The sequence below is a fragment of the Saimiri boliviensis genome, chromosome 17, assembly GCF_048565385.1.
Source record: "Saimiri boliviensis isolate mSaiBol1 chromosome 17, mSaiBol1.pri, whole genome shotgun sequence".
Lineage (NCBI taxonomy): Eukaryota > Metazoa > Chordata > Mammalia > Primates > Cebidae > Saimiri > Saimiri boliviensis.
The window spans coordinates 43,467,651-43,570,885 of NC_133465.1; the positions used below are offsets into that span (position 1 = coordinate 43,467,651).

The following is a 103,235-nucleotide window of genomic DNA, read 5'->3' on the forward strand; positions in this document are numbered from 1 at the left end:
GGAAGTGCAACCAGACACCCAACAGTGGGGAAACTGAGAGACAGCCTGCTGTGCTCTGCTACTCCAGATCTCCCTTGGGATTCCCTCCTCCAGCGTGGCAGTCCCCGGAGGTCCCCAGCTTCTGGGTGGATGCATGGGTGCTGGGATTGGATTTCCGGCATGATGAATATTCATTAGCCTGAGCCGGCCTCTGCTTCTGTTTACTTAGCTGGGAGGGGCTGGGTTTCAGGTTCACCGTGACTCCAGGAGCTGCAGCGGAGCAGGTACTAGCTCTTGCACCTGTTTCTCTTGCACCTGATGTGCAGCTGCTCCTACCCACCTCTCCTGGCCGAGCCTTGCCTGGTACAGCACCCCGGAGGCACCCCTTCCTGCCTGAGTCTCACCCTCCCAGGCAGCTCCTACACTCAACTGCTTCTCTAGGAAAGGTGTCACCTCCAGCCTGGAGCAGTCGGGATTACAGGTACAGGCAGAGGGCCGGTGGGTGGGGAAACCAAGGCACAGACCCCAGTCAGGGCACCCAGTTCTGCCAGTTCTTCTGGGAAAGAAGAACCCAGGCCTCTAACCTGGACTCCACTCAGGACTCATCGCACTGGCCTCTTGGAGTCAGTCCAGGCCTCCAACAGAGCTCCTGCTGAGTAGTTTTCTGTTAACTCTTGCTGAACGGGAGCCCACCCCTCTGACTCCGAGCCTGGAGCATTTTTCCAGCTGTCTGGTAGGAACATCTCCCCATTTTTATCCAGGGTACCCCAGTCTCATTCAGCATGGACAAGCACCATTAGGAGCCCTGGAGAGGGATGGTGGAGGGAGTTCTGGGTTTTGTCCAACAACACATTAGCTGACTTGCTTCCCCTACCTGCCCCTCTGCCCCTCCACCTCTGCCCCAGTCAATGGTTAACTTGTCCCAGCTCAGAAGGGGCTTGGCTCCGTCTGGGCAAAGCCCTTTGGAGCAGCTCACAGAACCCAGCTGGGATGGAGGGGCCTGTCCCGGGACACCTGTGTGCATGCCATAGTGCTGGTCACCAAAGACCAGGTGGCAGGCTGTCCCATGAGACCCTTCATGGCCCCAAAACTGTGCAAACAGCAGAGGTGAAGCTGGCATCCTCAGGGGCTGATTTCTATCATCCTTGGATTGCACGGCCCCAGGGCAAGGGCCCAGCCCTTAGCTCGGCCAGCTCAGGAACCTGCATGAACGAACTGCTGGGCCCACCATGTGTCACCAAATGCTGGGTCAGTTTGAAGTCCGGAGCACCTGCCCCCCCCCAACCCCCTTCAGCCCTCTGTGATTATGCAGGGGCACAAGGTTGTAGATATCTTGTTCTTTGCAATTTTGAGAATCTGGGAAGTTTGGACATCACATCACCTTTTTTTGTTTGCTTGTTTTTAAAGCAAATCAGACTTTACACTATCTTTTATGATTGCTGTTTACAGAACCCTACATCTGGGTTATTTTGTAAAACAAAGAACATTCCGCTAATTTTTCTGTTTTGCAAATTCAGATTTCCATAAGTCAGGCTTACCTAAAGGGCAAACACCTGCTTACTGGTGCCTACATGTCCTCCTGGGCAGAAGAGACAAGAAGGCCTGGCAAAAGCATTCTTTTTTTTGAGACAGAATCTCACTCTGTCACCTAGGCTGGAGTGCAGTGGCACAATCTCGGCTCACTGCAACTTCTGCCTCCTGGGTTCAAGGGATTTTTGTGCTTCAGCTTCCCTAGTAGCTGGGACTACAGGCACATGACACCATACCTGCCTAATTTTTTTTGTGGGTTATTTTTTGAGACGGAGTTTAGCTCTTGTGGCCCAGACTAGAGTGCAATGGCGTGATCTTGGCTCACTGCAACCTCTGTTTCCTGGGTTCAAGCAATTCTTCTGCCTCAGCCTCTGGAGTAGCTGGGATTACAGGCATATGCCACCGCACCCAGCTAACTTTGTATTTTTAGTAGAGATAGTGTTTCTCCATGTTGGTCAGGCTGGTCTGGAACTCCCAACCTCAGGTGATCTACCCATCTAGACCTCTCAAAGTGTTGGGATGACAGGCGTGAGCCATTGCGCTCTGTGTATTTCTGTATTTTTAGTGGTGACAGAGTTTCTCCATGTTGGCCAGGCTAGTCTTGAACTCTGGGCCTGAAGCAATTCTCCTGCCTCAGCCTCCCAAAGTGCTGGGATTATAGTCTTGAGCCACTGCACCTGGCCTCTGGCAAAGAACATTCTAGAGAGACCAGAGTACAAGGCAAGGACACAAGGGCACCAGACCCGATGCCTTGGTGGAGGCCCCTGGGAAGGGCACAAGGGCTGTTCCTGTCTCTACATTTTCTGATAAGTTCCTCGTGATCTGTGGCTCCCTTTATGCCAAGGGGAGTTAAGCCTCAAGTTTGTCAACTTGAAATGCCTGTTAAAACAGGTGAATTTTAACAGGCACAGGCAGAAGCTTCTTTCTCGCTGGAGCTAGAAAATCTGGTGGTTATGAGTCTCAGGAGCTGGATCTTCTGTTCTTCCATTCTCCAAGTTCCTTGCTCCAGATGAGTAGTGGTGGGGCTGTGGGCCTCGTTCCAGACAAGGCAGTGACTGGGGTACCCACAGACCAAGCAAGTACCCTGTTCCTCCTTCTCTGCTCTCCCCACACCTCCTTCCAGAAACCCATTCTGGAACACTAAGTTCTGTGCAAGGCTGTGCTAAGCCCAGGTGGGGCAAGCTGCCAAAGCAAACCTCTCAGGCTGTCCCTAGGTGTGCTCACCTCTCCAGGGTTCCCTGGAAGTATTTATCGAGTCCCTCTCACTGCCCCTTCGCTTTCTGAGCAGGAGCTGCACAAGATCTCCCCTCAGCTTCTCTTGCTACTTGACCCCAGCTAAAGGGACAGAACTGGCAATGTGGCAGCTGCTTCCCAGACAGAGAGGTGGAAAGGAATCCACCAGCTGTGTGCTCTAGGGGGTGGGGGTGGGGACATGGAGGGGCAGGAGACCAGAGCAGTGAGGAGCATGGATGCAGGCCTTCAGCTCATCGTAAGCCTAGGCCCGCATTATGCTCTCCTCTTTCCTGAATTTGATATGCTCCCGAACTTCTAAAATAATCTATCCTTATTATGGAAATTCTGGAAATCAGAAAACTAAGTAGAAAAAGCACCCTCTACTCCTACATAAAGAAAGGCACTATTAATCATTTGGAGTATGTCTTTCTAGTCTTTTAAAAAAAATGCAAGGCCGGTGCGGTGGCTCACGCCTATAATCCCAGCACTTTGGGAGGCTGAGGCGGGTGGATCATGAGATCAAGAGATCGAGACCATCCTGGTCAACAAGGTGAAACCCCGTCTCTACTAAAAAAAAATACAAAAATTAGCTGGGCACGGTGGTGAGTGCCTGTAGTCCTAGCTACTTGGGAGGCTGAGGCAGAAGAATTGCCTGAACCCAGGAGGCAGAGGTTGTGGTGAGCCGAGATCGCGCCATTGCACTCCAGCCTGGGTAACAAGAGCGAAACTCCGTCTCAAAAAAAAAAAAAAAAAAAAAAAATGCAGTGAGTATCTCCAGTTTTTAAAAGGAGGTGAACACCAGGCGTGGTGGCTCATGCCTGTAATCCCAGCACTTTGGGAGGCCGAGTTGGGCAGATCACCTGAGGTCGGGAGTTCGAGACCAGCCTGACCAACATGGAGTAATCCCCATCTTTACTAAAATTACAAAATTAGGTGAGTTTGGTGGCACATGCCTGTGATCCCAGCTACTTGGGCGGCTGAGGCAGGAAAATCACTTGAACCTGGGAGGCGGAGGTTGCAATGAGCCAAGATCACAGCATTGCACTCCAGAGGGGTGACAAGAGCAATGCCTTCTAGCTTTCTGGTGCACACTGGCTGCGCCTTCCTCCCCTGGAGCTTTCACAGCTGGCACCTAGGCATCCTGAGAACTAGACCACCGACCTCGCCAGTCATCACCGTTCCTCTGTCTGTTCTGTCATTGATCTTCCTTCATTTAGCAGACGATTCCTTCATTTAGCAGACTGTCGTCTGCTTCTATCTTACATACCTCATCTATCGATGATGTCCAGGCAACCTCCTCTCCCAGAACTTCCGCTAGCTCAGACAATACCTTTGTGGAAATTAGTCAAAGGGGATGCCCCAGGGGAAGGCAGCTCCATGGCAGGGTACATGGCCTGTGAGTAGAGAAGCCTGGATTTCAGACCCAAGCCCCACCCAACCTGTGATGATCGCGTCTTCCCTGTATTTCTGGGATCCTTCTAACTGCTTTCTGCCTTTTTAGCTCCCCTTTCTTATGAAAGCTTGGTGGGAAAGGGAACCATCCCTTGGTAATTACTGCCATTATCATAGGTTTTACTTTGCAATGCATGGTTACCTCTGTGGGCAGGGATTAATAGTAGAGCTAAATGCTATGGCTGGATGGGATAGGTGAGGAAATTCCCCAGGATTTCCCACTACTAGCCTGAGGCTCTGGCTCCTGCCTTAGGAACAGCCCAGCAGCTACTTTAGCCTTGCAGGTCACTGCTGGGAAGTTCAAATTGCTCAGAAGGTCACTAATTATATTTAATTTTGTAATGAATTCCAAGCAAAATGCACAGGGTCTTTCTCTCCCTATACTACCAGTCAATGGTCTGCCCACACCTGGCAGCAGGGTCTGGTGGTATAGTGGGAAGTTTGGGAAGAGCGTCAAAAGCCTGGATGCCGCCTGACTTGGGCAAGCTGTCCACCTGCCTACCGCCCTGAAGGGCCTGGCAGGAATGATCTCAAAGCTCCAGACAACCCTGTAGGGCAATGGTGTGTGCCTGTCCCACCGCCCCTCTGCCTGGCGTGGGTGGCTTCCCTGTCTTGACCTTGACTTTGACCCTTCTCTTGTCTCTCACTCTCCAAAAGCATATGCCACTCCACTGACCTGAATCTTGGGTTTATTCAGCCCTACCTTCAATTCTTTAATTCTTTCTTTCTTTCTTTTTTTTGAGACAGAGTCTCGCTCTGTTGCCCAGGCTGGAGTGCAGTGGTACGATCTCAGCTCACTGCAATCTCTGCCTCCCGGGTTCAAGCGATACTCCTGCCTCAACCTCCTGAGTAGCTGGGATTATAGGTGTTCGCCACCAAGCCTGGGCCCTTTCTTTAATTCTTAAAGCAGCCCATGATTAGGAGTTGTATACAGCAAGCTGGTCCAAAGGCACCCACCCCCTTTTCCCATTGACCCCTTTTTCTCCCCCACCCTGCTCCAGCAGAAAGCCCCACCCACGGCTTAGGGAGCACCATGACAACTGAAATTGGTTGGTGGAAGCTGACTTTCCTCCGGAAAAAGAAATCCACTCCCAAGGTGCTGTATGAGATCCCTGACACCTATGCCCAAACAGAGGGAGGCACAGAACCCCCGAGGCCCGATGCTGGAGGCCCCAACAGCGACTTTAACACCCGCCTGGAGAAGATTGTAGACAAGAGCACCAAGGGCAAGCACGTCAAGGTCTCCAACTCAGGCCGCTTCAAGGAGAAGAAGAAAGTGAGAGCCACGCTGGCGGAGAACCCTGGCCTCTTTGATGACTGCGAGGAAGGGCGGTCATCGAAGTGAAGGACTGAGGAGGGTGCTAGCACCTCCTGGTTCCCTGTCACCAGCCGGATCTGAGACAGGAGCTTGCCACGCTGTCCTCTTTGGCCATAGCTGAAGCCATGGTGGCATTTGATGTCTGCTGGCAGGAAATGGCTGGTTTTTAGATTTGTATTTATGTGCCTCCACTTTTATAAGGCCTGGGAGATCCCAGGGTCCTCCCACCCTCACCCTGACCACATAAAAAGGCACTCTAGTTCATCCTGGGTGAAAACTCTCACCCAGGATGGACAGCCCTCCTTGAAGCAACGGCAGGGCGGGCAGGGAGGTGGGCATAGTAGGGAATGGAGAGAGCGAGCCAGACAGACTTCACCTCCTTACTGGACACAGGGTCAAAGGCGAGTTTGAATTGCTGCTTGCTTTACTTTCTCTACCCGTGACTGTTCCCTGGACCAATCCTGAGGAGGTCATATTTTCCAGAAGCCACGTGATGGGCTCTGGTTTCTGTGGAGCCAGAGGCGGAGACGCTGAACTTGAGCTCACCTCCTAACATAGGCAGTAAACTTCCTGGAACTTTGTCCTCAGGTGTGGAGGGGGCAGAGGACACTGGCACTCTGTGGGGGGTGCTGTAGAAGACCAGATTGATGGTAGTTTGACTTACTGGTTCCTCTTTTGGCCATGACTTGTGCAGGTGAAGTCACACACCCTCAAAGGGAAGGTACACTGGCCAAACTGGGGGAGTGGGTGGGGAGTTTTCTCCTCTCCCTCCCCTACAGTAATAGTATTTAACACGTATCAGCTCTAGAGATGGGTCCTGGAGTCTTAAATTTTGTTTAACAAAATAATTTTAGGTTTCTCTCTTTGTAATAACAATGCTGGAAAAGCAGAGAATCTCTTTTATGCTCACGTCTTGCACTTATTGAGATGACTGTTTTTCATGCCTTTATCTTCCTTCATGTAAGTAAAGTGGACCTTTGTGCTCAAACTGTTCCTTTCAAGCTTCAGGAAGGGTACCCAGGTGTGACAGTGTAGGAACTGGGTCACTAATTTTTACCATCAAACCAGCCTTAGCGTGGGGATAGGGGAGCAGAAGGAGGTAGTTACACCTCAGTGGTTAGTTCTCTCTGGTCAACAGAGAGGCCATCAGATGCTCAAGAGAGCAGGACAGAGCTTTGATGACTGACCCCAGAGTTTCAGTGGTTTGGCTTGGGATGAAGATTCAAACTTTGGCTCTCCCCCTTAGTAGCTGGGTGACCTTAATAGCTGGGTTTACTTGTCCTCTGAGCCTCAGTTCCCTCTTCCGTAAAAGGGGGCTGAAATAATACCCATCTTATCAAAAGCAGCCAGTATTAAGTGGCCTATGAGAGGCCCCATAGTAGGTGCTCAGTTTAATACTGGCTTCCTTGCCCCTTGCTTTATAAAGAACTCTACCATACCCCATAGCTTTGGTTTAAGAAAAAGGAGAGGGCAGGTATGGTGGCTCAGGCCTGTAATTCCCACATTTTGGGAGGCTGAGATGGGTGGATTGCTTGAGCCTAGGAGTTTGAGACCAGCCAAGGTAACATAGCGAGATTCCTATCTCTAAAAAAACCCAACAAACAAAAATTAGCTGACTGTGGTGGCATATGCCTGTAGTCCTATCTGCTTGGGAGGCTGAGGTGGGAGGATTGCTTGAGTCCAGGAGTTCAAGACTACAGTGAGCTATGATTGTGCTACTGCACTACAACCTGGGTGACAGAACTAGACCTTAACTCCAGAAAAAAAATTTTTTTTAATAAATAAGAAAGGGGAGAAAGATGTTATCTTACGATGTTAGGTCCAGCTCTTTATCAAGCCATAAGAGCCGGGAACTAAAAAAAGTTGGCCAAATCCCTGGGGCTCCTGGTAGAAACACAGGGAGAGACCAAGGTGGCCACTCAACAATGTGGTCCTGTAGCTTCCAGGTCAGCTCCTGGCAGGCTGCTGGCCACCCCACCCCAGGAGCTGTTGCTCGGGGAATTTATTACTGAAACAAACAGACCTATACAAGGAAGCCTTTGTTAGGTACCTCACCTAACAGGCCAGGGGGACCTCAAGTGATGGGGGAGGGAGACCAGGAGCTGGAGGGACGGAAGGCAGGCTCGGGGTGTTGCCTTTCCCAAGGCCTCTTCCTCTACCCCTTCTCACTACACAGAACTTTCTAGGGTCTCACTAATTACTCAATCCATGAGGCCTCCACGGAGCAACTCAGACTTGCCCCACACCACAGCCCTGCCCCATGTTAATAGGTAACATTTATAGGGTACTTATGGCAGGCGGCCCTAGAACAAGCCCTCCCTAAGGTTGCTCACTTAATCCTATCACCACCTGAGACAGGTGCAGTCATTATCCCCATTTTTCAGACAAGTTGGCTGAGGCTTAGAGGTGAGATCACTCACCCTGGGGGCCAGGCGCTGGCAGTGGTGGAGCTGGGACTGAAGCCAGAGCCAGCTTGTGCATGTGACCACCGTCCCACACAGTCCCTTCCACTCTTGATTCTTACCTGCGGAGGGAACAGGAAACTGAAGCTCAGAACAAAGAAAAGCACAGACACCTTCTGCAGAAGGGGAAGTAGGGAGGGGAGGGAGCAACGTCTGGGTCTTGGATCCTGGGAGGTGAGCATCATTTGAGGAGGCTGGACAAACTGTGGAAGCAGTGGGATAAAGCCAACCAGCTTTGAAGCAGAGTGTCCCCTAAGAGCCCAGACTCCAGGCATCTCCCACATCTACCCATTCTCGGTTTCCCTGAGTGGGGAGCAATAAGGTTGGGCCCTGGGCCACCAACCTAAGGTTCTAGATAATACTGGCACTGTACTGCCACCTCCTCCAATCTCACCGTCACCACTCTGGGTGAGAGTGTCCACAGCCCCTCTGACCCTTGCATGCCGACCCCAGCTCCATCTTCTAGGTAAAGTCTACCTGTGTTTCTAAGCTGGGGGGCCAGATGGATATGGGGTAGATACTAGAAGCCAAAGGGAGATCTGACTGCCCAGGGAAGCAGTGAGGCAGCTGGAAGTTTTCAAGAGAACAGGGAAAGAGGAGGAACTGGGAGAGGCTACGGGTTATCGACCACAGTTTCACTGGGACGCGGCCCAAGCAGAGGAAGGGGGAGGCAAGGGAGGCCGGCTAGAACTGGCCTTCACTGCCCAGAAGGGGCCGACCCTGTGCGTCGGGCTCCCCCTGCTGGACATAGGTCTACTTGATGCAGAGAAGTGGGGGCAGAAAAGTCTAGTAAATTTCCTCAAGTCCCCTCCTTGGGGGTCGAGGGAGGCCAGACCGGGTTGAACATCAATAAAATGCACAGCTGACAGGCTTTTATTACAGACTGCGGGCAGTAACAACTGGACAGAGAACGGAAAAGGAACAGGCTCAAAGCTGGGGGGACACACAACCCCCAATAACACAAGGTGGGTGCAGCGCTTCTACACACACGTACACGAACTCAGAAACGACACTGCTTACAGTACAAGAAAAAGGGCAAGGTAGCTCACGGCACCGGACACCCTCCTGCCTGCAGGGGGCCGCAAGGTTCATGTGCCTTCCTGCATTCAGGCTTAAGGGGGATTAACGAGGAAAGGGCTGCCCTTGGAGGAGGCCTGTGGATAATAGGGACTGAGGCACAGGGCCCTGCAGGGGAAGGAAGCACAGCTCACAGAGTGGCAAGCTCAATGCTAGCCAGTGCAAGCAACAGTCAGTTCTCTGATCCTGGCTTAGTCACAGCAAACATTTACCCAGCCTGGCTCCTCTCCATAGCCAGCAGGCTGCTTGCTCATCCAGGCTGTCTCTGATTAGTGGGCTTTGCTCAAAGAGAACAAACACAGTTCAGCACAGACTCAGCTGAGGGTCACGAAAGGATCACAGATTGTGAGGGTGGGAGGTCATGGTTTAGAGGTTGAGTCCAGCGCAGTTGGTCACCTGGGGTCTAGTGAAAATACAGGGACAGATTCAGTGGGCCAGGGGTCTGAATCTCTAAGAGGCTGCCAAGTGATGCTGATGCTCTTGGCTTGTGGACCACACTGTGTATAGCAAAGCTGTGGACCAGGAGGCCTCAACTTTGGCTGCACAGAATTCTCTGGGGAGCTTTTAAATTTCCCAGTGCCCAGGCTGCCCTCATATCATAGTAGAGACAGGGTTTCGCCATGCTGGCCAGGCTGGTTCAATCATCTCTGAGGGTGGGACCCAGCCATCAGGGTTCTTAAAACTTTCCAAATAATTCCAGTGTGAGTGAAAAGCTAATGATCTAGGAATCATCAGCAGAAGTGGGGAGTAAGGACAGCAGATACGTGGGTGGTCTGAAAAACATAATCTCTATAATCATTTAATTTTCATTTTTGGAAAATGTATGTACACATACACACACCGTTTCCACAAACAAACATAGAAAGTAAAGCTGATTAAAATGTTCCTGTCCTATTGGTACCAGTACATGAATCCCTTCTACAAAATTCCTGACTGACCGGGAATACAAATTCCTAGTGACAGCCCACTCCTTCTTAGGCAGGTCTGATTGCTTGAAATCTCTCCTAATACTGAGATGAAACCTGCTTTCCTGTAACTATGTGGGTCCCTTGGAGCCACAGAGAAGGCAGTAATCAGTAGGGGAAGTACTATAAAAATATACTATCCTGCGCTGGGCGTGATGGCTCATGCCTGTAATCCTGGCACTATGGGAGGCCAAGGTGGGCAGATCACAAGGTCAGGAGTTCAAGACCAGCCTAACCAACAGGGTGAAACCCTGTCTCTACTTATAATACAAAAATCAGCTGGGCATGGTGGCACACACCTGTAATCCCAGCTACTTAGGAGGCTGAGGCAGGAGAACCACTTCAACCCGGGAGGTGGAGGCTGCAGTGAGCTGAGATCATACCACTGCACTCTAGATTGGGCGACTGAGTGAGACTCCATCTCAAAAACCAAACCCCCCCAGCCAAAAAAAAAAAAAAAAATATATATATATATATATATATATATATATATATATATGTGTGTGTGTATATATATATATATATACACACACACACATACTATCCTGAATGGACACAGTGGCTCATGTCTGTAATCCCAGCACTTTGGGAGGCTGAGGTGGATGGATCACTTCAGGTCAGGAATTGGAGACCAGCCTGGCCAACATGATGAACCCTGTCTCTACTAAAAATACAGAAATTAGCCAGGTGTGTTGGCGGGCACCTGTAATCCCAGCTACTAAGGAGGGATCCCTTAAACCTGGGAGGCAGAGGTTGCAACGAGCCGAGATTGTGCCACTGCACTCCAGCCTGGGTGACAGAGCGAGACTCCATCTAAAAAAAAAAAAATTCTATTGGTAAAGGTCAAGTTGTAAGCAACGGAAATAGATTCTAGCTAGAATAGGCCAAAAGAGAGAGAGAGAGAGAGAGAGAGAGGGAAAATTTACAGAGATAGTGGGGTGTTTGAAGGCAGGGGGAGGAACTGCACAGCCGACCTGGGAAGGAGGTATTCAGGGAAGGAGAGATCCTGGGAATTGCAACAACAGCAGGCAGAGGCTGTTGATTACTTTGTTTCCTGGCTGCCATGAATGACTTGGCTTCAGTGACTCCCAGGGTTCTGATCTCTCCATTTCAAATTTCAAATTATTGACCAAACAATCTGATTGGCCAGATTGGCTCAGGTGCATATGCTGGGACTAAGCTTTGGCCAGGATGACTCACAAGATGTCACCAGAAAGGGAGTCACACTGGCTGCTACCCCTAGAGGGAGCTATCCTAATCAATCACAGGCATGCTAAAAAAAAATAATTATGGAATTATTTTCCATTTGTGATTCTCTACGCCACCATTACACTCAGCTTGACCAGCTAACTGAGAACCAATTGAGTACAGAGAACTTGGAGGATGAGCTCTGAAGGGTCCTGAATATAAGGGGTTGGGAGGGAAATGGGCTGAGGTTAGAAAGAAGGGCCTGGGTCCCAATCCCACACCCTCTCTTGACACCTAGCCCTAGCTCCACTCTGGGCCAGAGTCAAGGTGCAAGTCTCTCATAGAGCCAGTCTTCCTCCCCGCGGTGGGTCATGGGCCCCAAAGGGGAATCTCCTGTGGGTAGGCCCCGCCGAAAGACTATCCGGTCATGCAGGCGGTTGGTTTGACCTTGCCAGAACTCCATCACCTGGGGGTACAGGACATAGCCACCCCTATAAGGAGAAGCAGAGGTTTCAGTGCTCTGTGGGTTTTTCTAGCCAGGTCACTCTCCTACCCTCACCCCTCATCCCAGGGCCTCTTGAAGGAAGTTGCCGGGATGCATCTGACAAGGGTTGGCAGGGAGGAGGAGATCTGTGATTCCCCAGGCAGGCGGCTTCAAGTAAATGTGAGGGCATGTGGTGTCCCTTTCTAGATGACTACCAGATGTCACTCACCAGGATTTTGGCTTGGGTACCTCTTGATCCTGGTAGAGCTGTTCCAGTTCCTCATTTTTTTTTCTCAGATACTGTCCAGGGGAAGGAGTTAGAAAAAGGGCCAGGCCCAGTCAATGATTCATTAAGGAGGACTTCCTGAGGATATGTGCCGGGGACATGCGCGAGCAGAGCAGACTGGCCTCTGTCCTCCAGGAGCACACAGTCAACTGGAGGGCCAGATGGACAGAGGAGGCCTATTGCCCCTCTCCCCACCCCCACTTCCCCTAGGGAGATTGTCCCTTTCACTGTTTTCACTGGGCTAGAGAGAGAAGAACCTGGCATCTTCTGGGGACAGCTTCTAGGGATAAGCCAAAGCCTCCAGCACCTGGAGGACTATGGCAGAGCCCCACTCACCTCCCGATCAGGGATCACAGAACTCTGGTGGCTGACCACAGCCCCAATCTGGCTGCTTTTGGGGCGGGAGTGGAAGTAGCACTCAGCCTCCTCCTCGGACAGCTTCTTCACAGGGCCTTCCACACGCACCTGCTCAGGGATGGCTCTGGGTGAATGGCGTTCAATGCCACCTGCCGTCCCTACCAGCACAGGCCCCGTTCCTCTCTGTTCTCTCTATCCACTGCCCCACCACTCCTGGCTCCAACTAGACCAGCTAGCTGAGGGCTGCTTTGGAGGCAGAGTACCCAGGTGGGACGTTTGCCCAGTCTGGAGACCTTCACTAGACTCAGTCATAAACTCAGGCCCTGCCAACCCAGCCTATTTTTCCAGGCTCTCCTGGGAAAATTCACTCACCTGACGGTTAAGTGGCTCCCAGTAGAAGACAAGGGAAGCAAAGGGATTCGAGTCCTAGAAGTAAAAGAGAATCCACAACCAGCCATCAGGACAGGGAGAGGAGGCCTCCAGCACGCACGGGAAAGGCAGGAGAGCTGTAGCGTGCAGGCCTGCAGCAGATGCATCCACTGTAATAGGTCATTTAAACCCTCAAAGGTGGGCCTATCGTCACAGATACAGAGACAGGCTAAGTCACATGCCCAAGTTCCCTCAGTAATGGTGGAGCTAAATTTAAGCCAGTTAGACTCCAAAGTGAGGCTGGGCCACTTCTCTCACCCACAGATTTGTAAGTCTTGAGAAATACTGGCATAGACTGAGGGAGGTTTACTCATTTTGGATTCATTCATTGAATGCACACGAAGTGCCCACTCTGGGTCTGACAACAGGAGACATGCAGGGAGTACAGCAAAGATAAAACAGAGCAGCCTCCACTCCTAGAGAGCTTACTGTTTGGCAGAGGAGACAAATATCTGTTACATAATCACCTAAATAAATGCTCACTTACAAACTGAAGAAAATAACAAAAAGGAAAGTTGCAAGTTATAATGACAGCAAACAGCATGAGGAGCTGAGTCAGAGTCAAGGAAGGCCTTCCTGAGGAGGTAACGTGTTGGCTGAGATCTGAAGGAACAGGTGAAGGCTGACGGGGGTGAGGCAGGGACCTTTGCATTCATTCATTCATCCATTTATGGCAAAGAGCAGAGCAAGTGCCGAGGCCTCATGGCAGGACGGTACTTGCACACAGAGAGCAAGTAGATGGGCAGGGGTAGGGGCAGGTGGCATGAGAAGGTAACAGAAAGCAAGGGCCAGACCCTGCAGGCCCTGGGAAAGATTACCAGCTCTTTTCACTGACCAGCTCTTTTCCTTTTCGGCTCTCGAAGTTGGTGAAGAAACGGAAGCCATCTTTGCCAAAGCCCTTCAATAGCAACATGCGGGCAGAGGGTTTTCCATCTCTAGGGGCAAACAGCAGAGCACTGTGGTCAGAGCCTGCTTCAATGTTCTGGCTACAGTCCCTCTCCCCAAAAGATGTCTAAACAACCCCTCCAGCTGCACCCCCTTTATTGAGCTGTCAGGCTGCACCCTCCCATGTGCTCCTGGGGATTTGTCCTAGAGGTATGACACTACAGCCTGAGGCCCTGTTATGGCCCTGAATTGTGATACCCAAAACCCCTATGTCAAAGACTTAAACCCCAATATGACTATATTTGGAGATAGGGACCTTATGGAGGTAACTAAGGTTAAATAAGGTCATAGGGTGGGGCCCTAATCCAATAGGACTGGTGTCACTGTAAGAGAAGAGACACTTCAGAACCACCTCTCCTACCCCTCCCCCTCACCCAACACACACACACACACACACACACACACACACACACACACACACAGAGGAAAGGCAGTGTGAGGACATGGGGAAAAGCAGCTGTCTGCAAACCACAAGCAGAGGCCTCACCAGAAACCACCCCTGATGGCACCTTGATCTTGGACTTCTAGCTACTGGAACTATAAGAAAATAAATTTCTGTTGTTTAAGCTACCAGTCTACAGTATTTTGTTAAGACAGCCCTAGCAAACTCATAAGACCTTAAGGGCAGGGACTAACAATAATGCAATCATCCAATGCTTAGGGATCATGGTGGTGCTATTAGATCAGCTCCTCTGCTCAGAGCTCTGGGAGATACCCACTCGCACAGTAAAAGAGCACTGCTTTCAAGGCCTTACAGTTTAGCAAGGAGTATTGTTCTATTACAGCCTGAATAACAGGCGATAATACAAGTTATGTCTCAAAGGGCATATGATTGTCAAAGGAATGATATAGTCAGGTACTGTACTAGATTTCGAGAGAGGGACAGAGCTTCACCAGAAGTAGCTCCTGAACGGCAGACAGGGTTTGGGTAAATGGAGAGAGGAGGGAGGCAAAGGACTGTGTATGGATGTATCAAGGGCAGAGATGAACAGAAGGCACTGCATTTTTATCACTGACATGTAATTTTGTGGTCTGGTCTCTGGTTTATAGGTAGGGACACAGAGGCCAAGAGAGGGCAAGTACCTTGCCTAAAGCCACACAGTACATTAACAACAGAGCTGGAACCATAAAGTTGGCATCTAGAGCTGAAAACTTCATAAGCTCTTACTTCACATGTACCCAGCCAAAGAGGGTCCCATGGCCATGCCCACCTGGTACAGGTAGCCAGACACATGGCGTTGGCCTCCCCTATGTCAGGACACTGAACAGCATCCTCAAACCAGGCAGCAAACTGTTTCACTGGGTCCAGGGAGGTCAGATGAGTCTCCTCAAATGCCTAGAAAGGGAGTTTTATTTCATTTAATAAACATATATAGCGCTTACTATGTACCTGGCACTGTTCTAATCACTTTTCAAATATCAACTTATTTAGTCCTTATGACAATGACCTTAAAATAAAAAATAGTATGCAGTAAGAAGATTCTGTGCCCAATTTTATAGGTGAGGAAACAGGCATAAAAAGGTCAGACAACTTGCTGCCCCAGAGCTAGCAATGGATAAATCAGGGTTTTATGTCATGGGTGTCAAAATTGTCTGGGGAGCATTAAAAAAAACTTTCTGGGCTCCACCCCTGTAATTTCTCATTCAGCAGGCTGAGATTTAATCAAAAACTGCTTTTTTTTTTTTTTTTTTTTTTTTTTTTTTTTTTTTTTGAGGCAGGGTCTCACTCTTTAGTCTAGGCTGGAGTGCAGTGGTGTGATCTTGGTTCACTGAGGCCTCAACCTCCCAAGCTCATGTGATTCTCCCACCTCATCCTCCCAAGATTACAGACATGCTCCAACATGCCCGACTAATAAAGGTTCTCTTGGTTCCCATCCTGAGGAGGGAAAAGGAAAAGAACTTCCCAGTGGTCAGCAAAAAGTACTAACGGCAGTAAGCCGAGAGCTTTCTCCTCCCTGAGCTAGTCCCCTTCCCCACATTTCACTTATTTTTTTCTCAAACAGTTTGTAAGCTCTTTATCACTGTATCCACCCAAAGAGGGGCCCATAACCATGCCCTCCTTGGGGAGTTTGGGTGACCCCCCAAAAGATGACCTTGGGTGACCCCCAAACCTCCTTGCCCCAGGGGGTGGCCCCAGGAGCCCTGAGGGGCTGGCTCCTCCTACTCCCCTCCCCCCAGTAGATGACTCCGAAGACCCCTCTTCCGCCACCACTTGAGGGAGGCCCGGTCCTGTCATGACATCTATGACATGAAACCCTGATTAATCCATCACTACCAGCTCAGCGGGGCTGAGCAAGTTATCTGATCTTGCTACCTGTACCAGGTGGGTAGCAGGGTTCTAAGCACTTTACAGACATCTAAGTCCTTAACATCCCCATGAGCTAGGTACTCTCACTTCCCAGATGAGGAAACTGAGGCCCACAGAGGTGAAGAATTCCAACCCAGGTAGGCTCCAAATTTCGAGCTCTTATCCCTTACGAAAGGCTAACTTTTGAACCCATCTTCATTCGCATTTCCCCGGAACTGCTCCCTCGGTCGGATGTCTTTGAAGCCCCTTTCTCCCACGGGGGTGATCCCCAAACCTCCTTGCCCCATTGGCTGGCCCCAGAAGCCCCGAGAGCTTCCTCCTACTCCCCTCCCCGCTGTAGATGAATCTGGGGACCCTTCTTCCCCCGCCCCTGCGGGAGGCCTGGCCCTGGCGGCGGCACCTCTCGGTCCCCGCGGTAACTCTTGCGCATGGGTCCCAGGTCCATGGCAGCACCGCGACCACACAGGTGACGGAAGTAGCCTGGCCACTCGGCAGGTCGCCCAAATGTCGCAGTGACGCTCCGCAGCCAGCACGTCATAGGGACCGCCGGCCACGTGACCCAGCTGTCGCCCCACGCTGGGTTCCTTTGAGTTCGGAACCAATTTCTCACCGCAGACGTCTACCCACGGGAAGGAAGGATTTGCCAGTCGCCCAACCAAGCTAACAGGTCCTATGTCCTCGGAGCCAATGGGAGTCCAGGATCGGAGGAGGGAGACAGGCACGGAAAAGTCATTGGTTGGAGCTTTTGGGGAGCGAGGCCAATTAGAGCGTGAACAGAGGAACCCAGCGGCCAATGGGCAGCGCCTTTGGGGGCGGGAGCAGAGAGACAAGGAAATGCTGTCACCGCCGTTAACACGCACGTGGAGGTTAGTTAAAGGTATAGGAAGATCTCCTGCAGCTCAGGCGGGGCGGAGGATGTGTCCCGGGGGCTTGAGGGGAGTGGTCAGTATTAAGTGACTGGCCCATAGTAGGTGCCTGAAGGTGAGCTTAGGACAGGAAGTACCCCCTGGGAGGGGAGACTAGTGGAATGGAAAAAGAAAAATGGAAAATGGAATTAGGGGCCAGACTGAGGCAGGGTGATAGAGAAAAGGGTAATCTGGTTGTGGGAGAAATTAGGGCATGAGAGTGGGAGAGGTTGAAATGACTTGAGGACCATGCACCGACTGGGGAGGTGCAATGGGGTTAGGAAGAGACGGTGAGGTGAGAAGGAAGATGGCTGAATGGGAAGGGGGAAGAAGGAAATTTGGGACCAAGGCATCCCAAACGAGAGTTGTTTTCCTCTTCTAGTTTTGTTTTGTTTGAGACAGAGACTAGCTCCGTGGCTCAAGCTGGAGTGCAGAGGCGCGATCTCGACTCACTGCAGCCTCTACCTCCCAGGTTCAAGCAATTCTCTGCCTCAGACTCTGGAGTAGCTGGGCTTACAGGCACCCGCCACCAGGCCTGGCTAATTTTTCTATTTTTAGTAGAGACAGGGTTTCCCCATGTTGGCCAGGCTGGTCTCGAACCCCTGATCTCAAGTGATCCACCTGCCTCGGCCTCCCAAAGTGCTGGGTTTATAGGCATGAGCCACGGAGCCCACCACCTCTTCTAGTTTTGAGCCCTCCCTCCAGCCTCATTTACTTAAGCGAGGGTCAGAGCATACTGCTCCCTTTGCTCATGGTTTCCCCTGTCATGGTGCATTGGAGTTCATAGGAGCCAGTGTCCTGGTATATGGCAAGGCTGCCAATGCCCTCTCTCTCCAGGGCCTCCCCCATCTTTGTCAAGCTTTTCCTTTTCCACATTTTGCCCATCCTAGGTAGTAGGAGTGTAGCCCCTAGGTCAATGCCAGCAATTGCCAACTGAGAGTACACAGAGCAGGTGGCTGTGCATAGCCATTCCAGGCAGTGGATGCAAGGCTGAAAATGGGAAACCCACTTGTGCTTAATCCAATTCTGACCTGGAGGAGGCAGCCTTGGGTTGAGACCTCTCTGTAGCCCTGCTTTCCACCAGCATCAGGAAGGGGAGCTGCAAGAGCCATCTAGGCAGGTACCCAGGACTGTGCCAGGTAAGGGGAACTTCATGGCCTGCCCAGGTGTCTGCATTACAGCTGAGCTTCATAAAGCCCTACATTAGATACCTGTCATCCTTTATGTGTACATAGCTTGAGCCAGATAGAATCTGGAAGACAATTTTGCTGCAAAGAAATAATACAGGTCTCAAGGCTTAATGATATTTTCTATGGATTCTCCATTGGTTGGAATGTTTTGTGCTGCCATCATTTTCCTCCATCAGCGTAATTGAGAGAAAGTTAACTGGATTTACTTTCCTGAAGTTGTCTTTCTATGTAAGAACATTGCTGTCTTCCTGCCCTCCTAAGTCCCTGCAGCTGAACCAGTGTAAGCAGTAATGAATGCACTTCGACTCGGATGGCTTTTGTTCATTTTCTTTTTTTTTTTTTTGAGATGGAGTCTCCGTCTGTCACCCAGGCTGTAGTGCAGTGGTTTGATCTTGGCTCACAGCAACCTCCGCCTCCTAGGTTCAAGCCATTGTGCTCCAGCCTCCCAAGTAGCTGGGATTACAGGTGTGTGCCGCCACACCTGGCTAATTTTTTGTAATTTTAGTAGAGATGGGATTTTGCCATGTTGGCTAGACTGGTGTTGAACTTCTGACTTCAGCCTCCCAAAGTGCTGGGATTACAGGCCTGAGCCACGGCGCCCAGCCATGGTTTTTTTTTTCACACTCTTTTAGCACTCCTGGGCTGCTGCTTCTCCGGACCTGGATTCTAGGACACCAAGACTAAGATCATCTGTGTACTTAAAAGCCAACAGCTCAGTGTAGTGGGGGTAAATACATATTTATGTATTCATTCAGTAGACATTTGTTAAAGACTTCCTTTGGACCAGACACTGAACCAGGTCTGAGAACATTAAGATGAAGGTGACAACCTGGGCTTGTAGTCTATAGGGGGAGGCAGATTTGTGAGGTTAAGAATTGTTGTGGCTTTTTTTTTTTTTTTTTTTTTTGAGATAGAGTCTCACCCTGTCACCCAGGCTGGAGTGGGATGATCTTGGCTCACTACAACCTCTGCCTCCTGGGTTCAAGCGATTCTCCTGCCTCAGCCTCCCGAGATATTTTAACAGGTGTTTCTGGGCAGTAAAAAGGAGCAAAAAGAAGAGGATCAAACAGTCAGGAAAGGCTTCGTAAAGGGAGTGGATATTTGATGTCTTAATGAGTAAGTTTTTGCTGGATGGACAATGGAACAGCCGTTCCAGCAAGAGGGAACATTGTGAGTAAAGGCATGGTGCACTTGGGGGACCCTGGAGATGTGTGATACTGCTGGAGCAAAGGTGATGAGAAAACAAGCTGATCAAGCAGGCAGGGGCTAAATGATCCTTGCTGAAGAGTCATCACGAAGGTGGTGCTGAGGGCCAGGCTTTTAGACACAATGATTCTGATATTTTATCCTGTGATATTTTTTAGCCTGTGAACCAGCGTCTAGTTCCTGCTTTTTAAAGACCAGATGGGAAGAAAAGTGCTATATTCTGACAGCCTCTCCTTCCCTTGGCAATTAGCAAAGAAGTGTGTAGCTGACTGCCTTTTTGTGTTTTTTCCTTTGTCTTGAAGATAGTAAGTAGACTTGTGTGACTTTTTTGCTTAGTCAGATTTGGTATCTGGATCACAAAGCAGCCCCGCAGTGCACAACCAGAAGGGAAACAAGCCTCCTGGCTGCTTTTGCTACTGATGCAACCAGCAGCAGGGGCTTTCTGAGTGGGAGAAAGGAAATATTTTACTGTTCCAGTCTTTTCTTGAGAAAGTCCTAAATGAACAGAAAATACATAGCAAAAATTTTATTGTACAGAGAGGCACACTGGTTTCTCAAGATGAAACAAAAAAGTCTGCATGGCCGGGTGTGGTGGCTCATGCCTATAATCCCAGCACTTTGGAAGGCCAAAGCAGGTGGATCACTTGACGTCAGGAGTTTGAGACCATTTCTACTAAAAATACAAAAATTAGCCAGGTGTGGCGGCAGGTGCCTGCAATCTCAGCTACTCAGGAGGCCAAGGCATGAGAATGGTTTGAACCTGGAAGGTGGAGGTTGCAGTGAGTGGAGATCACACCACTGTACTCCAGCCTGGGCAACAGAGAAAGACTCTGTCTCAAAAAAAAAAAAAAAAAAAAAAGTCTGCATGTGGGTTTGGGGACTCTGCCTTGCCTATTTTCTTCTAATGCTTTTGCATTTACTTTCTATTTTTCTTTCTTTTTTTTTTTTTTTTTTTTTTTGAGACAGAGTTTCGCTCTTGTTACCCAGGCTGGAGTGCAATGGCGCGATCTCGGCTCACCGCAACCTCCGCCTCCTGGGTTCAGGCAATTCTCCTGCCTCAGCCTCCTGAGTAGCTGGGATTACAGGCACATGCCACCATGCCCAGCTAATTTTTTGTATTTTTAGTAGAGACAGGGTTTCACTATGTTGACCAGGATGGTCTCGATCTCTTGACATCGTGATCCACCCGCCTCGGCCTCCCAAAGTGCTGAGATTACAGGCTTGAGCCACCGCAGCCGGGTCTATTTTTCTTTTTTTTTCTTTTTTTTTTTTTTTTTTGAGACGGAGTTTCGCTCTTGTTACCCAGGCTGGAGTGCAATGGCGCGATCTCGGCTCACCGCAACCTCCGCCTCCTGGGCTCAGGCAATTCTCCTGCCTCAGCCTCCTGAGTAGCTCGGATTACAGGCACGTGCCACCATGCCCAGCTAATTTTTTGTATCTTTAGTAGAGACGGGGTTTCACCATGTTGACCAGGATGGTCTCAATCTCTCGACCTCGTGATCCACCCGCCTCAGCCTCCCAAAGTGCTGGGATTACAGGCTTGAGCCACCGCGCCTGGCTATTTTTCTTTTTTAAGACAGAGTCTCACTTTGTTGCCCAGGCTGGAGTGCAGTGGTGCAATCTGGGCTCACTGCAACCTCCGCCTCCCAGGTTCAAGCAATTCTGCTTTCTCAGCCTCCCTAGTAGCTGGAATTGCGGGCACCTGCCACCACGCCCAGATAATTTTCTGTATTTTTAGTGGAGGCAGAGTTTCACCATGTTGTCAGGCTGGTTTCGAACTCCTGGCCTCAAGTGATCCACCCTCCTTGGCCTCTCAAAGTGCTGGGATTATAAGGGTGAGCCACAGCGCCCGGCCACATTTGCTTTCTTAAACCACCTTTTTTCTTTCTTTCTTTTTTTTTTTGAGATGGAGTTTCGCTCTTGTTACCCAGGCTGGAGTGCAATGGCGCGATCTCGGCTCACCGCAACCTCCACCTCCTGGGTTCAAGCAATTCTCCTGCCTCAGCCTCCTGAGTAGCTGGGATTACAGGCACGTGCCACCATGCCCAGCTAATTTTTTGTATTTTTAGTAGAGATGGGCTTTCACCATGTTGACCAGGATGGTCTAAATCTCTCGACCTTGTGATCCATCCGCCTCGGCCTCCCAAAGTGCTGGGATTACAGGCTTGAGCCACTGAGCCCGGCCAAACCACCTTTTTTCTAATTATGTGACTAAGTTATGTATTTCAGTTTTACTTTAGTGATTGAATTTGTGTTTTGGAACCTGGCTCTGGTGACCAAGTGGATGATGAGCAAGGGAGGCGGGGATATGTTGGGAGATGCTGCAGATTTGTCTAAGTGGAGGATGTGGGCAGGATCCCGACGCATGAGTATGGGGTAGGGTGGGCGGAGAGGAGGGATCCACTCACCAGGACTGGCTTTAGCTCACATGGGTGGTGCTGTTCACTGAAGTGGGGCACGTTGGAGGAGGAGGTTTGGGGGAAAGATGAATTCCTTAGCAACCTTTTGAGTGTAAGGGTTGATGGGACACCCATGTTTGGCCAGGTTGGATAATGGAGTCTGGAGCTTAGCAGGGAGGTCAGGGCTGATGATACTGGTTTAGGTAGCATGAGCCTCGAGGTGGCACTTAGAGCTGTGAGGGAGGATGAGAATGTTTGAGAAGGTAAGAGGGCCTGGGAGAGTTAGGGAGGGTGGTGGGGAAAAGGAGAGTCAAGGAGCAGTAGGAATGATGCTGGTGAAATATACTGTCCATATTACTTTTCTTTCCTTTTTTTTTTGAGATGGAGTTTTGCTCTTGTTGCCCAGGCTGGAGTGCAATGGGACAATATTGGCTCACTGCAACCTCTACCTTCTAGATTTAAGCAATTCTTCTGTCTCAGCCTCCCGAGTAGCTGTAATTACAGGCACATGCCACCACACTCAGATGATTTTTGTGTTTTTAGTAGAAACAGCGTTTCACCATGTTGGCCAGGCTGGTCTCGAACTCTAGACCTCAGGTGATCTACCCACCTCAGCCTCCCAAAATGCTGGGATTACAGGTGTGAGCCACTGCGCCCAGCCAGTGTTCAGCTTTCTACGAGGGGAGAGCAAGAGGGCTGATAGCAGAGCAAGAGGTGTGCTGGAGGGTCTGAAGCTCAGGAATTCTTGGGCCCAGCCTTGGGGTGAACTCAGCTTGGAGCCCCAAGGGTAGCAACACCAGGACTCACACTCACAGAAGTGTGTGTGCTTGGTGCTCTGCCAGCAGATGCCTGAGCTCTGAGTAGGTTTATCGGAGGCCCAAAGGAGGTGGGTCCTCAGAGGCTTGGGGCGAGATCAGAGGAGGCTGAACCTTATCTGTGTCCTGCCTATGGTGCTTGTGGCTAAAGCCCTACACGATCCTTGCATGTGCTTATAGATGGCTTCCCAAATACATTGTGTGTGGCTGGCATTTCCTGTTAGAATGGGAGCTCCTTCATGAGAGGGACCACATCTCTTAACTTTCTCTGGCTCCTTCTCACAATCCTAGCCCACAAGCTGTGCTCAAAAAATGCTAGTCTGTAATATTTATGCATAAACTACTTTTGTTAAGCTTTTTGGTGTGATGGGTGTTAGGTATGGTGGTGGGGCATGGGATTTTTTTGCACCTGGTGGGAGCAGGGCTGAGTGTGTGTTTTTGGTTTTTGGTGTTTTTCTTTTTTCTTTTTTTTTTTTTTTGAGACAGGGTATTACTCTGTTGCCCAAGCTAGAATGCTGTGATATAATCATAGCTCACTGCAGCCTTGACCTCCTGAGCTCAAGAGATCCTCCCACCGCAGCTTCCTAAGTAGCCGAGACTGTAGGCACACACCACAATGCCTGGCTAATTTTTTTATTTTTATTTTTATTTTTATTTTTTTTGAGACGGAGTTTCGCTCTTGTTACCCAGGCTGGAGTGCAATGGCACGATCTCGGCTCACCGCAACCTCCGCCTCCTGGGTTCAGGCAATTCTCCTGCCTCAGCCTCCTGAGTAGCTGGGATTATAGGCACGCGCCACCATGCCCAGCTAATTTTTTGTATTTTTGGTAGAGACGGGGTTTCACCATGTTGACCGGGATGGTCTCGATCTCTTGACCTCGTGATCCACCCGCCTCGGCCTCCCAAAGTGCTGGGATTACAGGCTTGAGCCACCGCACCTGGCCTCTTTTTTATTTTTGTAGAGACGGGGGTCTCACTATGTTGCCCCTGGTCTCAAACCCCTGAGCTCAAGCAGTCCTCCTGCCTTGGCCTCCCAAAATGCTGGGATTATAGGCATGAGCCACTATGCCAGCCACAAGCGTGTTGTTGACTGGAGGGATGTCGAGCTTCAAAGGCCAAGTGAATTAAATCAGTTTCAGTTCCCAGACAACCTGCCTTGGTATTATGGTGTGGGCCACAGGCAGTGAGTGGGAGGAGGCCTGGTGGTGGGTTTTCAGGCAGGCCCAAAGGACATGGTCTACGAGCTTCCTAGTTTCCTTTGAGAAATCCTGGTCAGTGCTTGCATTTATCCTGCCCTGCAGTCAATTCTCATTTCCTTTTTCCCAGGGTCCCTATGAGCAGGTATTTGACCCTCTTTTCCAGGCCCGGAGTCACTACCATAGTCCACCATGGTTTGCTTCCTTTTTTACCCATAGCCCTATTCATTATTCCATCCTCTCAGCCTCACTTACTGCCTCTTCTACTCCCTGAGGACTCCTTCACCTAGGAAACCCAATTGCCACCTGTCCTGAGATTACTGCATTTCCTTTAGAGGCTCACCCCAGCCCCAAAGACCTTGGTTGAATCACAAGTGTTCCCTGTCCCAAGGCAGCATCTCATTCCCAAGTTAGGTTCCTTGGAATCTGTGTTCTGTCAGCCATGAGCCCCTGATGGGTCTGGGGACCTGAGATGCTGCAAGTGTCAAGGGGCAGAATGGAGGTGAGGCTGTGGCTGGCAAGCTCTGCCTGGCAAGTGCCCATGCCTCTTGTAACCCCAGAATCCCAGGGTCCTAGTCACCATAGTGTGTGCTGTCCACTCTGATTTTGAAGCTGCTTGGGTGATCTTGTTCCATTTGCTTCATTTTTTACTTCTCCATTCTAGGTCTTCTGTTCCATTTTACTTTTCAATAATTTTAGACTTACAAAAAAGTTACAAATACAGTACAAAGATTTCCCATACATTCTTCATCTACCTTCCCCAAATGTTAAGATCTAACTACCATAGCACAATTGTCAACACCAAGAAATTAACATTGGCACAACACTATTAATTAAACTGCAGAGGCTGGGAACGGTGGCTCATGCCTGTCATCCCAACACTTTGGAAGGCCTAGGTGGGTGGATCCTTGAGCCCAAGAGTTCAAGACAATCCTGGGCAACATAGAGAGACTCCAACTCTACAAAAAAAGTGGAAAAAACTCTGGGCTTTTTTGAATTTCACCCTTTTTTCTCCTACTCATGTCCTTTTTCTGTTCCAGGACCCCACGTTGCATTGAGCAGTCATGTCCCCTTAGTCTCCCATCCGTAACAGTTCTCAGTCTTTCTGGTGTTTTGTCCAACTCCCCCCGCCCCACTTAAGAATGGGTATGATGTTGGGAAATGGATCCGCCCACTTTGGAAATGATGCAGCAGCTTGGTTTTGGAGACAGGACAAGAGACAGGGTTGGCCTTGGGCAGGGTGAGTTTTCCCTAGGGCAGCATGCACTATGGAACTTCTGCTCTATTCCCTTTTGCCTGGGGTAAAGGATGATACTGCTGTTGTGTCTGTGTGTGTGACCACAGCCCACTTTCCCACCATGAGCCCGGGAGCGCAGGGTGTCCTCCCCCAGGACTCCCAGTCATCACAGTTCTATTCAACTTTGGGCCTGCCTCCCTAAAAGCTCCCTGGCATGGGGTGGGTGGCCCTGCTATGCTGAGTAAGACTGCCTGCCTGTGGGAGGACAGTGCAGAAGACACACGTCTCATGGGACCCGGGTGTGGGCCTTGCTGGTTTGGTGGATATAGCTCCCTCTGACTCTATAGAGGGGTCTGTGCCCAGTTGACATCACGGCCGAGTTCTTCTAGGACTGGAAATTAGGAAGAGACTCAGAAAGTGTCAAGATTAATGACTGCGGACTGGGCTCTCTTTCCGTCCTGCAGGACAGCAGTAGACCCAAGGTAGAGCTGACCCAAAACTCAGGGGTGTGCATCTCGCAACTGTAGTCTGCTGAACAGCCGTTTGCCTGCCCCCACTGCAGGGGTTAGTGCTGGTCTAAGGTCCTCTAGGAGAGGTCAGTGTGTCAGGAGCCTGGTGGGGGAGAGGAACTGAGAACCCTGTCCACCCCTCACAGCCAGAGAAAGAAGCAGAAGCAACAGGCACATAAGCCTTTGGACACTGAGGCCAGTGGTCTAACCCAGGAGCTGTCCCACTTGCTTTGGGCAGTTGCCTCCTTCCACTTTGATCATCTTTTGGGCAGCAGGTTAAACCATTTTGGTGGCCAGGGACAGTGGCTCATGCCTGTAATCCCAGCACTTTGGGAAGCTAAGGCGGGTAGATCACCTGATGTCAGGAGTTTGAGACCAGGCTGGCCAACATAGTGAAAGCTCGTCTTTATTAAAAATACAAAAAATGAGCTGGGTCTCTTGGTGGGCACCTGTAATCCCAGCTACTCAGGAGGCTGAGGCATGAGAATCACTTGAACCTGGGAGGTGGAGGTTGCTGTGAGCCAAGATGGCACCACTGAACTCCAATCTGGGTGACAGAGCAAGAGCCTGTATCAAAACAAACAAAAAAAGTTTTGGCTATTGTGATCCTATAACTTAGGGAAGGGAAGACTGAGAGGTAGGGGGCTGTCAGTGGGTAGAGAGGATGTTACTGGCCAGGGAAGAGTGGATGGATGATGCAGAAGTCACAAACTGGTAGTTAAAGGGCTGAAACTGATCCTGCTTTTTTTTTTTTTTTTTTTTTTTGAGACGGGGTCTGGCTTTGTCACTGAAGCTGGAGTGCAGTGGCACATTCTTCGTTCACTGCAACCTCTGCCTCCCGGGTTCAAGCGATTCTTGTGCCTCAGTCTCCCAAGTAGCTGGGATTACAGGCATGTATCACCACATCTGGCTAATTTGCGTGTGTGTATATGTGTGTGTGTGTGTGTGTGTGTGTGTGTGTGTGTGTATAATTGATATGGAGTCTCATTCTGTTGCCCAGGCTGGAGTGCAGTGGAACAGTCTCAGCTCACTGTAACCTTTGCCTTCCCACTCAAGCAATTCTCCTGCCTCAGCCTCCTGAGTAGTTGGGATCACAGGCGCCCACCACCATACCCAGCTAATTTTTCTGTTTTTATTAGAGACCTAGTTTCACCATGTTGTCCACGCTGGTCTCAAACTGCTGACCTCAGGTGATCCGCTTGCCTCAGCCTCCCAAAGTGCTATAATTATAGGCATGAGACACCATGCCCAGCCAATTTTTTTTTTGTTTGGTTTATTTATTTATTTATTTTGAGACGGAGTTTCACTCTTGTTACCCAGGCTGGAGTGCAATGGCACGATCTCGGCTCACCGCAACCTCCACCTCCTGGGTTCAGGCAATTCTCCTGTCTCAGCCTCCTGAGTAGCTGGGATTACAGGCACGCACCACCATGCCCAGCTAATTTTTTGTATTTTTAGTAGAGACGGGGTTTCACCTTGTTGACCAAGATGGTCTCGATCTCTTGACCTTGTGATTCACCCGCCTCGGCCTCCCAAAGTGCTGGGATTACAGGCTTGAGCCACCGCGCCCGGCTCTGTTTGGTTTATTTTTATTTTTATTTTTATTTTTTTGAGACAGGGTTTCGCTCGTTACCCAGGCTGGAGTGCAACGGCGCAATCTCACCGCAACCTCCGCCTCCTGGGTTCAGGCAATTCTCCTGCCTCAGCCTCCTGAGTAGCTGGGATTACACGCACGCGCCACCATGCCCAGCTAATTTTTTGTATTTTTAGTAGAGACGGGGTTTCACCATGTTGACCAGGATGGTCTCGATCTCTTGACCTTGTGATCCATCCGCCTCGGCCTCCCAAAGTGCTGGGATTACAGGCTTGAGCCACCGCGCCCAGTCTGTTTGGTTTATTTTTAAAAAAAAACAGGAGGAACTCGGGGCCACAAGTGTCTTCAAAGTGTCGATGATCAGTATGTCCCTCAATTCACATTAATTCTCACAGCTAGCTGTGTTCTTCATCAATGTATGAGCTGAGTGATCCACCACTAAGACAATTTTTGTGTTTTTAGTAGAGACGAGGTTTCATCATGTTGCCCAGGCTGGTCTCAAACTCCTGACCTCAGGTGATCCGCCTGCTTCAGCCTCCCAAAGTGTTGGGTTTACAGGCGCCCCCATGCCCGGCTAATTATTATATATATATATATATATTTTTGAGACGGAGTTTCGCTTTTGTTACCCAGGCTGGAGTGCAATGGCACGATCTCGGCTCACCGCAACCTCCGCCTCCTGGGTTCAAGCAATTCTCCTGCCTCAGCCTCCTGAGTAGCTGGGATTACAGGCATGCGCCACCATGCCCAGCTAGTTTTTTGTATTTTCAGTAGAGACGGGGTTTCACCACGTTGACCAGGATGGTCTCGATCTCTCGACCTTGTGATCCACCCGCCTCGGCCTCCCAAAGTGCTGGGATTACAGGCTTGAGCCACCGCGCCCGGCCTAATTATAATATTTTTAGTAGAGATGGGGTTTTGCTATTTTGGCAAGGCTGGTTTCAAACTCCTGCCCTCAAGTAATCCCCCTGCCTTGGCCTCCCAAAGTGCTGAGATTACAGGCATGAGCCACCACACCGGGCCAAAAAGATGATTTTAAAAATGAACTGGGTGGTTTGAAGGAAGGGCAAGGAAGCCCCATTTGCAGGTCTGGTTGAGCAAACAGAAGTACATATAACACCTCAATTTGCCTTCAGGAGGGAAATCTTGCCCCATCCCCTTTTCTTCCAGGCATGGAATCCTAGTTTCTGGGATAATGAGCCCAGTGTCGAGTGTCAGCTGGACAGAGAGGAGGGGCATGAGGGATGGCCTTTGGTACAAATGACGGTGGAGATGGAAGAGGGCAGAGGAGGAACCATGAATGTGGGGCCCCCACCCTTGATCTACACCCAGATTTTCATCAAGGGCCCATCAGGATCAGGTGTCTGTGGGAGCCTCTTGTCTAGGGTGAACTTAGACTGCATTACTCCTTCAACAGTTCCCCTGCAACTCTCAAAGGATAGGTTAAAGCCAGAGGAGGGCCAATTGGCCCGTCTTTCTGTGCTTTCTTGGTGCCATCACTCGGCTAGGCAGAATACATTCTCTCGCTCCCTAACAGCCATCCCATGGGAGGCAGAGATGATCAGACATAACTTTTGAACCTCCGTCTCACTGGAGAAGGGAAAAATCCTACAAGGGAAATGCTCGTCCTGCCCAGCTGGGGGCTGGCACCTTCATTTCCAAATGATGCTGCGGACTCAGGTCAGTTTCTGTACTGGAAGCATAAAGCACATGGCTTGGAAATCAGCTCCGAGGAAAGGATCCTTCTTTGTGCCTGAGAGCAAAGCCAAGGGAAACATGTGGCAGAAAGTGGTCAGTTAATACTCCCCTTCTCTCCACCAATCCCCTTATTCAGAACACAGCAAGGCAGTTCTCTAGTCATGGAGTCCAAGCATGATGCAGTCCAAGAGACGCAGAGCTGAGGGGCTGAGGAAGAGGCTTCTGTGCCAAGCTGGATTCAGCTGGTGGTCTAGTATTGTCCACAGGGCTTCAGCAGTGGTAAGAAAGGCCCCCTGCTTGTTAACAAAGAAGTAAATGGCAGAGAACCTGGATCCATCTGAGACCTGTGGGCTTTTTACTTTTTCAGCCGTTTGAGGGTTGACTGGCTCTAAGGAAAAGCTGTTTGCTGGCAGACACAGGTGGCTGGTGACAAAGGGGAACGGATAGCTCAAAATGAGCCTCACCACTCCTGAACAGAACAACGATCCTGGCTGTGTCCTCTTGAGGGTGAGTAAAAGCACATGCTGTCCTCTACATGCTTGAAGCAGACTTGCCTGTCTCTTCAGGGTGGATGCTCTTCAGGGCCCTGTGGGGCTTAAACACATGTGCTCAGCTAGCTCCAGTCTTAATCTGCACCACATCACAATCCCTGACTTCCTAACAGCTCTGCAAAACAGCAAAACAGAGCCCCACTAAAATTTCAGGTTTATAGCATTTGCTATAACCAAAAGGCACAATCAACTTCTCTCTGGTGTACTAGGCAGGGGACAGAAGGAACCAGAATCTGTGGCCAGGGTCTTCTCTCGGGTGGAGCTGGGCTTCAGGACCCTCTAGCTGCCAGGCCCTCCCAGGAAACTGCCTGGCCCTTAACTTTGGGAAGGGAATTTGGCCCTTGGGGAAATGCATTTTTGCCAGACTGTAGCCTTCTGGAGGGGACTGTGCCAAGACTCCCTTGGCTCTCCTCTCTAAGCTTCTTACTAATGGGCTTTGAGACCAATGCCTTCCTCCAGAGGTTAAGGAGGCGGGTGGGGTAGTTAGCCTGCTGGCCGAGGAAGTCACTGCTGTGACTTGGCTCTGTGGTATCTGCTTTGTGTACAAGCAAAACTGGCTTATGGAAGAAAAAAGCAGGAACACCTGCATTGGGCCTGGCCCTTGGAGGTGCTCTGGGGGCTTGTGTCATGAGGCACATGTGGCCGTGGCCCCATTTGGGCATGTGGCCTGGATTTGCCGACAGTCAGGAGGGCAAGGTCCTACCTTGGTCCCAGTGTGCATCGCTCTAAGAGACCACAGCTCCCTCCTCTGGAGTCCCCTCTCCAAGCTCTCCAAGGGAAAAGACAAAGGAAGCCGAACTGCCAAGTTGCAGATTTTGCCTCAGGCAACTAAATTTATTAGCAAGAAAAAATTTTTGTCAGCCCAGCGCTGACCAACAAAGTACGTTAATAGAGGATAACAAATCTGTCACTTAATTCATAAAACATACCTCAAGCAGTTACAACTAAAAATAAAGTTGGATTTTTGTTTAATTTAAAAGCCTCAAAAATAACAAGCAATATGTTTTTTAAACATGTAGTAGACACAATTGTCTATTATACAATATACACTGTACACAAGTAGAGCTTGGGCTGATCAGGGGTGAGATGAAGGGAGAGGGAGAAGGTTCAGGATGTGCAGGTGTTATCTGAATTCAGATTTGAGTTGAAATGCTGTGTCATTTAGAAAAGGGAATTGCTAGAGTGAGAAAAAAATTCATATGCTCATCATCGCCCCCCCAAAACCCTCAACTGAAAGCAGGCATGTGGGGGGTGAATAACAAGGAAAGGAGAAGGGAGCAATTAAATAAATTTCTTTAAAGCACACACAGTACACAGTGTTCATCATTTGAAGTAGAGAGTATAAGGCAACGTTCTCCATAGAAAAAGAGGGATCAGGAGGAGTCGGTGGTTATCTTTACTTTTTAAATAGAGCTGGAATGTGCTGGAGGAGAGGTTGTGGCAGGGCTGGGCACATGGAGTGGAGGTGGCCCGGAGTCTCTCCAGAGGTGGGTGCCGAGCCCCAGGGCGTCCACAGTGGCCAGCAGGGCCGGGGAGGTGCAGGAGAGGGGACATGGCACGATGCGACTCCGGCAGTGTTGGGAGCGGGGATTGGGGTAGGGAGTGGGGGCTCACTTTGCTCCTCGACGGAGTGAAATGCATGTTTTTCCTTTGGAAATAAGGGTTCCCACGCGTCCTGGTTTAGAACGTCTCATTGGGCATGGCCAGTGTCCACAGTCTGGGCAGGCCGGGAGCTCGTGGTGAGGGGAAGGGCCAAGGCGGAGCCAAGGGGCTTCGGAAGGAGGACAGTACAGGGAGCAGAGTCCCTTCCTGTGGGGATAGTCGAAGAACAGAAGTGGGGCTGAGGGTGGGCCCAAGGCAGCCACAGGGCTCCTTTTCCACCAGGGGCCCAGGGAGGACACAGGTGGGGATTGCATCTTCAGGGCCTCCCACCGCAGTTGGCCTTACAAGTTCTTCGTGACCAGGTGGGTCTTGTAATGCTTGGTGAGGTGGTCACTCCTCATGAAGCGCTTCTGACACTGGGCGCACTCAAAACGTTTGTCCCCTGGGAAGAGGAAATGCCCATCACTCACAGACCCTGTGCATAGACCCTGTCCCTGCCCAAAAAGGTGGGGTGCATGTGAGGGACACCCAATCAAGCTGACATGGCCTTGTCACCACATTCTGCCCATCTCCTGCTCTCACATTTGCTCCCTGGTGCCTACTTATCTAAATCTTTTTTTTTTTTTTTTTGAGATGCGAGTCTTGCTCTGTTGCCCAGGCTGGGGTGCACTGGGGCACAAGCTATGCTCATTGCAACCTCTATCTCTATCTATGTTTAAGCAATTCTCCTGTCTCAGCCTCCAAAGTAGCTGGGACTACAGGTGTCCACCATTGTGCCCAGATAATTTTTATATTTTTGTAGAGATGGGATTTTGCCATGTTGGCCAGGCTGGTCTCAAACTCCTGACCTCAGGTGATCTGCTTACTCTGGGCATTCACTATAGCAATGTTTGCCGAAAGTGTGTGTGTGGACCACTGTGGATACCCAGGGCAATTTCAGGTAGTAGATGGATGAACTTTGTATTTTTAAGAGATGGGGGTCTTGCTATGTTGCCCTGGCTGGTCTCAAACTCCTGGGCTCAAGTGATCACCTGCCTCAGCCTCCCAAAGTGCTGGGATTACAGGTGCGAACCACTGTGCCTAGCCTGGATCAACCTTTTTTTTTTTTTAAAGTAGAGGTGGGGTTTCACCATGTTGGCCAGGATGGTCTTGATTTCCTGACCTCGTGATCCATCCGCCTCAGCCTCCCAAAGTGCTGGGATTACAGGCATGAGCCACCACGGGATCAATATTTTTAATAGTTTTGCATTGACTTGCCAGTACATAAAACTGTAACAGTGATATCTCACTTCGGCAGGCAGAGGAAGGAGGATCAACTGAGCCCAGGAGTTTGAGACCAGCCTGGCAACACAGTGAGAACCTGTCTCTACCAAAAATTTTAAAATTAGCCAGGTGTGGTGGTACATGCCTATAGTCTCAGCTACTCAGGAGGTTGAGGTCAGAGAATCACTTGAGCCCAGGAGTTCAAGACTGCAGTGAGCCAAGATTGTGCCACTGCACTTCAGCCTGGGTGACAGAGTGAGATCCTGTCTCAAAAAAAAAAAAAAGTCTGTGGCTCCACTAGTCACTAGCTGTGTGACTCGGCCACCACCTCTCCATTCCTCAGTAAAATGGGCATCAACAGGCCAGGCGTGGTGGCTCACACCTGTATTCCTAGCACTTTGGGAGGCTGAGGTGGGAAATTACCTGAGGTCAGGGGTTGGAGACCAGTCTGGCCAACATGTTGAAAGCCCGTCTCTACTAAAAATACAAAAATTAGCTGGGTGTGGTGGCGGGTGCCTGTAATCCCAGCAACTCAGGAAGCTGAGGCAGGAGAATTGCTTGATCCTGGTGGGGCAGAGGTTGCAGTGAGCCAAAATTGTGCCACTTCACTCACCAGGACCAACTGAGGTATAAAGTGCTTAGTACTGTGCCTGGCACACTATGTCAGTGTTTGTTAAATAACTATATGGACATGGCAAAGTTACCAGGCTGTGTCATACAATAACAACTGTTCTTTTCCCATTACTTTGGGAAACAACAGTGATAATGGAATGGCTTGAAAATAATTTCTTTTTTTTTTTTTTTGAGTCGGAGTTTTGCTCTTGTTACCCAGGCTGGAGTGCAATGGCGCAATCTCAGCTCACTGCAACCTCCGCCTCCTGGGTTCAGGCAATTCTCCTGCCTCAGCCTCCTGAGTAGCTGGGATTACAGGCACGCGCCACTGTGCCCAGCTAATTTTTTGTATTTTTAGTAGAAACGGGGTTTCACCATGTTGACCAGGATGGTCTCGATCTCTTGACCTCATGATCCACCCGCCTCGGCCTCCCAAAGTGCTGGGATTACAGGCTTGAGCCACCGCGCCCAGCTGAAAATAATTTCTTATGCTGTCCCTGGACAGTCTGTAGCTCTTACTCAGTGTGGCAGTTCCAGGAGTGTCAATGTTGCTAAGGGTCATAGAGTGGGGATGGGGGGAGAGGCAGGAAGCTGACCTGTGTGGGTGCGAGCATGCCGCTGGAGCTCGTCACTCCGTGTGAACCTCTTCCCACAGAAGAACCAGTTGCAGACAAAGGGCCGCTCACCAGTGTGCAGGCGCACGTGGGCACGCAGCAAGGATGTCTTACGGAACGTCTTGCCACAGTCGGGGATATGGCACACATGCTTCTTCTTGCCCTGCTCTCCAGACCTGAGAGTTGGGGTGAGGGTGGAGTGGAAAGAATGGGAAGAGGAGAGAAAAGAGGTAGAGGACGGGGGCAGGAATGGGATGCAGTGAGGATGTGGAGTCAGGTCATAAAGCACAAGGAGGCAGGCGGCAAGGTGGCATAGAGCCACCAGCTCTTCTCCACCTGGTCTGTGCCAGCTTGCAGCCCTGGACAACTGTCCAGGAGGGGCTTGGAGAACACAGACCAGCCTTGTGGCTTGGCCCCTCTCCTTGAATTACCTCTTCTCCCCATCCTTGCAGTTGGGACACGTGCAGGCCATGCGGCGCCGCTTTTCCCCAGGCTGGGTCTCTCCGGCCAGGGCTTGTTCCATTTGCAGCTGGATCTGGGTGGGGCTCAGCCCACTGATGGTCAGGTTGTTCCCAGAAACATTCTGCACTGTCAGCTGCTGCTGCCCTGTGGGGACAAAGAGGGCAGAGTTCAGGGTGAGGAAGCCTGAAATCTCCAGTCAACCTTTCTGCCCTTCGCACATGACAAAGATGATAATCATAGCAGCTATTTTTGAGAGCCTGCTGTATGTCAGATACCATTTTAGGGACCTTGTATGTATTCACTCATTTAATGTTCATGACCCTATAAAATAGGTATTATCATCAGCACTTTACAGATGAAGAAACTGAGGCTCAATGACATCAAGGTCATACAGCTAGTAAGTGGTAGAACCCAGATCTGAACCCAGGAAGCCCATGCCCTAAACCACTGTACCATGCAGGGAGAATCTGCTTTAAAATACTGCCCACATGATTTCAGTTGGGAAGGGTCTTATCTTGGACATTTCTTCCTGAATCTTCTCCAACCTTAGGCCCTTGTAAGGTATCAACTCTGCTTTTAGGAAGGTCTCCAGGGATTTTTATTAATAAGACAGAGGTCAAGGCCAGGTACAGTGGCTCATACCTGTAATCCCAGCACTCTGGGAGGCAGGAGAATTGCTTGAGTCCAGGAGTTCAAGACCAGCCTGGGCAACCTATAGGGAGACCCCATCTCTACAAAAAACTAAAAAGTTGGTCGGGCATGGTGCTACATGCCTGTAGTCCCAGCTACTCAGTAAGCGGAAGTAGGAGGGCTGCTTGAGCCCAGGAGGTTTGAGGCTGCACTGAGCCATGATCATGCCACTGCACTCCAGCCTGGGTGATAGAGCGAGGCCCTGAGGCCATGTCTCAAAACAACAACAACAACAACAACAACAACAACAAATAAGAGGACACAGTTCTATGGGCTTTGGAAAAAAAAATCAGATCCTCTAGGATACGTTATCTTCTTGGGGGTCACCTCAAGAGGGAAAATCAAATGTGTTAAACTGCTAAAAATTCATTAAGGATGAAGAGAAATTCAGAGGGGCTCCCACTAGATAAGGAGCCATTTTCGCTGAAGGGTAAAATGGCTAGGCTGCTTCAATTTTCCCCCTGGTTATTTGCCAGGCTGATTTCACAGCATAAATCTCACCACTGAACTGAAGTGCAGCACAAATTATTCCCACTGCCTGGGGCTCCCTCCTTTTCTTCCAACCTTAACTCAAGGCTTTCTCCTCCAAGAAGCCGTTTTTGTGTTTAGATGTTAGTTGGAAAGTTTCCCAAGTATATCTGTCTTCTCTGTCTTTAGCTGTCAGATGGAGAAATGTGTCTTAAACTATCTGAGTGCTACTGTAAGGACTAGGTGAGAAACTGCAGGTGTACATGCCCTTAAGCCGGACACATCCTCACTATCGTTACTGGGAATCCTGAAGCCAACCCATAGTTTTCACCTGCTAAGAGCATAGGTACCACTATGGCCACAGGGGCCATCCTCACCGCCTGTGTTGGTGATGGTGACAGGCACGCCCTGGACCTGGACTCCGTTAATGTTGATGGTCTGCATTGCCTGGGCAGCTGCTGCCAACTGGGCTGCATTCAGGCTGATGATGCTCCCAGCAGGGGCAATCTTTGGCAGGGGACGTTCTTTTCGGAGAATTGCAGCTGAGTGCTTTTTACTGGTCCCGCTGAGATGGGAAGCACGGGATGCAGGGCTGCTACAGGTGGTGTTAGAGGTTGCTGCAGCTGATGCTGGGGGGCTGTCCTGGACAAGGACTGTCTGCACCTCACCAGAAGGAGTACGGATGTAGACCTGGGAGGGGCCAGAGAGAAAAAAAGTCAGTGCCTGGAAGAGACTAGGCTTCTGGGGCCTTCAAATGTATCCTGCCCAAGTGAGAACTGGGGGCACCCGTCAGCCAAAAGTCTCTTCCTCTCAACTCACCTAAACCTAAATTTATACACCACTGATGCTCAACAAAGGGCTGCTGGCATCCTATACTAAGATGGCGAATGTTGACTATTGATTTGAAACCAAACGTTTAATTTACTTAGCATGGAAAAATATAATTACCAACTATCAGAACTGGAGATTTAGAAGGCAGTGCACTGTGAATTACCATCAAACAACCAACACTGGTTCACTTTGGTTTTTAAGAGCCACATATTAGAGCCCAGGAGTTCCAGGTTATAGTAAGCTACGATCCCTCTACTGCACTTAGCCTGGGTGACAGAGCAAGATGCTGTCTCAAAAAAAAAAAAAAAAAAAAAAAAAAAAAAAAGTTTCTGGTCTTTGTAATCAGAAAAAAAAAAAAAAAAAAGCCACATATTAATGAAAAACAACTTTTCTCCAATTCAGATTGGCAAAGAGGGAAAAACAAAATGTGCTCATTGTTGGTGAGACAGCAGGAAACAGGCACTTACTCGTATATTAGGAGTGGAAGTATGATGTGGGCTAACCGTGCCGGAAGGAAATTTGGGAATATGTATCAAAAACCTTAAAAATATGCATGTTAGAGTCTGAGCGGGACAAGGAGGGCATCTGTAGCGGGGAGGAGGGTGTCTGTGGTGGTGGCAGGCTGGCTGCCTACTGGAGGACTTACCCAGAAAGGAAGTATGTTAAGGATAGTGGGGGTGAGGGCTCTGTCACAAAGGGAGTTATTGAAAGGAAGAAGGCTAGATGGAATGCTGCGGTGCTAGATGGGAATTAGAGGCATTGGTGGAAACTCATGGGATTCAATATATAGAGAAATATAGATTCAAATGTGTGTATATATGTGTGTGTGCCCTTATATAAGTTTATCTATCTACATCTATCTATGTAGGCATTGCATAGGTATGTCTATTTATATATACTTCCTAGCTGTGTCCATTGAGAAGGGCTGGGACCAGCCATGCCCAGTAGGAATGAGCTTACCTAGCATCTAGGCCTTAGATTGTAACTTACATCCTCCACTAAAAGGAACCCAGCTCCTTGGTGAAACAGTTGATTCTAGGGGGGGGGGGGCAGGGAAGGTACCAGAAAAGCTTGGAACACTTGTACCAGAAAGTAAAGAAATGCTTATAGAATGGTGGGGACTTGAAAAGATATAAGCCAGCTTAAAGGGGCTGCCACTGGCCAATTCTAGGTCAATGAAAACATCAAAATAATAGTACTAACAGATTATAACCCAGTAAAGAAAACAGGAATCTGGACCAGGTGCAGTGACTCATGCCTGTAATCCCAGCACTTTGGGAAGCCAAGGCAGGCAGATCAGGAGGTCAGGAGTTTGAGACTAGACTGGCCAACATGGTGAAACACCATCTCTACTAAAAATACAACAATTAGCCCAGTGTGGTGGTGCATATCTATAATCCCAGCTACTCGGGAGGCTGAAGAAGGAAAACTGCCTGAACCTGGGAGGCAGATGTTGCAGTGAGCCAAAATCACGCCTCTGCCCTCCAGCCTGGGTGACAAGAGCAAGACCGGTCTCAAAAACAAACAAACAAACCAACAGGAATCTGGCTGGGTTTGGTGGCTCACGCCTATAATCCCAGCACTTTGGGAGGCCAATGCAGGTGAATCTCTTGAGGTCAGTGGTTTGATACCAGCTTGGTCAAAATGGTGAAACCTTGTCTCTACTAAAAATACAAAAAAAAAAAAAAAATTAGGAAGGGATGATGGCGCACTCCTATAATCCCAGCTACTGGGGAGGCTGAGGCAGGAGAACTGCTTGAACCCAGGAGGTGGACATTGCAGTGAGCCAAGATTGCGATACTGCATTCCAGCCTAGGTGACAGAACAGGACTCTATCTTAAAAAACAAAAAACAGGCCGGGCGGGGTGGCTCACACCTGTAATCCCAGCACTTAGGGAGGCTGAGGCAGGCAGATCATGAGGTCAGGAGATCAAGACCATCCTGGCCAACATAGTGAAACCCCATTTCTACTAAAAATACAAAAATTAGCTGGGCATGGTGGTGTGCACCTGTAGTCTCAGCTACTCAGGAGGCTGATGCAGGAGAATCACTTGAACCTGGGAGGCAGAGGTTGCAGTGAGCCAAGATTGTGCCACTGCACTCCAGCCTGGCGACAGAGCAAGACTCCATCTCAAAAAGAAAAAAAAAAAAAAAGGAATCTGTGAGTCCATAATGACATAAATAAATAAATGGGGAGGAAGAAAATGATAAAATGTAAAAAAAGGCCATCACATTGTTCAATGAGAGGAACCAGGAATCCTAGAAGAAATGGTTGATTCTAAGGCTGAGGCTGGGAAAATATAAGGAACGAAGTTCAGACACATGCTGCAACACGGATGAACCCTGAAACATTATGCTAAGTGAAGGAGGCCAGTCACCGGACACATGCTACAACATGGATGAACCCTGAAAACATTAAAAATAGACTAGTGATTTCCAGAGGCTGCGGGGAGGAGGAAATAAAAGAGGAATAAGGTTAAAGGGTAGAGTTTCTTTTTGGGGTGATGAAAATGTTCTAAAAATATATAGAGGTAATGGCTGCACAACTCTGTGAATATACTAAAAATCACTGAATTGTATACTTTAAAAGGGTGAGTTTCATAGTATGTGAATGTCTCAATAAAGCTGATTTTATTTAAAAAAGAATGACAGCCTGTCAGAGGGATATTAAGAGCCAACCTGAAAAAGCTGCCAATGGCCAAAGCTGACCTTGAGCCTTCAAAAGTGTCAAGTTCATGACAGTCAAGTAAAGAATGAGGAAGTGTTTCAGATCAAAACAGACTGAGGAGACAACTTAATGTAATGTGTAATACTGGATCAGATCCTTTCACCACAAAGGAATTAGTGGGGCAAGTGGTGAAAACTTAGTGGGGTCTTGGAATTAGTTGTGTATTTCATTGCTAATTTCCTGGGTTTGACAATTGTATTGTGGTAATGTAGAATGTCCTTGTGTATAGAAATTAAAATATTCAGAAGTGACAAGGGGGATCATAGTGGCAATTTACACTCAATTGAGTCAAGAGGAAAAAAGTTCTTTGTAAAAAAAAACAATCCTGCTGTGATTTTGATTGGAGTTATTTTTAATTCCTGGATTATTTATGAGTGTTTCTTCTCACTTAAAAGCTAACAAACATCCCATCTCTTTTCATTTATTTATTTATGTACTTATTTTTTAAGAGACAGGGTCTGTGTCACCCAGGCTAAAATGCAGTAGCATGATCATAGCTCACTGCAGCCTCGAACTCATGGGCTCAAGTGATCCTCCCACCTCAGCCTCCTTGAGCAGCTAGGACTACAGGCATACACTAACATACCTCGCTAATTTTTAAATTTTAAATTTTTTTGTAGAGATGGGAGTCCTGCTATGGCGTAGGCTGGTCTTGAATTCCTGGGCTCAAGCCATCTCTAGACTCAGCCTCCCAAAGTGCTGGGATTACAGGTATAAACTCTCTCGCCTGGCCCATCTCTTAGTAAATATGCAAATCTCATTCCCAATTTTCTGATATGTGCCCTTTTTTCAAATCACTGATATTTTATGTCTGATTTTGTGTGTGTATGTGTATGCATGCACGAGAGTGTGTGTATTTTCATCTGAAGGTTTAGCAAGCTTTTTTTTCCCTTTATCCTGTAAAATCAAAAGCAAAACAGCTTTTTTTTTTTTTTTTTTTTTTTTTTTTGAGACGGAGTTTCGCTCTTGTTACCCAGGCTGGAGTGCAATGGCGCGATCTCGGCTCACCGCAACCTCCGCCTCCTGGGTTCAGGCAATTCTCCTGCCTTAGCCTCCTGAGTAGCTGGGATTACAGGCACGCACCACCATGCCCAGCTGATTTTTTTGTATTTTTAGTAGAGACGGGGTTTCACCATGTTGACCAGGATGGTCTCGATCTCTCGACCTTGTGATCCACCCACCTCGGCCTCCCAAAGTGCTGGGATTACAGGCTTGAGCCACCGCGCCCGGCAACAGCTTTTTTTATAAAGGGCAAGAGAGTAAATATTTTAGGCTTTGTGGGCCATATTGTCTCTGCTACTTAACTCTGCTACTGTAGTGCAAGGGCAACGCAAATGGATGTGTCTGTGTTCCAATTAAACTTCATTTACAAAAACAGGTGGGTGGGCTAGATTTGGCTTGAAAGTTGGTTGCAGACTGCAAACCTCTAATATAGAATACAAATTGTTTTAAAATGTGCATGTCCTTGACCCACTTTTAGGGATTTATTTAGCTACAAGATTGGAAATAACCTAGATATATACAGGTAACAAGGTATCAGTTGTATAACAGTCAGCATGTTGGGAGTCATGAAAGCTGTGTAGTCATGAAAAAATAATGCTGTAGCTAAATCTTTCTGCATATGTATCATTATTTCCTTAGGGAAGACCTGGGTTTAAGTCTCCATCAACGTCAAGATATGGGACCTCATGGAAGGGAAGAGAGGCAATGCCGAGGATGTGCACCTGAGCAGGTGCCCCAATTCTTCACCTGTAAGGTAGGTCTGATCATGAGAATTCACAGACATTGTGAAAACGACTTATTAAAAAAAACACCTGGCAACATAAAATATGCTAGAAGGGTGAATTCCTGTGTGACTTCTATGTCCACAACTCAAATTCAAGGGCTGTCTTCTTCACCCAGAAAATTATACAGCTTCCCACTGTCAGTCATTCGATTCTCCCTCTAGAGAAAACTAAGTCATAAATTCCTCAATGGCAGGAATTTTTTTTTTTTGAGACAGAGTCACACTCTGTCGCCCAGGTTGGAGTGCAGTGGCTCTATCTCTGCTCACTGCAAGCTCTGCCTCCCGGGTTCAAGTGATTCTGCTGCCTCAGCTTCCCAAGTAGGTGGGATTACAGGTGCTTGCCACATGTTCAGCTAACCTTTTTTTTTTTTGAGATAGTTTCACTTTTGTTGCCCAGGCTGGAGTGCAATGGCACAATCTCTGCTCACGGCAACCTCTGCCTACCAAGTTCAAGCAATTCTCCTGCCTCAGCCCCACGAGTAGCTGGGATTACAGACATGCACCACCAGGTCAAGCTAATTTTGTATTTTTAGTAGAGACGGGGTTTCTCCATGTTGGTCAGGCTGGTCTTGAACTCCCGACCTCAGGTGATTCGCCTGCCTCCGCCTCCCAAAGTGCTGGGATTACAGGTGTGAGCCACCACACTCGGCCTAATTTTTAAATTTTTTTATTAGAGATGGGGTTTGACCATGTGTTGGTCAGGCTAGTCTTGAACTCCTAACCTCAAGCCATCCGCCCACCTCAGCCTCCCAAGGGGATTACAGGCATGAGCCACCACACCTGGCCAGAGCTGTTTTTTAAATTTAAAAAAAAAAGTGCTCCCCAATTTTAATGGTAGCACCTGCTACACATAAGACACAAGAGTTGGCCAGGCGTGGTGGCTCATGTCTGTAATCCCAGCACTATGGGAGGCCACAGGAGGTGGATCACCTGAAGTCAGAAATTTGAGACCAGCCTGGCCAGCAGGGTGAAACCCCCATCTCTACTAAAAATACAGAAATTAGCAGGGTGTGGTGGCAGGCACCTGTAATCCCAAACTCCTCTGGGAGATGGAGGTTGCAGTGAGCCCAAGTGGCAACACTGCACTCCAGCCTGGGCAGCAGAGTGAGACTCTGAAGTTACAAATCTGAGTTGACTCCTGACTCCTGTCATTTATATCCTATTTGATCTTGGATACTTCACAAATTCTCTGAGTTCTGGGTTCTCCATCTGCACAATTTCTGGCACTTGGTAGGCATGCACAAAGAATAAAACTTGCCTCAAAGAATCAAAGAGATTCCAGAGTATTAGAGCACATTAATAAATGCCAAAAATAAGAACATTCTTGTTGAATTCAGCATTCCGGTTTGGCAGAGAGCAGTGGCTCAGCCTGGCATGTGGCATACACTCGTAATCCTGACTACTCAGAGGCTGAGGTGGGAGGATCGCTTGAGCCCAAGGAGATTGAGACTGTAATGACTGCATCACTACACCCCATCCTGGACAACAGAGTAAGACCCTAAAACACTCTAAAACAAACAAACAAACATTCCAGATGGATCTAGCCTAAATATTCCTGCTATAAAGCTAGGCTGCTCTTCCTGTTGTTTTCTTGTCATTAATAATGATCATCATTTTTCTCATTAATTTTCTTCACATAAAATTCTATGGTTTTCATTCTTGGAATGAAATGGATTGGAATGTTTTCATTCTTGCTACTGAGTATGTAATTCTATAATCAAAAATAAGTGTTATTAAAAATTATGTATCTGTCCCCTTTCCCCTTCCCCCCAAAAAAAACCCGTAAAGAAAAAGGGCCAAAATACCCCTGTGTTTCATTCATCTAATTTCTAAAGATAAGCAGTACTTGGCCCTATGAACTAGAGAGTACATTTGTCAGGTAGAAACGGTCACTTACTACCCACCCCAAAACATTCTGACTCTCAAAGGTCATATCAAGCTAGGAGATGATCAGCATCATCTTCAAAGCAAGCCAAGAAGAGGTAATCAGAGGAGGAGGAGGAGGGAGAGGAGGACAGTACAGGGGGTATGGTACCTGAGTAGGTGTCGGCTCAGCTGCCTGGATCTGAAAGTTCTGGGAGGGCTTCTGGGGGACAGTGGGGAGGGTGGCAGATGCTGCCTGTACCACCCGAAGAGCCTGCTGGGGGATCTGCACCACCTGCTGCTGCTCAGCCTTGGGGGGTACCACCTGGACTTGCTGGACCACAGCTGGCTGGCCCCCACCAGGGCTCTGAACGATGAGCAGGTTGTTTCCTGCCTGGATGATGTTGTCGGCGGTAGTCTCAATCAGCACCGTCTCCACCTGCTCAGCCACAGCCATAGGGGGCTGGGAGGCAGGAAGGCTCTTCTTCCTTGCTTTCTTGTTAGTCTTAGACAGTGAGGTTGGGGGGCTTTCAGTGAGGAGCTGAGTGGGCGCCCCAGTGTCACTGGTGTTCACGAGGTTGTTGACGGGCAGAGTGAGCGTCACGTTGCCGCTCCCACCTGTCAACTTCACCACATTGGCCCCACTCTGCACCGGGGTGGTGTTCGTACTCGACTTCTGGATGGGGGCTGGCTTGATGGGTACAGGCTTGTGACTGGACGGTGAGGGGGTGATGATGGCTTGGTTGGTGCCAGGGATGATCTGGATCTGGTTGGTGAGATTGGGCTGCACTTGGATGGTTTGGGAACTGCTTGCCTGAATCTGAGGGACCGCCTGGTACTGGATATTGGAATTTGATCGGGTCCCTTTGTTGATCATGGTGGGATTCTGGATAGCGAACACCAGCTGCCCTCCAGGATAGGAGGCGCTCAGTTGTGACCCCTGAATCTGAAGTATATTTCCTTTGGAGGACAAGATTCCAAAGCTATTCTTGCTGGGGCTGAGAGGGAGAGGGGCAGGTTTGATAGGGACAAGTTTCCGCGGTGTGGGTTGTGGGGGAGCAGGAGGTGTCACAGCAGCTTCAACTGCTGGGGGGCCAATTTTGCTACATGTTGCAGCAAGCAGGGCTAAGGGAGATGGCTGGGAGTCCTGCAAAAAAAAAACAGCAGAGAGAAGGAGTGAGACAGGATGCACGCTGCCCAGCTGCCTCTGTCCATGACCCTCTCCTCCTGGTGGCATTCCACGCCACTCCTCCCCACCTCTGTGGCAGGCATGTTGCCAGCACCCTCCCCTGCTTGGCACCTGTCTCCCTTTCTCTACTGGTTTCTCCATTAAGGGAGGAAGAAAAGGTGGGCAGTGTCTTTCTCAGGAAGGAACCCTGGGCAGCACCCCAAAGACAGGGTGACTAACAATGCGAGCTGATTTCCTACTCCCCACTGGCCTTGTTTCTAAGGACACTTAGATGGAATTTAATTAGCCCACCCCAGGGATTGAGGTGTCCCTGATTGCTCAACTGAGGAGAGGAGGGAGGAAAAAAGAAATAGAGGGGCAAAAGGAGAAATAAATATTTCAGTAAAGGGCTTTTTAGTACTCAGAACATATAACTTTATAGATTGGGGACGGCTGAACTTTTGAGACAATGAGAGAGCCTCTGTTTTCCTTTCATATGTAGTGAGGTCTGGTGGAAGGAACATTGAGTTTAATCCTTGTTTTTCCCCACTGACCCAACTGTGGCACCTTAGGTAAATGACCATGGTTTCTCAGTAAAGAAAACGTGGCTAACTGGGCCTTCCCCAGTTGTATAACCTAGGGTATCTATAGTGAGACAGTGAAGAGAGTGTTTCGGTGAGTCTGTCCAGGATGCTGCAGCCCCAAGCCCTCAGAGCCCACTGCCTACTCGCCTGGGTGGTGGAGGCGGCAGGCTGCAGGTAGCCACTGGGACTGACAGCGGCAGTGGCAGCCATGCTGGTCTGTGAATCTGTTGGAAGAAAAGAAATGGAGTAATGTATAAGATACCCAAAAAGAACCCAAGCCCACTTGCTTCAGATTTTCTTTTCTTTTTTTTTGAGATGGAATTTTGCTCTTGTTGCCTAGAATGAAGTGCAGTGGCTTGATCTTGGCTCACTGAAACCTCTGCCTCCCAAGTTCAAGCGATTCTCTTGCCTCAGCCTCTCAAGTAATTGGGATTACAGGCGTATGCTACCACATCTGGCTAATTGTTTGTGTTTTTAGTAGAGATGGAGTTTCACCGTGTTAGGCAGGATGGTCTCATTCTCTTGACCTTGTGGTCTACCCGCCCCGGCCTCCCGAAGTGCTGGGATTACAGGCATGAGTCATCACACCCAGCCAGATTTCTTTTTGCCTCTATTTGTTGCTGCTTTTCCAAGGGAAGTTCATGCTTTCCCCCAGACTTCCCCACCCTAGGTTGGCAGCCTTATATCAAATTTCAGAAGATGACCTTCTCCTCTCCTCAGACTCAGCCATCTGAGGCTGTGAGGACAGCTAGTCCTGCTGTCATTGGACTGTCCCCTCCAGCCACCACAGTCTGGGATAACATGAAAATAAGCAAGACTATACCAGGACTCTCTTCTGTAACTCAGCTATGCCCTTTCTGCTGGGCACTGCTGGCTCTTCATAGCTAACCTGGAACCCCTCTATGATGAGCAGGGGGAACTCCCCAGCTAACCCTCTAGCTCTAACTCAAGCCTCCTGCAAACTCCTGCTGTAGGCAGATGCCAAAACTGACAGGGAAGCATGGCTCAGCCAGGATTTCTGACAAGGAGGACATACCTCCTACACTCCCAAGTCTTGGATGTTTTATGCTCAGCCTTCACCACAAAGGGTGGTGGCCCCAGGCAGCATATACAACACATAGGTCAATTCTTTACGTGAATTTACACTTTTACATAGTATAACAGGCATGGGCCCACAGGCATCAACCAAGACTCGGTAGAGCTAATGACTAACTGGATATAACAGGAGAAGGAAAACAGAGTAAATTCTATTTTTGTTTAAATGCGTATATATTTTCTTTTTTTGTTTTTGAGACAGAGTCTCGTTCTGTTTGCCAAGCTGGAGTACAGTGGCGTGATCTCAATTCACTGCAAGCTCTGCCTCCCAGGTTTTAAGTGATTCTCCTGCCTCAGCCTTCCAAGTGGCTGGAACTATAGGCATGCACCACCATGCCCAGCTAATTTTTATATTTTCAGTAAAGACAGGCTTTCACCATGTTGGCCAGAATGGTCTCGATTTTTTGATTTCGTGATCTGCTCACCTGGCCTCCCAAAGTGCCAGGATTACAGGCATGAGCCACCGCCCCCGGCCCGTGTGTATATATTTCTATATATGAATATAACCAAATAGGAAAAAGTCCTAAGCCATTATCTCCTAGTGGTAGAGTTTTGTTTGACTTTAATTTGCACCTTGTTTTTCTGTATTTTCTCATTTTCCCATGATAAATATACTCTATTGTACTTAAAAAAAAAAAAAAGGGAAGAAAAATAAGGTTGAGGAAGTAATGAAGGGACTCTCTACTGTGCTCTGAAGTCATCTAAAAGAGGCCAGGTACAGTAGCTCATGCGTGTAATCCTAGCACTTTGGGAAGCCGAGGCGGGAAGATTGCTTGAGCCCAGGAGTTCAAGCCTAAGCAACATAGGTAGACCCTGTCCCTAATAAAAAATTTTCAAAAAGAAAAAAACACAAGATCAGGAAAATGAAAGTCATGAGAATTTTAGAAGAAAGAATCTATGCCATCTTAAAGTTCATAAATCACTAAGGAAAAAAAAAAAAAAAAAAAAAACAAAAAACCACCAGGTAGACTCAGACTTGAATCCTGGACCTTTGGAAAGCAGATTTGAATAAGTACAGAAATAAGAGGGATATTACTTTGAAGACTCAAAAAGGAAAAAAGGCTCAGGGTGCATTCGGCTTGGAAGGCTAAGATGGAAGGATCATTTGAGGCCAGGAATTTGAGGCTGCAGTGCCCTATATCACACTTGTGAACAGCCACAACATTCCTGCCTGGATAACATAGCAAGACCCCATCTCAACCAAAAAGGCTCAGGGGTTAAGTCCTTCTAAGGAATTTGGCAAAAAGAGGATAGGTATTGGGCCAGGTGTGGTGGTTTACGCCTGTAATCCTAGCACTTTGGGAGGCTGAGGTGGGCAGATTGCCTGAGCTCAGAAGTTCGAGACCAGCCTGGGCAACATGGCAAAACCCCGTCTCTACTAAAAATACAAAAAATTAGCCAGGCATGGTGGCAGGTGCCTGTAATCCCAGCTACTTGGGAGACTGAGGCAGGAGAATCGCTTGAACCCAGGAGGTGAAGGTTGCAGTGAGCTGAGAAAACAGGACTGCACTCCAGCCTGGACAACATAGTGAGACTCTTTCAAAAAAAAAAAAAAAAAAGGAAAACAGGACAGATATTGGGAAAGCAGAACCATTCACATTTTGGCTGGCCTCAGGCTTCTCTTGTTTGGAAGAACAATTCTTAAATGGGGAAAGGTAAAGAAAAGGTGAAGGCACTGGGCGCAGTGACTCATGCCTGTAATTCCAACACTTTGAGAAGGTGAAGTGTGATGACTGCTTGAGGCCAGGAATTCGAGACCAGCCTAGGCAACACAGGGAGACCCCATCTCTACAAAAAATTTATTGGCCGGGCGCGGTGGCTCACACCTGTAATCCCAGCACTTTGGGAGGCCGAGGCAGGCGGATCATGAGGTCAAGAGATCGAGACCATCCTGGCCAACGTAGTGAAACCTCATCTCTACTAAAAATACAAAAAAATTAGCTGGACATGGTAGTGTGTGCCTGGAGTCCCAGCTCCTTGGGAGGCTGAGGCAGGAGAATTGCTTGAACCCAGGAGGCGGAGGCTGCAGTGAGCCGAGGTTGTGCCATTGCACTTCAGCCTGGCGCCTGGTGACGGAGTGAGACTCTGTCTCAAAAAAAAGAAAAAAAATTTTTTTTTAAATTAGCCTGATATGGTGGCACATGCCTGCGGTCCCAGTTACTTTAGTGATGCAGCAAGACCTTCATCTCCATTTAAAAAAAAAAGCCGGGCGCGGTGGCTCAAGCCTGTAATCCCAGCACTTTGGGAGGCCGAGGCGGGTGGATCACGAGGTCGAGAGATCGAGACCATCCTGGTCAACGTGGTGAAACCCCGTCTCTACTAAAAATACAAAAAATTAGCTGGGCATGGTGGCGCGTGCCTGTAATCCCAGCTACTCAGGAGGCTGAGGCAGGAGAATTGCCTGAGCCCAGGAGGCGGAGGTTGCGGTGAGCCGAGATCGTGCCATTGCACTCCAGCCTGGGTAACAAGAGCGACACTCTGTCTCCAAAAAATAAAAAAATAAAAAAAAAAAAAGTGAAGTGGAAACTGAAGCCCTGGATAGTTGATGAGCTGGTAAGAAAGCACATCAGTGCCTTAAATGGTTACCAGGCCTGAAGTCCACACAAACTGTACTCCAGAAGAGGGGAGACTTGAACAAATCTGTTTCTTAAAACATAGGGTTTTGGATGGACACATCAAGAGCATGGTATACACCAGGGTATTTTATTTCAACAGGCATCTCGCTGACATTTTCCTAATATTCTTGTGAATAAAAAGGGAAGAAACTTGGGCAATATGATAGTCTAGTTTGTGTGGGGCTAAGCTGAGCAAGCCTCCACCTAAGAAGTCTGCTGCGGCAAGGTCAACCAGTATATTGAACTGGGGTGGGTCTCAAGACCAGGGTTCACAGGCATCTCCACAGAGGCCTTTTTATTACTGTGTTTTCTCACTGTGATGATTTTTTTTTCTTTCTTGAGATGAAGTCTCATTCTGTCGCCAGGTTGGAGTGTAGTGGCAATGATCTCAGTACACTGCAACCTCTGCCTCTTGGGCTCATGTGATCCTCCCACCTTGACCCCCCCAAGTAGCTGGGACCACTGGTGCACACCACCACACCCAGCTAATTTTTGTGTATTTTCTAGAGACAGGGTTTCACCATGTTGCCCAGGCTTTTCTCAAACTCCTGGGCTGAAGCAATCCCACTGCTTCAGCCTCCCAAAGTGCTGGGATTACAGGCATGAACCAAACTCAGCCCAATCACCTTTTTAAAAATGAACATACCCAGGCATGGTGGCTCATGCCACTTTGGGAGACTGAGGCAGGCAGATCATGAGGTCAGGAGTTTGAGACCATCCTGATCAACTTGGTGAAACCCCATCTCTACTAAAAATACAAAAATCAGCCGGGTATGGTGGTGCACGCCTGTAATCCCAGCTACTCAGGATGCTAAGACAGGAGAATCGCTTGAACCAGGGAGGTGACAGAAGAATAACTTGAACCAGGGAGGCAGAGGTTGCAGTGAGCCAAGATCATGCCACTGCACTCCAGCCTGGGTGACAGAGTAAGACTCGGTCTCAAAAAAGAGAAATTAAATACACACACACACACACACACACACACACACACACACACACACACACACCATAGATCATCAGGTGACTGATGCATAACATTTCAGGGCCTGTGTATGTATTTATAAGTGCACCACCATAACTGTGTGGGCTAATTAGGACAACTTCATTCTGGACATTTAGTTCACAATGCATCTGTGCAAAGTGAAAGATAACGGCTTCAGAAGCAGTGGGAAGACTCTGTCACACTGACTGGCACACTACAGGATGGGTGTGCAGAACTCAAGGAGCCTAAGTGTCAAGTCTGTGCCATGCTTACATAGAAAAGCAATGATTTGATTTGGGTTTAGTCAAACATCACCCTCTCAGAATGATGCTGATAATTTTGTAGTTACATATGTGAACTGTTTTTTTGTTGCTGTTGTTTTTTTTGGAGACAGAGTTTTTGCTCGTCACCCAGGCTGGAGTGCAGTGGGTTGCAACTCACTGCAACTTCCGCCTCCTGGGTTCAAGCGATTCTCCTGCCTCAGCCTCCCAAGTAGCTAGGATTACAGACATGCGCCACCATGCATGGCTAATTTTTTATATTTGTAGTAGAGGCAGGGTTTCACCATGTTGGCCAGGCTGGTCTTGAATTCCTAACCTCAGGTGATCCTCCTGCCTCAGCCTCCCAAAGTGCTGGGATTAGTCATGAGCCACCTCGAGTGGATACACTGGTGAACTTTATAGGAACTGGATCAATGAGCTGACACACAGATTCATGTTCATACAAAATTAAGTTGTAATATTATAATGAAAATAATCGAAGCCAGCCCCAAACCATTTTTCCTTTAGACCAGTGGTGTTCAAACTATCAGATCACAAACCAGTTACAAAAACAATTTGCGTCAAGACCCAGCATATGCATACACACACCACACGTTCCTGTCCCATGCCCATTCAACAGAAGTTTCCTGAAACAAAACTCCCTTATTAAATGTGATGGACTGTAATATTTTTCTATTCTATTTCATTTTTTTAAATGCTGGCTGTGATCCACTAAATTGATTCTGTATCCTACAGGCTGGAAAACAGGCTTTAGAATGATATCCACCACCCGAGTTTAGCAAAGATCTAGATGACAAGTAAAATTTGCAGATGTTGGCTTGGCACTGTGGCTGACTCCTGTAATCCCAGCACTTTGGGAGGCTGAGGAGGGAGGATCATTTGGAGTCAGGAGTTCAAGGCCAGCCTGGCCAATATGGTGAAATCGTGTCTCTACTAAAAAATACAAAAAAATTAGCCAGGTGTGGTGGTGCATGCCTGTAGTCCCAACTGCTTGGGAGATTGAAGCAGAATTGCTTGAACCTGTGAGATGGAGGCTACACTGAGCCAAGATCGTGCCACTGCACTCGCACCTGCGTATCAGAGCTAGACTATCAAAACAAAAACGAAAACAAAAAAATTTGCAGACATCACAAAAGTTGGAAGGAGGTTCAAGAACACCTTTTTTTTTTTTTTTTTGAGATGGAATCTCGCCCTGTCACCCAGGCTGGAGAGCTATAGTATGATCTTGCCTCACTGCAACCTCCACCTCCTGGGTTCAAGTGATTCTTCTGCCTCAGCCTCCCAAGTACCTGGGATTACAGGCATGCACCATCATGCCTAGTTAATTTTTGTATTTTTAGTAGAGATGAGATTTCATCACATTGCCCAGAATGGTCTCGAACTCCTGACCTTGGCTGCCTCAGCCTCCCAAAGTGCTGGGATTACAGGCATGTAATTTGCAGACCTCATAAAAGTTGGAAGGAGGTTCAAGAACAAGAACATCTTTTTTTCTTTTTCTTTTTTTTTTTTTTTGTGAGATGGAATCTCGCTCTGTTGCCCAGGCTGGAGAGCTATGGTGTGATCTCGCCTCACTGTAACCTCCACTTCCTGGGTTCAAGTGATTCTTCTGCCTCAGCCTCCTAAGTACCTGGGATTACAGGCATGTACCAACACGGTGCATGGCTAGGGTTCAAGGACATCTTTCAAAATTGGTAGGTATAATGTTCAAGAACATGAGGCTCCATACCTAAATGAGATTCTAACTGTGTGGTTCATTAGTGGGACGGTCCTTCTTAGCCTCCTCATAGTGCCCTCTGTAAAACAAAGGTAATGTCATCCTTTTGGGATTTCTGTAAGGCTTTGATAATTTATATTACAGCATCGAGGGTTTAAAGGCATATAGAGGGTTTAAAGTTTAATAAGTCTTGGCCAAGTGCGGTGGCTTGCATCTGTAATCCCAGCACTTTGGGAGGCCAATGTAAGCAGATCACTTGAGCTCAGGTGTTTGAGACCAGCCTGGGCAACATGGTGAAACTCTGTCTCTATATTTAAAAAAAAAAAAAAAAAAAAAAAAAAGGTTTAGTAAGTCCTGCACTTAGATAAAAAGACTAATCATGGCCGGCACAATGGCTCACACCTGTAATCCCAGCACTTTGGGAGACTGAGGTGGGAGGATCACCTGAGGTCAGGAGTTTGAAACTACCTGACCAACATGGAGAAACCTGTCTCTACTAAAAATACAAAATTAGCCGGGCATGGTGGTGCATGCTTGTAATCCCAGCTACTCGGGAGGCTGAGGAAGGAGAATTGCTTGAACCCAGGAAGCGGAGGCTGTGGTGAGCTGAGATCGTGCCACGCACTCCAGGCTGGGCAACAAGAGCAAAACTCTGTCTGGGTGTGATGGCCGGCACCTGTAGTCCTGGCCACTTGGGAGGCTGAGGCATGAGAATCACTTGAACCAGGGAGGTAGAGGTTGCAGTGAGCCAAGATTGCACCACTATACTCCAGCCTGGGTGGCAAAATGAGATTCCCTTTCAAAAACAAAAAAAGAACCAATCACATGCATATAGGGCAGAAAGAGCCTAATAGTGCCATGTGGAAAAGTCCCAGTGGTTTTGACCTCAAGTTAAATGGGAGACAGCACAATCTAGATATGGCTGCCAAAAAGGCTACTGCAATCTTTGATTGAATTTCTAAAAGTTCAGTCATAGAACAAAAAATATCCTTGAAGTCTGCACACTTGGGCCACATCTGGAGTGTCAGGTTCTGTTCTGAGGGAGATTTTTAAAGGGGGATTTTATTTATTTCTTTCTTTTTTAAATAAAGACAGGGTTTCACCATGTTGGTCAGGCTGATCTTGAACTCCCGACCTCAGGTGATCCACCCGCCTTGGCCTCCAAAGTGCTTGGATTACAGGCATGAGCCACCACACCCAGCCTAAAGGGGGATTTTCAGAGGACAGCAGTGATCGTTGTAACCAGCATGCCACTTCCGCCTTTTAATAGGGCCATTTACTTTTAATGGGTTCAAAGGGTAGAACCAAGACTCCTGTGTGGACATTCTGAGGCAGATTTCAGTTAACTTAAGAGAGAAGTTCCAAAAGATGAAAATGAGTTGCCTTCTGAGGTACTACTATCTTCGCCCTTCTGTGGAATCACTTAACCAGAGGCAAGACATGTGTCCTTGCTGGAGTCAGGATGTTGAGATGGGGTGGGAAGTTGGACCAAATGATCTTTAAGATTTTTATTCATGGCGGGGCATGGTGACTCATGCCTGTAATCCCAGCACTTTGGGAGGCCTAGGCGGGCAGATCACTTGAGGTCAGAGGTTCCAGACCAGCCTGGCCAACACAGGAAAACCCTGTCTCTACTATAACTACAAAAATTAGCTGGGTGTGGTGATGCATAACTGTAATCCCAACTACTGGGGAGGCTGAGGCAAGAGAATTGCTTGAACCTGGGAGGCAGAGGTTGCAGTAAGCTAAGATCGCACCACTGCACTCCAGCCTGGGTGACAAGAGTGAGACTCTGTCTCAAAAAAAAAAAAAAAAAAAAAAAGAGGCCGGGCGCGGTGGCTCAAGCCTGTAATCCCAGCACTTTGGGAGGCCGAGGCGGGTGGATCATGAGGTTGAGAGATCGAGACCATCCTGGTCAACATGGTGAAACCCTGTCTCTACTAAAAATACAAAAAATTAGCTGGGCATGGTGGCTCATGCCTGTAATCCCAGCTACTCAGGAGGCTGAGGCAGGAGAATTGCCTGAACCCAGGAGGCGGAGGTTGCGGTGAGCCGAGATCGCGCCATTGCACTCCAGCCTGGGTAACAAGAGCGAAACTCCGTCTCAAAAAAATAAAAAAAAAAAAGAAAGAAAAAGAAAAGATGTTTATTCACTGGAAGAAAGTAAAGTAATTTAAAATAAATTTTAAAAAACAGATTTTTATACTTCTCAGACCATGTTGCTGATAAAAATACAAGATAAGTTTGTTGCTGGCACAACTGCAAAGAAAGGCAATGGCTCTCCCAGGAGGCTCCCCCAGGGCTCAGGTTTGCTTAGCTAAAATTAGAGAATGACTCTCTTAGACATCCTCTATTATAAAACAGAAGGGACATGGGATCAGCACAGAGTGTAAATGAAATGAGACAAATTAAAACTGGCCTAGTGTTTCTTCATCAGTCCTTATTACCCTGGATGCAAACTGTTTGGATACTGGGCAGGGTTCTGAGTGCTTCTTCAGTTAGGATGTTAAAGCAGAATCTACTGAAGGTAGCTGCAGACTGCTGGCGCTTGACGTTGCACCATCTCAGCTTGGTTTCATTTTCCTTCCCAGCTGGTTCCTGAAATACTCCTCTAGAGCTCAAGCCAATGTTTTTAAGTATCTTCCGTAGTGTCACTCAGAGCTTTATGGCCACAAGCTGCAGACCTGGGCAACCAAAAGAGAGACCAATCTCCCTGCCACCACAGAATTATCTCCTGGGATTAACCATGAAGGAGAAAAGAGAGGTATTTCCCACTGATGTTTGGAAATGAAAAGTGGTTAAGAAGAGGTAGTGTAGATACCTAACTGCAAGACTATGATCAAAGGCACTTTAGAATCTCATTAATTTGAAACCTTATATTTAAAATATATATTTTGGACAAAAATTGTGCTTAACTTTTCTTTCATACTATTTAAAGTGAGGCTAAATGGTGTTCAAAGATTGCAAAGGGACTCTTAGAGTAATTGTTTTATACCACTTCCACTATTTTAATAGTGCCATTTGCTTTTAACAGTAATTTACATCTGGTCACTGAAATCGACACTTAACAACATTGGTAAGTGGGATTAGTGCATATTCTTGAAAGAAAAAGCTGCACTGCTTTCGAAGTTTTATCATTCAGACTTTTCATTAAGTTAGGTTGGCTAAAACTTTCCCAATAGTCCCTAGGGTGGTGAAGTTTTACAATGATTTACTATATAAGCAACAGGACTTCTCTTAGGCGCCAAGGAAAACTCCAATGACATCACACAAGGTTTGAAGGCAGCATGGGGTGGGGATGGGGTTGCCAGTGCCTGATGGGACCACACACAACATTTCTTTCCCATATTGGAAACCAACTGAATCCCAAAACCAGCAGAAAATCATCCCCTGAGTTTCTGGACTCTTGATGTATTATTGATCATCTGCCTCTATCCTGTCCCCTCCAGCATGGCCTTCTCTTCCTCCCCACTTGACCAAACTTGGTAGAAAAACTGCTGGCACCCTGCTGTCCCCTCCTTCCTTTCCTACTCACTCATTTCCCAGCAGCATTGGGACGACCACCCTGGCACTGTGCTCACAATGCATTTGGCCCAGGTCGCCAGCAACCTCCTTGCTGCTCAATCCAACAGACCCTCTGACCAGTCCCTCCTCCTTGAAATTCCCATGGATTTTCTTCCACCTCTCCTGCCACCTTTTCCCCTTGTGGGCTTCTCTTCCTTTACCACCCCTTAAATACTGATGTTCCCCAACATCTGTTCTTTCTCCTCATCTAGCACCCTTTCCCTGGGTGACCATGCCTACTTGCACACTTTTATGTACCTTCCACAGGCTGGGGACTCATAGGCCTGTGTCTGGCCTGGGTCTCTGCTCCACGTGTTGGACCCGTACATCCAGCCCTCTATGGGTCTTCTACTAGGGCTGGCCACAGACACTTCCAGCACTGAGCTGTCAACTTTGCCCATTCTTTCCCCAGCTTTCTCACCCTCGGCCACCACAGGCCTTCTTCCAGATCCTTGAAAAATCTTCGTCTCTACACCTGCCTTTCCTTGCTTACAATTCTTTCTGTTCTCTTCACTAGCTAAGTCCTCACCCTTCAGGTCTCTAGCTGTTTTACTTTCCCAGCATAATTTAAGACCCATTATGTAACAGGTATGCCATTTCCTCAAGAGAGGCCTTTCTGGACCCCTGAGATGAGGTTAACTCCTTTGGGAACACTCACCACCCATTAAATAATCATGAGCTTAATGTATGCAAGGGCTCCCCAGGATGGGCCATGTCTGTCTGCACCACTGAACTGCTGACACCAACCCTGGCACATGGTTCACAGACACCTTCAGTGCCCACAGGCTGCATGAATATCCTGGGTTAAAACAGCCTCTCTTCTGGTATCTCCAATCAGGACAAAACCTGAGTATCCCCCTCATTGCCAATCAATCATCAGATCCTTATGATTCCACCTCATAAACAGTAATCTTCCTGTAGTGTACCCAGGCTCCCCGCCCTCATCACCATGATCCACCTGAGATACTGCCCACGGCCTCCAAAACTGCTTCCTGGCCACTGGCCTCCCCCTTAGCCAGCCTCCACAGTTTGGTCAGAATGCTCTTTTTAAAGTGCAGATCCCATCCAGCCACTCTCCTGATTAACCCCCTCAATTGTTCCCCGATGCTTTTTTTTTTTTTTTGGAGACAGAGTCTTACTTTGTCGCCAGGCGCCAGGCTGGAATGCAGTGGCACAATCTAGGCTCGCTGCAACCTCCGCCTCCTGGGTTCAAGCAATTCTTCCGCCTCAGCTTCCCAAGTAGCTGGGACTACAGGCACGTGCCACCAAGCCCAGCTAATTTTTTTTATTTTTAGTAGAGACGGGGTTTCACTATGCTGGCCAGGATGGTCTCGATCTCTTGACCTCGTGATCCGCCCGCCTTGGCCTCCCAAAGTGCTGGGATTGCAGGCTTGAGCCACCGCGCCCGGCCCCCTGATGCTCTTATAAAGGCCGAAACAAGCTGTCCCTCCCTGGTCCTCCCCCCGACCTCTTGCCCTTTTAACTCTCCCAACACACACTTCAGTTTTTTCATTTCTGGAATTAAAACACGCCACCCTGTCTCACTTGGATCCTGAAGCACACTCTTCCATTTGCCTGGCCAGCTTCTGTCCTTCAGAGCTCATTTATACTTTCACTTGGGGAAAGCCTTTCCTGACCTCCACCTCAAGTCCAGGGCAGGTGACCCTGCCACCTGCCAGTGCATACTTCCCAAGGCACCCTTCCGCTCTGTCCCACCAACACAGAGCAGGGAGTGTGTCTCTGTCCCACAGGTCTTTCTAGGGCTGACTTGGGGAGAGCACGTAACAGGAAGAGACCTCTGAGCCCTGACCGCCAGGCTACAGGCTGTCCGACTGGTCCTTTCATTGAGGACGCGACTGTTGAGACCCAGCAAATAAGAAAAGACACCTACAGAAAGACAACAGTGGGCTTTAGGAAGGTTTTCCTTCTGGAGAGAACTTGATTTCCAACTCAGGCCTTGGGAGTATTCAGCTTTTTCGGCCTGTGGGTTCCTGCCATAGTGGCTCTGGCTTTCTCAGCCTTCTGCTATGGTATTTCCCCTGGAGGAATTTCACACTGTGCAAACAGTCTTTTGGTTGGCTATTTTGGTCAGCTCAGCTGGGCCTTAGGCCAACAAAGCAGTTTCTAGGCCCAGGCTTTTCCAGTTGCCTGGCCTGGAAGAATTCAGAGCTGGTGAGGGAAAAGCATGCCTTGACTGGTTTTAGAGAACAAAGATGGACCTCAAAGGAAGCTGACAAATGGGGTAAGAGAATCCACTTGGATGAAGAGAGCAGCAACCTCGGTAGTGAAAGACTCCAAATTGTACTGAACATTTCAATGAGAAGCAGACCTCAGCAATCACAAAAACCATTATAAGGTTGGCACAGTGGCTCACACCTATAATCCCAGCACTTTGGAAGGCCAAGGCAGAGGGATCAGTTGAGGCCAGGGTTCAAGACTAGCCTGGGCAACACAACAAGATGCCATCTCTACAAAAAACGTTTACAAACTTGCTGAAAGTGGTGGTGTGTGCCTGTAGTCCCTGCTACTTAGGAGACCAAGGCCAGAGGATTGCTTGAGCCTGGGAAGTCAAGGCTGCATGAGCTGTGTTTGCACCACTGCGCTCTGGCCTGGGTGACAGTAAGACCATGTTTTAAAAAAAATAAATAAAAATTTTAAACGAACAAATAAACAAAAACCATTGTAAAACAGCCCAATAACAGTGAAACAAATTTCACTGACTTTCATCAAATGAGGACAACTCTGGGCAGTGGCTTGCTAATGCTACAGGCCGAAGGAAGAAGGTGAGTAAGAAATAGAGATCTTATCTCCACATTAACCCTTTACTGAGCCTCCCATCTTCCCTCCCTGTAACTTGGACCCCCCAGCCTCAGGCAATGACCCTTAGGTGTGTCCACAATTTCATCAAGAAGTTAAAATTTCCCTCATCAGCTAAGATCCATTATGTCTCCCCTTCTCTCCAAGCCAAACCCCTTACAAGAGTAACCTATACCTACTGTCCTTAATTTCTCTCTGCTAGCTTTTCTTAAACCTGCTCCAGCCAGGCTTGCCTTCCCCATGCATGCCACCAAAAGTGTTCATGCCACCAGACACTTCCACGTTGCTAAAAACCTAACGGCTACTTCTTAAACCAAATCGTCTGTGTTGCTCTGACAGTTGATTGCTCTTCTTCCTTTTGATCTTGGCTCACTGCAACCTCCCCCTCTTGGGTTCAAGCAATTCTCCTGCCTCAGCCTCCTGTGTAGCTGGTATTACAGGCATCTGTCACCACGCCTAGCTAATTTTTTGTATTTTTAGTAGAGACAGAGTTTCACCATGTTGGCCAGGCTGGTCTCCAACTCCTGACCTCAAGAGATCTGCCCACCTCAGCCTCCAAAAGTGCTGGGATTACAGGTGTGAGTCACCATGACCGGCTGCTTCTTCCTTGAAACATTTTCTTCACTTGGCCTCTAGGACACACTTGCCAAGTTGGTCTTCTATTTCTCTGGCTAACTTCTCCCATATCTCCTTTGCTGGTTCTTCCTCTCTTCTCTCAAATTCGAAATGATTGGGTTGCCCCAGGACTGTCTCAGGACCTTTCTTCTGTCTACACCTGTTTCCTAGATGATTTTGTCTAGTCTTGTGGGTTTAGAAACCAGTAAGATATAGATTCTATGTAATTTTGACTCTCAAATTTCCATCTCCAGACTTGTATATCCAACTGCCTACTGACATTTCCACTTGGATGTATTAATAGACGTTGTAAATCTAGCCCCAAACAGTGCTCCCAATTTGAAGGAATTTTGACTCCTTCAAAATTCCTCACTGCAGTGAACAAATAGTAACTCCGTCCTTCCAGCTGCTCAGCACTACAACCTTGAGAGTTGACCTTATCTTTTTTCCACACCCTACACTTGACAGCAAACACTTTGGCTCTATCTTCAAAACATATGCCAAACCTGACTGCTTCCACCACCTCCTCTGTCATCACCTAAGTCCAGGTTTCTATCAGGTCTCCCATGGATTAACTGAGAAACCTCCTAGCTATGCTTCTGACCTTGACCCCATCTGTCTATTCTCAATACCTCCAGAGTAAGACCTATCACACTTAAATGAAACCATGTTATTCCTCTGCTTGGAGGCCCCCAATACCATCCCATCTCCCACTCAAAGTAAGAGCTAATGTCTCCACAGTGAGACATAAGGCCCATGTGACCTGCCCTGTCATTCTCCCTCTCTCACTGCTTCAGCCATGCCGGCACCCTGCTGTTTCTGAACATACCAAGTATGGCCCCAGCTGAAGGCCTCTGCATTTACTCTTCTCTCTGCTTGAGTTCTCACCCTTTTCCCCTCACCCGAGATAGAACAAGGCTCAATCTCCTCCCAACTCCTTCAGGGTTTTACTCAGATGAAACCTTAACATTGAGACCTTCCCTGACCACCCTATGTGAACTGATACTCCCCCACCAGCTCTTTCCTTATCATCGTTTTGCCTCCTTAGCACTTCTCACTGTGTAACAAATATCTATTAGTTATTCATTGTCTCCCACTGATGTAAGCTTTCAAAGGCAGGGACTTCTCTGCCTTACTCCCTGATGTACCCCTAGTCCCTGGCACGTGGTAGGTGCTTAATAATCTATACTTGTTGAATAAGTGAATGAATAAATCCTGGAGGCTTTAGAGCAGGAGAGCCTACAGAGTATTGCAACCAAAGGAGAAAAGCTGCAGATTTGCATATCCTGGCACTAGGCCAGGATCCACTCCACAGCTGGATTTAGCTGAGCCAGACCCTGATGGAACGCTCAACCTCACCAGTCACCTCACATGTGGGCCAGTGCAGTCCGGTCCTGCTCTGGGTCAAAAATGACAAAGCCCACACCTCTCATCACCACATCAGGTACCACTGCATTTCAGTGCTTCATACACTGGGGGAAAGTTAAGATAAGGAAGGCAATGGAATTTGAATAAGGCCTGTCTGTCTCCACCCTTAATTATTCTTTTCAAAACGTGACTATGTCATTTGCTAGTTTGCATCCTGACTGGGTTACACCCCTTTGTACTGGAATGGACTCTGGAAGTGAGTGGGTGGGGGGACTGCCTAGGGTGATGAGAACCTGATCAAAGCAGGCCCAAGAAACAGCATTAAGTTTTTTTTGTCAAAGAATACTGGCCCTCAGAATTCTTAGAGAAAAGGAGAAAAAAGAAAACAAGATATACTTTTTCCCCTAAAGAATTTCATTATGTGCTTTGGCACATTTATTTGAGTCACTCCCCACATTTATCCTGGGCCAGGATCAGTTTTTTTTTTTTTTTGAGATGGAGTCTTGCTCTGTCACCCAGTCTGGGGTGCAACGGCACACTCTAGGCTCATTGCAACCTCTGCCTCCCAAGTTCAAGCTGGGACTACAAGCGCGTGCCACCACACCTGGCTGATTTTTGTATTTTTAGTAGAGATGGGGTTTCGCCATGTTAGCCAGGCTGGTCTTGAACTCCTGACCTTAAGTGATCTGCGCGCCTCACCCTCCCAAAGTGCTGGAATTACTGGCATGATCACAGAGCCCAGCCCTGGGCCAGGATCAGCTGGAATGAGTAGTGATTTCATTTCCCCTGAGATGACAGAGCTGGCTTACCATTTACGTTTTTAGAGGCTGGGAAATGTCTTGGTCTTTTTTCTTCTAGGCTGATCTGAGAAGATTCCCAATTATCAACTGGGAGTAGAAATATTCTGCTTCCGATTAAGTGGCCTTGCCTGCTCACTCTTATTCCCTATTCACACTCTCTTGGAGGCCACTTTGTGATTCTACCAAATCCTATAGGAGAGGTGACAACCCCAAAGAGGAGGCTCTAGAAAGATGACACTTGGAAATGTGTAAGCTACTGTCTGCTAGCTTCCCCTGAGCCACTTTTACCCTTTGATTGAGATGAAAGGTCAGCTAACTGCCTAAATCACCACAAAGGGACAAACAGGTATCTCAGAGCAGTTAGCAACAAAAACAAGTAAGCTAAGCCTCTGCACTGCAATGTGGCAGGGCTTCTAGCTAGGTATAGCAAGCAAGTGTGGTATGGAGACACAATGCAGCAAAGGGAATGAGATGCCAATGAAGGATTCCAACAGTTGGGTCTGCAAGTATGCTTGTCCTATGACACACACAGCCTCGATATCACTGCTCACTGGGGGAGTCAGAGAAACATCAGCCCTTTCATACCCCCTTGCTCCTGAGCAGAGCTCATCTCCCAAGAGTACATCAGCCTGCAACCCAGTCTAATAAGAATCACAGTAATCCCCTGTGCCATTGGTGGCTTCCAAGCATTCTGAAAGTGCTTCCTAGACATGGAGTGGAAGCCATGACTTCCCGTAAGCTGCCAGTGCTGCCTCTGAACTCACGTGGAGGTTCTTTTTTTGGTGTCCCCAGAGGCAGTAGAAAAATCCATTTTCCATTTTGGAATCTATCAAGTAGGACAACTCTACCACTTGGGTGCATCTCCTCAAGGGCAATCTCTACTCCCTTTCCTACATGGCCTGACAGTACCGTTGAGTTAGAAATGTCCCATGTTGGCTGGGCACAGTGGCTCACACCTGTAATCCCAGCACTTTGGGAGGCTGAGGTGAGAGGATGGCTCAAGGCTAGGAGTTTGAGACCAGCCTGGCATAGAGAGACTGCACCTCTATTATTTTAAAGAAGAAATGTCCCATATTTTTGCCCTCCTCACTCATCTTTCCACCTTGCTCCAATAGATTGCTGACAGAAAAGTGAGACTTCCTCCACCCTGAGGTCTCCTAAGAATGCTGCCAGCCAAAACAAGATCTGCTGATAATTGAGGAAGAGCATCTTTAAAAAGACGCTCAACAATATTTCAGAAACATAAAGATCTAAGTGTCAGCTCTATGAGGGAAGAAATAAAGAGAAAGAACATTTTTTCCTCCTACAACAGGTCTAGACAGTACCATATAAGGAGTTGCATGAACATCCAAAACAAAAGCAAGGCAAAAAGAAATAAGCAAAAAAGCAACAAATGCATTCCAAAATGATGTCCATTTCTCAGCCCAGAGATGTACCAGGTACTGGTTTAGTTCAGCCTGTAGGTGCTGGGAACAAATCTGAGCCAGCTGCAAAAAGGGAAAACTCCATACATATCACCCAATGAACCTCTAAGAAAGTATATAAGCTTCTCTGAACAGATTTTACTCCAGGTTTGCAGCCCACAATGTTTAAGATCAGACTATGAGGTTAAATCTTGTAAACTCAGAAGCGGTCAGGCTACTCCCTAAACTTTGTAATTCTCTACACATCCTTTAAAGCAGTGTTTCTCTGCATCTTTCATTCCACAGTCATTGTCCACCTGATCCAAAATATCCTCAGTTTTTCAATGTTTGGAAGCAGGGTTTCCAATTTTTGTGTATACAGAAAAGGGGGGGGCGTGGAATAAGTCTTTGGAAAAGAACATGCTACGTATCTATAACAGAAATATGAGTGGGCAAGATTTAGAGGATTGCTGAAACAAAGCCAAATACTAAGGTCTACTGGTTGGCTGCAACAAGTTTAAGATGTCTTCATAAGGGCCCTGGTTGGGAAATACTGTACTTGCTTACAGTAAGCTTGGGAACTGCTACAGACCTGTAGCAAAGGGCTGTTCAGCTTCTCTAAAAGGCTGCTATTAACCACCGGAAGAACTAAGAAGTTCAAGGCCAAAATATCAAAATGAACCAACCACTCTACTTGCTGAAAATAAAAGTTTCTTTACCCCAGACATTTGCCCAAATCTTTTTTTTTTTTTTTTTTTTTTTTTGAGATGGAGTCTCACCCTGTTGCCCAGGCTGGAGTGCAGTGGCACAATCTTGGTTCACTACAACCTCCGCCCCCTGGGTTCAAGTGATTCTCCTGCCTCAGCCTCCTGAGTAGCTGGGATTATAGGCGTGTGCCACCATGTCCGGCTAATTTTTGTATTTTTTTAGTAGAGACAGGGTTTCACCGTGTGGGCCAGGCTGGTCTCAAACTCAGAATCTCGTGATCCACCCGCCTCGGCCTCCCAAAGTGCTGGGATTACAGGCGTGAACCACCACGCCCAGCCTTGTAGTAGCTTTTAACCAAAGAGGTTAAGCCTCTGTACAACCAAGAGGAAGAACTAGAATTAGAAAACTTACCAATTGCCCCAGCCAATGAGAATCCATTTCCAACAGGTATTAATGCCTGTTAGAAGCCACTGGAACACTGACATCATCAGCCCAATTGATAGGTTGTCTGATAGATTCGCCCCCTTCATCACACACAAGAATTTAAAACAAAACAAGACACTGCAGTTATATTCATTATTGCAGACAATGGGTTTCTTTATGTTAGTAATTGAAATTACTGCTGCGGTCTGGACTCCACCATTATTCCCTCTGCAGCCTGTGAGGCTGGCCAACACTGTAAACCTCCTAACCCTAAAAATCGTAATCCAGAATGCCACCTCAATACAGCCCTCCGCTGTGAAACTGAATGCCTTCTGGGGTACAGCATGAAACAGTTTTAGACAGTGCATGCCAGTGCACCTTGAAACAGTCAGTGTCCTTCCATCTGCAATGAAATCTGCGGGAAACTTGAGTCAATTCATTGTTTAAAGCAGATCTACTGGCTCATACCTTTCTCTAGGAAACAATAAGTGAACAAGAAGTAACCTCAGAAGAAGAAAGAACTTTGGGAGAATGCACTGAGAAAAGCCAGACTGAGTCCCCTTGGATGAAGTTAATTAAGGAACAAACATGACAGGATATTGGAATCACAACCAAGGAATGCAGTGAGGACAGGTTTCTCAGTTGCCCAGAGAAAACATAGTTCCTTTTGAACTAAAATTAGAAAGCCGCTGAGAAGGAAACGTAAGAAGCATGGGTAAGAAGCTGAAAACCGTAAGTCAGCAATGGGGATGGAGGTGTGCTGAGGAAGAGAGCAAGTTTCTGTTTTATTTCTTCTGTAATTCCTTAAGATTAGTTTGCACCTGAGCTTTGGGATTGCAGTAGTCTCCCCCACGGGGCGTCAAGTTAACAGGCTGGGAGCTCTGGCAACAAGTTCCAAACTTCTCATAATTCTGCTAAGAGCTGGCAGATATCTAGCTGGAGGCTCAAGGATCCAAGTGCAAACATTAAAGGAAGGTTTTTGCCTACTACCCAGTGAGAGGTGATCTGCCCAGGGAGTGCCCTCGTGTCTTGACACCATCTCCCGATTAGGATACATCGGTAACCGGGCTGGCGTCGACGCCCAGCAGTGCCCAGCTGGTTGACAGCGTCCAGATCTCAAGCGTTCCCTCGCCCCTCTCTGTACTCCGGGGAGCCCTAAATCGCTGGTGGGCATCTACAGTTAAGAGTGCAAGAAGGCCCCTCAGACACGGGGTGAGCACGAGGGCTGTCGGCTGCCTCCTCGAAGCAGACTCAGGCATAGTCCGCCCAGGCGGGAGAGCAGTTTTGAGGTGGGTCGGCATCCGACTGAGGGGTGCCAGGCCGCCCCGGTGCCCGCGCCTCTTGCTGGCCCCCGGAAGCGCCGCCCTCCTGCCCAGCGGGCTCCGAGGGGGCGGGGAGTCGAACGCCCCCTTCCGGGTGCCTCCGCCCGGCTGGCCAGCCCCGCTCCTCCTCCGGGCGGGAATCCTCCCTCCCCCGCCCCTCCCGAAGCCGGGCCCCGGCGTCAGGCCCGGCCCCAGGGGGGAACCCCCGGCCTCGGCTCCCCCTCCCCGCGGCCTCTGCCCGTCTTCCTGACCCTTGGGGGCCGGGAAGACCCCGCCGGCAGCGGCCGGGACCCACCGCTCATTACGACATCTTCCTCCCTGGCCTCCGCCGCCTCCGCCGCCACCGAGAGCCTGACACCGCCCGCCTAGCACCCGCCAATCCCGGAGCCCGCCACCGCCCGAGCGACGGCAGCCTTGACCAATAAGCGCTTGGAACATTGGGGACCGACAGCACTACTAACCAATCAGCCAGAGGCGTCTAGAGCGACGTTGACTTGGCCAATAGGTCTATGCAATGTCACTGATTGACGGTAGAACCCACCAACCGGAAGGCAATTGAAGAATGAACGACATGTTCACCAGCCAATTGAAGGGATTCAAAGTCCCGCCTACTGGGTGGTTGATGGACAGCAACAGGAAGCTGGGAGGGGAGGGGCTTAGCCGAGGAGTGCTTTTGTATTGGTCGTGTTTGACCTCCCACCCACCTCTAACCCAAAGGATAAGTGATAGATTTGCCCTGAAGCCAATCAGAAGTCCTTAGGGTGAGGCCCACAAATGCCTCATAAATAGCATATACATTGCGCCTTAAGTAGAGGCTCTCCCAGGTGTGGCAGGAGTTTTCACGTGCTCTTCGGCAGTAGCCGGCTGCCACTCAACCCCATTCCTGGTGAGTGGAAAGCCACCAACCTTTTATTTAGTTCCTCGCTCGTCATCGCCTCGGGAGGGGCGACTTTGTACAGTGAAGCACTGGGGTCCGGCACCATAGTGGGAGTTGGGATTGTTACGCGACGCTTTTGAGGGGATTTTCCCAATCGGTTAAGCCCCCGTTAATCCTCACATGGTTATTGCGGCGCCCCCCATAGCCCACAGTCCCTAACGTGTGCATCTGAACCATCTGAAGCTCTAAAGGCAGGTTCCTCGGGCCGCCTCTTCTAATTCGACTTGGTACTTCATGGGGCGTGCCTAGAATCTGCATTTTAACAAGGGCCTCCCGTGGACAGAATTGCACGCTCGAGTTTGAGAAGCACTCTCCCGGGGCTAAGCCAGTCAGAGCGTCGCTTCTGAAGAGGAAAAAAAAAAAAAATGCACTGCTTGGCCTCTGCCCTACTTGCCCTTACCTCGAAATGAGGTAAAGCACTTGGTAGGCACTATCCGGGTAGGTTTTTTGGGGTGTGTGTGTGTGTGTGTGTGTGTGTGTGTGTGTTTTAGAGACGAGGTTTCATCATGTTGGTAGGGATGGTCTCGAACTCCTGACTTCCCAGGTGATCAATCCGCCTCGGCCTCCTAAAGTGCTGGGATTACAGGCGTGAGCCACCGCGCCTGGCCCGGGTAGTTTTATCTTTGCTCCCAAGTCTCTTCCGACAACTTCGGAAGGCTGCCTGGCTTAGTGAGGGGAATCCATTCTGGCTGCAGAGCAGCCTGGGTTTGAAACCTACTCATGCCAGTAACTTAGGCAGGGTACCGAAGCTCCCTGACCCTCGTGTCATCAGTAAAACGAGGTTGATCACATCTACACCTTAGAGCAATGGGTTAAAAAAAATAAAAATAAATAAAAATAACCCATCCTGAGAAATACATTTTGCATACTGACCACTACGCTTCTATTTGCATGAGAGTGTAATAAGGTTTCCGAAAACAATGCTTACTACTTGTGTCGCATTGATAGTTTCTATGTATATCCTATCCTATCTTATTCTCTTTCTTGTTGATCATGACTGGCAGTTTGAAAAACACTGCTAGAAAAAGTTGTTGTGATAATACCAAATGCAGAGCAGAATGCCAGGTACACAGTAATTGCTGAATAAATGTTTATAGCCTCTTCCAGTCTACTACTCTGTGCTAGCCTTTGAAAAACAAGACTTTAGACCAGGCGTCCCCAAACTACAGCCGGCCGCACTTCAGGAAGGGGCACCTCTTTCATTGGTGGTCAGTGAGAGGAGCACAGTATGTGGCGGCCCTCCAACGTTCTGAGGGACAGTGAACTGGCCCCTGTGTAAAAAGTTTGGGGATGCCTGCTTTAGACGTTATCACTTCTAGTAAAGAGCCTTCATGGGATCCGTATTGCCTAGATAAAGCCCAAACTCCTTTTTTTTTTTAGGCAAAGCCCTCCACATTCTTTTATTTATTTATTTATTTTTTTAATTTTATTTTTTAGGGGACTGTAGCCAGATGAAGATCCACACTTTTTTTCTTAACCTCAGCATCCACCAGAGTACACACTCTTACTTGTGTATCTTTCATGCGTTATCTCCTCCCTCTACCCCCATTCCCTTCCTATAACTCTTACCCTTCCCCCCCCTGCCCCCACCACCGCAGAAAAGATTTCACGGATCTTTTTTTTTTTTTTTTTTTTTTTTTGAGACGGAGTTTCGCTCTTGTTACCCAGGCTGGAGTGCAATGGCGCGATCTCGGCTCACCGCAACCTCCGCCTCCTGGGTTCAGGCAATTCTCCTGCCTCAGCCTCCTGAGTAGCTGGGATTATAGGCACGCACCACCATGCCCAGCTAATTTTTTGTATTTTTAGTAGAGACGGGGTTTCACCATGTTGACCAGGTTGGTCTCGATCTTTCAACCTCGTGATCCACCCGCCTCGGCCTCCCAAAGTGCTGGGATTACAGGCTTGAGCCACCGCGCCCGGCCACTTAAGCTATTTTCTACTAGTTTACTTCTTATCTTACCCTTTCTTCTGGTAAACTCCTGTGGATTCATAGCCGGGTGTGATGGCTCACACCTGTATTCCTAGCGCTTTGGGAAGCCAGAGGCAGGTGGATCGCTTGAGCCCAGGATTTTGAGACCAACCTGGGCAACATGGTGAAACCCCGTCTCTACAAAAAAACTTTAAAAATTAGCCACATGTGGTGACTTGTAGTTCTAGCTACCTGAGAAGCTGAGGTGGGAGGATCACTTGAGCCTAGGAGTTTGAACTTACAATGAGCTATGATCACACCACTGCACTCCAGACTGGGTGACAGAGCGAGACCCTGTCTCTCAGAAAAAACAAACTCCTATACATCCTTCAAAACCCTTCTCAAGGTCTGCATACCACATTCCTGGCCAGCTATAGCTTCTTCCTCCTCTGCGCTTCCCTGGCACATGCAAAAGGGCTTCTCTCACACACACTATTTCCACACTTTCATTCTCACTTCTGAGTCTCCTGCTAGATTGAGCTGTGGTAGAAGGATTGAGGCCAGCACAGAGGAGGATCAGCAGGAAAAGTAAGTTAAAGAATGAATATTTGCATACAATGACATCTGCCTGACTCGTTTGTATAGTCCATACATTTTGTTCCCAGGCCATTGTTCAAGTTCAGATTGCTTCACTGTCAAACCAAGGACTCCACCCGGGTTTCATGACTCACCTGTATTAGGGTACAGGGGTTTCAGGGGGAGGTAGGTGGGGTTGAATATCCTGCTGGGCCACTGTCAAACCTCTTCTGGGAGAAAAGCTGGGGGCAGCTATACTTCTATCCTAGAGACTCCATCATGAAGACAGCAGAGGTGAAGAAGAAAAAAAAAGTAGGCCAGGTGCGGTGGCTCAAGCCTGTAATCCCAACACTTTGGGAGGCTGAGGCGGGGCGGATTGTCTGAGGTCAGGAGTTTGAGAGCAGTCTGGCCAACATGGTGAAACTCTGTCTCTACTAAAGATACAAAAAAATTGGCCAGGCGTGGTGGCCTGCGCCTGTAATCCCACCTACTCCGGCGGCTGAGGCAGGGGAATTGTTTGAGGTGGAGGTTGCAGTGAGCCTAGATTGCACCACTGCACTTCAGCCTGGGCAACAGAGTGAGACTCTATCTTTTTTTTTTTTTTTTTTTTTTTTTTTTTTTTTTTTTTTTTTTTTTGAGACGGAGTTTCGCTCTTGTTACCCAGGCTGGAGTGCAATGGCGCGATCTCGGCTCACCGCAACCTCCGCCTCCTGGGCTCAGGCAATTCTCCTGCCTCAGCCTCCTAAGTAGCTGGGATTACAGGCACACGCCACCATGCCCAGCTAATTTTTTGCACCTTTAGTAGAGACGGGGGTTTCACCATGTTGACCAGGATGGTCTCGATCTGTTGACCTCGTGATCCACCCGCCTCGGCCTCCCAAAGTGCTGGGATTACAGGCTTGAGCCACCGCGCCCGGCCGAGACTCTATCTTAAAAAAAAAAAAAAAAAAAAAGGCCGGGCGCGGTGGCTCAAGCCTGTCATCCCAGCACTTTGGGAGGCCGAGGCGGGTGGATCACGAGGTCAACAGATCGAGACCATCCTGGTCAACATGGTGAAACCCCGTCTCTACTAAAAATACAAAAAGCTGGGCATGGTGGCGCATGCCTGTAGTCCCAGCTGCTCAGGAGGCTGAGGCAGGAGAATTGCCTGAACCCGGGAGGCGGAGGTTGCGGTGAGCCGAGATCGCGCCATTGCACTCCAGCCTGGGTAACAAGAGCGAAACTCCGCCTCAAAAAAAAAATAAATAAATAAAGAGTGTGCATGCGCATGGAGGGGAGACAGGGTGTGAAACTTAGAAGAATGCTGCAGTAGTTTTGAATTATTTGATTGGTTTTGCCCTTTTTTGACCTCAGGCATCTGCCTCCTCGGCCTCCTAAAGTGCTTGGAATTACAGGTGTGAGCCACCATGCCCAGCTGTTTTTGCCCTTTTAAAGGTCACCTTATCCTTGTTTTCTCTTTGTTTCTAGACTATCTTACCCTTTTCTTACTAGAGACAGCCAAGGAAGGAGATATTTTCTTTTTCGTCGTCTTTTTTTTTTTTTTTTGAGACACTCTTCTCTCTGTCATTCAGGCTGGAGTGCAGTGGCACCATCTGGGCTCACTGCAATCTCCGCCTCCCAGGTTTAAGTGATTCTCCTGCCTCAGCCTCCCGAGTAGCTGGGATTACAGGTGCTCGCCACCACGCCCAGCTATTTTTCGTATTTTTAGTAGAGATGGGGTTTCACCATGTTGGCCAGCCTGGTTTCAAAGTCCTAACCTCAACAGATCCACTCGCCTCAGCCTCCTAAACTGCTGGGATTACAGGTGTCAGGCACTGTGCCCGGCAGAAGAGGACATTTCTAAGAAGAGGACTTCCTTATACTTTTGTCAGGCCCATTGGAGTCTTAGAGCCTTGTGTTCACAAACACCCCTGCTCCCCCGAATACTACACAACTCCTCTGAGAGATCTCTTCTTTCAAGATGCACCCTGTCTTCAATAGACAGGAGAAGGTCAGGCAGCAGCTTGAATATGCTCATGGCCTTTCTGGCCACACTTTACTTATTTATTTGTTTGTTCTTTTGAGATGGAGTCTTGCTCTGTTGCCCAGGCTGGAGTGTAATGGCATGATCTCGGCTCACTGCAACCTCCACCTCCCAAGTTCAAGCGATTCTCCTGTCTCAGCATCCTAAGTAGCTGGGATTACCGGTGTGCGCCACCATACCCAGCCAATTTTTGTATTTTTAGTAGAGACGGAGTTTCACCATGTTGATCAGGCTGGTTTTGAAATCTTGACTTTGTGATCTGCCCGCCTCGGCATCCCAAAGTGGTGGGATTACAGGTGTCAGCCACTGTTCCTGGCCTCTATTATTATTTTTGAGACAGGGTCTCTGCAGCCTCAACCTCCTGGGCCCAATTGATCCTCCCACCCGGCCCTCTCGAGTAGCTGGGGCTACAGGTGTGCACCACCATGCCCAGCTAATTAAAAAAAAATTTTTTTTTATAGAGCTGGAGCCTCCCTATGTTGCCCAGGCTGGCCTCAAACTCCTAGGCTCAAGCGATCCTCCTGCCTCAGCCTCCCAAAGTGCTAGGGTGAGCCACTGCACCCAGTCATGACCACACTTGAGACTCATTAAAAGAGCTGTTAATAGATTCTGAAGTCTGGGTCCCAACCCAGGAAATTAGAATCTTTGGGGGCCTCAGTATTAAGTAGTCCTCAGGGAATTCTAGTGGGCAGCCAAATGTGGAGAAGTGCTCCTTAGCCCGAAGATACCTTCCCATTGGGGGTCCCCATGTAAAAAACCGCAAAAAGTCTGTGCCCTCCACCTCCACCCACTCCTGCCCCTCCCCTCCCTGAATTTCTCCTCTTTCTACCCTACCTGCTGCCATCTTCACAAAGCCAGGGCTGGTGGGTGGCTCCAGCTGTGTCTGTCAACCTCAGCCAGGGGTGACATCTCCTCCCTGGTGTGTTTGGAGGCAGGTTCTCTTAGTGATATTTCCCTCTTGTCTGCAACTGCTTTCAGCTTCTCTCTACTCCAGGTTGTCACGTTCTTTCCATTTCTAACTTGTAAAGCTGCACATTCCCCACCACTAAAAGCCCCATGCTTGTCTCGTCTACCATGGCACCTTCTGTTCCCAGTGCATTGCTTGATTATAGTAGGTGCACAGTAGATGTTTGCTGTCTGACTGAATGACTATATCCTTTAACCCTTCCCAGGGACTTACTCCTTCTCTTTCCAGCCCAGCTTCTTCCACTTTCACTTTACTTCTTCCATGTCTACTTCTGAATCTCCTTCTTTCTTCACTTTCCTGTGCTTTTCCTGCTTCCTGACATTCTCTGTCCTTTTATGCACATGGCCACCCTCCTCTAATCTATTGGTACCAGACAGTGAGCATCTCTCCCCCAGGATGCTGAGGGAGGGTGTTGGAGGGAGGGATGTGGAAGTACAGCCTCTGCCCTCAAGAGGCTTCAGATCCCTCCTGAACCCTCCTGTGTGACCACATAGCATAGCTGGTACTGTTGGTCCAGAAACTAGAAGACTATCAGGCCAGCCCCTTGACTCCCTGTTGGTTCTCACTCATAGCTACAGCCCAAGCTTTATTGTTGCTGTTTATCTTTGAAGCGTTACAGCCAACCCAGCCTTCTGAAGACTGCTCGTTTTGCCTTAAGGATTTCCCAGTAACCTCTGCTTCTCCCTTTTCCCTCCTCTGGTTTACTATTTTCTCATCTCTTCCCATCATACCTATGGGAAATCAAAGTTGCAGACTTCTTTTTTTTTTTTTCTTTGAGACAGTCTTGTTCTGTTGCCAAGGCTGGAGTACAGTGACACAATTTCATCTCACTGCAAACTCCGCCTCCCAGGTTCAAGCGATTCTCCTGCCTTAGCCTCTGGAGCAGCTGGGATTACAGGTGTGTGCCACCATGCCCGGTTAATTTTTTGTATTTTTAGTAGAGACAGGGTTTCATCAGGTTGACCACGCTGGTCTCGAACTCCTGACCTCAGGCGATCTACCCACCTTGGCCTCCCAAAGTGCTGGGATTACAGGCCTGAGCCACCACGCCCGTCCCAGAGTTGTAGACTTTTTTAACCCGGACTCTTTCATATGCAGACCCACAGAAGTATTTGATGGGACAAACCCCTAGCTTGGATGAATTTAGGTTATCTTTTTTTTTTCTTCCAGGGTCCAGTAATGATTTCAGGGTTCTAGGTTTCCTCAGTCTTCTGTGAACATGAAACGTTGACAGACTGAGGCTGTAAGATGTATCTCCCTGTTACACGACACACCTGGGTGCCCACAAAGACACACCTCTGTCTCCACTGCCAGGGATCCTTACCCCTGCCCTAACGTATCAACTTCCTCTGCCTCTGGTTCCCCTGTTCAGGCCGATGGCTCCCCACCAGCTGCCATGGAATCTTCCAGCAAGGACATTCCACTCATCCTTCCCCCACAGGGTCCTCCCTTCTTTGCTGCATCTTTCTACTCACCGTCTCCCTCGGGTGGGATCTGTGGAGCCTCAGGAAGAAAGGACAGGGCCCCAGGTAAAAGGAACCCTTTAGGGCAGAAGGCACAGGCGCCGCCTCGTCCTTTGTGTGTCACCACCAGGGGGCGCCCAAGGCATTTTCAAAGCAGCTGCCCAGCGTTCACCTACAAGAACAGGGCTTGCAGGGAGATCCAGTTTAACAAGCAGCTATTGAGTGCCTCCTATTCCCCAGGCCTGGACCCTGCTTTGTTTGGAGACTGAGAGTGGGTTCCAGCCTCTGCAAAGAGACTCCTTAAAAAGCCGTTTGGGGCTGGGCGCAGTGGTTTACATCTGTAATCCCAGCCCTTTGGGAGGCCCAGGTGGGTGGATCACCTGAGGTCAGGAGTTGAAGACCGGCCTGGCCAACACGGCAAAACCCCATCTGTACTAAAATACAAAAATCAGCCGAGTGTGGTGGTGTGTGCTTATAATTCCAGCTACTCGGGAGGCTGAGGCAGGAGAATCGCTGGAACCTGAGAGGTGGAGTTTGCAGTGAGCCTAGATCTCACTACTGTACTCCAGCCTGGGTGACAGATTGAGACTCTGCCTAAAAAAAAAAAAAAAAGAAAGACAAAACAGCAAAGAAAAGCCACCATTCGGGCTGGGCGTGGTGGCTCATGCCTGTAATCCCAGTACTTGAGGAGGCCTAGGGCAGGAGAGTTGCTTCTTTTGCCCAGGAGTTTGAGACCAGCCTGGGCAACGTAGTGAGACCTTCATCTCTACAAAAAATTTAAAAAGTAGCCAGTCTTGCTGGCTCTCAACTGTATTCCCAGCTACTTGGGAGGCTGAGGCGGGAGGACTGGTTGAACCTAGGAATTCGAGGCTGTCCTGACCTGTGTTTGTGCCACTGTACTCTGGCCTGGATGACAAAGCAAAACGCTGTCTCCCTGTCTGAAAACAAAAACAAACAACCACATTTGCCTCTTCAAGGAATTGGTTTCTTACCAAGCAGCTCCTCTTACCTCCCCTGGTAGCAGAATCCTCTGTCTGCCTCAGCCCCTCGCCTGTAGTCCCCTGCTGCCCACCCTTGCCTGACCCCATCCCCCACAGCTCCCTGAGGCTCCCGGTATGCTTCTCTGAGTCTGAGCTGCCCACTGCAGACTGGAAGTATCCCCGGGGACCGAGGGAGGCTGACAGTGTCCCTGGCCAGGCATGGCCCTCTCTCCCTTTGCCCCTCTCCCTCCTAGGCCCTGACTCACTTCTCACAAAACCGAATCTCAATTCCAATGCTAGCTTCCTGAGGGTTCCCCAGAGACCCAAAGTGTGGAGGGTGTGGGTGCAGAAGGACCAGGGCCGGGAACAGGGGCTGCAGGATGGGCCCAGGAGTAGCACTTCTTCACCTGGAAGCACTGACCCGGCTGGGAGACTCGGGAAGTGGGCCATGGGGGTGATAACAATAACAATAATCATATTAATAATAACACTGGGGCCCACAAAACGGCTGTGAAATGCCCAATAATGATCCCTTATATTTATAGATCTCCTTCTCCTCCTAGACACTTCAGAGCCATTGCCCAATTACCCCTCCTAGATTCCCTAGAAGGGACAATTAACCCCATATTTTATGGTCAGGGGAAACCTAGGCTCTGAGAGGGCGACGGAGCTGGCTGAGGCCGTCCAGTCCATTAGTGACAGCAGAATTTGTGGAGCAGCCCTCTCTCCTTCCTTTCGTCTACACATCACTTGAACTCAGGAGTTTGAGAACAGCCTAAGCAACATGGTGAGACACTGTCTCTACTAAAAATACAAAAAAAGAAAAAAAAATAGCTAGGTGCGGTGGTGCGTGCCTGTGTTCCCAGCTACTCAGGAGGTTGAGGTGGAAGGATCGCTTGAGCCTGGGGGAGATGAAGGTGCCTTGAGCCGAGATTGCATCACTGCACTCCAGCCTTGGAGAAAGAGCAAGACTTGTCTCAAAGAAAACAAATGGCTGGGCGTGGCAGTGGCTCACACCTGTAATCTCAGCACTTTGGGAGGCCAAGGCAGGAGGATTACCTGAGGTCAGGAGCTCAAGACCAGCCTGGCCAACATGATGAAACCCCATCTCTACTAAAAATACAAAAATCAGCTGGGCGTGGTGGTGCCCACCTGTAATCCCAGCTACTCGGGAGACTGAGGCAGGAGAATCACTTGAACCTGGGAGACAGAGGTTGCAGTGAGCCGAGATCACACCACTGTACTCCAGCCTGGGTGATAAATACAGCAAGACTCCATCTCAAACAAAACAAAACAGATGTACTTAGACACATGCCCCATGTACACACACATGTGCACACACGCAGGCATGTGCATGCACTCATACCCACCATCCATCCCATCTCTGTCTTACCAGGGACCTTAACATCTGGTAGAAGCCTGGATTGGAGCAAATAATGGCTGCCCAGAGAAGGAGGAGGGATGTCCCAGTTATCATTGAGGAGGGCTTTTCAGGGTCTTGACTTCGGCCAGCCAAGGCTCTGGGGACTTTCTGAGTTCTGATGGACATGGCCCCTGTCTAGCAGCATGCCAGTCAGACCTGCCTGAGCCTCTCCAAACTTCAGGACTCACAAGGAAAGGAATGGGGGGGTTTCTGGGAGCCCCACACAATATGCCCTTACTTTGGTACAAGGTTATCCCCTTATAGTGAGAGACTCCTGTTTACCCTGAAAACCAGTGTGGAAGAAGAACGCTGCTACCTGCTTCTGTGCCACAATGTTGGAGATGGCCAGGTGATTCCTAGCAGGAGAAGAGATGGCAGCTCTAGGAAGGAAGGAGAGGGTGGAGGCAACGAGGAGGCCCCTCAGTCAAGAATGGCAGTCACTTTGCCTACACATGCCCCAGCTCCGTCTCCTCCCTTCCCTTCTTACTCCTGTTGGGAGGTCGAAGTCAGAGGATTGCTTGAGCTTAGGAGTTCAAGACCAGCCTGGGCAACATAGTGAGACCCCCCATCTCTACAAAAAAAGAAAAAAAAGAAGAAATAAGAAGGTGCTTTTTTTCGGCCAAGCGCAGTGGCTCACTCCTGTAATCCCAGCACTTTGGGAGGCCACGGTGGATAGATCACGAGGTCAGGAGATTGAGACCATCCTGGCCAACATGGTGAAACCCCATCTTACTAAACTACAAAAATTAGCCAGGCGTGGTGGTGCATGCTTGTAGTCCCAGCTACTCGGGAGGCTGAGGCAGGAGAATCGCTTGAACCTGGGGGGCAGATGTTACAGTGAGCTGAGATAGCACCATTGCACTCCAGCCGGGCAACAGAGTGAGACTCCATCTTTTAAAAAAAAGAAAGGGTGGCTGGGCGCAGTGGCTCACACCTGTAATCCAAGCACTTTGGGAGGCTGAGGTGGGTGGATCACCTGAGGTCAGGAGTTCAAGACCAGACTGGCCATCTGGGTGAAACCCCATCTATTAAAAAAAAAAAAAATTGCTTTTTTTCTAATCTGAACTCAGGCATGGAAAGTTTGAATGTGCTCTGTTTGAAGCAGGAAGGAATAAGGTTATTGAATCATCTAAGAACTTCCTTGTTATATAAGGTTATACAGCCTAGGCAACCTAGCCAGACCCCCCACCCCCAACATTTCTACAAAAAAATAAATAAATAAATAAATAAAATTAGCTGGGTATGGTGGCACGAGTCTGTTGTTCCAGCTGCTCAGGAGGCTGAGGTGGGAGGATCACTTGAGCTCAGGGGGTCGCGGTCACAGCAAACAGTGATGGCTTCCCTGCACTCCAGCCTGGGTGAGAGAATAAGACCCTGTCTCAAAAATAATAATAAATTTAAAAATAGGCCAGGAGTAGTGGCCCATGCCTGTAATCCCAGCACTTTTGGAGGCTGAGGCAGGCAAATCACCTGAGGTCAGGAATTTGAGACCAGCCTGGCCAGCATGGTGAAACCCCGTCTCTACCAAAATTATAAAAATTAAGGCATGGTAGTGGGTGCCTGTAATCCCAGCTACTTGGAAGGCTGAGGCAAGAGAATCACTTGAACCTGGGAGGTGGAGGTTGCAGTGAGCCAAGACCATGCCACTGCACTCCAGCCTGGGTGACAAGAGAAAAACTTTGTCTCAAAATAATGTAAAATAGGCCGGGCGCGGTGGCTCAAGCCTGTAATCCCAGCACTTTGGGAGGCCGAGGCGGGTGGATCACGAGGTCGAGAGATCGAGACCATCCTGGTCAACATGGTGAAACCCCGTCTCTACTAAAAATACAAAAAATTAGCTGGGCATGGTGGCGCGTGCCTGTAATCCCAGCTACTCAGGAGGCTGAGGCAGGAGAATTGCCTGAACCCAGGAGGCGGAGGTTGCGGTGAGCCGAGATCGCGCCATTGCACTCCAGCCTGGGTAACAAGAGTGAAACTCCGTCTCAAAAAAAAAAAAAAAAAAAAACGTAAAATAAAATAGTAAAGTGATGCACTGGAGCAGGTGACCAATGGCGGCAGCGAGGTAAACGTGAGATGACATTTGGTCAATATGAACACTGGCCTGGAGAGACGTTTCTGAATGGCTTGGACACTGGAGTGTGGGGGTGTTCTGCGTGGGTGGGTTACTGCACTGAGAGAGCAGCCGTCACACCAAGGTGACCACAGACTTACCTGCATTTTTCAAGCTGCTGTTCTTCTCTCGGGGCCCCACCTACCAGCTCTGCTCCTGCCTCCTGGTCTCCACTCTCCGTCTGGCCCCTGACCCCTGCAGCCTGGGCCTAAGATGGTCCCTCCCTACCAGCTCCAGTTTTCACCTCTGAAACTCCAAGGCTCCACATTGCTGAGATTTTACTATGGCTTCCAACTGGATCCCACCTTTGATCTGGCTTCAAAAAATAAAAAGCAGTACCAGGAGAGTAATTTTCCTGACCTGCTCGGGAGGAAGGCAGGCTGGAGGCAGGTCCTGACCAGCCCGGCCCGCTCCTGGAGCCTGGAGTCAGAAGCTGGTGGCAGAGGGGGCGGGGGCCAGGGGAGCATAGCCATCTTTCCTCATTAACTTCCTCCGCTTCCTTTCTGGGGCACTGACCTGTCTCTTCCTTCCCTTCCCAGCCTGCCAATCAGCAGGGAAAAGGATGATACAGCTGCTTCCCCCGCCCCCTCTCCGGGCTCTCCCCACTCAGCCTCTTGCCTCCTGGCCTGGATAACAGCAGTGCCTCAGTCCTCTCTTTCCACTGTTCCCCTGACCTGTCCCTGGGGGGTGGGGACTGAACACTTAGGGTGGGGCCTGGTAAGAGGCAAGTCTGTGCCCCCCTGGCTGGGCACCTGAGACATGACTCAGTTGGCTGTCTCAGCGCCAGCTCTGGTCTTGAGGGACTGGACTGAGGGCTGGGGAGGGGAAGGTCCAGCTTTTTATGGGGCTTCCTGCCCACCCCTCTCCTGTGGCGCTGCAGGGCCTGGCCCAGGATTTCCATCTTTCAGCAGCAGCATCCGCCCCTCCCAGTTCAAAGGCTCTGGCTCCTCACCTGTTCTCAGGATGCTTGCCTGGCCCTTTTAAGTGGTTAGCAGTACACCCCACCCCCACCCAGCTAAGGGTCTGGGCTTCTCCAGGCAGGTGGGAAACCAGGGTGATGGGGCACGGAGTCCAGAAGAGGCAAAAACACCCTTCAACCAGCTGAGCTGTCCCCAGTAGGCACAGGGCGACTGCCCTTCTTTTCAGTGGGTAGCAAAGGAGCCGGGGTCTGGCCCAAGAGAAAACTTGGTTTTCGTGGAACAAGGACAGAGGGCAGGGGACTGGGGCCGGGCACCTTCCATTCGAGAAATTCTTGTCTCAGCTTTTTGGCTCATTGGCTGAAATGAGAGCTGACTGCTAAGACAGGGGACATTCTGTGTTTCTGTGTCACTATTTTTTTTTGTTTATTTGTTTTTGTTTTGGGACAGAGTTTCTCTCGCTGCCCAGGCTGAAGTGCAATGGCGTGATCTCAGCTCACCGCAACCTCCACCTCCCAGGTTCAAGCGATTATCCTGCCTCAGCCTCCCAAGTATCTGGGATTACAGGCATGGGCCACCATGCCCAGCTAATTTTGTGTTTTTAGTAGAGATGGGGTTTCTCCATGTTGGTCAGGCTGATCTCGAACTCCTGACTTCAGGCGATCCGCCCGCCTCGGCTTCCCAAAGTGCTGGGATTACAGGCGTGAGCCACTGCACCCAGCCTCACGTCCTTATTTTCCCATTCTTATCTCCCATCAGGTAAGACTCCTACCCACATGTGCACTGTGAAAACATTCCCTACATATTGGAGCTGGCAGAATCCACTCACCGCCCTCTTCCGGGCCTCTGGGCTTGTCAGGGATTCTGGCCATGCCGTGTCTTCCTTGTCTGGGCAAAGAAATGGTGAAAACCTGAGCCCCACTTTCTCCAGGGGGAGGCCCCTTCTGGAAGTTGCCCCCCACCCTTCTCCAACCCCTCGCCTTGCCCCAGGCACCTCTCCCTGACCTGAGGGCAGAGAGGAGAGTTCAGGGAGGGGGAGGAAGTTGGGAGCCACCTTGTCTCCAGGTGGGGCAGGGGCTCAGCAGAGATAACCATCTTCGTGGCAGCTCCAACCTGTTCTATTGGTACTTTTTTTTTTTTTTTTTTTTTTCCTAGAGGAGAAAGGTGAAGGCCTTGGTGGGGAGTTATTCTGGCTCTGAAGTGTCCTTGCAGCTCCCCGGGCCCCTGCAGGCCTTGTGCAAGAGCTGTAAATCCCTCACCACCCACAGGCCTGGGGGGGCCTGCCGCTGGGACTTTCATGTCCAGAGGTTTTATGCCTTTGCTCCTCTGTTGGGCTCCACAGCTCCTGCCTGGGGCCTCTCCCCAGCCTGTAAAAATCCTGTCCCATAAATCTCCACTGCCCTCCTAGGAACCAAGCAGTTCCTCCCACTCCGACTCCCACCCATAAGCATCTCTCCCCTCAAGAGACTGCAGTGAAGTGGCCGGGCAGAGGCAGAAGGTTTCCAAGAAGGGCAGCAGCTAACCGGGGGTCTTTCTGGGACCTCCTCCAGCATCAGTCACTGCTTGGGTGGGATTGGACTCTAACTGAATGATCTGTTTCCAGCTTCAATGCTGGAGGGGCTTCTGGGGGTCTCTGGTGGAGAGGCTCTTGGCCTCCACTGCTTGTTAGTATCCACCTGAGCCTCCCGAGACAGGTGGCTGTCTGTCTGCCAAGCCCCCAGGTGCATTGGAGGTGGCAGGCAGCCCAGTGACTATGCTGCTTTCCTGGATCAAAATGGGAAACCCAAGGAAAGGGAAAGAGGGTAACAGTGGCTGAGGCCCGGAGGGTCATGGTCCAGTGGATTCTAGGGTAGAACACAGTGCTTAACTTCCTAGTCTGATGGGGGAGACTGGGCATTCATCCAAGACCTGGGCATTGAGAAGGGGGCCAGGTTGCTGGCTCTGGTTAGGACTCAAGGCAGGGATGATATTGGCCTGGGAATATCCCACTGGAGACGGCTCAGGGAGGAGGAAGAGGCGAGAGCTGCAAAGGGAGCAGGGTGTCTCCAGCAGAAAGAACAGCTTGTTCGCACATTCCTGGGGAGAGGATGTGGCCTGGGTGGGGGGACGCCAGCAGGTTTGCCAGGAAAGTGAGGATCCTGTGCCTGGCTCCACCCTTCCTGCAAAGACATGGGAAGGAGACAGCAGCCTTGATGCTGAAGGTGGGGAGAGGCAAGGTAGACGGTGGGAGGGAGGGCTCTATGGTGGAAGGGCTTGAGTGGGATGCAGCGCTCAGGAGAGAACCCAGGTTGAGCTGTCACTGACCCTCCTGGCTTACTGGGATCTCGATGCCTGATGAGCAGACTTTGGGAAGCCCAGGATCTCTGTTCAGAAGTCATCTCACCCACCCACCCCCATCCCCACCATGTCCAGATTCTGACTTGTATCCCATCTCCCCATGCCCACTGCCAGGCTGAGCTAGTGCTTGTGGCTACCATTTATTGAGCACCTACTGCATGCCAGGCACTGCTCCAAGCTCTTTACATGCATTGACTCACTCAAGCCCATTTTCCCTATGAGATAGGTCCTATATTCAGCCCCACTTTGCAGATGAGAAAACTGAGGCATAGTGAGCTTAAGTAACTTGCTCAAGATCACACCACTGGCTTCACACAGGATTCTAGCCAGGCCCCGGCTCTGGAGCCCATGTCTCCATCTCTGCCCTCTGCTGCAGAAGCTTCACCACCAAAGCCCAGGGAAATGGTGTCTTCTGTGCCTCCTCCCAACTCCTTCAGAGGTCAGTGAAGTTGGCCCTGGGCATTTGGAGAGAAGCCTGCCAGTTGTCCTCTTTCCACAGGGAAGAGGCAATTGTGGCCTAACATTCTGGTGCTTTCTAGGGGTCCTCTGACCCTTGGGGGACACCTACCTCAGAGGTACCATCAGGAACTAGCTCCTGACTCCCACGGGGTGCCCTGCTTCCGCTAGTGCCCAGCAACCATGGGGAAACTGGGCAATAGCAAAAGTGAAACTGACTCAGCCGGTTTCCCACCCCCGCCAAGGGAAATGGGGAGCAGCCTCGGCTGGACAACAACCAATTAGGCACTTTTTATTGCCCACGCTGTCATAATCCTCAGAGCTTGGCTAGGATGAAGGAGAGGAAATGGGATAGGATGGAATTCCAAGATGCTTTCAGAATTCATCCCAGCCATTCCCCTGCTTCTAGATGGGAAAGCCCCAGTACCATCCCCAAGAACTTTCCTCTAAGTGAGGCCCTTATCCCTGGAAGTCAATAGGCCTTTGCATCTATTGCTTCTAGCAAGAACCCTTCAACCTCATAGAGGGTTCTCCTCCTGTCCTTTGCTCTAGGAACTCAGGGAAGAGGAATCTTATTTCTGTTTATTCCTAGGACATGGTGGGGAGCCAGGCTCATGCGATCTTGGAGACCTCTGGTGCCACCTGCATGGTGGCATTAGGGATCAGGGAACTACCTGTTTTTCAAGTGCAATCTGACTCCTCTCTCAGATTAGCAACTCCCAGAGGACAGAGGTCTTGTCTTCCCATCAGACTGAAAGCTCCTGGAGAAGCTGTCTTCCCTTGCTTTCTTCTCTTGTCCCCTGCCCCTTCTCTTAGTTGCCCAGGGCAGAGCTTTGTCCATAGAGGGCCACGCCTGCTATCCATAGGACCTTGCCTGTGTCCGTGACCCAGAGGGGGCTGCATTCTGGTTGGGAAGTGCTTCCGTGGTCTGTCGGTGCCTCCATTTCCTCTCGTGTAGAATGGAATTGTAATGAAGATTAAATTTTTAAAAAGCGCTGGGCGCGGTGGCTCAAGCCTGTAATCCCAGCACTTTGGGAGGCCGAGGCGGGTGGATCACGAGGTCGAGAGATCGAGACCATCCTGGTCAACATGGTGAAACCCCGTCTCTTCTAAAAGTGCAAAAAATTAGCTGGGCATGGTGGCACGTGCCTGTAATCCCAGCTACTCAGGAGGCTGAGGCAGGAGAATTGCCTGAGCCCAGGAGGCGGAGGTTGCGGTGAGCCGAGATCGCGCCATTGCACTCCAGCCTGGGTAACAAGGGCGAAACTCCGTCTCAAAAAAAAAAAAAAAAAAAAAAAAAAAAAGCATGTGCCCAGCTTGTGGTAAGGGCTCAGTAAATGGGAGCTTTTATTGCCTTTGGGACAGCTGGAGCCCTTCCTAGCTTTCTGCTTATCAGAAATCAGGATGGGGAGATCCAGCAGCCCAAGCTTAGTAGGGTAGCCTTCAAAATGGGAGTCACAGAAGCCAGCCAGCCTAGCAGCTCTGTGTGGGTCTCAGGCTGAGACCCCGGTGGACAGGTCAAGTCCCTTATCTCCAGGAGGGTGCAAGGAGATCCGTGGTCAGCATGGGCAACCTCAGAGATCTGCAGCAGACAGGGTGGCAATGAAGATGGATTTCAAGTTAGGACCCAACTGCTGGGGCAGGGCAGAGCAGAGAAGGGAGGGTACATTTCATTGTTTCAAAAGACCGAGGAAGGGTATGGTGGTTCCTTTTCCAGGGTGATGGTGGTCTCAAACCCAAAAGAGATGCTCATCAGCATGCTTCGGGGTTGGAGCAGTGGCCGGGGGAGGGATGCAGTGACTTCTCCAAGATCACAAATTCCAAAATCACCTGAAGAAGGGGAGGGGACAGAAGGAGGTAAGAAACGTACTCAAGCTGAGCACACATCCACCTTTCTTGTCTAGGGCAGAGATGTACCCCTGGGTTCAGAGTGTGTTTATGCACGGGTAGATGTGGGGCATGGAAGGGGACCAAGACGTTGGCAGCTGCTATGAGGAAGAAGAGACATTGTCTCCCCAGTTGGTTCTGTCCCGAGTGAGGACCCTGGGAGAGGCTGAGCAGATGACACCTGGCATGGAGCCAGGACCCTCAGGTGGGCAGGGTGGACAAGTTGGAGGAGGGGAAGTGCAACACGACTTTATGAGAGATGAGGCAGACCCCTGCAGCCCTCTGTCTGGGGCCTCCAAGGAAGGAGAGAGTGGGAATGGGGAGGTGGGGCAGGAGGAGGCATTCGGAAGGTCTCCGGAAAATCCTGAGCATGGCGAGGAATAATTCACTCTTCTTTTCCTCAGCATCAACTTTATAAGTCATGTCCCAGCCTGGGCAACATAGCAAGACCCTGTCTCTGCAAAAAAAAAAAAAAAAAAAAAAAAAATTAAAAATTAGCTGAAATGGTGGCACGTGCCTGTAGTCTGAGTTACTTAGAAGGCTGAGGCTGGAGGATCGCTCGAACCCAGGAGTTTGAGGCTGTATTGAGCTATGGTTGTGCCACTGCACTCCAGCCTGAGCAACAGAGTGAGATCCCAACTCAATAAGTAAATAAATAAAAATAGGCGAGGTGGCTCACGCTTGTAATCCCAGCACTTTGGGAGGCCGAGGCGGGCAGATCACTTGAGGTCAGGAGTTTGAGACCATCCTGGCTAACATGGTAAAACCCCATCTCTACTAAAAATACAAAAATTAGCCGGGCATGGTGGCGGGTGCCTGTAGTCCCAGCTACTCAGGAGGCTGAGGCAGGAGAATCCGTTGAACCTGGGAGGCAGAGTTTTCAGTGAGCTATTGCACCACTGCACTCCAGCCTGGGGGACAAAGCAAGACTCTGTCTCAAAACAACAACAGCAACAAAAAAGTCATGTTCACTGCTAAATATATACAATTGTGATTGGCCATGAAACAAAAAATAAACCGGGGGGCCAGGCACAGTGGCTCATGCCTGTAATTCTAGCACTTTGGGAGGCCGAGGTGGGTGGATCACCTGCGGTCAGGAGTTCAAGACCAGCCTGGCCATCGTGGAGAAACCCCATCTTTAAAAAATAAAAATAAAGCCGGGCACGGTGGCTCAAGCCTGTAATCCCAGCACTTTGGGAGGCCGAGGGGGGTGGATCACGAGGTCAAGAGATCGAGACCAACCTGGTCAACATGGTGAAACCCTGTCTCTACTAAAAATACAAAAAATCAGCTGGGCACGGTGGCGCGTGCCTGTAGTCCCAGCTACTCAGGAGGCTGAGGCAGGAGAATTGCCTGAACCCGGGAGGCGGAGGTTGCGGTGAGCCGAGACCGCGCCATTGCACTCCAGCCTGGGAAACAAGAGCGAAACTCCGTCTCGAAAAATAAAATAAAATAAAATAAAATAAAAATAAAAATAAAAATAAAAATAAAAATAAAAAAATAAACTGGGCACAGTGGCTCACACCTATAATCCTGGCACATTAGAAAGCTGAGGTGGAAGGATCACTTGAACTCAGGAGTTCAAGACCAGCCTGGGCAACATAGGAAGACCCCATCTCTACAATTTTTTTTTTTTTTTTTAATTAGCCAGGTATGGTGGTGTGTGCTTGTAGTACCAGCTATTTGAGTGGCTGAGATGGGAGGATCACTTGAGCTCAGGAGGCTGAGGCTGCAGTGAGCTGGGATCATACCACTGGACTCCAGCCTGGGTGACAGAGCGAGACCCTGTTTTAAAAAAAAAAAAAAAAAAAAAATTGAAATAAAAAAATGTCACCTGCCTTGGGAATTCTCTCCCTTATGCTTCCATGTCTCCCTGGCTTCCTTTGGGTGATCTGTCTACTTGTGAAAGTCTTTCCGGAGTGGAGAGGTGGACATGCCTCCCCCTGCCGCCTCCTCCCCTGCCAGCACTCAGCTTCCTGTGCTTCGTGCAGGGAGCAGATCTAGAGGAGACCCTGTCAGGGAGTGGTGGTCAGATAGGGGAGGCGTAGTTCTTGACCGCAGAGATTTCTCAGTCTGAGTGGGAAGACAGAATACATCCCTGATTCATCAGCAGAGACCAGAAACAAGGGCAGACAGCAAATGAGTGGAATTGTTGAGGTAGTGCTGGGAGAATGGGAAGAAGATACAGGGAAGGGGCTGAGTGGAGTTACAGGGGAAAAGCTTCCTAGAGGAGAATCTGAATTGATTTGGCAGAGGGTTGGGGAAGAGGCCAGTAAATGCCATTTACCCCCAAACTATACCCATTCACCGGAAGAAGAAGCTGCCTAGGACTTCACTGTAAATCTGAGCCAAGATTGCAGATCACCCCCTTTTTCCCAGGCTCAGGTGTGTGTGCTCCTGTGAGGTGCCAGCAATGGGGCGGGGCCGTGGGAGGGGGAAACATGTCATTTTTGTAACATTCCTCCCTGGTTCCTTGGCCCACGGATGACCCAAATTTGCTTAAATGAAAAAGAGAGGGGCGAGTTGAGCAGGTCCCAGTCTGGGTCTGGCCACCGTGAGTCAGGGAGCCGGGCAGTCTGATCCTATGCGCCAAATCCCTGACTCTCTGGGGGCTTTAAAGGCTCTGAGTGTCCGGCCTCAAAGCCACTGACAGGTATGGATCTGCCCCCTCCCTGACCCCCTCTGCTTCCTGCCCTTTTGGTGCTCTCTGACCTGTGACCCTGGGGTCCAAGGAACCCATTTTCTGTGTAAGGCTGAGTCACATCTGCCCCCGCACAGAGATTTGGGGTAGACCCCCGTAAAGATGGCAGAATGGCAGGGTGCGGCGGCTCACGTCTGTAATCCCAGCACTTTGGGAGGCTGAGGTGGGTGGATCACGAGGTCAAGAGATCGAGACCATCCTGGTCAACATGGTGAAACCCCGTCTCTACTAAAAATACAAAAACAGCTGGGCATGGTGGCACATGCCTGTAATCCCAGCTACTCAGGAGGCTGAGGCAGGAGAATTGCCTGAACCCGGGAGGCGGAGGTTTTGGTGAGCCGAGATCGCACCATTGCACTCCAGCCTGGGTAACAAGAGTGAAACTCCGTCTCAAAAAAAAAAAAAAAGATTGCAGAATGAAGGGGCACTCAAAGACAGACACAGGACAGGCAGAGGGAACTGAAGGAATCAAGGAAATCAGAGAACCCCATGTTTCCCAGCTGATGGGAGACGGGGCTATTCTTGGTGGTCCCTCCAGCAGCCACAGTGGATTTTAACCCTTCATTGGAGGGTGACAGGAGCAGGTTTGTGAAAGTGTGGGTGGGTGAGGAGAGGATGGAGGTGGAGACAACAGAGCAATTAAGATGGGTCCCCAAAGACCCCTTTATTAGAGTGCTAGTTGCTGGTAGAGGAAGTAAATTTGAAGGAAACATGTCAGGGGCAGCCCCCTTCAGCTCTGGGTCTGATCCCTCAGGGACATCATGGGGTCCCCCATCAATCCTTGCTCTGGATAGACCCAAACCCCAAGCCGGGCCAGCCCAGGGTGTCTCCTCAGGGGCTTTCCAAGTCCAGGCATTTGAAGTGTCCACTTTCTCAAGGACACCCTGTTTTTTCGGGGGAGAGAGAGAGTATGTGTGTCTGTTGAGCCTCTGGACACTCTCCTCTGGCCCATGGGAGCTGGCACCGCCTGACCACCCGGGGGAGGCTTGGAGCCTGGCTGAGCCCCAGTCTTAGGAGGGAGGGAACAGGGTGGTGAGGGAGTGGGATGTCTCTTCCGCCTGGTAGATTAGTGACTCTGAGACAGGAGAGGGCCTGTCACTGGGCCCATAAATAAAGCAGCCGAGTCTCTCCCTCCATCTGTGTTTATCTGTCTGGCCTTGAGTTTCCGGGAGAGGAGATGTCTTGGCACCCCCCAGCATCAAACGCCAAGCGCTGGGGGGAGGAGGGGCAGCCTCCCTCCCTTTGCCTTCCCTCTCAACCTCTATTCCTGCTTCCTCAAATCTCATCCTCAGGCCCTCTCTCTTCAGCCTAGACACTGATTCCAGGAAGCCCTCTGAGACCAGGGGGTGGGGGCCAGAGTGGGGAGTGTGGTCTAGGGTCTCTGCCACCTTTCCTCATTGGTGACCACACTTTGTAGACTCAGAAGAAGGTGCCCTGGGGCCTGGAGAGAGATGAAAGGTGGAAATCAACAGGGTGCTGGGAGGCCTGAGTATGGAAGACCCTCTGCTGCTAGGAAGACCCTCTGTTCCCAGGGAAGGGTTCAGGGAGGCCCCCGAGTGATGGTGAAGGGCCAGGGAGGACCCGTAGGCAGAGAGAGCCTGGTGGCTCCCCAGCCTCCGTCAGGGTGTGGCAGGCTGTGAGGAGAAGACCCTGCCTGTCACCTCCTACCTTGGCCGCCTCTTCTTGACAGCACCTCCCTCTCTTTCTACCTCCATGGATTCCTGAAACTCCAGGCTGTTCTTAGAACCTAGGACCAGCCACCAGGGCTTTTCAAAGTGTGGTCACCTGGTCAGGAGTTCGACAGCTGTCTGGCCAACATGGCAAAACCCCATCTCTACTAAAGATATAAAAAAAAAAAAAAAAAGTTTGGTCACTAGACCACTTCCAGCTACATCACTGGGAAGTGGAAGGGGAAATGCTTGTTTCGATGCAGATTCCTGGGCTCCTATAGACTCACTGGATCAAAAGAGGCTTGGGGACTGGGGTTTTTGTGGGGTTTTTTGTTTTTTTGTTTTGTTTTGAGGCGGAATTCCACTCTTGTTGCCCAAGCTGGAGTGCAATGCTTCCATCTTGGCTCACTGTAACCTCTCCCTCCTGGGTTCAGGCGATTCTCCTGCCTCAGCCTCCCAAGTAGCTGGGATTACAAGCATGTGCCCGGTTAATTTTTGTATTTCTAGTAGAGATGGGGTTTCACCATGTTGACTAGGCTGATCTCAAGCTCCTGACCTCAGGTGATCTGCCCACCTTGGCCACACAAAGGGCTGGGATTATAAGCATGAGCCACATCGCCTGGCTGGGGACTTGGGTTTTAATGACTATCCAAGGTGATGCTGGTGTAATTCAAGCTTAAGAAACACCTATTGTTCTACACGAAGGCAGCCACTGTTGTTCACCCCATCCCCACCACCCAGCTCAGAGCCCAGGACATAGAAAGTGTTCAATAAACGTCCGTTGATTGAATGCATTTCTAGACAGTTGTCTATTCCTTTTTTCACTCCAGGTCTTCTCTTCTCCAAATCTACCAGAGGATCCCAAGTCCCTGCTTTCTTCTAAGGTGATAATACCAGAACATGTCAGCCAGACCACAGTGGCACATGTCTTTAAACAGAACATGGTACTCACGGAAACACTGTAATGGTAGGGATTTTTTGGCAACAGGGCAGGTTAGCGAGGAGTTTACTGGGACGGGGTAGGCTCTCAGCTCCTCTCAGAGTCCACAGGAATCACCTGCTTTACTCACCCTCAGGGAATGACAGTGGGATGCAGGATGCCTGTGCTGAGGGCAAGGAATGTCAGGACCCAGGGAAGGGGAAGATCAGAGGGAAGGAAAAAGATCAAAAGTGTGTGAAAGAAGAGATATAGTTAAAGGAGGTCTAAGGGCAAAAGGAGAGTGCTGTTATGCAACCCAGGTCAGTGGCCCTGGAAAGTTTTCAGAGGATCAGGCATCCCAGCCAGGAATGCACAAGCCAGTCATTTCTCTCCAGCCTTGGTTTCCCTGAAGGTCCATCTCTGGAAAAAGATGTTCTTTCAGCCATTGAGTCCTCTCCTGAACTCAGGGCCAACTGGCATTGCTGCTTCACTGCCTCTGGTGTGCATTGCATTTGCATTAATTTGCTTGGGCTGGACCAACAAGTATATGCGAATGGATACAAAGCCGTGGGGTCCCAGGGCAGGGGGTCTCCCTGAGGTGAAGATGGAGCTGTGAAGGAGGGATGCACAGGGAGATACCTGCACTAGAGGGGCCCCAGGCTTGCTCTGATAGCCTTTCTGGCTCCAGAGGGGAGAGGGTAGCCTAGGATGTTAAGAGCCCTGGCACTGTAAGCCCCAGGAGGCCTTGTGGGGGGCCTCCCAGGCATCCTGAGGGTGCTGAGGGCAGCTCTGATGGTATAGGGCAGAAGAGCAGGGTTCTCAAGCCTCCCAAAAAAGCAGAGAGCCTCAAAGCCAGCCCCAGATGGCAAATATTTGCCCTGAGGCCCTGAAGAGGGATAAGGGTAGTGGGAAGCTGGGAGAAGAGGAGGAGGTAGATGCCAGGCTAGAGTTTCTGAGAAGAGAAGAAGTCAAATCACTTCCGAATGGGAGAGGGGAGATGGCAAAGCTGCCTCCCTGGTGGTGGCAGGGGCCCAGAAAAGGGGGCGGAGCAGGGAGCTGAGAAAGCAGTCAGTGGAGACCTGGGAGAGGCAGCTGTCTGAGCCCCTCTCCCCTGTGGAATGGCTCCTGCAGACCCCAGGCTTAGGGCAGGGGGAGGGGGCAGAGTCGTCAACTTTAGGGAAAAGTTTTAGTGGTGGAGACATAGTCCCACCCTAATGGGGGCTCTCTGCTCTCAAGAGAACTACAGTATACTGGAAAAGACACAGCCCATGTTCTTGGGAAGCCCCTAGTCTAACAGAAGAGACAGTCTCTGTCTTTATCCTGGGTGCGAGTGGGGACACAATGAGGATCCTACCCACACTCTCCAAATTACTCAGGAGCTCTCCTGCCCATATCGGCAAAGGCAAAAATACAGGACCAGTGAGCACTTCCTGGATGGGGAGAACCCCAACATCGGTAGCAACCAGAGGGGCTAACCCGGTAAGGCCTCCTGAAGGGAATTGTTTTTTCTTCTTTTAGAGAGCAGGTCTTGCTCTGTTGTCCAGGCTAGACTCGAACTCCTGTGCTACACTGGAATTTCCGGGCCCAAGCAATGCTTCTACCTCAGCCTCCCAAATAGCTGGGATTACAGGCATGTACTCCTTGCCTGGCTCCTAGAGTGAATTTTGAGGAAGATTTTGAAAATGAGGCTGGGTGTGATGGCTCACACCTATAATCCCACCGCTTTGGGAGACCAAGGCAGGAGGATCACTTGAGCCCAGGAGTTCAAGACCAGCCTGGGCAATATGAGACCCAGCCTCTACACAAAAAAAAATTTAAAAATTAGCTGGGTGTGGTGGTGCACACCTGTACTCCTAGCTACTCAGGAGGGCGAGGTGGAAGGATCACTTAAGCTGGGGAGGCTGAGGCTGCAGTGAGTTATGATCGCTCCACTGCACTCCAGCCTGGGTGCAGAGTGAGACTGTCTCAAAAAAACAAAAAAGAAAAAGATGGAGGAGGAAGAGGAGGAGGAAGAAGAAAAAAGAAGGAAGGAAGGAAGAGAAGGAGGGAGGGAGAGAGAGAGAGAGAAAGAAAGAAAAAAAGAAAGAACAGGCTGGGCGTCGTGGCTCATGCCTGTAATCCAAGCACTTTGGAGGCCAAGGCAGGTGGATCACCTGAGGTTGGGAGCTCAAGACCAGCCTGACCAACATGGTGAAACCCCCGTCTTAAAAAAAAAAAGAAAGAAAGAAAGGAGAGATAAAGAAAGAAGAGAGAGAAAGAAAGGAAGGAAGGAAAGAAAGAGCGAGCTGGGTGCAGTGGCTTATACCTGTAATTCCAGCACTTTGGGAGGGCAAGGCGGGTGGATCACAAGGTCAGGAGTTTGAGACCAGCCTGACCAATATGGTGAAACCCCGTCTCTACTAAAAATACAAAAGTTAGCCGAACATGGTGGCACACGCCTGTAGTTCCAGCTACTTGGGATGCTGAGGCAGGAGAATTGCTTGAACCCGGGAGGTGGAGGTTGCAGTGAGCCGAGATTGCACCACTGCACTCCAGCCTGGATGACAGAGCGAGACTCTGTCTCAAAAAAAAAAAAAAAGGAAAGGAAAGAAGAAAGAAAGAAGGAAAGAGAGAGAGAGGGAGGGAGGGAGGAGGACAAGGGCTGGGATTCATCCTCTGTTGGCCTGAGGCAGAGAGTGATGAGAGCTGGGGAGGGTGAGGAGCAGGGAAGTTGGCTCCAGGACCCTTGGTAGCAATTCGGTAGGGCCCTGACACAGGGAGGGGACTCAAGTCAGGAAGAGCCTTTTTCCCCAGAGATACCCACTTGATATTCAGAGAAACTGAGGCTTGGAGAAGAGAATCGACTCGCTCAAGATCACCCAGCAAGTTAGAGGCAAAGCTGAGACCAGAGATCAGATTTTAGGACTCCCAGTTCTGTGCTCTTTCCCCTCCCCCAACTGGCATGCTCTTAACCTAGGGCTGTTGTCAGAAGGCTCCAGGAGGCCTGTCATCCTCCAGGTGTGCTGTTAGAGCTGGGGACAGTACCTTAATCTCTTAAGGCCTCTATTTCCCCATCTGTACTTTGGGCTCTTTCATCTAAAGTCCTTTGCAGGTGGGTCCCAGGTGAATCTAAGGTATTATAGGACTTAGTTTTCCTCTGGGGATGGGTAGGTGGAAAGGGAGAAGGAGGCAAGCAGAGTCTGGGAGGGTCCCCCAGCTGATCAGGCATTGCCTTCTTCCAAATATGCTTGATCTGACGATTTTTGAATGGGGGGTAAAAGATGTATTTGCATTTGGTTTGCATAGCAATTGTGTGAATTCCAGGCCTAGGCCGGAGCTCTGGAATCTCCCTGGCTCCTGCTCCCTCTTCTGTGGTTTCCCCACCTGCCTGAGAGCCTCCCGGTTGCCAGTTGTGTGGCCACAGCTGGAGAAGGGGGGTTCAAATGTTGGCCACTGGCTTTTCCAGGACCCACAAAATCCCTTCTGCCCTCTCCAGCCCAGGTCCCAGGACATTCTCGCTTCCCTGTGGGGTCCCCAGAAGGTCTCCTGGAGGCCTCGTGGGAGGCTCCGAGCTGGCTGAGGGCTGGCTTTAATCAGGCTGGGGCCTCCTACGGCTCTGCCTTCCCAAACTGGGACCTCCTCTAAGGGTAACCCAGCGGGAGTCCCTCGGGGCCCTGCCCCTACCGCTCTAGGTGGGGTGCTGGTGAGAGGGGTCTCTGCACCCCACCCTCCGCGTCCTCCACTGAGGCTGGGTGCTCAGCTGCAGTGGGCCGGGAAAGGGCTGTCCCCTCCCACTGGAGCCAAATAATTGCCTCCTGCTTTGTTGTGTGGTGTCTGGGGCCCGGGGCCTCTCATTTGTGGGGACGTGCTGTGGCGAGAGCCTCCCTGCTAATTACCCTCCTCCCCATCGCCGCCGCCGCCGCCGCCGCCACTGAGCCTCCTGCGTCCGCTGGGCCTTACTCACCCCCGCCCGGCCTGCAGCTCCCCCAAGGCCCAGACGCAGGGAACTCCCCTCCCTAGTCCCAAACTGGCCTTTCCCGGCAAACAACCTCGCTGGCTTCCCCGCTACGCCCGTAAGCCGGCTCCGAGAGGAGCAGACCGGCCGGGGTCTGTCTCTAGGAGAGAGCCCTGAAAGGGTATTTTTGGTTTGAATACAGCCCCAACCCGGACCTCTGCCCGAGAACCGATCTGGGATTGGGCACAATGCACGCGCCTGCGTTGTGTAACATCTGGACAGGGGTTGCACCTGTTGGGACTTGTTCCCAGTTAAGGCTGGAACCACCTGCGACCCTGATACCTGGGAGAAAACATCCCATGTTAGCTTCTTTTTTCCTCCCCCTTTCCTATTTTTCTGCCATTTGTTTACCTATTTGCTGTAAAGGAAATGAAAGAGAAGGAGACAGAGAAAGAGATCGGGCCTGAGACACACCTACACCCCAACGAATCAAACCTAGAAAGGGGGTCCCAAGACAGAGCGATTCCTCCAGCAAAGAAGCAGAGACCAGAGGACAGGCGCAGTGGCTCCCGCCTATAATCCCAGCCCTTTGGGAGGCCGCGGCGGACGGATTGCCTGAGCTCAGGAGTTCAAAAGTAGCCTGGGCAACATAGTGAAACCCCGTCTCTACTAAAAATACAAAAAATTAGCCGGGCGTGGAGACGGGCACCTGTAATCCCAGCAGGAGAATCGCTTGAACTCGGGGTGGGGTGGGGGCAGAGATTGCAGTGAGCGGAGATTGCGCCACTGCAGAGCGAAACAGAGAAGGAAGAAAGGAAGGGAAGAAGGAAGGAAGGAGAGAAGGAAGGAAGGAAGGAGGGAAGGAAGGAGCGAAGGAGGCAAGGAAGGAAGGAAGGAAAAGAGAGAGAAAGAGAGACAGGAAAGGAAGAAGGAAGGAAGGAAAATAAAAAGAAAGAAAGAGAGAGAGAGAAACAGAGACCAGAGACCAGAGGGGTATACAGAGGCAGGCAGGACACAGGCGATGCAGAGAGAGCTGGAGGTACAGAGACAAGAAGAGAAATGGAGAGGTTTTCACTTCTAAGTGGAGACAAAAGAAGAACTAGGACGAACAATTCTAATCATAGAAAGCAAACTTCTCATTCTTATTAAATCTTGGGTAACTCTTGGAGAATGAAGCATTGAAGTTGAATGAAGACTGAACTTGGAGGGAGAAGCAGGGACAGACAGTAAGAGGCATTGGGATGAGCCAAGGCTCTTAAGTTAGGAAGAGACAGTCACAAATCACAATGTTTGCACACAGTAGGTGCTCAATAAAGGATTACTGATGCAGGGAGATAGCTGACCCTGCTCTTCAAGGGCCAGAGCTGAAAACTTAAATGATTGGAATAGGGATATAGGATGGGTGAAAAAAAACAAAAATCCATGGAATACTCAAGGGTTATGGACTCCACCTGCTAGAAGGAGGGTCAGAAGAGAACAATCCCTCTTCTCAGCACATTTTACGGGAGCTACTTAGGGAAGATGAGTTCGGGGGTCAGGGGTGCAAATTTTCTAGAAAACTAGGGAAGGTGAACCCTAGGCTCTAGGTTATAGAGTCCATCAAACCAGTGGAGACCGTGTTGCCAGTGGGACTGCTGAGTTCAGCACAGGAGGAGGTGAATGCTCCTGAAGTCGCACAAAACTGGCAGTTTCAGCCTCTGGCATGGCAGGGGGTTCTGGGGTGCCAGTTAGGAAACCTGGATGTTTAGGATCCCTTCCCAGCTGGATGCTCTATGTCAGGAGCAAGTACCTCCAGATGTTCATGGTTGGATGGTGAGGTTCTTTGCAGTGAAAACCCAGCAAGCTTAGGACCCCGTAAACTGATCTCATTTCTCCCTGTCTCCAGACAGGTCAGTCTTTTTTTTTTTTTTTTTTTGAGACGGAGTTTCGCTCTTGTTACCCAGGCTGGAGTGCAATGGCGCGATCTCGGCTCACCGCAACCTCCGCCTCCTGGGTTCAGGCAATTCTCCTGCCTCAGCCTCCTGAGTAGCTGGGATTACAGGCACGCACCACCATGCCCAGCTATTGTTTTTGTATTTTTAGTAGAGACGGGGTTTCACCATGTTGACCAAGATGGTCTCGATCTCTTGACCTTGTGATCCACCCGCCTCGGCCTCCCAAAGTGCTGGGATTACAGGCTTGAGCCACCGCGCCCGGCAGGTCAGTCTTTATAAGGAACCTTGGCTTTTGGCCGGACGTGATGGCTCACGCCTGTAATCCCAGAATCCCAACACTTTGGGAGACCAAAATGGGTGGATCACCTGAGGTCAGGAGTTTGAGATCAGCCTGGACAACAGGGTGAAACCCCGTCTCTACTAAAAAAAACAAAAAGCAGCTGGGTGTGGTGGCACATGCCTGTAATCCCAGCTACTCAGGAGGCTGAGGCAGGAGAATCACTTGAACTCAGGAGGTGGAGGTTGCAGAGAGCTGAGATTGCACCACTCCACTCCAGCCTGGGTGAAAGATCCAGGCTCAGTCTCAAAAAAAAAAAGAGAGAAAGAAAGAAAGAAAGAAAAGAATCCTGGCTTTTGTTCACCTGCTCCAGGGACTCAAGAACTTCTTACCACCCCAGTTATCAGGAAGTCCAGCTCAAAGCCCTCTCCCTCAGTGGCAGAAGAGGAAATCAATGCCTCCTGCCTTTTTCCTGGGTGGAGAGAAGGAAGCAGGGATGTCATTTGATGAGGTGGGGACCAGCAGCTTCTTCACAAACACCCTCCACCCCTCCAAAGCTATCTCTTTTAGGCCCTGAAGCACAGGAGGGAGATGAAAGGGGCAGAGCTGACCGCGAGAGGTGGAGAGGGTAGGACCCTGACTGGGAACAGATTTCAGGAGCAGATAGTGGGGGTGGGGCAGAGGAGAGCAGGGATCCCAGTGATCTCATTGGTTCCCTTGGCATCAAAGCATCCATTGGTTTTTAGCAAAGTGAAATAGGTTAGTGTGTTTGAGGACTGCAGTGGGGGTAGGGAATGGGGTGTATCAATGTGTTGGCTCTGTATAGCCTCCTCTCTTTCTTCCCCCAGCACACATACAGTCCAGAAATTCTCTGAGAATCTGGCCTCACCAGGTCTTCATTCTGGAATGAACTCTTTGATCTTCCAGCTGAGGAAAGAGACAAATGTGAGAGCCCCTTAAAGGAATCATAAGACAAAGTGTTGGCTTGATATGTAAAAATAATGTAAATGTTTATTGAACTACAAAATGCACATCGAAAAATGTTGTAAATATAGAACATATGTAAATCATAAGCACAAAACTGAATGCTTCTTTCTTTTCTTTTTTTTTTTTTTTTTGAGACAGAGTTTCGCTCTTGTTGCCCAGGCTGGAATGCAATGGCATCATCTTGGCTCACCCGCAACTTCTGCCTTCCAGGTTCGATCTATTCTCCTGCCTCAGCCTCCCAAGTTCCTGGTATTACAGGCATGCACCACCATACCCAACTAATTTTTTTGTATTTTTAGTAGAGACTGGGTTTCTCCATGTTGGTCAGCCTGGTCCTAAGTGATTCGCCCGCCTCGGCCTCCCAAAGTGCTGGGATTACATGCGTGAACCACTGTGCCTGGCCAAAAACTGGATGAATTTTCACAAAATGAACATACCTGGGTAGCCAACACTCAGCTCAAGGAACAGAAGGTTGCAAACACCCCAAAGCACCCATTATACCCCCTTCAGGGTACTAAACACCCCCAAAATAAGGAATCTCTATTGTGACTTCAGAGAGTATAGATTAATGTTTCTGCCTGTTTTTCACCTTCATGTGGGTAGGATCATGTACTGTGTTTGTGCCTTTAGAGCCAGCCTCTTTCACTCTGCATGTTCTTTTTTTTTTTTTTTTGAGACGGAGTTTCACTCTCGTTACCCAGGCTGGAGTGCAATGGCGCGATCTCGGCTCACCACAACCTCCGCCTCCTGGGTTCAGGCAATTCTCCTGCCTCAGCCTCCTAAGTAGCTGGGATTACAGGCACGCGCCACCACGCCCAGCTAGTTTTTTGTATTTTTAGTAGAGACGGGGTTTCACTATGTTGACCAGGATGGTCTTGATCTCTCGACCTCGTGATCCACCCGCCTCGGCCTCCCAAAGTGCTGGGATTACAGGCTTGAGCCACCGTGCCCGGCCACTCTGCATGTTCTTGAGATTCATCCTTTGCTTGAGTTTGAACCCACTGCGATAGGAGGGACAGGATGCATCTGGGATTATCCCCCTTTTGGTATCAAACTCAGGCTCTCCTGAGATCCCTGTCAACCCCTTTTCAGAGTTTGGTGTTAGCACTCTCAATTTGCTGTACCTCCAAACTCCCCAGATCCCAAACAGGATGAGGACTGGGAGATCCTGCCCTCTTGGTGCTCCTATCCAAGTTGAGATCTGGGAACTGCTGGTCCCAGACCACACCCTCCAAAGGGACTGCAGAGGAAGTCCCCAACCAGGGCGGGGTGAATTAGATGGCGCTTTGAGATCTCAGGATGAAAGGACTGCCTAGGGCCATTGTCCTTGGCCTCCTGTCCAGCTTGGCAGGGGTGGAGAGGCAGTACCCTGACCCTTCAGGCCCCAGGAATGGGGCATCAGCTTATTGGGAGTGGCACTGCCAGGCTGTGGAGGACTCTGTTCTGAGAAGCTTCTGCTCACAGAAGCAGGGAGCCGAGGGCGGAGATATGGGGGATAGGGAGTCAAGGGCTCACGCCCTTGGGGTCTGCCTCTCAACCTCCTGGGCAGCACCCAGACAGCCCGGCTCTGGTGCCGTGTGTGGTTTCAGGATAAGCTGCCGATGCCACCCAGAGCGCCCTGCTGACAGACAAGGATCTCGCCCGCTTTCAAAGACGCCCTTTCATCTGCCAGGGCTAATTACACCTGCAGAGCAGAGAAGAGGGCACTGGAGCCAGCCCCCTCCTTCTTCCCCCGTCCTGCTCCCAAGCCCCCTACCTCAGGAACCCTTCCACTCCCTCCCTTCTGTGGGTTCCAAAGCTCCGTGGCAGCCTCAGCAGCTGCCAATTATGGCTCCTCTAGTGACAAGTGGCCCTGGCTACTGAGAGGGAGGGTGTGTGAGAGCAGAGGGCTGGGATATGGGCCTCTCTGTGTGCATGAAGGTTGGGGTTAGAGGGGTCTGGCTGGTATTAGGAAGCTACTAGGGAGTAGATTAGGGCCTCCTGAGTGTGGAAGCTCTGTTGCTGATGGAGGCAGCTTGGTGGTGGCCAGGAGCACTTTGGCTCTGATTCAGGCAGCTCTGGGTTGGCTGCCCAGGTATGAAAGTGGGAAGGCTCAGTGCCCCCCACTCAATGTGTAGGCAAGTGGCTTCCAAGACTTGGGTCGTCCCCAGGGTACTCGATGCTTTTTCCTCTTCTAGCACTTCGAGTGCTGCTTGCAACACCCTGCTAATGTGACTGAGTCTCCCACCACCTTGTAAACAGTCATGTCCAGGAGGCACATATTTGTCTGTCTTTGCACTTCATTCTCTCTCTCTCTCTCTCTCTCTCTCTTTTTTTTTTTTTAACAGAGACAGAGTTTCACTATGTTGGCCAAGCTGGTCTTGAACTCCTGGCCTCAAGCGATCAACCCACCTTGCCCTTCCAAAGTGCTGGGATTACAGGCGTGAGCCACCGCGCTCAGCCACTACACTTCATTCTCATAGTAGATGCTCACTGCACCCACGTGCCCCAGTGGGAGTGAAGAGCGTGTGAGGGAGCACATGGGTGAAGGGGACCCCAGGAGTGTGTGGGGCCTCTTGGCATGGCGAGGCTCTGTGCCGAGGTGAGTGGGGCGTGCTTGCTCCAGTGGTCACAGTGTATACCTGCATTGGGGTCTGGAGGAGCCTCTGGGTAAGTGATGACGTAAGAGGGTGTGTGGCTCAGTGAGGGCATGTGGCTCAGTGAGGGCATGTGTGCATGGGTGTGTGCGCGTGCATGCCAGTGGAGGCTCTATGTGCGTGGCTGAATGTCACGCTCTGTTCAGGAGGAACTATATCCACATGTGCGTGGTGGTTGGGGAGGACACGGGCAGTGTGGCTGTGGCTGAGGATCTGCCAAGGGCTTCTAGTGGGGGCAAGATCTTTAGAAGAGCAGATGAAGTCCTCAAATAGATTCTTCCTTCCCAGGCTCCTCACCTCAAAACTGGGAGAGAAAAAACAGCAAAAGCCCATTTCCTTCCCCAGATGGGGTAAGTGAGAGGGAGTTACCACCATAACCACAGTGCCCCAGCCCCTTCCTGGTCCAAAGGAACAGAGGAAATGCCAGCAATGGGTTTCCACAGGTGGCCCAGGAAGCTGAGGTTCATGGGGGTGGGGTGGGAGGATCAGAGTCCCCACTCGCTGTGGTGCCAAGTGGTGGTCTACCCTTGCACAAGAAGCATGAGTCCAGACTTTCTGAGATAGTTGTGGGGTTCTTCACTCAGTCTCTTAATATTCCTACCACTCAAAAGCAAAGAAATGCTTGGTGTCTAACCCAAGTCCTCTGCATTCCAGGCCTAGCCAGGTCCCTGCCCTCCCAGTGTCAGAATTCTTAGACAGACATGAACAATTGACCACCGGGACCCTATATCCTCAAGTCAGGGTCACTGACATTATGGTGTCTTCACTTTCCCTCTAAGCCTCATGGCTTCTCTTCCCCCTCCCAAATCCCCTCTTCTGACCCCGCCTGTCTCTGGGAAATGTCATTCCCTGAGCTCCTCCTGACAGCAGGTCCTTCTGGCATCTAACCAACTTATCTCATGCTCTCAGGCCCTGTTTTGGGTCTGGTGCAGGGGGACCCTCACTGGGGCAGTGTGATAAGCCGGGGTCTGACGACCTGGCTGAGGTCACTGGCCACCGAAGTACGTCAGCGATGGGTGTGTATGTCCCAGCCGGCCGCACAGCCTCGCTTTCATCATTTGTTCCTGCCAGCCCGGCCCATTCCCACCACAGATTCTCAGATTCCCAGCGTGGCGTGTCCGATGAGCAGGAGTCTTCGCCCGGACACGATCCTCTCCCGGCCCTGCCCTCTGCTCACCTCCCCCTCCCTGTCTCCCTCCCAGCCACTTTCAGTGAGGCAGTTGCTTTCCGTCTCCCTCCTGCGTTCTCCTTGCCAAACCTCCAATGGCCATCAGAGGAATTGTGGTTGGACACAAGGAAGGCCGTTTGGGGGGTGTTGCTGAGCAGGGAACTTGGCAGGTGGTGGGTCCCCCTTTCCAGAGTGCCTATCAGCAGCTTGGGAGGGAAAGAAACACGTGTGCCTTGTGGGAGAGGGGTGGGCAAGGTGATTACTCCATCTCCCATCAGGCCTCGGATGCGATCCCAGAGCCTTTTTGTTCACCGTGGCTGTCTGGCTCTCCGTTCCGGCAGCCAAACCCCAAACATTTCTCCATTCACCCTGGCTTAAGACTAGGTTTCCACCTCCCTGGAATGGTTGTTGGTATTTGGCCCTCCCACTTGCCTGCGTCATCTCTGGCAGGGATTTGAACCTCATCTCCTGGCTCCCAGCCCCTTCCCAGGCATAACCGTGGCCCCCAACCTGGGCCTATCTTCCTCCTTGTCTCCAGGGAGTCTGTGACTTGGGTTTTCTACTCCACACCCCTCACATCTTCCTTGCCCTCCTTCTCCAAGAAGCCCTCCGAGGGACCCCTCCCTGGCCTTGCCTCCTCCCTTTTTTTTTTTTTTTTTTTTTTTTTGAGACAGAGTTTCGCTCTTGTTACCCAGGCTGGAGTGCAATGGCGCGATCTCGGCTCACCGCAACCTCCGTCTCCTGGGTTCAGGCAATTCTCCTGCCTCAGCCTCCTGAGAAGCCGGGATTACAGGCACGCGCCATCATGCCCAGCTGATTTTTCTATTTTTAGTAGAGATGGGGTTTCACCATGTTGACTAGGATGGTCTCGATCTCTCGACCTCGTGATCCACCCGCCTCGGCCTCCCAAAGTGCTGGGATTACAGGCATGAGCCACCGTGCCCGGCCCGTCTCCTCCCTTCTTTCCTGCCTTCCCTCTCCTCATCCTGAGACCCACGTTCTTTCCAGCCAGAGTCTTCCTGTTTTTCATCTCTTCTGGGTGCCTGCGAGTGTCAGTCTGTGTCCCCTCCCACCCCAGTTAGGTGCTCTTCAGGGACAGGAACCTTTATATTTCCCCCAATTCCCAGAAAAGCCATGAGACTAGAGCTTGGAGAAGTGAGGGAGGGGGAGAGGGCAATTATCAGGAGAGGTGATGAAAAATTAGTAACAGTTGAAGCATAAAGACAAAGCATATCTCCCCTGAGCCCTGGCCCAGTGATTAGAGAAGAGAAAGGAAGAGCAACGAACGTTTAGTGGGGTAGATGGGGTGGGAAGAGAAAAATTCCCCATCATTCCTCTTGTGGGTCTGAAGGGAGGTCCCCTGGAAGTTTTTCAAAGCGAAGACCAAAAGAGGTGAAAGGGCATGGTTGGGGCAGCATGGGGGTCTGATGACTGAGGATGGAGGGAGCCCTATGCATCAGCTCCTCTTTCTAGACTCTGCCTCTAGGGATAGCAGCAGCATTTGGGTGCCGTTTGCTCACTGGAGCAACCCAAAGTCATAAAGGTGCTAACAAAAGTCCCTAGGCACCCTCCGATCCTGGCCTGGAAGAGAACCCACTGGCTCTTATCCTGGATCTGCCATTAATTAATGTGCTGAGTGATCTCTGGCAAGTCTCTCAGCTTCTCTGGGCCTCCCTTTCCTGTCCTCACCCCTCCTCCACAGCAGGAACAGGTGCCTGAGGGAGTAGGCGGAGCCTTCCCTAGGCTGGCTTGGAGGCAGGATGATGGAGGAGGGATGGACTCTCTCAGAGGCTCTTTAGGTTCTGGTGGTCGGGGCCAGCAGTACCTTCTTGGACCCTTTTCCTGGTCAGTGGGGGAGGTCAACAAGGGGGACTCCAGAGAGAAGCATGAATCTCTCCTCGGCTTCTCTTCCTAGCCCTCCTCAGGGTGGCTCCCAGGAATCCCCTTCGCCCCTGGTCCTCTCCCCTCATGTTCCCCCTCCTCCTGCACAGGAGCAGGAGCACACCCTCAGGAGAGAGACTAGCCCAGCACTCATGATGAGCAATAATTTGTTTTATGACAGAAAAGGAAATTGTCTTCAGTTTCACAAGAGCAAAACGAATTCGTTTGAAGTAGTTTGCCCTGCGGCAGGCAGGAGAAGAAGGTTTCTCTCTAGAGCTTGCCTTTGCTTTCCTTCTCTCTCCCTCTCTCCTTCTAATTACAGCAGCTTCCAAGCTGTTGGCATGAGTCGATGCCACACTGTCAGATGCCAACTGCCCCAGGATCTCACCTCTTGGGTGTGGATAGGGGGATGGAGCCACAGGAACAAGGTGGGGTGGCTCTCAGTTCAGCCTCTGCCATGCCTGAAGCCTTACCTGGCACATCAGGTATGGAGGAGGAGGGTGAGGGCAAAGAGCAGCAAGTCAGGGTCCAGGAGAGCAGTTGCCTCCCGGGGCCTTGGAAGACAATTGGCACCTTGATGCCCAGAGGGGGCTGTTATGGTCTGAGGGGCTTTCCTGCAAGACCTGTCCATATTTCCAGATCAGTCTTCCTTCTTCATTCTCTGTGATTGTAGCCTGGAAGCTGAAGTCCCTGTGGGCATCTGGGCAAAGAACTGGACCATGACCACCTACTGGTGTTAAGACTCAAAGATTCAGCAGGGTGCGGTGGCTCATACTTCTAATCCCAGCACTTTGGAAGGCCAAGATGGGAGGATCACTTGAAGCCAGGAGTTTGAGACCAGCTTGGATAACATAGTGAGACACCCATCTCTACAAAAAAACTAAAATATTAGCTGGATGTGGTGTCATACCTGTAGTCCCAGCTACTTAGAAGGCTGAGTCAGGAGGATTGCTTGAGCCTGGGAGTCAGAGTCTTCTATAAGCTATGATGGCTCACTACACTCCAGCCTGGGAAATAGAATAAAATCTTGTCTCGTAAATAAATAAATAAAGAGTGGGCTGGGCGAGGTGGCTCACACCTGTAATCCCAGCTCTTTGGGAGGCCAAGTGAATCACCTGAGGTCAGGAGTTTGAGACCAGCCTGACCAACATGGTGAAAACCTGTCTCTACTAAAAATACAAAAATTAGCCAGGTTGGTGGCCTGCGCCTGTAATCCCAGCTACTCTGGAAGCTGAGGCAGGAGAATCGCTTGAACCCAGGAGGCAGAGGTTGCAGTGAGCTGAGGTTGTGTCATTGCACTCCAGCCTGGGTGATAGAGTGAGACTCTGTCTCAAAAATGAAAAGGAAAAAAAGACACAATGATTCATTTGGAGGTGGACAGAATGGAATGGAGAGGACAGCACTTGTTGATCATCAATGCTCTCATTAAGAAGTCCAGAGTAGCCGGGCGCGGTGGCTCAAGCCTGTAATCCCAGCACTTTGGGAGGCCGAGGCGGGTGGATCACGAGGTCGAGAGATCGAGACCATCCTGGTCAACATGGTGAAACCCCGTCTCTACTAAAAATACAAAAACTTAGCTGGGCATGGTGGCATGTGTGCCTGTAATCCCAACTACTCAGGAGGCTGAGGCAGGAGAATTGCCTGAACCCAGGAGGCGGAGGTTGCGGTGAGCCAAGATCGTGCCATTGCACTCCAGCCTGGGTAACAAGAGCGAAACTCCGTCTCAAAAAAAAAAAAAAAGTCCAGAGTAAAAAAAAAAAAAAGAAGTCCAGAGTAGGCTGGGAGTGGTGGCTCATGCCTGTAATCCCAACACTTTGGGAGGCCAAGGTGAGTGGATCACTTTAGGTCAGGAGTTTGAGACTAGCCCCTGACCAACATGGTGAAACCGCATCTCTACTAAAAAAAAAAAAAAAAAAAATTAGATGGGTATGGTGGCACATGCATGTAATCCCAGCTATTTGGGAGGCTGAGACAGGAGAATTGCTTGAATTCGGGAGACGGAGGTTGCAGTGAGCTGAGATCGCACTCAGCCTGGGCAACAAGATCAAAACTCTGTCTCAAAAAAAAAGATTAGCCACTCTTGGTGGTGTGGCATCTGTAACCTCAGCTACCTGGGAGGCTGATGCAGGAGAATTATTTGGACCCGGGAGGCAAAGGTTGCAGTGAGCTGAGATCGCGCCACTGCACTTCAGCTTGGGCAACAGAGCAAGACTTCATCTAAAAAAATAAAAAATCCAGGCCAGGCGCGGTGGCTCACGCCTGTAATCTCAGCACTTTGGGAGGCCAAGGCGGGTGGATCACGAGGTCAACAGATCAAGACCATCCTGGTCAACATGGTGAAACCCCGTCTCTACTAAAAATACAAAAAATTAGCTGGGCATGGTGGCGCGTGCCTGTAATCCCAGCTACTCAGGAGGCTGAGACAGGAGAATTGTCTGAACCCAGGAGGCGGAGGTTGCGGTGAGCCGAGATGGAGCCATTGCACTCCAGCCTGGGTAACAAGAGTGAAACTCCGTCTCTAAAAAAATAAAAAATAAAAAATAAAAAAATAAAAAATCCAGTATACTGAAAAATCGTGTGACCCTCTTATGTCCACTTTAAGGACCTCTTCCTCTTTCCCTCCCTCTCTCTCTTTCTCTCTTCCTCCCTCCCTCCCTCCTTTCTTCCTTCCTTTTTCCTTCCTCCATCTATATCCTTCCATTAACTTATTCAACAAACTTAGAAAGCACTTATAGAGTGCCAGGCACCATTCCAAGCACTGGGAGTAGTGCAATGAACAAAAACCCCCAACTTCCATGAAGCTTACTTTCTAGTGAGGACAATGTTAGTTTCAGGGGGAAGAGGCTGTGCCTAGCATATGCCTAGAACAGAGAAGGCACTTAAAAATATTTGTGGAATGAGGCCGGGTGTGGTGGCTCACGCCTGTAATCTAAGCACTTTGGAGGCCGAGGCTGGCGGATCACCTGAGGTCGGGAGTTCAAGACCAGCCTGACCAACATGGTGAAACCCCGTCTAAAAAAAAAATTTGTGGAATGATGACTAATGCCTAGTCTGAATCAGAGGTGACACTGCAAATGTTCAGCTGGTAGGTAAAAAAGAATGACTCGCTTAACCCATTCCCTGCCATGTTCCACCCCATCCTCCCTTCCTGTCCAGAGGGCCCTCCTGCTGTGGTACAAGAGGCAGCTGGCTGTGCAGGGAGCAGGCAGACATTAGGCTCCAGGGCTGCCAACCTGGCACCGCTGCTTGGCACTGGGTGCCCTCTAAAACAACAAACTTGGTGTCTCTAATTTGGCACTTCCTGTTTATCTTGATATTATCTCCTGTCCTTGAAGCCCACAGGCCCAATCAAGGCAAAAGGCCAGAGCTTTGGGGACTCAGAGATGGAAGAGGCAAGGGTGCCCTCCGTGCTAGGGTTCTAGGCCGTGCTCTCGGGCTGGGCAGAGGTCTGA

At 49.8% G+C, this 103,235-nt stretch overlaps 3 protein-coding genes and 1 long non-coding RNA gene across 12 annotated transcripts; 2 read left to right on the forward strand and 2 right to left on the reverse strand.

Annotated features, from left to right (window-relative positions):
• Nucleotides 1–213: 213 nt before the first annotated feature.
• Nucleotides 214–8,803, forward strand: PRR15L (proline rich 15 like). 2 transcript variants are annotated; one of them, XM_010341843.3, is made up of 2 exons: nt 214–460; nt 5,196–8,803. In XM_010341843.3, exon 2 carries the CDS (start codon nt 5,228–5,230, stop codon nt 5,537–5,539), a length of 312 nt encoding a protein of 103 aa, XP_010340145.1. In that variant the 5' UTR covers nt 214–460; nt 5,196–5,227; the 3' UTR covers nt 5,540–8,803. The 2 variants fall into 2 exon arrangements, with proteins under 2 accessions (XP_010340145.1, XP_003931269.1); XM_003931220.4 differs by having other exon boundaries at nt 215–460; nt 5,199–8,803.
• Nucleotides 8,804–8,824: 21 nt separating this feature from the next.
• On the reverse strand, nt 8,825–16,687 carry PNPO (pyridoxamine 5'-phosphate oxidase). Its single transcript, XM_003931216.3, has 7 exons — nt 16,414–16,687; nt 14,917–15,041; nt 13,596–13,695; nt 12,704–12,757; nt 12,311–12,439; nt 11,918–11,988; nt 8,825–11,695 (listed from the first exon to the last, which is right to left on the reverse strand). Exons 1-7 carry the CDS (start codon nt 16,549–16,551, stop codon nt 11,527–11,529), a joined length of 786 nt encoding a protein of 261 aa, XP_003931265.1. The 5' UTR covers nt 16,552–16,687; the 3' UTR covers nt 8,825–11,526.
• A 149-nt stretch (nt 16,688–16,836) lies between these two features.
• Nucleotides 16,837–42,409, forward strand: LOC104651914 (uncharacterized). 5 transcript variants are annotated; one of them, XR_012514649.1, is made up of 4 exons: nt 16,837–16,879; nt 29,130–29,269; nt 39,204–39,294; nt 40,225–42,409. It is a non-coding gene; the product is annotated as an uncharacterized LOC104651914 (long non-coding RNA). The 5 variants fall into 5 exon arrangements; XR_745309.3 differs by lacking the exon at nt 39,204–39,294 and having other exon boundaries at nt 40,225–40,339; nt 41,707–42,409; XR_012514645.1 differs by lacking the exon at nt 39,204–39,294.
• On the reverse strand, nt 30,120–64,059 carry SP2 (Sp2 transcription factor). 4 transcript variants are annotated; one of them, XM_074388644.1, is made up of 8 exons: nt 63,987–64,059; nt 62,358–62,470; nt 44,132–44,208; nt 42,405–43,379; nt 35,402–35,714; nt 33,836–34,010; nt 33,387–33,580; nt 30,120–31,357 (listed from the first exon to the last, which is right to left on the reverse strand). In XM_074388644.1, exons 3-8 carry the CDS (start codon nt 44,192–44,194, stop codon nt 31,257–31,259), a joined length of 1,821 nt encoding a protein of 606 aa, XP_074244745.1. In that variant the 5' UTR covers nt 44,195–44,208; nt 62,358–62,470; nt 63,987–64,059; the 3' UTR covers nt 30,120–31,256. The 4 variants fall into 4 exon arrangements, with proteins under 4 accessions (XP_074244745.1, XP_074244746.1, XP_003931263.1 ...); XM_074388645.1 differs by lacking the exon at nt 62,358–62,470 and adding an exon at nt 50,684–50,750 and having other exon boundaries at nt 63,987–64,042; XM_003931214.4 differs by lacking the exon at nt 62,358–62,470.
• Between the last annotated feature and the right edge of the window lie 39,176 nt (nt 64,060–103,235).

Excerpts from the sequence above, each read along its gene's own strand:
- SP2 (XM_003931214.4), bottom strand. Across the intron at positions 33,581-33,835 it reads TGCAAGGATGGGGAGAAGAG|GTCTGGAGAGCAGGGCAAGA; the intron begins GTAATTCAAGGA and ends CCCAACTCTCAG. Across the intron at positions 31,358-33,386 it reads GCATGCTCGCACCCACACAG|GGGACAAACGTTTTGAGTGC; the intron begins GTCAGCTTCCTG and ends TCCTCTTCCCAG.
- PNPO (XM_003931216.3), bottom strand. The coding sequence starts at position 16,551 with ATGACGTGCTGGCTGCGGAGCGTCACTGCGACATTTGGGCGACCTGCC. Across the intron at positions 12,758-13,595 it reads GCCGAAAAGGAAAAGAGCTG|GACTCGAATCCCTTTGCTTC; the intron begins GTCAGTGAAAAG and ends TTTTACTTCTAG. Across the intron at positions 11,989-12,310 it reads CTGTGATCCCTGATCGGGAG|TATCTGAGAAAAAAAAATGA; the intron begins GTGAGTGGGGCT and ends TCCCCTGGACAG.
- PRR15L (XM_010341843.3), top strand. The coding sequence starts at position 5,228 with ATGACAACTGAAATTGGTTGGTGGAAGCTGACTTTCCTCCGGAAAAAG.